The 144,179-nt window shown below is 38.0% G+C and overlaps 6 protein-coding genes across 6 annotated transcripts; 2 read left to right on the top strand and 4 right to left on the bottom strand.

The window, feature by feature from the left end:
- Nucleotides 1-9,730: 9,730 nt before the first annotated feature.
- On the bottom strand, nucleotides 9,731-18,166 carry LOC117370081 (MOB kinase activator 3A). Its single transcript, XM_033965440.2, has 4 exons — nucleotides 17,957-18,166; nucleotides 15,687-16,259; nucleotides 12,156-12,358; nucleotides 9,731-10,156 (listed from the first exon to the last, which is right to left on the bottom strand). Exons 2-4 carry the CDS (start codon nucleotides 16,102-16,104, stop codon nucleotides 10,127-10,129), a joined length of 651 nt encoding a protein of 216 aa, XP_033821331.1. The 5' UTR covers nucleotides 16,105-16,259; nucleotides 17,957-18,166; the 3' UTR covers nucleotides 9,731-10,126.
- A 968-nt stretch (nucleotides 18,167-19,134) lies between these two features.
- On the bottom strand, nucleotides 19,135-39,106 carry LOC117370328 (tyrosine-protein kinase ZAP-70-like). Its single transcript, XM_033965725.2, has 14 exons — nucleotides 38,972-39,106; nucleotides 37,617-37,965; nucleotides 36,622-36,803; nucleotides 35,235-35,395; nucleotides 33,524-33,662; nucleotides 28,759-28,840; nucleotides 28,625-28,647; nucleotides 28,505-28,547; nucleotides 27,609-27,774; nucleotides 25,767-25,973; nucleotides 23,386-23,578; nucleotides 22,018-22,158; nucleotides 20,795-20,907; nucleotides 19,135-19,529 (listed from the first exon to the last, which is right to left on the bottom strand). The coding sequence occupies exons 2-14, from the start codon at nucleotides 37,837-37,839 to the stop codon at nucleotides 19,421-19,423; spliced, it is 1,782 nt and encodes a 593-aa protein (XP_033821616.1). The 5' UTR covers nucleotides 37,840-37,965; nucleotides 38,972-39,106; the 3' UTR covers nucleotides 19,135-19,420.
- Nucleotides 39,107-51,823: 12,717 nt separating this feature from the next.
- Nucleotides 51,824-57,237, bottom strand: LOC117369732 (actin-related protein 2/3 complex subunit 5-A-like). The gene is made up of 4 exons (XM_055221426.1): nucleotides 57,043-57,237; nucleotides 56,358-56,441; nucleotides 56,073-56,249; nucleotides 51,824-54,985 (listed from the first exon to the last, which is right to left on the bottom strand). The coding sequence occupies exons 1-4, from the start codon at nucleotides 57,169-57,171 to the stop codon at nucleotides 54,923-54,925; spliced, it is 453 nt and encodes a 150-aa protein (XP_055077401.1). The 5' UTR covers nucleotides 57,172-57,237; the 3' UTR covers nucleotides 51,824-54,922.
- A 10,998-nt stretch (nucleotides 57,238-68,235) lies between these two features.
- LOC117370210 (cytosolic phospholipase A2-like) lies at nucleotides 68,236-97,705 on the bottom strand. The gene is made up of 19 exons (XM_033965598.2): nucleotides 97,395-97,705; nucleotides 93,916-93,998; nucleotides 93,344-93,425; nucleotides 92,594-92,742; nucleotides 92,402-92,515; nucleotides 91,710-91,747; nucleotides 90,538-90,682; nucleotides 86,307-86,443; nucleotides 85,398-85,620; nucleotides 84,786-84,900; nucleotides 82,291-82,428; nucleotides 82,113-82,202; nucleotides 78,872-78,937; nucleotides 77,818-77,948; nucleotides 76,739-76,844; nucleotides 76,377-76,561; nucleotides 74,467-74,656; nucleotides 71,252-71,409; nucleotides 68,236-69,158 (listed from the first exon to the last, which is right to left on the bottom strand). The coding sequence occupies exons 2-19, from the start codon at nucleotides 93,931-93,933 to the stop codon at nucleotides 69,000-69,002; spliced, it is 2,244 nt and encodes a 747-aa protein (XP_033821489.1). The 5' UTR covers nucleotides 93,934-93,998; nucleotides 97,395-97,705; the 3' UTR covers nucleotides 68,236-68,999.
- A 1,128-nt stretch (nucleotides 97,706-98,833) lies between these two features.
- Nucleotides 98,834-104,946, top strand: LOC117369980 (prostaglandin G/H synthase 2-like). The gene is made up of 10 exons (XM_033965321.2): nucleotides 98,834-98,967; nucleotides 99,474-99,590; nucleotides 99,685-99,828; nucleotides 99,934-100,077; nucleotides 100,726-100,907; nucleotides 101,011-101,094; nucleotides 101,723-101,969; nucleotides 102,483-102,769; nucleotides 103,254-103,401; nucleotides 104,511-104,946. Exons 1-10 carry the CDS (start codon nucleotides 98,907-98,909, stop codon nucleotides 104,921-104,923), a joined length of 1,827 nt encoding a protein of 608 aa, XP_033821212.1. The 5' UTR covers nucleotides 98,834-98,906; the 3' UTR covers nucleotides 104,924-104,946.
- A 30,356-nt stretch (nucleotides 104,947-135,302) lies between these two features.
- Nucleotides 135,303-141,884, top strand: pdcb (phosducin b). The gene is made up of 4 exons (XM_033965322.2): nucleotides 135,303-135,397; nucleotides 139,236-139,302; nucleotides 139,521-139,672; nucleotides 141,268-141,884. Exons 2-4 carry the CDS (start codon nucleotides 139,257-139,259, stop codon nucleotides 141,778-141,780), a joined length of 711 nt encoding a protein of 236 aa, XP_033821213.1. The 5' UTR covers nucleotides 135,303-135,397; nucleotides 139,236-139,256; the 3' UTR covers nucleotides 141,781-141,884.
- The last annotated feature ends 2,295 nt before the right edge of the window (nucleotides 141,885-144,179 follow it).

Below are 144,179 nucleotides of genomic sequence, written 5' to 3'. Positions count from 1 at the left end.
GTAAATTGACAGAATATCTAAATCTAAATCAAATCATAGTTGTTTCGCTTGTCAGAAAATTTGCACTTTGATTATTTCCCAAAATTTCGCAGCCCTTTTGATCCTAGTTTGATTCAAATCTGCTTAATTTCGCAGCGCTCTAACACATTAACATATTTATTTATTTATCATGCATTCAGGCTATTTTGCTCGTTGCTTTTGTCATCACTGCAACATGAACTTTTATTACGCATCCATTAAACTTTGCAGTCAGTCTATTGTAACTTTTTCATCGCCAGTGGCCACGGCCGGCCTCAGGGTACACCACAAAATAACCGTTAAGGGTGTGTGCCCATCCGCTGTCTGCTGACTCACTTTATCTCGTGTCTAATTATACAAGTAACCAGTAAAACAACAACATCAACAGCCGAGGCTCAGGGGGGTCATGATTTCATGTATTATTATTAAAAAAAACAAAAAAAACATGATGAATCACAAAGTACTGACACCAAACAACTGTGAAGTCATTCAAGCTGCACTATGTAACTTTGCAACTGGAGGCTGTTTTGTTTTGGTGTCCATGGAGATGTTATTGCTTTGCCTGGAGGTTCCACAGTATGGCATTAAACGAATCAACTGAATCACAGATGTTTTCTACTTAATTACAGGTGTTTTCTACATAATTGCAGGTTTCATTGTGTTTTTTTGTTTAGGAAATAACTTGAAAAACATGCGTATACAGCGGGGTCGCCTCTCCACTGAGCTGACCTGTCACTCGCGTGGTGTTTCCATGGAGATATGAGTTTAGATGAGTGTCATGGCATGTTTTGGAATATTTTATCTTCATGGAGAAAGAAAACAAACATAAAAAAGCAGTTTATATTTAGGTTTTACACTGGTTGAATTGAAAAAACGTATTTTTTCCTGCTAAAATTCTCGTTTATTGTTCTGTTTTAGTTGTTGTGTTGTTATTTTGACCTGGATAATGACACTGGCCCATGCGCCGGCAGCCAGTAAACCCGAGCTTTAACTGTTCTAGTGCAGGGTTACATTCCGCCCCTGTTCTTGGCCTCTCTCCAGTCCTCTCCCTGCAATGTCTTGAAAGCCTCTAGGGCAAGTCTGGTACATTCCACCGAACTGAAAACACAGAGAAGAGGAGGGAGGGAGGAGAGGAGAGGAGAGGAGAGGAGAGAGGGAGGTAGAGTCGAGTAAGAGGGAGTGAGGGGAGGGTTGAGAGGAACATGGAGGGGAGGGAGAGGAAGAGAGCAAGAGAGAGGGAGGATGAGGAGAGCTGAGAGAGGTAGGAGAGGAGGGGGAGAGCGCGGTGAGAGAGAGAGGGGAGGGAGAAGGGGGAGAGGCAGGGAGAGAGGAGGATGAGGGAGGGGGGAGCGGCAGGGAGGGAGGAGAGGAGAGAGGGAGGGAGAGGAAGATGGAGTGAGAGGGGGAGGACAAGGGAGAGAGACTGGAGAGAGGGAGACAGAAGGGAGGGAGAAAGGGATAGAGAGAGGAAGGTATAGAGAAGGGGAAGGGAATGGAGAAAGGAGAGGGGGGAGAGGGAGAAAGAGGGGGAGAGCTGAGAGAAGGAGGGAGAGAGAGAGGAAAAGAGAGAGAGGGATGAGGCAAACTGAGAGAGAGCTAGGAGAGGAGGGGGGTAGGAGAAAGAGGGGAGGGAGAAAGGGAGGGAAGAGGATGAGGGAGGGAGGAGAGGGGTAAGAGGAGAGAAGGTGGGAGAGGGCAGAGAGAGTGAGAGGAAGGAGGAGAGGGGAGAGAGATCAGGGAGGGGGAGATGGGAGGGAAGGAGAAAGGGGGAGAGAGAGAAGATGGTATGGCGAAAGGGGAGGGAGACAGCGGACCAAGCGGCAGAGAAACAAGGGAGGGAGAAATAAAGGGAGGAGGAGGAGGCGAAGAGAGAGAGGGGAGGAAGAGGGGAAAGGGAACATTGAGTGAAAGCGCGTGTGCCTTATTTTGCACGTAACAGAAATGAGAGATTTTGCCAGAGTACAGTTGGAGAGAGGAAGGAGGGGGAGGAGGGGACTACAGGCTGAATGAATAGAACAGGGGGCGGGGCTAAACTAGGTTAATCCAGGCAATGAGGTCATCGCATTGGCTGATGTTATTAGGCCACATAGTTACATCACATACATTAGAACAGCGTTTATGCACAAAAACAGCTGTGTCACTGTCAAATTAAGAGCCAGAGCACGATAAACATTGTATAACCTCCATCCACTTATAACCGACTAACCTTAATACATAATAAGAGCTTGAACATGTGAATGCTTTGTTGCTAATGTGCAAATATTGAGCAGAAATCACAGTATGTCTTTATTTAGGCCATGTTTATGTTATAGCATCTCACTAGAACATTATAATTCAAATGTTATCAATCAACCAGCAAAGTTAAGTAACAGACTTGGCAAAAAAAAGGCTTAAACGGCCTATACCCGATCAGTTCTTTCCATGAATCTGAGCTAAATCTGTCCTGCCCCAGCACAGATATATTGTATAAGCAGCTCTTGCTTATCGTAGCATGCTAGTTGTTACCATTACACTGATGACAAAACTCTAGTCTGGTCTTTGAAAGCTGTGAAAAGCACTTAAAAATTAATCGTGGTGAATAATTAGGAATCCTCAGAATGCATAAGGTAAATGAGGAATAACAAATGAATAAACAAATTAGCTAGTTGCTTTTAAGACGTGTAAAAGTGAGTGTAAATAATAAAAAATAAATACAGTATCTTTTATTCATGAGTAGGTAAGTAGTTAGTATGTATAAGTAGTGAATTAAGTGTGTTTTTCACAGATAGAAACCTCAAATGCTTTACATGATTAAATTGAAAGAGAAATTAAAAAAATAAATCAAGAAACAACCCAGTCATACACATCTTCTTTCTTATACTTTTTGCATTTATGGGATCAAACTGGGATGTGCTATCTGCTTGTACACATAGTAATTACTGCCATTACTGACTCGATGATTATAATTTTGTCGTATTTTTATTTATATTAGTCAAATACAATGTTACTGTAACTCACTTGCATAGATACAGAACATTATTTTTAGTCCCAGTCAATAAACTAAAGTCAAAACAGATCCGAGCCTAAAACGAGCAAATCAAATCTGGCTGCAGTTTGTCTCTCATGTTCTTTTTATCTGTTACATCACATTGCAGATCAGCCCCTGTACAAACTTTATAAATACGTTCATTTTATTCTAATCAAATAAATCAAATGAGTACAAATTTAGGGGATATTTTAGCTTAAATACACAATTACAGATAATAATCAGTACATGATGTAATAAACAGTAATGTTTGTGTCTGGGGAAATGGATCAAGACTTTTAATCACAGCTGCTACAAGATCAAATTAATTAAACCAAAACTATTTGTAATTCAAACGCCTGTGACAGGTTTTCATGTTTTTCTAATTATGACTTGGTTTAGTGAGAAAGTGCCTGTGGTAAATATTTATCATGGTTTTACATGAGTCAGGTGACAGTTTGTGGAAAAAAAGGTTGAGAAGAAAAAAACAGGAACTAACGCAGAGACGAGGAGGGATTTTTCTGACAGTTTAAACCATAATTTAAAGAGCTTGTATTACGCTATTTTCAGATCTATGTTATAATGTTGTTTCCTCATCAAAAACAGACCTGGAGTTGTGTTTTGTTTTGTTTTATTCACACATTTAACACACAAACCCTATATTTATGCTGAGTTCCTCTCTCTAACAGAAAACACTGGGCTCTACTGTGTTTTTAAACTCCATACACCTTTTTTTTTTTTTTAATAATTTGGATCATTTCAGCCTTGGAATTTCCAGTCTGTACTGAACAAAAGGCAAAACTATCTTAAAAACTACCATGACATCATAAGGTGGAGCAGAGCATTTTGAGCTTCGAAGATGTAGACAAACTAGTAATAAAGGGTTAGTCAAACATGTGTGAATGAAACAAAACACAACTCCAGGCACGTTTTTGATGAAGTAACAACATTCAAACACACCTTAAAGCTCACACGAGTACATTTTATATAATATAGGACATTTAACAAAATAGGTGTTGTCATTTAATTAGTCTAATCATAACTATTAACACTGTGTAATAGTATAAACTTCACCAAAAGTACAAAAAACTAGCTAAGATTTTCAAGATGTTCATCATTTTACCATGTCAGTGAAATAAGTGCTGTGACTTGCATCAGTAAAGACATAAGCAGAATTTACCGGTGCTTAAAATAACATTACATTTCAGCGGTATGTATTTCATCAGATGTCAGCAGTCACCATGAGTCACTCTGCCAATATTCCCCCGACGGGTATGTTTAGAGACATGTACACGACGAGCCTATACAAATAAATACTGACCATGGTACAACTATTTTTAAGTCATTGATAAATCTGGCTCTCTTCAGATGAATTAAAAATGGACCTAAAGCACAGACTGTATAAAGACGTGGACTAAGTGAGTGTGACGTCACCCATAGCTCCAGTTTATTGAAGCTCATCGACGCTAGCGGTTATAGGGGCCAGTTTTTATCTATCACTAATGTTCATATCTTGATTTACAGATAAAATAGTGCAATAAAAACACCAGGATCATGTAGAGCGGGTTAATACGAACACTTAAGACCAAAATGACGAGCCTGACAGCAATAGTTACGTAGACAGAGGTGACAGTTTTTCAATGTAAAGTGAATTGGAGCCAAGGAGCTGGAAACGCTAGCTAGCACGTTAGCCATGTCTATTTATATATAAAAGTCTACGTCCTAAATTGACCACATGAATTCTATAGACTCAAGTCCTTTCTCATGTGTAAATGTGCTGAAAATGTGACCAAAAATATAAAGGTACACTGTGTAACTTTTCTTGTAATGTGGTCCACTACCGATCTCTATGAACTTGTTAGCGGATGTTTGTGTAGAATGTTCTGTTTCATATTTTTATTGATGTGTGAACAAATATTATACTGTCATTTAAACAGCAAATGCATACACCACATTTTTTATTTTTATATAACAAGAACTAAAACTTCAGAAAGAAAGAATTAATATAAAAAAATTAATAAATAAATAAAATAATAATAATAATAATACAAAAAATAAATAAATTCATTAATCACACATATCTTGAGTGAATAGATAATAAATGTGTGTAGAATGTTGTGTAGAATGTTTTAAACTATGGAATTAAACATATTTATATATAACATTTTTCAATTACACTGCTCAAAAATAGTTACATTTTTACTTGGTGCGGGCTCGCCTCTTCACAGATCTGACGAGTATTGGGTTTCAGTTGACGCCTCAACATTCTACAGGCCCTTAATATTAATACATACTGTCTGGGGAGCAGCTAAAATGAAGGTTTTTGCTGAAATACAGTGAGTTTTTGGGTCTAATCACTAATAAAAATGATCAGATTTACCTTTTACATATTTTTCTTATGTCAATAAAATATAATCAATAAGTGAATCTGACTCTTGTCCTCATCTGGGAGTATGACACTATCATGACATCATCAAAACCACCAATATAAAAGTCATACCTTATCAGCTGTTACTTACTCATCGTGTCCATTGCATCATAAACTTACCCAGTGCTGTGTGGCTCAGCGTTAGAGCCACAGCGCATATGCAGACCTGGGTTTTTCCCTGTCTCGTTCTACTGTTTACTCTTATCCCGCCTTGACAAATACAGCTAAAAATCTTGTGAAATTTTAAAACTGGTTCAGGTCAGTTAAGCTTTGTGTTGATGTAGCATTTCATCAGCCATTCCTGAGTCACCGACAAAACTCTGTGTAGAAGCTGCAGTTTGTCATGTATTCAAATCTGTAAATGTGCAATGGAAAAACACAGGTATTTTTAACAAATGAAATGAATAAACCCGATACAGTATCATTAATTCACTAATTTGAATGTATATTTGAATTAATTTGAATTGATTTATGTTATAATGTTGTTTCCTCATCAAAAACAGACCTGGAGTTGTGTTTTGTTTCATCCCACACAAGTTTAACACACAAATCCCGCACAGTGAGGAGTTTTCTCTCAAACAGAAGAAAAAAAACCACCTTGTGATGTCATGTTGTAATACAGGAAGTGCTCATTGCGTTTTTAAACTCCATACACCTCATTAGAATCATTTGGGTCATTTCAGCGCTGGAATTGCTAATTGCTACTGAACTAACTACCACTTCATGACATCACAAGGTGGAACAGAGCATTTTGAGCTTTGGAGACGTAGACAGATAACGCGGGGTTACTCAAACATGTACGGAAGAAACAAAACACAACTCCGGTTTTTTTGATGATGTAACAGCTTTATAACACGACCTAAAGCTCACACGAATTTTGCGTAATATAGGACCTTTTATTGTATTTTTCTATTTCATTACGCATGGCCAGTTAAAGGTACACTGTGTAACTTTTTGGTGATAAGTAAGACATCAGCTTGTCTCCATGGAAAAGTGTTTGTTTGCCTGAAATGTTCTGTATATTGTATTTATTCGATTGCGTGTGTTTTTACTGCTACAAAGTGCATTGAAATACATAAAAACAGAAACACACTGAGCAGAGTCCACAGATTTGACCTGTTCATTTACTTGTTTGTCTCTATAGAAACGTTTAATATCTCCAAAAGTTCCATAGTGCATCTTTACCCCTCATGTTAGGTCAGCTTTAGGTTGGTGTTGGGTATGATGCATCTTCATTAACAAACATTTACATAAAGAGAATTTTTTAAAAGGGGAATCTGTGTGAAATTGGCATTGAGGATACAGTAAAAACTTTAATTTAAAACAGTATTTGGTGTTGTATTTTAAAGGTTGTGACATATTCAAAGTAGACCTATTGACAAGTAGAAGGTTTTTACTAAAGCATTTGGTGTCTTTAGTTCAAACCTGTTAAAGTCGTAGCGGGTTTAACATTTTTTAGAGGTTTAGAGGTCACTTTTAATGGAATGGAATGACAAATTTGAGCACATGTCATCACAAAAGACAGAAATTTTGCAATCCTTGTGCAGAATTGTGCGTGCCTATGCTTCCTCCACCCACACCTGACACTTACTTTGTCACTATGGAGATAAAGAACTTCAGTGAACATTTCCAGACAAACAGGTGACAAGTTGATGACACCAAGCTTGGTTACATACTTGGTTAAGATCTGTGGAGATGCAAGCGCACAGTAAAATTGCATGTTGTACACTTCAAATTGAATGAACACAATAGATAAGTTCAATATCATACTGCGGAACATTCAGCAAAGCAATAGCATCTCCATGGCAACAAATAGGTGGCTGACACTCCAGAAAAGCTCCATAGTGCATCTTTAACCCTCATGTCACCTTTAGGTTGGTGCCGAGCATGATTCATCTTCATTAACATAAATTTAGGCAGAGAAAATAAGATTCAATTTTTAAACAGGGTAATTTGTGTGCATCTCCATGGCGACAAATAGGCTGACCCTCGTAAAAGCTCCATATTGCATCTTTAACCCTCATGTTAGTCTGTTTTAGGTCGCTGCTGAGCATGACACATCTTCATTAACATAAATATAAGAGTCCATTTTTAAACAGGGTAATCTCTGTGCATCTCCATGGCGACAAGCACGTAGCAGACCCATCACCGGAAAAGCTACATAGTGCATCTTTAAGCAGTTTATAAATAGTCAAACTTCAAATGATGTGCGATTGTAGAAGCTTTTACCTGTTAAAAACCTGCCTTTAGTAACAGGAGCTCAGAGGAGAGAGACACCAATCACAGGAGGTGCCGTGTGACCCCTGGATGACCCTTGTCACGTAATAGACTTGTATCTCGTTGCAGGACTTATTTCTGGTCTCATTATTTATGTAATCCTCGATCTGAGCCTGGACTCTAGGTTGAAATCCCTTTTATTGTTCCTAAGACTTTGGTTCTGAGCTCTAGTTAACTCAATCTTGGAAACGCACAGTCAGTTCATTCAAAACAAATGTCTGTATGCATCTTACATAACCAGCTTAACCCGAATCAAGAGGCTCCACTTCCCTCTTTACGGATAGAACTGGGGCATTGGATGGATTTCAAGTTACATGGAAATATAGAGTGTACCATCAGGATGTACACGGCATCTGACGCCATCTAGTGGACACTTTAAGCCTTTCCCACGTGTTGAAGTCCAAGTTTAAAAATAGATGGAATTGTTAAAAGCCTAAACTATCAGGGATGGAAAGAATTCTGAGTATTTTTATGGTACAAGTACAAGTACATGTTGTTTATTAATAATAGATGGTTGTTAGGGATTAAAGCCAAAGGATGTAGTGGCAGCAGAGCAGTGGTGGAACGTGACCAAGTAGTAAAGTATATTTAAGTCAAAGAATTAAGTGTCTGTACTTCACGTAAGTGCAGTTTAAAGTGGATACTTTTTACTTTTACTTATTACATTTGAGACCAGATATCTGTACTTATTGTAATTAACCAGAAAAAAAACCCAAATAAAATGATTGATTCAACTGTTTTTGTTCAGCACAAACCTTTATCGAAATCACTATAATTGGGCATACTTCCAGCCATATAAGAGTCGGGTTTGTGGAGATGCAAGCCTGAATGTTATTCTATGTATTTCAGGGGGATAAACACAACCAATATAAAAACCAAGCATTTATTTTAGTCTGCCTTTTGGCTAAAAAGTTACATACTGTGTCTTTAATGGTCTGTTCACACTTGCTCTTTCAAATCAAAATTAGGACTTAACCTGGACTAGAGCAGGTCTAAAAAAAACAAGTGCCACCAGGTATTCAAGTGATCTAAGCTGCCGCACATACAGTATGCCAGGCTCTATAGTCTCTGAATGTCTGCCCCGCTCTTCACCCCCACAAAAGACCTTGAATACAGTGAACGTGCTGCGTGCTTGTGTTTGGCTGGACCCCGTGTGCGTAACATGTGCTGCAGAGTCTCGTGGGGCCCTGCGTTGCCAGATACTGTGAAGGTTTGTCATGTGAGAAGCTGCCTGGTGACACAAGTGTAAAATAACCACCACATACGCTACATGCTAAACGCTATCAGCCCGAGCAGACAGGACGAGGCCTCACCAGGTGCACCGCCAAGTCCACGTGTAAACCTGTCAGATCCACATATCACAAATACATTTATTATTATGTAGGTGGGACGTGGCTGCGGTTACATGCACACTATATGACTATTATCTGATTAAAATGACATGCAAATTGACGTAAATTCTGTAATCTGATTTCTTTCTGATCATGCTCCCTCTTAAACATCCAGAAATCAGATAACAATGAGATTTTGGTGACCAGTGATTATGTCATGAATTACATCAACACATTTTCACATAGCATTGTATTATTATCCCTATTATTAAAGATCTTTTATGTCACTTTCCCGGTGGAGATCTGCCACATGTTTGTTTCCATAGAGATTATTACTTTGTCTTTAATGTTCCACAGTAGGACATTTACCTATCTTGTATTAATTCAGTTATAAGCGTTTTTGTTACTAAACATACCTTGAAAATATGTATTCTTATAGTAAGGAGGGCCTCTAGATCTGCCTTGTAACTTGACGTCACCTGCTTGTCTCTATTTTAGGTAATGGTGTAACATCTCCATGGAAACCTGCAGGTGACGGACAATATTACATCCATATATCAATAGTATTTAATGTAATAGAAAGATGAAATACACAGAGCTCCTTCATTGGGAACAGGTTGTAATTCTGTATATTATAAATCAGAATAAAAAACACCATTTCCATTTGGGGATCCATATTTTTAATGAGTTAAAAACATCTTAAAATACAGTATTATAGTAAGAAAGTACAGATCTTGTTGAATATACAGACAACAGGCATTTGCAGAAGTGTACAGTAAGAATTTGTACTAGTTTTTGGGATCTGTTTGGAAAAAAAGAGAAAAATCCTGGAATGATGTTGAATGGGATAAAATCAAAAAAACACCAACACAAACATACAACTCGTAATACTGCGCCTGAATAAAATGCATTAAAAGGAAATAAACGCACCCAATGACAGACAATGGGTTATAAGCCTACCGTACGTCGCTACAATAGAATTACAGTACTTAAATATAAAAATAGACTCTTTTCTTTGCGTTTTGTTCTCGCCGCTCCGTGGACAGACAGAGGTGGCGCTGTGCTCCTTCAGTGGCACATCCGGGAGGTCATCTCTCTCTGAAAACACAAACAATAATCCAAAAGTTAGTTACTGTAGTAGTGTAAAGAAGACCAGTGTTTCATAATGTAAAAAATATATAATCTACATTTTAATTGGTTTAAATTAGGAGCACTGTCCAACTCACTGTGCAAAACGTCAGTGTTAGCATCACTACTTCCTGTCTCTATGAGGGTTTTTGCAGAGTCACGCTTAAATTAATAGATATTTAAAGATAAGACAGACACACACCCTCAACTCACTGTCCACTGACTAAACAAATCAGGTGAAAACGCCACCGGAGGAAACTTGTATGTTTAGAATGAGAGGTGTTTGTGCCTCAATGCTAATGCTAATTTTGAGGCATGGCGATATTAAAATAACACCACAAACTGAAATAATCGACAAATAAAAACAATCGGGTCATCTTTACATTAATCAATTTCAATTTTATTAGGATATTTGTTTATATTTTATGCTCTTCATAAAAGTTTGTGTTAGATTTGAGACACAATGAGCTAGCCAGCCTGCTTCTTATATTATTTAAGTATTGCAATGCCCTCTGTAACATCCTGCCTTTATTTTAGCGCAGGGTTGGTTGTTTTTTTTCCCCAAGGGCAAAACCAACACAATAATTGGTTTAACAAATGTTCATAAAAATGTCTGTAAAGTGAAGCTACTGTATCCATTACTAGGCCATCGATTAGTAAAAACGTGCTCAGTTCTTTTTTATCGATTCATATGTCAGTCTTCTCTCAAATGTGCATTGGAGCATGTAGATAATAAGGAAGTAATTCAATACTGATTCTGATACCACAATGATACATAATTTGAACACAATAGAATGCAAAGATAAAATAATGGTAGCACTAGTTCCATGTAATCTTATACTATTCAGGAAATGTTGGTCGTATTGATAGAATTCATAATAAGCCTTATCAATACCTGTTTAAATGAGTATCTAGTTTTTATCATGATTCAGATGGGGGTATAATTGTTGTTTGCACTGTGAAAAGGTTCCAAAACTGCAAAACTTGTCAGAAAAATTGCAATTTGGTTTATACGATACAACCAACATTATCCTTTGTATCGAGAATCACATTTCACAGTCGCTAATATTTCAAAAACAGGCGAGACTGCACCAACGAACAAACCCAATAAAGAAACAGCAAACCTCCTCAAACCCATCTCGTAACTCTCATTATCTGCCCCCTACAGGAGAGCAAATAATAACACGGGAAATAAAAACGGGTCAGATCAGGACAAAACATACATTTTTTAACTCTCAACTTTTAAACCCCCGGTCACTAGACGACATGTGTGACTGAGACAAAGTCAGATCGATGCTCTAATCAAGAGGTAATCACAAACAGTCACAGTTGTGTAATGTGGGCCACTGGAGCAATTCAACATTTAGATAATCCAATTTGACTTTTGTATTGAGTTCACCAAAGGATCAGAGCAGGGGCTGAGAAAGAAGAGCCGTCTGGCAAGTATCTGAAGGAAAATATAACTCTATTGTATTGTATTTTAATTATAGACATATTATAGTTATGTCCATTAAAGGGGATGTACCCAAATTAGATCATGCAATTAAGTCAAATCACTTTTCCCCCAGGACAGATATATTGTAAAAGCAGCTCTTAGGATGAAAAGTAAGCATTTTATTTTCCTTGAGACAGGAAGTGCACTGTTAGTTGTGTTAATATGACGGTAAAACTCTGCTCTGATCTGTGAAAGTTGTGATAAGGGCTTATAAACTCATCACGGTGAATAATTAGGATGGTCAGAATGCGAAAGGTAAATGAGAAATAACTACGACAAAGTTTGATTTTCACAATTTAAGACGGTAAAAATCAAGTACTGCATTTTTAAGATTAAATTAATGGAGTCGTTTATAAAATTCTACGTATGATTTAGGCTAAACCGTAAAAGTTAAGGACATGCGCACACACAAACGCAACAAATAAATACTCAGAGGATAATCTATAGGTTTCATCTTCTCCTCCCTCCACTCACCAGAGGCTCCAGCTCCTTGTTGTCGATGAGGTGGAACTCTGTGACGAAGTAGAAGAAGTGCTTGTAGCATGTGTTGACGTGAGCCTCGGCGCCCATCTGGCTCACACGGTCAAAATGGTGGATGTAGACGTGCACAAAGACCCGGAACAGACGGGACAAAATCTTCTTAGCCACCTGCATGAAGCTCTTAGGGAAGGGAGTACCTGGAGACAGAGGGAAGAGCGGTTAGCAGGCACAGAAGAGTAGGGCTTGGAAAGAGTGCACCCGTGAAAAAGAGAAACCAACTGCTCTTATTGGGTCCCTCTTGTATAAATAAAATAAGATAAATAGTAATAGATAAATAGATAAAGAAGAATAAGATAAACTTTAAAAAAATAATAAAAATACAGATACACAGATTAAAAAAAAAAAAAACTAAATCAAAATCAAATAAAAGATAATGTGATCAATGTCAAAAGATCAATATATCGTGATGCAAAATTTGGTCATACAGTATTGTTATTGTGGGCTGCTTTACCAATATATCATTTTACTAAACATTTTACTAAATTATTTTGTGACAATAGAGTTGTGTTGCTTGTTTAAAGAAAATAAACTTGTTAGATGATTTTGGGCGACAGTAGCTCAGCTGGAGTGTCCACTGATCTGAAGGTTGCCGGTTCAAATCCCGCTTTCAACATAAACGTCATTGGTTGAGCTGTCGTTGTGTCCTTGCGCAAGACACTTAACCCACCTCGCCCCAGTGTCTACGTACACCGGTGTATGAATGTGTGTGTGAATGTGTGAATGGTTCCTTGATGTAAAGTGCTTTGAGTGTCTTGAAGGTGGAAAAGCGCTATATAAAAATGTGACTGTTTACCATTTATTTCATGTTTAGTTTGTGCAGGTGGTGGTTTAACAGAAATACTGTACATATAGAAATATATTTGGATTATCACATTTATCACCATAATGTAATCGTATTGTTGGCCATGTATTGTGTATCAAATTGTCATTCCCAGCCCTAACACAAATCACAAATTGTTACTTAAACTAGATGCTAATTTGAAGTAATGATATTATTGAAAAGAAGGTCAGAAGTGTATTTTAAAATTGTAGACACTAAAGCTTGTAGCATGTTTGAAAAGTTGATTTGAACTATGGTGAAAAGTGGGTTTAAAAGACTTAAGGCAGGAATCTGAAGGAATGTAACTGAATGGTGATGATGACTGATAAAAACACAAAAGGCTGAGCTGAAAAGATGGAAGATTTCTTTGGAATGTCAACAAAAGACAGGATTCAGAATGAGTACATCAGACAGACTTAACTTAACATAAGACATAACATTTTAAATGATGGGACTTGTACAGACAGAGCAAGGCTGGTTAATATTGATGAGTTTGTTGATAATTAAGGTTTGGGCTGTCAAAAGTAGGACAAGCTAATATTTATGGATGCAGTAGAGAGCCGGGATGAGCTCTGTACAGTCAGATAATATTGATGTTTTGAAGTTATGCAAAATTAGAATGAGTTTATCAGAACAATATCAAAAAAGCTTATTAAGTGATATCGTGGCACTTCTCTGGTTAATTTGTGCAATATTTGACAGTGACAGTTGACAAGAATGCATGTATTTTTCAAGGTATTTGTGATTTATATAAATATATCTGTGGTTAAATAAAGCAAGATCACCATGTTTAATGCCTTGCTATTGAACATTCCAGGCAAAGCAATATCATCTCCATGGAGCAAGCAGGTAGCAGACCCTCCACGTGAAAAGTTACATAGTGCATCTAGAGGAGAGGTTACAATGCAGCTACCACAGACTGTTAAAAGGTGCCATTTAAATCTCTGCAAGCATCTCTGTCGTTCTAAACACGTTACTAGCATATTATTCTATTTTTATTCACCCTTGAACATTTTAACGCCTTAATCCAGACATGTTGAAGGTTCCAAGTTCAATTTACTGTGGAAAAACAAACATAACTTGATTTGGGGAGATAAGCCTTTGTCCTAACAGTGTGATTAACTATGTTCATTTTTGAGCTGACTAATTTAATAGCATTTCTGGCATCTGTTCAAGGGCACATGATCTAAGGTCGCTACTATTATTAGCCCAAGTGTAACCCGTTTTGTAAATCCAGGGTTGAGATGTTTCCACGGTGACTCAAAGGCCAAATAACAGCAAAGACCCAGAATGGGGAATGATAGATAATGAAAATACAACAGGAGCAGACTGAAGGCAAGTCCTTAATCGGGACAACAATGTAGAGTATTTAATACATGTGGCCATGTCCATTTCACATATTTCAAAGTGGCCTTCCTTTATCTCGTGCTGTACATGGTTAAACGGGCACTATGTAGCATTTCAGGTGAAAGGTACGCCACTTGCTTGTGTCCATGGAAATGTTATTGCTTTGAGAATTTTCCATAGTATTGCAATTAATTATCTTGCAAAAAAAAACACATTGAAAGCATGCATTTTTGATGTGAGCAGGGTCACCTTTCCACAGATCTGACCTGTACATTTACCTGGTGGAAAATATGTTTAATATCATAGTGGAATATAGCTTTGGAGACAAACAGGTAGCAGGCTGTCCAGCATAAAAGTTACATAGTGTACCTTTGAACTGTACTAATTGTAACATCTCAGCATTAGTCACGCTTTAAGAACCATTTGTGCCAACAGCTTCCATTTTGTGCCAACTTTTACTTTCATTATCTACTATTGACATTTAACGGACCCATGAGTTCACTGCTTCTGTGTCTTCGTGCTTTCAGTAATAGCTTTTAAAACACACTACACCATATGTGACAGGCTCGACAAAGCCTCTCAAAGCTCTGAACTGTAGTGATTATTCATTCACTCCACTCTCAGTGCTGGAAACCTACTTGTAGTCACAGCTGCACTGTGGTAAACTGACGGAAGCGAGACTGTTAGTCTGCGCCGCCGCTCCCTCCGACCACCACCAGTAACTCACGTACACTTTGCATCTCGATTAGATTACATTTTAATTAATTGCACAGCCCTAGTTGGGGGGATTTGTGATTTTTTTTCAAGTGTGTATCATTACATCAGTCAATCAGTCTTAGTCAACCAATTTTACTTTTCGTTTTTGTTTCATTTTAAGTAGTTTAGTTATACAGGGCACAGAGGCACAGGAAAAACAAAAGTGAGGGAGGAATGTTGTATTTTTTTATTTTCATCTGTAAAAAAGGCAGATTAAACTCATGGTTCACAAGTGTAATCTTTCTTTCTATAAATACATTGTTTCAAGGTATTTTTTTCTGCATGAGCTCCTGTGCAGGTGTCATCTTGTGAGTTCAGTTTGGGTCAGACACAGAGATACCTAATACGTTTCTGCCACACACCCTTTTTAATCTACGAATGTATTGGCAGGACATGCGTTTGGTCAACCAAGCATTTCTTTAGTTGACTTCAGCCCTCTGTGTTTTTTTGTTTTTGTTATTTGGTAATTTTTGTTTTGTATCGGTCCCTATTCAATGAAATGATTCAGATGTTTGAGTGACCTCCTACCACTTCTTACTTACCGACATTTGTGGGGAAGATGTTCTCGTTGTTGATTTGTACCTCGATCCAGTCCATCAGCAGACTCATGTACTTGGGAGCCGGCAGTGCTGTGGGCCTCTTGTACTTGTGCTCATCCTGCCAGCGGTACTCGTACTTAGGCCCCCCGGACATCACAGGACATGTTTGATCCGTGCACGAGTCGCTGATGGTGCCGTAGATGAGGTTGATCCTGTTGAAGAAGTCCACCACGTGAACGGCCACCCAGTCATTGAGGTCCTCCCCGTGTGGAAGCTGCACAGCCTGCTTCAAATCCAGACCTGCGTTCAGAGAGGCTTGGGCTTTCTTATGGAGCTCGAAGCGTTGGGTGCCCGGCTCGAACTTTCGCTTGGGTCGAAATGTCCGATCTTTGTTGAAGACCTGTTTCAACGCCAGAGACATTGTGATGCAGGTGGATGGGTGGATGTGAGTGTGTGTTTGAGATGCCCACAGAGAACGATTGACTGGAAAAGACTAAGGAGCCAAAGTGTAGAGTAAACAACCAGGATTTGGGCCAAGGACAGTCTTTAGGTATTTCCACAACACAAATGGTGATCCTGCAAGAAGCAAATAGAGGAGAGAGCGTCAGGTGGCAATACGTGACAATGTGACTGTACTATTTTCAGTAAGCAGCAAATATAGGTGAGCACAAACAGGTGGGTAGAGTAATCAAAGCATTTACTCAAGTAAGGGTAATGTTACATCAAAATAACGTTAATGAAGTATAAGTACAAAGTAGTAGTCCAAGAAATTACCCAAGTAAGAGTAAAACAGTATCTGGGAAAACGACAACTCAAGTTAAAGTAGTTATAAGAGTAACTAATTTGTATTTAATGTAATTTGAAGGACAAAATACTAAATATGCACAAAATCTGTTATATATCATGTCTAAATCAGCAAGTAAGAGTACTGTGACTTCAATGAAAATATCATTTAAGTAGGAGTAAAAGTATGCTGCTAGAGAGAAGTACTCTGAAAAATATAGTTTCTTTAAAATGTTACTAAAGAAATGTATCCGAGTACTACCCACCTCTGAGCACATGCATACTGAATATTTTTGAATATCGTCTTACATTTAATTATCATCACAGTTCATGTTACAATGATTAACCTATGCATCCGAACCTTAGTTAGCAAGTTGCCTTAATGGCTTTCTTGTAGCAACCAAAATATGTTGTTTTATTGCTCTTCTGCTGTCCTTTGACTTTGCATTGCAACACTGGAATTGTCCATTGTGTGACAAATAAAGGTACTCTTATCTTATTTTGTAATTAATTCCAATTTGTGGACTGTCCAGGAAAGTGAATACATGAATAAGTAGTATGATGACAATGCAGTACTCTATATTTATTCGTTTCCATTTTCTGAATAACACAGGCCTATATTTTGCAGGTAGCCCCACATTAGTTACTCCTGGTAGCAGAAAAGGGACTGAAATGACTGTTTATCATATCTTTTTATCCGGGGATTAAGTGGTAATCCTCGGCATCTCCAGCATCAGGATCCAGTTCAAAGCTGGAATATGGATATATGATAATCCCATGACCACCAAGGATGAAAATGAAAACTAACAACAAAAAACAACATAGGAAGGGACGTTTCCATGACAATAAAGACTGTAAGGACTGCGTAATGTAGCTTTACGCACGGATGGAGAGGCGGTTTTGGTTTTTGGATAGCCATGTCGCTTCACTCCACACGTGAGCACTTGGGATAGGTAAAGTTTCGTAACATATCTGGCCTGCGAAAACGTCTGCAGTCTTCTATGGCCTCAGGTTGCCTTATTTACAACCTCAACTACAAAGTTACCAGCGCGCCCTGACGCAGACTTGAGTCATTTCCTATTACAAGACTAATTCCGCCTTAAAACCAAAGAATCTCCGGAATGACAATAAAACCGTACAAGCCGCTGTTATTTCACTGTAAAACTGGAGTCAGCAGAAATCTGTGTGTCTCCCAGCAAAACACAAAAGCCCAAATTGAACCATGAGCGTGTTTTATTTAGTTTAAAGCCGTTTCAAAGCGGGACGTCGGAGATTAAACAGCGAGGCACATGACGGAGTTTATTCTTGACGCGAGCGCGAGACTTGTTGCTGAATTTAACGACAAAAAACACACACATCTGCATATTGTTTTACCTGATTATCCACTATATACGCTTAGTGCCACGTATAGATCATAGTATCATTATTTGGACATAAAACATAAAAAATTAGCTGAAACGGCTTAGTTCAAAGCTACTTTCTGAACTTACTTGTTCCGCCTTCCTGTTGGCTCGAGCTCCTTCAGTTAAAACTGACAAAATGTCCTATCTGATCATAAAACCTTCACTATTACACTGAAGAACACTACATTATGGAAATACAGAGGAATACATTTTGCCAAAACGCATAATGATTAAAAAGATGTCACTATTAAACAAACTAGCTACAGAACTGACTCCTCCCTGTCCCAAGAAAACTACACCACTGTCAATGTACTTCCGCTAAGTTAGACTTCCGGTTGTCTTTTCAAAATAAAGCTCATCGCACGCGTTCTATCGCCGTGTTTCTTTACCTGCGTGCTTTTATTGCGAAAGGGTGTCGTCTTTTACCGGTACAGTGTGTTTTTGTGGTTTCAGAAGTTCCTAAGTTAGCAGGGTGTTACTTAGTTACGTGGTTATAATTATGTAAAAGCCACTAACAAACCTTCAATTTACACAAATGACATGGGAATATATCTGTCAGATGGAAATACTCAGGATTTTTTATAGATCAGTGACATGTAGGCCTTGCTGTAGCCTCCAGTTATTTAGTTATAGTTAGACAGTATTTCCCAGATCTGATCCAACAGGCTGGTTTGAGGACTGGGTTGTTTGCATTTCATTTGGCTCCCAGTTGCCAGCTGCTGATATTAGCCTGTGATATTGTACTTAGACTAGTTTGGCAAGTCAGCTGAACAGCTCACATAATAATGGGGTTTACATTTCATGCTTTTATAAACACAGCCACATAATCAACTTGCCTTTCGTAGAACTCATTTAAACAGTTTTATGACCAAACCAGACCAAATTAAAACCCAAATAAAACATTTCACACATCAGCACTCACTCTGCTTTATAAAATGCATTGTTGTTTATGTTCAGAGACTGGCAAAACAACAATTTTTCTCCCTCATCTGGGTCAAATAAGAGTCAGGTTTTACTAAAATCCAAAATTATTCTATTTTTTGGGGTAAAAAGTTATATTTTATGACCAATTGAGTTCAAGTTGTAAGAATAACATAACCTCTGATTTGTTTTAAAGTTTATGTAATTGGAAAGACAAAACATAACATAATGCACATAATTAGCTGAGGGAACAATGCAAAAAAAAAAAAAAAAAAAAAAAGCCAAAAATGTTCAAATTCTTAAATACATGACGACATGAAGGCTTTGTAACGTGTAGAGTGGTATTCCTCCTTGACATTTTTTTTTCTCAGTATCCATCTTCACAAAAATAAAACGCAATAAACAACTTTAAATAATGTGATTAATGATCCTTTTGCCCATAGACATGAGACAGTCAGAAGTCTCTGTGTCTCATTGAGTCCAGTGCTGTGGAGTCCTGCTTATGCATTTGAACTGTGTCAGATTCTGGTGCATGCGCTTCTCTCATAGTAGCTCTTTGTTTTAGTTGGTTAATAGCTGTTTAAAAGGCTCTTTGTGGATCAGGGACAGTATGGGCCTTGTCTTCTGGGTCTAGTTGGTTTTTGCTGCAGCTTCCCCAGACTGAGGCCGCTTCGATATGGAGAAATGGAAGGATCTCATGCTCTCCTCCACCTTCTTGAAGTCAGGGCGTTTGTCAAGTCTGAAAACAGAAATGAGAGGAGAAAAATAGGGGAATATATGTTCAATCAAAGGAGCATATTGACAAAAATGTAATCGTGTTGCAACGTTATTTTTATAACATAATCATCATTAGAACAAACTGATTTCACAGCTCGAAATTGGGCTGTGCAAATAAATGGTCCCTAATACACAACGTCTTTAGCTAAAAATAGAAAGCGTTTTTGTTGTTTGTTTCCTTTTGGTTGTTTTTATTGCACTAAAATGTGGAAAAACATCGGTTCATATTGTGAGTGGGCTTGCACCTCCACGGCCCTGACTCATATCTGACCTGCTTGTCTCCATGGAAATGTTGTTCCTTTGGCTATAATTTTCCACAGTATTGCATACATAGACATATTTATCTATCTGAACTATGGCTTTAACTTTCTATTTCCATGCAATTATGTGTTTCACCTTACAAAAGTTACATAGTGTTGCTTTAGTTGAGAGGTTTACAGCCAATCCTCTGACAGTCAAAGCATGAGGTTTGGAGGGAAAAAATGTTTTGTTTTTTTTGTTAAAAGTTGAATTCAAGACTGTTCTCCATATTTGCTTATTTTTGTCAAGAAAAAATGAAAACAAAAACATAATTGCTAGTGGTAAATATTTTTGAAACCAGTGCTTTGTGTCTCTCCTCTTCTGTCAGATTTATAGAGCAGCATAACTAATATTTCACCACTAGAGGGCACCATAATAATATCAGTGACTCCCATACAGTCTGTTTATTGATTCTGCACTGACAGAGTCCATCTTTTTACATATAAATGCAGTTTCGATGGAGTCTTAGTCAACCAGAATATGCATTGGTTGACCAATTATCGTATCGTCATATGAGACAACAGCAGAATGGAGAAATTATAACATGTAAATAGGCAGGTTAAACTCACAAGATGCACAAGTTTAATCTTAAAAATTAAATCTTTATTTAAATACACTGTTTTTTAGGACTTTTGTGCATAAATAATAGTTATTGCATGAACTCCAGTGCAGGTGTAGCGATGTGAACACAGTTTAGGTCAGATATGTACGTTTTTAGAGCTTTTTCCATGCCTCCTTTTTCGTCGGCTAATCGATCAGCAGGTCATGTCTAAGAATTTCTTTAGTTGATTACAAGCCAAGACACTAAATAACTTTTAGAAATAGCTTGCAGTTCTACTACTTTAGTCTACTAATGTACAGTATATCTTTTCTTTAGTGCACTACAGCCATGATATTGTGTTAAAAGTTGTGACAGTGGTTTCTTACTCTATGGTCCAGCACTCCAACATCAGTGAGTACATCTTCTCTGGACAGACAGCTGGACGCTCCAATCTCTGACCACTTTTAAGGAAGTCCTGCACGTCCTGGTTTTTCAGTTTCTGGTATAACACAAACAAAGACATTTTAAGAGAAGATTTAAGTTACAGATTTATGCTGTCACTTTTTGATATTTAAGTTTACTTATTTTGTTAATAAGGATGAGGACTGGAAGCGTAAAATAAATATTATGGTCAGTGGTCGAAGAAGTGCTCAGTTTTGTTACTTAAGTAAAAGTACAAATGCTGGAGCAAAAAAATAATCAAGTAAGACTAAAACATGAAAAAACTGCTTAAGTAAAAGTTTTAAAGTTTAAAATGTACTTTAAGAATAAAAAGTAAAACATTTCGAGATCTAATTAAGCTTCAAATATAGGGATTTTGTTGAAGATTTGTGCTGAATTTGGTTAAACAGAAACACTTGAATCAATTGTTTTTTTCTGGCTGTTTTTATCAGTAGATTTTTTTTTGTATATTATGAAATTATGAACGTGTTAAAAATAAACCCATCAGCCTTCTCTGCAGGTCTCAGAAAATAATAAAACACTACGTTTCAGTCCTGTTCAGAAATTTAGTAGAGTAGAAAGTACAGAAACCTGCTGTAATATGTAGTGAAGATAATAGTATCCACTTTAAAAATCAGAGTACACATACGTAAAATGTATACTTTTGCACAGTACTTTACTACTTTTACTTTGTTACATTCCACCACTGATTATGGTATTGTATAATCTCATGTCAGACACAGGAAATAGGTGTTTTTCAGATTTTAGTGTGATTATGTCATTCTCTCAGATGGGGGCAAGAGACAGATTTCCCTGTTGAATACATTGTACTTTGCCATGAAATATCTAAAAGGTAAATTCATGAATGTTTAACCTGATCATTTCTATTACTGACTAGACCCAAGAACTCACTGTACAACAACATACATCTGCATTTTTGTCCTTTAGAATGTTGTGGTGTCATCTGAAACCCACCAATACAATACTAAAACACTACAAACTCTCTTGAAAGGTGCACTGTTATTTGGTGGTTTCCAAAACTTTGTTATCTCCATGAAGATGTTCCTATTTTGTCTAGAGTGTTCATCGTCCCAAATCACAACAGCAGTCACCTCACCCTTTTCACAGCTGATTAATCATGATCAGTCAGTTCATTTTTGAGCTCTACCTTATACGGTTTTCCTCCATAAGAAAAGGCCTCCCACATGGTGATGCCAAAGCTCCACACGTCACTTTTACTGGAGAACTTGCGGTGGCTTAAACACTCAGGGGCGTACCACTTCAGAGGCCATTTTCCTCCACTGCGAGACTACGAAGCACAAGCAACATCACATAACATTATTGATATTATCTTATCTTAAAGAAGACATTTTGTGTGTTTCCTGCATATTTAGCATTAAGATAGAACATATGTAGGTCATGATTTTACATTTTGTTCACTGTAAACCTCAATGTTGACCTATTAACAGCTTCTTTGACTTCCTGTTCAAAAGTACAATATAAACCCAGCCTCTTCATTGTGGTATTTCAGTGTAGATAACAGCATATGCACTTTTATGTTTTGATTTGATAATGGCTATGAGGGTATTCCATTAAAGTTACTTAACAAGTTCAGTCTTATCCTGAAATCCTGAGTTGAAACTAGCTCCATCTCCATCTTAAGCCACAAATCATGAAAAAAATAAGCCTCAGTCTGACCAGGAGTGCACAGGGAAAACCACTGAAAACCAGCTCATCCTCAGAGTCCAAACCAGTGTTTCTGTCTTTGCACAAATGCTGCACTGCCCTTCACTACAGCCAAATGTGCAAGATCATTATAATGAAGTAATGACCATAGGCGTTTATATGATTTGTGCTTTTTTGATGAGTGCAGTGTCCACACACGTGTCCAGTGCATGGGAGGACGTGGCTGGTCATCATTAAAAGTCTCAGACGACACGCGGCTCGTAAGTCATTTTTAAAGTGTATTCAGACAGAGACAAGTGGATTAAACACAGATGGGGGAGTGCATGTGCTGAAACTTTTGATTAAACTGTTTCCTTAGACATTCTTGGAGACAAAGCTAAAATAATCTTGACACTTAGCCCAGTCCCAACCAGGTTTATACCTGTGTGCTTGTTACTACGGCAACTCAGTGCCAGCTCTGGTTATTCACTTTGATGGAACGAAGTGAGGATTTGACAAGCCTGGATTGCCTAAATAAGCCTGGCTTTTTCATGGAAAACCCCCTATGTGACATTTGTGAACCCAACATGTTTGTGTTGGAATCTTTTCAAGTAAAAGCAAGTAAATGCAGAGTGAGTGTGAGTAGGAAAAAAGTACTTACTTGGTGAAGTAAATATAGACAATAAACGATTATGGAAAACTGACTCTTGTGAGATTTAAGCCATGTTATAATGCTGTCACTTCATCACACATGTTTGAGTAACCTTTTATTATTAGTCTCTCTGCATCTCCAAAGCTCAAAATGCTCTGTTCCACCTTGTGATGTCATGTACAATAAGTCGATGTAGTATTTATAGTTACAGGTGAATACCTTGTAGTAGCTCTCGTCTGCGTTGAGAGCCTTGGACAGGCCAAAGTCGCTGATCTTGGCGTAGTGAGGTTTGACCAGCAGGACGTTTCGAGCGGCGAGGTCTCTGTGCACAAAGTTCTTCTCCTCCAGATACTTCATCCCCACAGACACCTGATGCATAAGGTTTACTATGTTCTCTACCGACACACTGTCTCTGCAGGAAATACACACCAGCCCAAAGTTTGGACACACTTTTTCATTTAAAGTGAAAAGGTTTCTACTCTGCTCTTTTCTCTAAAACACAGTTAACATGGTTTATTTAAAGGGCCCATATTGTGCTATTCTGATCTATGGTTGGGACATATTATAATGTTATAATGTTGTTTCCTCATCAAAACATACCTGGAGTTCTAAACCAGGTCTAAACCAGGTCCTAAACCAGGTTCTAAACCAGGTCTGAACCAAGTCCTAAGCCAGATCTAAACCTGGTCCTAAGCCAGTTCTAAACCAGGTCTGAAACCATGTCCTAAACCAGGTTTAAATCAGGTCTAAACCAGGTATAAACCTGGTCCTAAACCAAGTCTGAACCAAGTCCTAAGCCAGGTCTAAACCAGGTCTAAAACTGGTCCTAAACCAGGTCTGAACCAAGTCCTAAGCCAGATCTAAACCAGGCCTAAACCAGGTCCTAAACCAGGTCTAAACCAGGTCCTAAACCAGGTATAAACCAGGTCCTAAACAAGTTCTAAACCAGGTCTGAAACCAGGTCCTACACCAGGTTTAAATCAGGCCTAAACCAGGTCTAAAACTGGTCTTAAACCAGGTCTGAACCAAGTCCTAAGCCAGATCTAAACCAGGTCCTAAACCAGGTCCTAAACCAGGTCTAAACCAGGTCCTAAACCAGGTATAAACCAGGTCCTAAACCAGGTATAAACCAGGTCCTAAACAAGTTCTAAACCAGGTCTGAAACCAGGTCCTAAGCCAGATCTAAACCAGGCCTAATCCAGGTCCTAAACCAGGTCCTAAACCAGGTATAAACCAGGTCCTAAACCAGGTCTAAACCAGGTCTTAAAATGGGTCTAAACCAGGTGTATACCAGTTCCTAAGACAGGTCTAAACCAGGTCCTAAACCAGGTTTAAATCAGGTCTAAACCAGATCTAAACTAGTTCTAAACCGAGTCTAAACCAGGTCTAAACCAGATCTAAACCAGGTCTAAATCTGGTTTAGACCACCCAAATAAGTCTACAGGAAAAGCCAGTGGACAAAAGAACTTCAATGGAAAAGTGAGACATGAGATCCAAAGATTGATGATGGAGAGAGCAAAAAGAGAGGAAGAATTCCAGGTTTTGCATCAGTGTTTTGATTACAATCAGGGTCTTCCTGGGACAGGGGGAGTGAGAGATTGAGGAGAAGAGGAGAGAGTAGGAGAGAGAGAGAGACAGAGGAGGCAGAAGAGAAGCGAGACGGAGAGAAAAAGAGGAAAGAGAGGGAGGAGGAGTTTTGGGAGAAGATGTCTTACAGACAGAGGAAAACAGACAAACAGAGCAGATGGTTTTCAAAAACAACTCAAACTTTTGGAGACAGAGGAGGAAGAGGAGGACAAGGAGGACAAGGAGGAGGATGACTACACATTTTATAACCTGGTTTAGACCTGGTTCTTGAGATCTTTTATCTCAAAGACTGTCATTATAGAGTGTGGTAGCGAGATTAATCACAGTTGAATCAAAATCACAATTTGAATGGACGCAATCCTGTCTTATTCTACATAAAAGCTGTTAACCCTGTAGTTTAAGCATGTTTGCAATGTGATTATTGTATTAGTCTGTCGGTTCATATTTCACAACTAAACTGTGAACTTTGGACAGAAAAAACATAAATCTCAGACCTCAGATCACAATTCTTGCCAGAAAAATTTAATATTTTCCCCAAATCATTTCCGCCCTGTTTGAGTTACTACATTCCATACGTGTTCATTCATAGTGTTGATGCCTCCAGGATGAATCTACAATGTAAATAGTCATGAAAATAAAGAAGCAATGCTAAAATCCAGTTGGTTTAAACCTAATTAAGGTGTAGTTACTATAAAGTGGTAACTAAAAGCTTGCACAGACCTGGGCCTGTCACGATAAATGATATACTGTGATAAACGATAGTGTTGAAACTACTTTACAGCAACAATAATACAAGATAATCCCAGTAAACCATTTTAAAATAGACAGGAGCTTTATGTGGAATGAGCTGCAACAAATAAATAGCAGAATTAAGTTACTTTTTCAACCCTCTACAGCTCAAATGTAGGAATTGTACACAAGCTTTTGAGCCCCAAAGTATATTGTTCCAGCTTTCCTATATTAAATAATAAGTGGATATAGTGATGATCGTGACAGCCCTATACTGTACAGACCTGTTATTTTGAAGGTATTTGTTGAGGGGTCCAGCGGCGGCCATTTCCATGACTAACATGAGGTTTTCTCCTTCGCACAGGCCCAGCATACGGACGATGTAGGGGTTACTCAGCTGGTACATGATCTCTGCCTCTCGCATCATCTCGTTCTTCACCATTTTGTCGTTGTCACTCTTCAGCACTTTGATGGCCACGTCGATCTGACCCCTGACAAAAACACAACGGATTTATTTTCATCTTTAGAAAGTAAATCAAACTGGGATATTCAAATTTCTATATTTAAAAACAGATTTGTAGTAGAGTAAGAAATGCAAAATACATTCAAAGATGCATAGTGTAACCAAGACAGAACCAAAAACCAGGGCTAAACCAGGTTATCATGTCACGCTTTAGAACTTTAAAGGCCATGTAGATCTGAAACGCCATTATTTGCTTGGGGTATAGCTTTAAAAACATGTCATATTGATCTTACAGTGTACAGTAAAGTCCTTTCAACTAGGGATGACACAATAAACAATAATATCGTTTATTGTGATAAAAAGGGTCGATAATAATCATTCGTGGGACATTTTATATAATCATGATAATCACCAACAAAGATAATCACCATTATATCACCAGAATGTGCAGGAAAAAAAAAAAAATCCACTGGGGAGTCAACGGGGGGGACAAATGTGTCTGTTGTCCGGGGCCCCAGGGTCTTAGGGGGCCCAGAATTGGACCCTCTTTATATTAATTTGTATTACAGGGGGGCCATGTGAGGCTTATTGCCCCGAGCCTCCAAATTTCAGTTGCTTATCTATAATATTCTCTGTTAAAGTTATAATTATTGTACATTAGTCTGTTCCTACCATATTTGAATTATTGTGTAGAAATTTGGGGTAATACCAATAAATCTAACATAAAATCAATGTTTCTACTCCAAAAGAAGGTCGTTGGAATAGGTAACCAAGCAGACGATCTTGCACCAACGAATCCTATTTTTGTTAAGTTAAAAGTAGTAAAATTGTTTAATCTTGTTGATTTTAGCACAGCCGTAATGATGTTCAGTATAAGGCAGATAATCATAAGCTCCCGCCTCATTTACAGATGTTATTCAAACAGAGAGAGAGTCAGTATCATCTTAGACGAACAGGTATATTCAAAAAAAGTAAGTCTGTTCAAGGGGTTAGTGTGTGGAACAACCTTGATGATAAATTAAAAAGCTCCTCCACAATAGAAGCATTTAAAAAAGAAGTACAGTATAAAACATTACTTTTTGAAAATTACAGGACTCAGGAATGAATCATGTGAACTGTCAGGGTTTGTAGTTTTTCTTTTGTAACATATTGTATCATTTGTTGTAGAACTGATGCTGCTTTTCTTGAAATTCTTGTGTGTTATTATTAAATAGTGTTAGGCATTATAAATACATTTAACTTCAGCCTAAACGTTGAACTTCGTTCCAGTTTTCTTTCATACGTATAGGCCTAGTAATTACATAGATATTACACATAAATGTTCAACAAATCAGCAATCTAACCCATCCTCCAGCTCAGAATTGATACTTTGCAGTGACATCATGTTGAGGGTGTAATGCCTGTTTGTCTATGGTGGAATGTTCAGCAGTTACCACGGTGATACAATACACACATTAGCAAACACTGCCAAAAGTACAATCGTTTATGGTCTCGTTTAGGTTGTTGTAGTTCCAGCTAAATCAGTTGTTTCTGGCCAGATTGTGTTAAATTAAAGCTCACATTAAACTCTAACAAAGCCTCAGACAGAGCAGGGCCTACGGTTAGCATCACACTCCCCAGGGAATATTACAATGTCAAGTGAACATAGCCTATCAATGCTTACTTGTCTGTTTTGAAGACTCCTTTCTTGACGCAGCCGAAGTTTCCAGACCCCAGCTCCACCTCGTCCAGGACCAGTTTGGACCTCTTGATGTTGAACTTCTTGAGCTCGTGGGGGTTGTGGTACGCGCTGTCGTCCATGGGCAGGGGGTCTCGATCTACCTCATCAGCTGCAGATCAACACCTCAGATAAGTAATAATGTAGTTTAACATGGTCTAATTCAAAATAACTTTTCACTAATTACTTTATCTTCTTTGGACAAAAACGATGACTGTGAGTTTGTGTAACTGATGTGTTCTTTTGACTGATTTCTCTCCTGTTTAATTCAATGGGGCACTACAATGTGGGACTTAGGTTTATTATGAATTACTTTGAAAAGATAACGTAGATAAACTATAGTAAAATAATGGTAGGATTAAAGCTATAGTGTGTAACTTTTTTGCCAAATACAGACTCAAATAGACTGAAATAAAAGCATTTTTGTTTCATTTTGGTTGCGTGTATTGCACTGATAAATGTAGAAAACCATATTTAGCCTAGAGGAGAATATCCTTCTGCATTTCCATGGAAACAAGTACTTCCTGCTTGTTTCTATGGACATGCTGTTTTGTTATAATATTCCACTTTAAGGCATAAAACGTGTCTATATCCATGGGGAATGTTTCAGTGTTCCAAAGCATGGTTTTAACTTTCTATTTCCTGAAATCCTGCAGGTGATGTGCCATGTCCAGAAAGTTACATACTTTAAACTAGTGTTCTCCTCCTTTTTGAAAATGCAATGCCTTTATTAATATTCATTTGTATCTATTTCCCTTAAATGATTTGCATAATGTCCTTTTTTTTTTTTTTTTTAAATCAAGTTTGAGCAACATAAATGCTTTGTACATGTGATGCCTGACCTGTAGGGGGCGGTACATATCCATTTGGAACTGCTCTCTGCCTCTGAAACAGTTACACAGAGAAAGTTCAACACAGGAAAAACATGCTGCACAACTTGAGACGATGGATATTTGACTTACTGTTTGCGGGAGACTTGGGGTCTCTGTGACGTTACAACAAGTTAGAACAAATAACAGATCATTATTCAAAAGCAGCGTCCAGAGAAAAGAAAAGAAAACAAATGAAGTGAAAATATGGACAAATTTAAACTCACTTGCATCAGATCTGCCATTGGAACAAGCCTCTCCCAAACAAGTTACCAGGCCATCGGGTTTCAATTTCAAATATTCAACCAGCTAATGAGAATAAAACATAAAAAAGTGGGTTAGAAAGTAAAAAAACCCCTAAACTTTCACATTTCTATATTGAAAAACACATTTTGAGGTCGTCTTAAGAAGAGAAATACTATCTTTATTCAAATTGAGAAACACAAAATAACACATTTAAAGCTGCACAGCGTAACTTTTCTAATAGACGCTCTGCCACCTGCTTGTCTCCATGGAGATATTATTGCTTTGCCTGGAATGTTCTGCAGTATGGCATTAAACATACTGTATATCCAGCATTTATTTCATTACCTGTGTTTTAATTTCTCAAAAAATCCCCCAAACAAACACTTATTCTCACTGTGAGCGGGGTCGCCTCTCCACAGATCTGACCTGTAACTTGGCCTGCTGGTGTCACTTTCTCGTCTCCACGGAGATAGATACATTTGATGCCAACACGATGGAACATTCCAAGCAAAGTAATTACATCTGCATGGCTAAGGACAAACAGGTGCTGTGCCATGTACCAGAAATGTTACGCAGTGCACCTTTAGTAATATTAATCATAATGTTCTTTAAAATACATGTACTCCATTGTATTTATATAGCACTTTTATCAAACCGCAAATATGTAGAAGAATATATAGATGAAAACGATAAAACTGAAACAAATTTACGCCACTGACGCAACCCAAGGTCAGATTTAAACCACAAAAACTGTTCTAAATCTACAATATTGTAAAAAAAAAAACATAAACTGCAATGACTAAACAAGAGAATGAAACACTTTAGTACTTACTTTGCATCTGTAATGGGTTATACAAGTGATTTATTCAACAATCACCTCAAATCTGATGATGTCACTGATGATGTCACTTCTGGGGCCAACTGGCAACTTCACAGCTGTTATAGTTTTTTGTTTTTTGTTGTTTTTTTGTTGTTTTTTGCCATGATCCTGCCTGTCTTGGACCCGAAACTCAGCTCTATAGCCAAAAAATAACCAAATATCTCCCAGCAGTGTAAAGAAAATGTGCTCACAATAATGATACGTCGATATGGTAATTATGGTGACAGGCCGAAACATAAATCTTCTAGTGATGTATAAAATATAGTAAGGCTGAACCATTTGGGAAATAAATGTACTGGTAATTGTGATTTTTCTGACAAGCATTCCTGTTAATTTTGCGATTTATGTTTTGATAATATCCTCCCGTGGACCCACCACCTGCGGGAGGAGCCATGAGGGGCGGGTGCGGAGAGATCCGGGTAGCAGTCGAAGGCGGGGACCTCGACGACCGGATCTCCGGACATGGAGACTAGCTCTGGGGACATGGAATGTCACCTCGCTGGGGGGGAAGGAGCCTGAGCTTGTGCGGGAGGTTGAGCGTTACCGGCTAGATATAGTCGGCCTCACCTCCACGCACAGCTTGGGCTCTGGAACCCATCTTCTTGAGAGGGGTTGGACTCTCCATTTCTCTGGCGTTGCCCGCGGGGAGCGGCGGCGAGCTGGTGTGGGCTTGCTCATTGCCCGACAGCTCAGCCGTTGCGTGTTGGGGTTCACTCCGGTGAACGAGAGGGTCGCGTCCCTGCGCCTTCGGGTCGGGGACAGGTCTCTCACTGTTGTGTCGGCCTACGGGCCAAACAGCAGTGCAGAGTACCCGGCCTTCTTGGAGTCCCTGGGAGGGGTACTAGACAGTGCACCAACCGGGGACTCCGTTGTTCTCCTGGGGGACTTCAACGCCCATGTGGGTAACGACAGTGACACTTGGAGGGGCGTGATTGGGAGGAACGGCCTCCCCGATCTGAACCCGAGCGGTGTTTTGTTATTGGACTTCTGTGCTAGTCACAGCTTGTCCATAACAAACACCATGTTCGAGCACAAGGGTGTCCATCGGTGCACATGGCACCAGGACACTCTAGGTCGGAGGTCGATGATCGACTTTGTTGTCGTGTCATCTGACCTCCGACCGCGTGTCTTGGACACTCGGGTGAAGAGAGGGGCTGAGCTGTCAACTGATCACCACCTGGTGGTGAGTTGGATCCGCTGGCGGAGGAGGAAGCCGGACAGACCTGGCAGGCCCAAGCGTATTGTGAGGGTCTGCTGGGAACGTCTGGCGGAGCCCTCTGTCAGGGGGGTCTTCAACTCCCACCTCCGGGAGAGCTTCTCCCTGATCCCGGGGGAGGTTGGAGACATGGACTCCGAGTGGGCCATGTTCTCCACCTCTATTGTTGATGCGGCTGCTCGTAGCTGTGGTCGTAAGGTCTGTGGTGCTTGTCGCGGCGGCAATCCCCGAACCCGGTGGTGGACACCGGAAGTAAGGGATGCCGTCAAGCTGAAGAAGGAGTCCTATCGAGCCTTGTTGGCTCGTGGGACTCCTGAGGCAGCTGATGAGTACCGGCAGGCCAAGCGTGCCGCGGCTCGGGCAGTCACAGAGGCAAAAACTCGGGGTTGGGAGGAGTTCGGGGAGGCCATGGAGGAGGACTATCGGACGGCCTCGAAGAGATTCTGGCAAACCGTCCGACGCCTCAGGAGGGGAAAGCAGTGCTTCACCAACACTGTTTACAGTGCGGGTGGAGAGCTGCTGACCTCGACTGGGGATGTTGTCGGGCGGTGGAAGGAATACTTTGAGGATCTCCTCAATCCCACTGTCACGTCTTCCGAGGAGGAAGCAGAAACTGGGGACCCAGGGGCGGACTCGTCCATCACCCTGGCTGAAGTCACTGAGGTGGTTGGCAAGCTCCTCGGTGGCAAGGCTCCGGGGGTGGATGAGATCCGTCCTGAGTACCTCAAGTCTCTGGATGTTGTGGGACTGTCTTGGCTGACACGTCTCTGCAACATCGCGTGGCGGTCGGGGACAGTACCTGTGGAATGGCAGACCGGGGTGGTGGTCCCTCTGTATAAGAAGGGGGACCGGAGGGTGTGTTCCAATTACAGGGGAATCACACTCCTCAGCCTTCCCGGTAAGGTCTATTCCAGGGTGCTGGAGAGGAGAATCCGACCGATAGTCGAACCTCGGATCCAGGAGGAGCAGTGTGGTTTTCGTCCTGGTCGTGGAACACTGGACCAGCTCTATACTCTCCATCGGGTCCTCGAGGGCTCATGGGAGTATGCCCAACCAGTCCACATGTGTTTTGTGGATCTGGAGAAGGCATTCGACCGTGTCCCTCGTGGTGTCCTTTGGGGGGTGCTCTGGGAGTATGGGGTCCGGGGCTCTTTGCTAAGGGCTGTCCGGTCCCTGTATGACCGGAGCAGGAGCTGTGTTCGCATTGCCGGCAGTAAGTCAGACCTGTTCCCAGTGCATGTTGGACTCCGCCAGGGCTGCCCTTTGTCACCGGTTCTGTTCATTATATTTATGGACAGAATTTCTAGGCGCAGCCAGGGGCCGGAGGGGGCCTGGTTTGGGAACCACAGGATTTCATCTCTGCTGTTTGCAGATGATGTTGTCCTGATGGCTTCTTCGAGCCAGGACCTGCAGCAGGCACTGGGGCGGTTTGCAGCCGAGTGTGAAGCGGCTGGGATGAGAATCAGCTCCTCCAAATCCGAGGCCATGGTTCTCGACCGGAAAAAGGTGGTTTGCTCTCTCCGGGTGGGTGGTGAGTCTCTGCCCCAAGTGGAGGAGTTCAAGTATCTCGGGGTCTTGTTCACGAGTGAGGGAAGGATGGAGCGTGAGATTGACAGGCGGATCGGTGCAGCGTCTGCAGTGATGCGGTCGCTGTATCGGTCCGTTGTGGTAAAGAAGGAGCTGAGCCGGAAGGCGAAGCTCTCGATTTACCGGTCAATCTACGTTCCTACCCTCACCTATGGTCATGAGCTTTGGGTAATGACCGAAAGGACAAGATCGCGGATACAAGCGGCTGAAATGGGCTTCCTCCGCAGAGTGGCCGGGCGCACCCTTAGGGATAGGGTAAGGAGCTCGGTCACACGGGAGGAGCTCGGAGTAGAGCCGCTGCTCCTACACGTTGAGAGGAACCAGCTGAGGTGGCTCGGGCATCTGCTCAGGATGCCTCCTGGACGCCTCCCTAGGGAGGTGTTCTGGGCATGTCCCACCGGGAGGAGGCCCCGGGGAAGACCCAGGACACGCTGGAGGGACTATGTCTCTCGGCTGGCCTGGGAACGCCTTGGGGTCCCACCGGAGGAGCTGGAGGACGTGTCCGGGGTGAGGGAAGTCTGGGAGTCCCTGCTTAGACTGCTGCCCCCGCGACCCGGCCCCGGATAAGCGGAAGAAAATGGATGGATGGATGGATGTTTTGATAATAAGATTCTGTTTGCATTTTAACACAAAACAATACAAGAATCACATATCAGTTAGCAGTTTTTTGTGAAGAACATGTTTATATTTTGTTGTTTGTAGAGGAAATTATGGTATTTAAAAAAAAAATGCAGCCTTTATAAATACTTACAGACTGTTGTGAATGTTTTAAAGTAGCAAAAAATATTACTAATTAGTGATTAAAAACATAGAGTTGGAGGATAAAATCAAATGTGTGAAAATAGTTAAAAAAAGAGTATTGTCAGGTTTAAGCTGAGGTTATTAAAAGTATCAAAAGTCAGATACAAACATGGTAATATAAAAGAGAGTACTACGATTTAATGTTGAAAATCACATTCTATTGTCTAAAGAAATATTGTTTTTAGTTATCATCAGAATATTGAGTATCGAGTCTATTTCTTATTATCAAAATCAGGTTTGAAATGTTAGTATGTTTCCGTACCTGCCAGATGGTGTCAAACTTGGTTCCCTCTGGCATTGAGTACTTCCCAGATTTATCCTCCAGGACCTGATAGTGGTACACAGTTTTCCCATACATCATCGAAAGTGCAAATGTCCCGACCTCTTCCCTGTCTCTTACTCTGAGAAAAAAAAAAAAAAAAATCCTGAATATGACGCTTACCTTCGTGTTTAAAGTGCATGTGACAGATTACACAGTTAATTCACATCATTATATTTAAACATTTACTCAAAATCTTGTAATTTTTCCTCGTTTTTTATGATTTTACTTCCTGGTTGGACACGGGCAGTGGGTAATTCCATAACTGTTACCTAGCAACCGTAATGTTCCCAAGGCCAAAACGTATGACAGGTTTTCACGTTTTTTTCTAATTCTGACTTGGTTTAGTGGGATAATACCTGTGCTAAATATTTATCATAGTTTTACATCAGTTAAGTGGTAGTTTGTGGAGAAAAAAAAGTATAAATGTACAAAAATACAGGTATAAAAGTACAAAAATACAGGTATAAAAGTACAAAAATACAGGAAATGCACTGAAAATTCTATTCAAAATGCAACAAACACATTTTTCTGGCAGTTTGAACCTTCATCTAACAAAATAAACATGTTATAATTTATATTTATTTGTCTAGTCATAATTATTTTGGAGTTTATACAAGTTTTGGTCCTTGTTTACAGAATGGTTGCTAGGTAACAGTATCTATCTGCTGCTTGTGTGTAACCAGGAAGTAAAATATAAACTTCGCTGAAATGATAAAACTAGAACATAGTTGGAGTTTTGTTTTATTTCACTCACACAGACCTTGAATATTTAGGCTGAGTTCTTCTCTCAAACAGAAAACACTCTGTTCCACCTTGTGATGTCATACAGTAATACAGGAAGTGCTCCACTGTGTTTTTAAATCCTCTCAAAATATCATATTCATTGTTGTAAATTTTCTAACCAGAAACCCAAACTTGCTGTATTTAAACTTATATAATTTCTTTAAACTATTGTTTAAACCCAAAAGCCCTGAAAACAAAAGCACTTTACACAGAATTTGGAATTTAAAATGTACGACTGTATTTATTTTTTATACATTTGTTTAATATTTTTGCACGTGCCGTATGAATGTAATGTAATATAATGTAATGCTTAAGCCTCTTGCCATTGTTCACTGTTTATATATTTATATATTTGTAATAAATTTGTAAGAAAAAAAAAAAAAAAAAAGCCACCAGGATGCGCCATAGATCTAGGATGCACATATTACTTGTATTAGTTGTCTACCCCATTTAACACAATCCTCTTACTTATTTTATTTATTTTTGAGGGATTTTTTAAACACAACTTCTCTCCTTTCAGTCCAAGGATTACAAACTATTCATCCTCTAGTCCAATTTTCTTAATACCCCTCATCAATAAACCATAACCATAAACTATAGCAGTATAATAATACAAAAAATACAGGATGCATACAGGAAAGGGACCTAGAAAGAGCATAATTTAACACATATACATAAATCTACTTTAAAAAAACTCAACAAACGTGTACATTTAGCAAAGTGCGGGATAAAGGAGAAGCCCTGAGCGTCTTTAGTTTGTATCTTTAGTTTTCTTTGTTTAACTTTACCATGATTAGCAGTCTGTCATATTCACTTTAACAATCCCAAAACAGGAAGTAGGGTGAACACTGTATGTAGCTTTACTCACAGAAATTTCCCATCAGGCTGCGCTCCGGAGTACAGCCTCCTCTCTCCCTCCTGTCTGGTGATCTTGCCGTGGTACCAGGACATCCTCTCATGGGCCGTGGTGGCGATGAGTCTCTCCAGGTTTGGGGCCTGACTGATAATGGCCTGCTCCATCTCCTCGCCCTGGACAGAAGACACACACATTAGGACAGTTATGGGACTGAATTAAGAAAATAACTTTATGTGACAGGCAGTGTGATTAGGATTTCAGGATTTATGTTTTGATAATTGGATTCTGTTCAAAGTTTGCATTTTAAAGACGAACAGATTTATAGTGTTGTTTTTGTTGTTTGCAAAGAAAATTATGTTAGCCTTTTTTGCTAATTGCGGCTATTCGAACTGCAATTCTGATTTAAGTGTGATCAATCTTGTAGCCCTATTATCAAAGTCTGTGTTTTGTTTTTTGTTCTTTTCATTTTATTTATATCACTCAGAACAGTTAAAGGTGCTGTGCATATGCATTTTTTCTGATTGGGGATCCAACACCTGTTTTTCTCCACAGAAATGTTATTGCTTTTCCTGAAATGTTACTTATTATGACATTAAGCATCAGAATCAGAATCAGAAGACTTTTATTGCCATTGTCAGTGAACACAGCTCACAAACTAGTACTAGTAGAAACTTATTTTGGTGATAAAGTGCAACATAAAAACACTGAATAAATGCAAATAAGAGCATGCACAAAGAGGTAGAAAATATATACAACAGCAGCATCAGAACAACAGCACAAACATGACTTAAAATCACCAGGGCGACCGTACATGGCGCCATCTTGGATTGTACACGTGAACTTGTATGATCACATGTAATGAATTATCCTGAATGCTACATAGATAATAGATATGAATGTTTAATACAGCATATTTTATAAAGTGAATGACAAATTTACAGTAAACGTTGTCTGTATTGTGGACAAAAGAGAAAAAAAAGAAAACTTCTTGCAGTCAAATGTGTAATTAAATTGCCAGTACCTTATGTCTTATTTGCCCCAGTACTGTACAGATATATTGTATAAGCAGCCCTTGAGATCAATATAAATCTGCTGAGCTAATTATAAGACAGTTTATTGTCCGATAATCAGGAAGTGCTTGTTAGCATGCTATTTGTTTGTAGCTTTACCATCGCGACAAAACTCCTGAAAGTCTCTTAAAGTTGTGAAAAGTGCTAGTAAACTCATTGTGGTGACTTATTAGGATGCTCTGAATGTATAAGTTAAGCGAGGAGTAACTCTGGACCACTGCAAACCGTTTAAAATGAACTAGTTTTAGTTTTCTCATTTTTCAGACAGTAAAAATCAGGTACTGTGTCTTAAAAGCTGCACTACATTAACTCTACGCAGTGAAAGTTACCTCCAGGTTCCAGGTCTGCCTCACGTACTCGCGGAGCATGTTGTCACGGAGACTGTCGAACACGCCCAGTTTGATGGGGGTCTCGGGGGGGCGCAGGCAGGGCTTCTTCAGGGTACACACCAGACCATCTGGATCTTTACTGTAAAACTCACACAGCTCTGCAGGACCACAGTGCGCCTTACCTACGTGTGAGACATAAGCGAAGAATAATATCAATATGTTTACGACGGTCAGGGCAACATTTTATGGGGGTGTGATGCTAACTAGAAGCACTGCTCTGTCTGAAGCTCTGTTACTCAAGTTAGTTAGCTTTACTTTAACAGTGTGAGCGTAAAGAACTGACTTGGCTGAAACTACAACAGGTGCACTGATTTTGTAATGTCAAACAAGTCTCTCAAATAATAGCTAGCTAGCATTAGCCAACAGTTTTTAAGTTAGTCACTTTTTTTGTTGAAATTTAAAACTTAACAGGAGCATAAACGCTCGTATTGTTCACAGGTGCCTGGAAATATGTTGTTTAAATCCATTTTGTATTTTTTCTATAGTTTTCAGATGATCTTAAAACTTTTTTGACAGTGTTTGCTAATGTGTGCACTGTGTCATCGTGGTAACTGCTGAACATTTTGCAGTAGAAATAAATGCAGTACACCCCCAGTGTGATGTCACTGCAGAGTCTCAGTTGCCAAGTACCTCATGATACAGCACATAAACCTGATACATGGATGTACTGGTGCTAAAAGTTCACTAAATCATTGTTTTCATTATGTAGATTGTAGATTATGCATTGCAGTTTCATGTCCACAGTGTCTGTAAAATTAACCTATTACACAAAATTACTTTTCACAATTTTTTTTCAAAAATGTGATTTTCTTGCCAATAGACGACAAAGGTGAAACCTGTTAAACCACAAGTGTGGGTGGGGAAAAGTGTTTTTGTTTGAGCACAGAGCTTTTTTCAAGGGAAAAAAGCAATTGTCAAAAACATCTAAGCCTCACCTCCCACAATGCAATAGGTCCCATTGAGCTGCTTCTCGATGGGGTAGTGGTGGAAGCTCAGATTCCACACCAGAGACAGGACGTAGCCGCCCAGACTGCGCAGACACTGACGTAGGAGGAACAGACCGTCGCTCATCCCGGCTAACTTCAGGTGCTGCTCCGCATCAAAGCGACTGATGCTGCCGTAGAAGAAGGGCAGCTCGGCCGCGGGGTCGATGGACATGGTGCCAGAGGAGGTGGTGCCAGAGGAGGTGGTGCCAGAGGAGGTGGTGCCAGAGGAGGTGGTGCCAGAGGAGGTGGTGCCAGAGGAGGTGGTCCAGAGGAGGTGGTCCAGAGGAGGTACAAACAGCTACAAACACAAACAACTGAATTATAGTCAGGGCATTTTGTTAACCAGTTTTGTATAAGACATTTACTTTCTTTTAAAAGAAATTGTACAGTATACCTTTACTCTTAAGTGTTTCTTGCACCACTCCATCATATTTACTTTTTGTCATTTTCATTTAAAAATATTAGATTTTGTGCATTATTTAATACTTTATCCTTCCATGTCCAATTACATTAACTTTGTCCAGACAGTTACTCCTTCAGTTACTCTTACTTGAGTAAGAGTAGTACTTTTCCCAAAAACTTTTAATAATAAAATTAAAAACATTCCATTACCTCACATTTCCTTCACAGGGATGGTCAAATATGTGCTGCGTTTGTTTGTTTTTCAGACAAATATATCTAATATATGTCTTACTGTTGCGGCTGATTACCTGTATTTGTATTTGCCGATATTTATTTCAAAACTTTTTTACAACAGAATGGAAACATGAAACTAATTATGATGATATCAAGATTTTAAAGTTGAAGTAAAATTGTTGTTCAGCTTTTGTCAAAAATAATTATAAAATGTTCTTGATTTTTTAAAAATAAAATCTTGGATATAAAACTATTTGTAAACATACAGTCACTGCTCTTCTATTTCAGTCTGAACACACTAGTTATTTTTTGTAGAAAGACACGTCTAATGCTCCAGAAACTGGGAATTATATGACCACAAAAACTGGGGATTATTTTCAATATCGGCTGATAGAAAATCAGTCCCTTAATACCACAGATACTTGCAGCAGTATACATACACACAAATACATTTGTTACACTACATATTTTATGCATCTGACATTAAGAAAAAAATGTATACTTTTTTTACTTTGTTAAACTGCAAAATCAGTCTCCTCTTGGGCCAGGACTCCCCAGAAAAGAGGCGCATAAATAAAGGTCAATAAAATAAATAAATACATTATACAAAAATAAATGTTTGTCATTAAAACAACCAGTGAATATATGACAAAAAAGTGGTTCCTCACCTGTGTTTTTCAGATGAGCAGAGCCGGAGCAGACGACATCACCCTGGGCCCCACACTTTGAGTTTGTGTAAAAAGTCTGAAAGTTTTGCAAAAGAGACAAAGCCACAACAGGAAGCTGCAGTCCGCCCTCACAGCCTTTTCTCCACGGCTCCTCTGAGCAGCAGGTGCAAGCTTCCAGATCTTTCTTTGTACTTCAACATTCACCATCAACAAAATAACACAAATATTAGCACAAATTATAAGCAAAATCTACATCATAATCTATTTGTAAAAGGGAGGAGAGGGAGGGTGGAGAGGGCACAGTGTATTGTTTATGTTTGTGTGTGTGTGTGTGTGTGACTGTATTTAATTTAACAGTTTTATGTTTTTTATAAGATTATTGTTATTATTGTCCTGTAATAACTAAAAGCTACAGTATGTAACTTTCTGGAGGTGGCACATGACCTCCATAATTCCCTGGAAATTAAAAATCAAAACCATATGTCAGAACATTCTTCACAGAGATAATGCCATACTGTCAAAGATTATAGTCAAAGAAACATTTCCATGGAAACAAGCAGGAGGAGGCCCTGCTCATGGCCAAATAAGAGTCAGGTTTGTGGAGATGCAAGCCAGCTCAGAGTAAGGATGCACCTTTTTTCAGTGCAATAAACATAACAAAACAAAAAAAAAACAAAAAAAAAACAACAACAACACACATACACACAAAAAACATGCTTTTATTTTAATACATTTTTTGAGCTGCTGTGGCTGTTACTGTGTTACATACTGTGGCTTTAATTCATCTTTGTCTGTATTAATATTCAAATACTGAAAGGAAAATGAGAAGAAAAGGATGAAAGAAAATATAAATACATATAGCGCCCCTGTTAAATAAGTAAATATAAAATAAATGCTGGTGTCATTTGTCCCGTGGCGTTCGTGTCAGGGGGATCGGGGTCTGTTGGTCTAGATATTGAACGACAGCGAAGGTGGAAAATGTGGTATCAGATAATGTCACTGAATATGAAGCTCTGTTTTGGAAAGTTGTCAGTTTATCCAACTCATCTTTGTTTTGCTTTTATTTTTAGAAAGAGGATTTACTGCAATGCCAAATGTGTAATTAAAGCTGCACTGTGTAACATTTGTGGATCAGAGTCCAACACCTGCTTGGCTCCACTGAGATGTTATTATTTTGTCTGTAATATTCCACAGTATTGCATTAAACATTTCTATCGCGCTGTTTTTATTACTGAAAAACTTGAAAAACTTGCTATAAACTGCATCACCTCTCCACTGATCTGACCTGTAAACTGGCTTAGTGGCGTCATGTGCTTGTTTCCCTGGAGGTAGTTAAGTTTAATGCCCGACTGTGGAATATTCTAACATCTCCCCTGGCAAAGTTACATAGTACATCTTTAAAGAACCAGGTCTTCCATGTTTTAAAATGAAAATGATCTACTATTATGTCATTTTTAAATTATAAAGCAGATTTTTTTTCATATTTGGTAAAGATTGAGTTGACACAGTGAGTAAACCGCAGCTTCCTGGCTTAAGTCTTGCAGCTGACCACATCCAAAGTGGACAGAAAGGGTAATACAAGACCGCACTGTGGTGTGAGTCTGCTGTACCACATCAAACAGCAGCTGCCGCACTCAGGTGAGGGACTAAAGGTTAACAAGTAAAACAGAGCAAAGTACACAATGCACGTAAGAATCAAGTCATTATTAAGGCACTCAAAGCACTTTACATGAAGGAACCACTCACCCATTCACACATATGTTCATACACCAGTGTACGCAGACAGTGCCAGCCTGTGGTTCTGTGGATTTGACTGCGCTACCAATGATGTTTATGTCAAGAGTGGGATGATTTAAACCTTTGGATCTGTGGAGAAACACTCTACCAACTGAGCTACTGTCACCCTACGGTTAAATGAAATGTAAGTGATTGTTTGGATGACCATCAGACCATCGAATCAAAATTACTTTATGCTTTAAATTTTGCATTGGTCTAAAATCAAAGGGATCAGCCACAACACTGCTCCTTAAATGCAACAAATGTCTATGCAGTTTCAGGTGTATTCAAATTCGTCTTCATTTGATCCTGACTTGAGCCCAGTTTAGTCCTGATGTAGACTTGGTTTGGTTCTGTTCTAGTTTTGTTCCAGGTTTAGTCCCAGTTAATCTCCAAAACATCACAAGTAATATCACACCACTGAGCTGCTTTGAACCTGTGGGGTGCCCCAGGGGTCAATCCTGGGACCCCTGTTGTTCAATCTCTACATTCTGTTGATACGCAGCAATAATGTGTCCCACCACAACTGTGCAGATCTATCAGATCTATGTCTCACATGCAGCAGGTGAATATGGACCAGTGGATTCACTCTGCCACTGCATCCAACAGATCAGTGTGTGGATGCAAAACAACTTTCTTCAGCTTAACTCAGACAAGACTGAAGTTATAGACTTTGGCCCACAGAAACATAGAGAAAGTGTCAGCAGTCACCTCCAGTCTCTCTCTCTAAACCTTCAAATCAGGCTAGAAAGCTAAGATAATAATGGACTCAGACTTGAACTTTAACAGCCACGTCAAATCAATAACATCTGCAGCTTTTTACCATCTAAAACATTGCAAAAATCAAAGGTTTACTGTCAAAACTAGACTTGGAGAGACTTGTCCATGCATTTTTCTCCAGTAGGTAGCGGCCTGCTCACTGACCTCTCCAAACGAGCATTAAAACAGCTGCAGTACATCCAGAACACTGCTGCTCGGGTCCTGACTAGAACCAGGAAGTACTTCATACATGTGTCCTGTGCTCAGGTCTCTGGCTCCTGTGGCTCAGAGAATAGACTTTAAAGCACTAAACATCAGCGTTTCAGTTTTATGCAACAGTCTTCCTAAAGATGTGAGACAGGCCTCTACTTTGACAATGTTTAAATCCAGGCTCAGAATGGTTCTGTTTAGCTGTGAATATGACTGAAAGGTTTTTATTCTGCACTCTTCTGTTTTAATGTTAATCTTACGATGATTAGTTAACTTTTGATTTGTTTGTATTGTGATTTCAGTGTCTTTCTTATTCTGTAAAGCTCTTTGAATTATTATTGTATGAATTGTGCTTTACAGATAAGCTTGCCTTGCCTTGCCTACTTAGAGCAGGCTGCATACAGAGAAACCGTGCCATTTTAAACTGAGAAAACAACCCTATATGAGTCAGACGAGAGGAGGAGGAGAACTCTCACCCCAAAATGCACAGCCGACTTTATCTTCGCACCCAAATCTTCAGGCGGCAAGTGTTTTATAAGTTTATTTACAAGGCAGTTTTCATAATAGTTTTGATTTCACAACTACAGGTTTGTTATTGTCAAAAGGCTATTAGAGAAACAACAGCTGGAAAATAATGGCCTTTCATTTTCTCACCCAAGTCTGCAGGAGGCAAGTGTTTTATAAGTCTGTTTACGAGGCAATTTTTATAATAGTTCATGATAATAGTTTTGATTTCACAACTGCGAGTATGCTTTTTGTCGATTCAACAGCTCGTGAATAAATGACTCAAACCACATTTTAGTAGGATTATGCAAAGAGGTGCTTGCCTATGGAGATGCTATTGGGTTTTCCTGGAATATCCCACAGTATGGCATTAAAAATTTTGCATTACAGGTGACTATGTTGCAAAAAAGACCTTGGAAAACATGAATTCTTACTGTAACTTGAACGGTAAATGGTCATGTTTTTATATAGCACTTTTTCCATTTTCAAGTCACTCAAAACGCTTTACATCAAGGAAATACTCACACATTTACACACACATTTACACACACATTCACTCACCAATGTACGCAGACACTGGGCGCAATGGGGCAAGTGATGAGTTTGTGTCTTGCCCAAGGATACAACAACACAACAACCTTCGGATCAGTGGACAAACCACCAATTAAGCTACTGTCGCTCCAGGTTGACCTTGTCGTATCAGCAGCTTGTCTGAACAAACATAGTGTAAGTATAATGCTGTACTGCGGAACATTCCAGGCAAAGCGATACCAGCAGGTGGTAGCCCGACTTTAAAATTTGCATAGCGTTTTCGTTCAATTTCACACAGTTTAAATATCCAATTATGGTCCAACTGTTTTACGCCTGGATAATGTGTTTACATGAAAATCAGTGACATATTTGGCAGCTTTTTGTCCGTCTGTGTGCGTTCTGTCGTGTGGTTTTAAATAATCCAAGCTGTGTTTTTGCAAATTACACGAGTCCAATTGAATCAAGTACATTCCTGTTATTACCGGCGCACAGAACCACTTAAGCGGACGATTATTTGGGTTGAGTTATCATGAAGTTACACCACATTATGTAAGAGTGAGCATTCCCCTAAACAGACATCAGCATGTTTCCAATGAACCGGTGTCATCGGGTATTTTTCTGCGCTTCCTCGTACACGTATTATATCCAGATGACGGTAGAGGAGCCAAAAATTGTACTGAAGTAGTAGTACTGTCACTTTCAAATGATATTACTCAAGTAGAAGTACGTAAGTAAGTAGTAGTGCAAGAAAGTAAAAAAGTATTTGGGAAAACTACTAATCGAGAAAGAGTAACTGTAAGACTAGACTAGCATAACGTTGGAAATCTGGTATTTTCAAAGAATAGACACAAAAATGATAAAAAAAAAACGAAGTCATATCTGAAGGAGCGGTGCAATAAACACAAATGTTCAGTTAATTTCATATTGTCAACATGCAGCTTTTGTCACTTGTAGAATTACTCAGCTCGGGGAGAGGAAACAAAACTTTTACTCAAATATAACACTCAAGAAGGAGTGAAAGTATTCTGTCTGCAAACTCCTCTGAGAAGTACAATTTTATGAGCAGTACTTGAGTCACTTTATCCAAGAACCTCCCACCGACTGCAATACACACAGAAGATATAATTATGACTCTAAAATAAATGAATTATCTCCATCAGTGGAAAGATTTGACCTCAAAAGCTACAGAAAACAAACTAGCTAACGGAGCAGACTTCCTGGTTTTCTGCACTTGTTTAGATGAAGTTGTTGTGGACTTGTACGCTGGAGTTTGTCAAGTGAAGTTAAGATGTCTGTGTCGTCCAGGCCTCAGTCGTCCAGGTCTGATCCATAGCAAACAACAAAGTTAAATCTGTCAACTGGACAAATCTTGTAGGAGTGAAGTGAGTGAGGAGTGAGCGAAACGTCTTCACTCCTAAAGGATTTCTCTAGTTGACAGATTTAACTTCGTTGTTTGCTAAGTGAAGTTAACACTCCTTTTTTCAAGAGGCTGCACCCATTGTCGTAATGTAGAAATCATTGAACAAACAGTCTGGACTTGGATTTGGTTTAGTCTCACTGATTTCAGACCGTTTGTGTGTCTTTTCCGCACAAACAGACTTACCTGGGGTCATTTCTGTTTCTGGTTTCGGGTTTGAACAAACTCAACTCAATGTTAATACGACTAAATGTGCATTGCGGAACTTTGCTAACTCATTGCCCCCATAAAAATACCTTTTACCTTTTTTGTTATATTCCACACTATAGCACAGGGGCGTCAAACTAATTTTCAGCAAGGGCCACATCTGTAACTGTAAGATAAATGTCACTACGTTTTTGTCATAGTTCTACCTGTTTGCTTGTTTTCGTTCCTCAGTCCGGCTCCGTTTTTCAGCCTGTTCCGGCCCTTCTTTTGTTACCTCCCTGGTTTCCCAGCAGCTGCCTCTCATTGTGCTTATCAGCTCAGGGTAGCCTATATATACTGCTTCTGTTCAGTTAGTTCTTGCTAGATTGTTGACTAGACAAGAGCAACTTTCAAGCTCCTCTGATATACTCTGTTGTTTGCATTTCTGCAATTCTGTACCTGCATTTATATCTGTTGGAGTTACCTGTTCCTGAGTTTATTGGTCCAGCCTGTTTCCCCATTTGAATTCCCAGTGTGGAAGAGCTTTTCGTTGACATTAAATAAGGCTTTATTCCTCAGTTGTTTAGTCCCTGATTTAGCATATTCTGAATGACCTGCTTAAAGGACACTTTCTGTTGTAGTTTGAGACATTTGACGGTTCACTTCGTGTTGCATTTGAGTCCAGTTTACCGGTGTGACAGTTTCAATCTTGTTAATTAACCGTTTCTATATTTATTACTTATTCAAGTTACAAATATTGCATGTGGATTTGCATACACATGAATAAAATGGCTGTTTAACTGTGTATCTCCTGATAAACTGACATTTTAAGACAGTCAAACCTTTTAATTTACTTTGTTGCGGGCCACATAAAATGACGTGGCGGGCCGCATTTGGCACATGGGCCTTGAGTTTGACACATGTGCTATAGCGTTATGTATTATCTCTATATTTAGCATTTATTTAATTTTGGAGGTGTTTTTGTTTCTCAAAAATACCTTGAAAACATGTGATTTTCCTGATGGTGGCAACACTTGAGCACTAGCATCTCCATGACAACCAGGTGCATAGTTACATGGGCCGCCTTTAATATTTAGCGTGCTTACTGGTAACTACATTTCGAACTATTAAGTATATTTTAGATTTTTTTTTTGTGTTATAGACAATATACACAATCTTCTAATCTTGCACCATGTCTTCTATACAACTTAGTATTATCTTAATTTTAACAATTTAAAACTAAATATAATAGCTTTTGAATAGAAAAAATCCTCAAAATGGTGCCATATAACAGGAAACTGAAACAAATGAATAGGTTGCGTCCATAATCCATGGGTTTTTTAGAATGATGAGAAATTATCAATGTTGCCATAGCGATTAACAATTTAAAACTAAATATTATATCTTTTCACTGGAAAAAAGTCCTCAAAATGGGGCCATATAACAAGAAACTGAAATAAATGAATTGGTAACTCAGTATTATCTTAATGTAGAGATATTTTTGGAAACTTTTCTCAATTTTTGCAATTTTCCAAACTTTTGTGCAAGTCCAACGCATTATTTTGCAGTATTTTCTTTTCTTGCCAACTATAATTTCAACAAAATACTCCCTTAAATGCATCATGAGGACTATTATTTAGCGATGTTACAAATAGACTTTATAATCACTTGGGAAACATGTCTGGCAGCTCGTCTTTGTCTTCTTCCACACTGTTTAGAAAATCCTGTGTGTCCTTTCCTATTTGTATTTTGTGTGTTATTTATAGCTGCAGTGTTTGCCTGAAAAACACCAGAATTTGGACAAAAACCTGCAATTTTTCTATTTCGGTGCCACTTCGCTTGGCTGTGGCTGAGTTCATGCAAATATGGCCCCCAAAAATACAGCGTGTAATTTCTGTAAGTGATAAAAACCTACATAGAAACTTCGGGGCGTGTTAAACATCCGCGCTGTTCTATTCCCAGGCACATTGAAAGCAGCTATTTATATTTTGGTACATGTAAAGTCAGCTCTGGTAAAAGCGAGCGAGTGGTGCGTACATAGTTTTTATTCTTCCTCGCTCTAAGCTCACGCACAGCTGTGGAAACAAAACCGTGATATATCTGGGGATTCTCAAACACATGCTCGATTCAACCTCCCACCACGAAGACAAACAGGATTATTGTACAGACCAAACTGTGAATTTTACACATTTTTAAAGTCAAGCTACGTCTCCGGCGCAATTTTATGTTATGCGTTTTTCACACACGTGTTCTAATGTTTCAGTGTTTGCAGGAGGTAATATCAACCGCTGCTCTTAAACTCACTGACCTCCTGAGCAGAATTCAGTGTTTTTATCCATGGATTTTAAGAATGAGGAGGAATTAGGAGCGTTCCCATAGCGATTAACAATTTAAAACTAATTATTATATCTTCTGAATAGAAAAAAGTCCTCAAAATGGCGTCATATCACAAGAAACTTAAACCAATGAAAGGGCTACGTTCATAATCCATGGGTTTTTCAGAATGATGAGAAATTAGCAATGTTGTCATAGCGATTAACAATTTAAAACTAATTATTGTATCTTTTGAATGGCAAAAAAGTCCTCAAAATGACACCATATAACAGGAAACTGAAACAAATTAATTGGTTGTGTTCGTAATCCATGGGTTTAAGAATGATGAGAAATTAGGAGCGTTGTCATAGCGATTAACAGTTTAAAACTAAATATTATATCTTTTGAATAGAAAAAAAGTCCTCAAAATGGCGTCATATAACAGGAAACTTAAACCAATGAATAGGCTGTGTTCATAATCCATGGGTTTTTCAGAATGATGAGAAATTAGGAACGTTGTCATAGCGATTAACAATTCAAAAGTTAGTATTGTATCTTTGGACTGGAAAAAAAGTCCTCAAAATGGCACCGTATAACAGGAAACTTAAACAAATAAATAGGCTGCATTCATAATTCATGGGTTTCAGAATGATGGGAAATTAGGAACGTTGCCATAGAGATTAACCATTTAAAACTAAACATATCTTTTGAATGGCAAAAAAGTCCTCAAAATGGCACAGTATAACAGGAAACTGAAACAAATTTAATGGTTCGTAATCCATGGGTTTCAGAATGATGACAAATTAGGAGCATTGCCATAGCGATTGACAATTTTAAACTAAATATTATATCTTCTGAATGGAAAAAAGTCCTCAAAATGGCGCCATATTATGTCCTTCCTTTCAGTTGACAGCAATCACATGTTGAATAATGGCTCCACTTTCTGATTGTGAAAAAAATCTTTTCATAATTTCACTTTTGTTTTGTTTTATGCTGACAGCGACAACATTGAACCTCAGACTAGTTTCTCTTTCACGTGAATAGGTTCAGTAATTACAGAGATATTAACCGTAAACCAGGTCGACTTATCTACAATCTGACAGTTAAACTCCAACATGGCAACACAGAAGTCTAATTTTTACATTTTGTATTTGTCGTAGTTGTTAGATTAATTGTGCATTGGACGCTTCAATATGACTTTAAAATGACATAGTCAGGTCTCTATTGCAATAGTTTTAGTCGAGTCATTTTCTGCGATTCTTGCATAAGGTGATAAAAGAGCAAGTCTGCAGACAGAAACCACCGTCACCACAGCACTGCACAGTCAGAGCGTCACACTCATGAACAAACTAATAGAAAACACTGGAGCCATCGTATTTAAAAGAGCTGTTATCAGAACTTTAGTTATTATTTTACTACTTAGGCTGCGTTCACACTTGTACTCACAAGTGAATCTAGTTTTTGTAAGTACAGTAAAAGTACAGATATCGGGCAAAAAAATATTCAAGTTAAAGTAACATATGAAAAAACTACTTGAGTAAAATCAGTGCCTGAGTAAAAGTTAAAAGTGTTTACCACAGATTTTCATTTCTAATAAAGCTTCAAATAGTGTAGTGTTTTTGATAAAGATTTGCTGTTACTGTTGTTGAAACAAATGAATTGATATTTTTTTATTAGCTGTTTTTATTGGAATATTTTTATTCGCTCAAATTATGATTTGTGTTACAGATTTGTGTTGAATTTTGATGACAACAGAAACAATGGAACAGATAATAAAAAGTAATAAAATATATTTTTACTTTTCAGTCCAGTTCAAAAATGGAGTGAAGTAGAAAGTACAGATAACTGCTCTTTTCCATGCAACATTGTGTTCAGTGTCTTCTTGCAGGAAAGTTGGAGTGGTTGTCATGTTTTTGACCACGCCATTAACCATGCATTTCAGTAAACATGGGGTTAGAGGACATACAAGGCAAAATATCATTAGAATGGGCATGATCATTGTTAAAATCCAAGACAGCCAGTCTTGGCTCCAGGACTCAAGCCACGAAAGCCATGAGGTGTTTGTCTGTCTTGGGGGCTGATTGGAGTCTTGCATGTGTTTAATAATGTCTGTGATATTGTTAAATTCATCTGGGATGTGGAAGCAGCAGGAAGCATTGATTAGTTTACATACACCACCTTTTTCAGTCAGCAGAATATCCAGTGCAAGTCAGTGCTGTATGACTGCCGTTCTGATGGCAGCCATTTCTGCATTTACTAGTGGACCTTCCTGCAGTGGCTGCTGTGTATCCACGTCGCTCTTTCAGCAGTGTGTGTTGTCAGGAGGACTTGGAAGGGACCTTGCCAGCGTCTGGAACACCAGTGCTTCTTCCGCAGGTCTTTTAGCATCACCCAGTCACCAGGTTGGAAGTTGTGGACGTGTTTGGATGCAGGAGTTGGAAGGGCTGTTTTCACCTGTTGAGAAATGAGAGAGAGAGTGGAAGACAAGTTTTTGCAATATTGTAACATATCATCTTCACATAATCCAGTGGAGAGGAACCCTAGGGGTTCGGTGAGTCAGTCTCAGGGGGCACCCGTCTCATATAATTTGTGGACTGCGAGCGTATCCAGAAGCCGGCCGTGTCCTAATTTGACAAATGCACCATTCCTAAACATTCTTTGTAACTTTGAATTTTTTCAAATTTTTTCACAGACATTTTTCTCTTTTTTTCTCATTTCAGACTCAATGTCACGTAATTTGCTTTCAAATGCTTGCAAATTCTTTAATCTCAAGGTACCCCCTATGGGAAAGCCATATTCTGCAGCCCATTCATGCAAATATTTAACACTTTTATCCCCATACTTTTCTTTCATGATATCTACAATTGGGCTTTCTGAAGGTGCACTCTCCTTTGACTTTGTGCTTCCCATTTTATAGATGTATTTTACAGACGTCTGCGGCTGCCTTAATTAATTCAGCTCCTGTTTTCTTGTCTCAGGACTTTCGCCTGGATACTGCTACCCCCCTTTTTTTTCTTTTTAATGCTGGACAGTAGTATTGCTGATAATGTGTCTCTTTATAATAAATACAAAGTGCTGGTGAATGCATGTACTTTATTGGAGCTCCTCTCTCCTCCTCCTCTCAGGGCCTGGTTGGAGGGCCTCAGGCGGAGTTGGGTGGATGTCTCAATGAGGTTGTAGGGTGTAGGTCTCCCTGTAGGTGGTGCTGTAGAGCGCAGCCTCCACTGGGAACCTGACCTGGGTCTGTCCAACACAAATGTGTAACATGAATCATGGATTAAAACAGACTCCTGGAATCAAACTAAAGCAGAACTGTATCAGAATCAAACCAGGTCTACATCATACACTGCACTAGATTTTACTACAGAGAAATATTCCTGTAAATAACTTTATGTCGTTAAGGTAGGGGGCAGGGTTTATATCACCTGGTCCAGTCAGGGCGGGTAGGGGGCGGATGTTCACACCGTACGCCTCAGAGTAGGTGGTGCTGTAGTAAGAGCTCTGCAGATTAACAGAGCCAATTTAGTACGACTGAAGAAGTCAGAATAAACTCTGTCCAAACATTTTAAACATTTCTATTAATATTTATTCAGTTAAATATGTTTTGTTTTGCTCAAAAATCCCTTGAAAAACTGTCTCTCTATAATCCTGTCTTTGTCTCCCAGAGAAAAATTAGACGAGCTGATTCTGAGCCACAGACTAAGGAGAGGACGTTACACAGATTTTAGCTTTTCCTGTCACGATAACACATTTTTAAGTGATATATTGCTTAAGTAAATACAGACAATAAACAAAAATATTGAAACCAAAACATAAAGCAGAATTATCCACAAAAATCTATTTGAAATGTCCAAAATTGTAAAAAAAAAAAAAATAAATAAAACTGCTATGTTTATAATGTGTCACAGTTCTGTTTTGCCCTTTGACCTCGTTACCTTGGCGACAGGCGCAGTGTAGATGAATCGTTTGTGAGTGAGATGTTGGATTTGTATATACTTTTGTAATACTCTTCACAGGACTTAGATATATCTGCTGGGTTATCTATAATAACTCCATTAATGGATAGTTTGTTTATGCTTTTTTTAGTTTGTCTTTGTTTTTCTAATTTAAAGAAGTAACTAGAATTTTGTTCGCCCTCTTCTAACCATTTTACTTTTGAGAGTATAAAAGCACCTTTAGCTTTGTTCACATACAGCTTATCCAGTTTTAACTGAAGTGTTAGTAGTTTGGCTTGTTCAGCTTCAGATAATTTTCTGGTAAGACAGAGGATAAGGTGATTGAGTGTAGTGATTAAATCATTCTCTTCTTTTTTCTTCTCTTTTTTAAGTTTTGGTCCAGTTTCCATAAGTATTTTTCTCAGTTTAAATTTTAACAATTCCCAATTTTTTGATATTCCCCTTCCAATTCAGCTACATACTGCAGTATTCTGAGATTTTGTTCTTTACAAGTTCACATATATTTTCATTTAATAACAAAGTGTTATTTAATTTCCAGTTGGCTGGACATCTACGAGATTCATTGCTTGTTGAAAAATGTATGGTAAGTGTAATTATTCTGTGATCTGTTAGAGGCGTCGGAATGATCTCTGTAAGTGTGAAAGTGATTCAGAAACAAGCCACAAATCTATTCTGGATTGTAACGTACCAGATCTGTTTTTCCAGGTGAATTCTCAATTATGAGGATTATTTGTTCTCCAAATATCAATTAGCCTCTTTCATTTATGAACTCAAAAAGATATAGGTTAAAAAGATGCACAATAACTTTTAAATGGAGGGTATGCCACCTGCTCATGTCCTACTTTGCCTGGAATGTTCCATAATCTGGTATTAAACTTGTGTCTGTATCCATGGAGACAAGCAGGTTAAAAGGTTAGATCTCTGGAGAGCGGCATTATTATTTATTATAATTATTAATAATTATTATTAATTTATTTTTTCATTATTATTATTATTATTTTAGCAAACACCTGTTATTGACCTGTTATTTAATGTCATACTGTGGAACCTTCCAAGCAAAGCAATAACATCCCACCAAAAAAGTTACATATTGCACCTTTAAAATTACATTACATACATAAGACTTAAAAATGTTGAAATGTGTGTGTTATCTGTTATGTTTGAAGGTCCTGGGTTAAGAATGAATTCATCAAAACACTTCCAATTTTATCATCAGCATCTTGCTTTTTTATTTTAATCAAAAAGCAAAACATAAAAATTAGGGGTTTTTTTATAAGGCAATTGTCCATAAGTCATAAACAATTCACATTGTCTTTTCAGTCAAAGCAAAAATGATATTAGACCAGAAATTCACAAAACAAAACTGTTATTTTAGTATTCAAGTCACCACTGCAATTCAAAAACACATCTATATACTGTCTTCATTATAGATTTAAACACGTCTCAAAACAGCAGTGGGTGATATTAACAAATCAAATAATTGTATTATTTTTATTACAGACATTTAGGCCTGTCACGATAACACATTTCATTTTGAAGCATGAAATGTTGCTACAGAAAAATATAGCAATAAACGATAATATTGAAACTACTTTATGCCACAGACACAAAGCAGCAGAATCACAGTGAACCAATTTTGAAATAAACAGCAGCCTTAAAAGGCCTGAGCTGCAATAAATACACAGAATTAAGCAATAATTAGCTGTAGAAGTTAGGGTTAGGGTGAGGTCTTATCATTTTACAACTAAATAATAATACAAATCTCTGCATTATTGAAAAGAAAATATACATATGATGAATATTGAGCCCAAAGATGCACTGTCCCAACTATGATACAGAACTAAAAGTCGATATAGTAATTACCGTGACAGGCCTACAGACAATATACCGGTACTCAGTCTAATTTGCATATATCCAAAACAAGAACAACAATGTAAGTTTATCAACACCTCACCCATCTCCATCTCAAAGCACGTTTAAATAGTTTGAGATGATAACATAAAAACACAAAGTGATTCATAAAAACTAAATGCCCAATATCAAAAAGTTAAAGAAGCAAAACCCAAACATATTACACATTTAACTAATACTAATTAATACATTACTTCAATCATATGAAATAATTATTTGGCAACATACATTTATACATCCTCATGAGGCAGGCGTTGCAGTTCAGGTTTCTTCCTTCAATACTTGTGTGGTTGAAAATGTACGTAAAATAACACTGATTTTTAAGCTTAAAAATAATGTTTTTAATATGAAAATGTACTGAGAAATGTATTGGATTTGATAAAAGGCAGGATTTGACCAACTTAATGCGTATTATTAACATTTTGGGCAAAGACAGTTTATTCTATTTTACAATTAGGGGTGGGTGATATTTTTTATTTAATCATTATTATTATTATTCCAATGACAATATTAAAGTATTCCAACAGAAATGTGCAAAAAACGTAATGGATTCAGGGTCAAGTGACACACAAAATGAGAACTGACCAAAAAAATGATATACCAAAGTGCACACGTGCCACTTTAAAACCCTTGTTTGGAAAATTACAGCCATTTTCTGTTCACATACACTTGATAACGTTATAATTACGTGTATCTCTAAAAGAACAATGGTGATTTAAGACCATTTTCAATACGTCTCCCACCTCTATTTGTGATTAAATATTTTCAACCGTCTCAATTATTATGACAAAGTTAGATCACTTTTCTTGAACTTCCACGTGCGATGAACAGAACGGTGCCCACAGCAGAAAGGCCGTGTGGATGTAAAGTGGCGGGATTAGGCCATTGGTGGGTAATAATAATCCTAAACGGGGCCAGACAGTGCGGATGAATGAATAAATGAACAGAGAGATGCATCCCCCTCCCCCCTTTGTGTGTGTGTGTGTGTGTGTGTATGTATGTGCGTGTGAGACATCAACAAAAGCTAAAGGCTAAAGGCAAAATGTGGAATCCTTGAGTTGTCAGCGTTCCTACAGAAATATTCTAACTTTTGAATGATGAGAAGTCCTCAAAATGGCACCTACAAACAGCAATCCATGAATCACAATAACATTAGAGCCAGTACGTGATATATATTTTTTCCTAGTTCAGCTGATTTCCTTTTACTCCATACACTAAATGAAAAAAGTGTTAAATGAGTGTCTAGGTCATATAATTTACAAGGTTGTGCTTTTGCTCGTAAGTAATGAAACCTCACACGTTTTCAGCTACAGAGGTCAAATTAATCCTCTTTCCCTTTCATTACAGAATCATATTTCAACATGGAAGTTAATATTTGGATCATAAGTCATAATTTTGAGTAGTTTTAACAGGTTGCTATCATTTTTTCTATTTAATCTTAAATCTTATATCTCATCTTATATAATTATTAATTTGGTATCTATTCCAAACCAATCATTTCAACTGAATGCCTATAGACAGCAACAATCAAGGTGAATTGTTCAAATTATAAACATGAAAGGTTATTGCCAAAATGCAGCGGTGGGAGAAGTACTCAATTTTGTTACTTAAGTAAAATTACAGAGACGAAGGCAAAAAAAATACTCAAGTAAAAGTAAAAGTATCACATGAAAAAAATCGTTAAAAAAAATGTATTTTCCGGAATATAAGTCGCACCCTCAGCCAAACTATGAAAAAAGTGTGACTTATAGCCCAGAAAATACTTCAGTAAAACTATTAAAGTACCTAAAAATTTACTTAAAGAGTAAAAAGTAAAAGTATTTCACGCAGATTTTGAGATTTAATAAAGCTTCAAACGTAGTCATTTTGATAAAGATTTGTGCTGGATTTTGTTCAACAGAAACAACTGAACCAATTGGGTTTTTTTTCTGGCTGTTTTGTTCGCTCAAATTATGAACAAGATAAAAAATAAACCCTAAGCCTTTTCAGCAGGTCTCAAACAATAATAAAAAAAACTTTTACTCTTCAGTCCTGTTCAAAAATGTAGTGGAGTTAGTATAAAGTACAGATACCATTTCTCAAATATAGTGAAGTATGAAGTAATAAAAAAATGTAATAGAATACTGCAATAAAACATGAGTATTTAGCCAGAGGGAACGATAAACAGAACAACTATTAGTAAAATGAGTGTTGGAGATGGTTTACTGTAGCACCCTGTAGTAATAAAGTGAAATAGGCTGTATTCAGTTATAGGAGTGAACCGTACTAAACCCGGATTATACTTGCACTCAGCAGCAGCTTTCATTGGGGTAAAAGGTTGCCGTTGTCCATCTGGTTGAGTGAATACACGCGCGCTGCTCTCATCGTGTGACGTTAAGTGCTCCTGCTTTAGACCGTCTTCCTGGCTGTGAGTACCCTGACGATGCTGCCCACTCCACCCACTGCCAGAGCCTACGGGAAAAAAACAGTAGAGAAGAAATGATGTTAAAAAAATGTTAAATAATGTTGTATTTTAGCGAAGCAGAAAAATACGATATATAGTATTTTCCTGATCTATGTGACAATGTTGTTTCCTCATCAAAAACAGACCTGGAGTTGTGTTTTTTTGTTTAACACACAAACCCTGAATATTTAGGTTGTGTTCTTCTCTCAAACTGAAAACACTCTGTTCCACCTTGTGATGTCATCGTGTGGTAATATAAAAAGTGCTCCACTGTGTTTTTAAACACCTTCACTAGAATCATTTGGATAATTTCAAGCCTGAAACTGACAATCTCTGAACTAAAGGTAAAAGGTAACTTGAAAAATACAACTTCATGACATCACAAGGTGGAAAAGAGAATTTGGAGCTTTGGAGATGTAAACAGACAAATAATAAAGGATTACTCAAACATGTAGATGAAACAAAACACAACTCTGGGTATGTTTTTGAGGAGGTAACAACATTATAATATGACTTTGTGCACTATGTAACTTTTGTTGTAGGGGGTTTGGCACTTGCTTATTTCCAAGGAAATGTTATCGCTTTACCTAGAATGTTCCAATGTGTGACATTAAGCCCTTCGATGCCACCAACCCTGCTCACAGTAAGAATGGACATTTTTTCATGGTATTTTAGCAATAAAAACACCTGTAACTGAATAAATCTGAGATAGATTTGTTTAATCCTATACTGTGGAACATTCCTGGCAAAGCAACAACATCTCGATGGAGAAAAGCAGACGGTGGTCTTGCACCAATCAAAGTTAAGATTACTCAAACATGTCTGTAAGAAACCCAGCTCTAGGTTTGTGACAAAACAACATGGAAATGGATTCTGAAAATGGATTCATTGGACCATGTAGGAATTGTGTCAGAGACAGACAGTATTAACCAGAAGTGAAACTGCCAGTGACCTAAATGTGATGAAGGCTTGAGGGCCAAAAATAAAATAGTCTGTAAGCAGCATTTTACCGTCAGGCAAAGTTAGTCATGCCTTAATAAAACACAGTAGAATACACATATTTAAAATACGTGAAAACAAAGTTAATACTTTTACCTTTTCGTGCCACTGGAGCAGGACGGCGCTGCTGTTTTCTGACGGCTTCTCGAAGCCTTTGTAGATGTATTTCATGAGCAGGTCTACACTGTTTCTGTCCAGAGACTGAACTCCTTTCTCTATGTCGCTGCTCTTAAACGCTGTGAGCACTTTAAGAACCAAACCCTCGGCTCGATCCTGGTGGGAAGGGAATAAAACATTTTAAATTAAAATCACAAATAATTCCCGAATATGTTGCATGGTAATATTTATAAGTTTAAATGTATTTTATTAAGAATTTCTCACCTTGACGTTCTGGTTCTTTGTGTTGATTGGTGGGTTCTTCAAAACTGCGTGCAGGGCCTCTATTAGATTCCCCGTGCCACAAAGGTTAAAGGTTAAACTGACAAAAACTTAAACCATCCAGATCATATATTTTCAAAAATAAAACACACACACAATCGTTCCACAGTATGGCATTAAACTCATCTACCATATATTCAATGAGTTATATTGCTGCAAATTCCTTGAAAAACAATGTATTCTTACTATCACCTCTCCACAGATCTTAACTGTAACTTGTCTCCATGGAGCTATGGATGTTTAAAACCGTACTATTAGAACATTCCAGACAAAACAAAACAGATGGCACCAGAAAAGTTACATAGTGCACTTTTAGGGCATTTTTAGTTATAAATCTCTGGACACTCTTCTATATTGGCCTAGATTTTGTAGGTAAGTAGCCTCTGCAGGGGTCTCTCTACAAACCAGCTTCCATGGCTGAACAGGGACGAAAACAGACTTTTATAACAGCTAGATTTAGAGCATTAGAGTAAGAAAAGTCTTGATATGTGTCTGTTAGGCAGGATTTAGGAGCTAGGCCACTGCAGACACACTCATTCATACACTTAATAACACTACACAGCCCTGGATCCTCGTGTGAGCTGTGACAGGCTGATTCTTGTCATTGTAAAGGATATTGTCTGATAAGAGAGTCCACCTCCGCCTCGTCTGGACCCAGCTGGTTCTCTGCTCCGTCCTCTTCATCCACGAATTTGTTTTCATCGTACTCGTCCACGTCCACCCTCCGGAAGCGCGCAGACGTGGGCTGTTTAGACATTATAACCCGACAATCTGGATGTATTTAGGCTGTGTAAAAAGGTAAATCGATCAAATTCAAGTGCCCTGCCTTTAAAAGCGTCTGTTGTTCTTTGATCCCGGGGCTGTGTTGTGTCAAACACCGGGGCCAGCAGCTTCCTCCTCTCCTCTGTGCGCTCTGAGGGACTTCCGGGATTTTGGCGCATGCGCAGTGGACACAACTAGGAGCGTAGTTCTATTATTTACCGCTAGAGGGAGCAACGGCATAAGAAATGTGCTTACCCTGAAAAGACTACTCAATAATGTGAAGCGTGTTGTGTTTTTACTGTTTAAAAAAGGTACTGCAGTCACAATTAAACCTGAGTTATCAATGCCTTAACCTGGAGATAGGGCACGTACAAGTTTTTCTCATTATCAGTACAGGACATGCCTCACATTGAAGCTCAAAAACTCCACAATTCACTCACTGAGCTACAGAGGCTGCACTAGCACTGATTAATGATGAGGCTGCAGGTGCTGGGGTTTAGGTAGTGAGGATTCAGGTCAGAGAGAAGTATTTTAAGTTTAAACCGAGTGAATTATATAGAAACTGTAATGTTTATATAGACAAAAGCAGTAAACAGCTATGCCCTGCCAGTAATCAGATACCCAGCTGACCAAAGGAGGAGATACAGATCACAGATGTTAAGACACAAAAGCTCCTGACCATGCATGGAGGGTTCTATCCCAAATTCAGCACCCTGAGACTCTACGTGAGCTGTAAGGAAGGAGGCCGAGGACTAGTGCAGGGTGTAAGATGCTGCAGGGAAAGCATACATGGAGCGGCAAAACCAAGTGGCGGACATAGTGTACAGAAACATCTCTGCAGTGTACGGACTGGAAACCCCGAGGTCAAGGTGGGAAACACCTCCAAAGGTAGTGGAGAATGATTGAGCCAAGATCCTGTGGGACTTCCAGATACAGACTGACAGAATGGTGATGGCGAAACATCCGGACATTGTGGTGGTGGATAAATAACAGACATTGCAGTGGACATTGCAGTATCAAGTGGGGAACACTAGAAAAGTGCAGTACTAGGAACAGCAAAGATACTGTACAGAACCCTCAAGCTCCAAGACCACCTGCGAAGAGCGAGGATGAGATTTTTTTTAGTTTCTAGTTTTTCATGTTCCCTTTTCCTGATGTCGGCTTTGCTCTTTATCCGCCACCACAGTGTCTGGTTGGTTCACCATCACCTTTCTGTCAGTCTGAGGAGGAGCTAGTGGAAGTGTCTGGGGTGGGGAAGGTCATTGAGTTGCTTGCATTGCTTCGTCCCTGCTGCTGACCCTGTGATAAATGAAGAAAATGGATGGATATTGAGAAACATACTATGCAGAGTGATAAATATATGTTTATTTTTAGCCTGTTTTAAATGTATTTCTTATTATTATGAATGATTACTTTTATTTCTTGTGTAGTCATTTGAATGTAAAAAGAAATACTTAACTGGGCATGTTTTGCATAAGGATATTTTTAGACCACATTCTACTATATTAATAACTACTATTACAAACACAGTGCTTATTTCTACAACAGACTAAACAAAGCAGGGCCTCTTTGTGTGAAACTGGTTTACATCACCTCTCACTTGCATCACTGTACAAGCATTTGGATCTTGCTATGATAGTATCCCATTTTTATCCTCCTCTTTATCTCTCGTCTGTTTCCTGACTCCCTCCTAATAGTCCGTGTTTCACCTCATGCATCTCTTACAAGTGGGTGGTCTGCATGCATGTGTTTCCCTCCGTCGTCCCGTGTGACGTATGGGCCCGAGCTGCGTCACTTTCTCAGCAAAGGAAGCGCCAACAATCTTTCCAGACATTTTACACTTAAGGTCTAACTACAAAAAAGTGCCGCAGAGCTGAGTCAGGCCCTGGACAGTAGGATTTTTTTCCAGTTACAGAAACTATGGAAAACAGAAAAACAAAATTGCCAAGATTACTGTAACTAACGTCAAAATTCCTTTTTTCCGGGAAGCTTGACTAAAAATGAGGCATATTAAAGTTGCACCGTGTAACTTTTCTGGTAAAGGATTTCGCTTAGGATTTTCCACAGTAGAGCATTGTGTTTTTTTTACCTTGAAAAACATGCACTCTTTCATTGAGCGGGTTTGCCTCTCCACAGATCTGACCTGTAACTCAGCATGGTCTTTATGCAGAAAGCTACGTCTGTTGATACTAGGGAATCTTCAAGGCAAAACTGTAACATCTCCACACTGCACCTCAAACATGTTTTATAACTGGAATGTATAATTTCCGGATCTTTGAGTTCAGATTTCCGACTCAGTGCCGTTGGGAATGAAAGGATAACATTGTGTCCCTGTTTGCCGGCCTCCTGATCCTCCTACACACAGACATATAGACTCTGCATATTTGGTCTATATCACATTCACAGACAGGCAGACGGTCACTCTTCAAATCTGAGGATAATTTACGGGATACAATAAATGAAAAGACACTCCTTTACTGTAAGTGAAGTCTGAGCCTATATGAAACACGACGTCCTAAAGAAATGTTATAAATCTTTGCAATATACCGTGAAGGAATGTAATGAGGTAAAAGTACCGGTAGTAAAGTACTGCACTTAAGTAAAGCACAGATGTAATGTGTACAAATGCATGCTTGAGTACATTTTTAAGTACAGTAGATACTTTTACTTTACTACATCTGAGAGCAGGTGTCTACTTTCTACTTCACTACATTTTTGAACAGGAAAAGTAAAAGTATTTTTTATTATTGTTTGAAACCTGCTGAAAAAGTTGAGGAGCAAACTAAAATAAGCAAATAAAAACAGCAGGAAAAAACTATTGATTTGATTCTATTGAACAAAAATCTGCATAAATCTGTATCAAAATCACTACACTGTACTTGGACTTACTTTATTTTCCAGACTGTAATTTGCACGTCTTTTCAGTTTGGCCAGGGGTGCGACTTATACTCAGATGCGACTTATACGTGAGATGATTAAAATATATAACTTCACATCTTCATTATTGCCACATCTGGGAAAAGACTGAACAAAAATACCCCCTAAAAGAAAATTGTATTGTGTCAGAGTCTGATGCCACGCAGAAGAGGAAGCAGCACTTTTTCTACCTCCGGAGTTGGAGGAGTTGTTTAGAAGTGAGTGAAAGGATTGAGTTGTCTTGAGTGCTTTAGTTTATCTGATTAACTGTTAATGTCTCACGTTAACACACCAGACACTTACTCAGTTCTGTCTCTGCTTCATGTAGCTGAATAAATATAAATGTTATGTTCAGCCTGTTGTCTATTTTATTGTTTTTATTTTAACTTCCCTTTAAAGATAAAATGCCTGTTCTTGGTTTCGGGTTTTGTAAAATAAATTTACCCCAAAAATGTGGGGTTTTTTTCTTCATTATTATGCATTTTTTGGGTGGTGTGACTTTTACTCTGGAGAGACTTATAGTAACAAAACTGAGTACTTCTACCACTGGCGATGTATAACTTTTTATATTGATGCCTTGTACTTTTACAGGTTCTACAAAATCTCTCAAAAAACACATTTTATCCATTATGCTTCCCTCCAATGCACGATATAAATAAAACATCCTGTAGAAATGTAGAACAAATGAGATACTAGTGGTGGATGAAATACTCAATGTTGTTACTTAAGTAAAAGTACAAATACAGGGGCAAAAGATTACTGGAATAAAGTGAAAGCATCACATGAAAAACCTTAAGTAAAAGTATTTATAGTATAGAACCTGTATAAAAATGTACTTTAAAGGTAGAAACAAGAATTGCATCAGATGTAGTGATTGTGGTGAAATAATATTACTCAAGTAGAAGTACAAAGTAGTGGCCAAAGAAATGACTGAAGTGAGAGTGAAAAAGTACTGCTCAAGTAAAAGTAAAAAGTCAGTACATAAGTTACATCTGACTGATAATTTCAAGTTAATGTAAAGTGATGCATTAAATCTATATAAAAGTATAAATGTTCAAAGCTTTTATCACATGGAGACTTACTCACAGTGGGAAGAGTAACCAAAACTTTCACTCAATAAAAATTTTACTGTGAAGGAGTTGAAACATGCTGCTAGAAAAGTGCTCTGCAAAGTATACAGTTTGTTTAAAAAGCTACTCAAGTCAAAGTAATTGAGTAGGTGTAACTGAGTACTACCCTCTCTGCTTGTGTCCTTCCTCCGTCTCCTCCTCAGACCTAAACATCTCGTATTGTCTTTAAGTTGTTAATTGTCTGGGCCTGTCTCTGCCCCGCCTGTGTCTGACTCAGCTGATGGGAGCAGAGGATCACACCAGAGGGTTACGTGCAACTCACAAATGAGAGATTTCAATAAGACGTCCTCGGGTTGTGTTCACTGCAGGGAAAGTCATTATGCACATAACTGCTTCTAAATGAGTGAAATCTTCTGCTAATTGTCATATTTGATTTGGAGCCAGTTTTTGTAATTACTTTGCCACACCTATGTAATATTCAATGTATTTTTTTTTTTTTACAGTGCAAGGACTGAACAAAACAGTTGATTTAAAGGTCCTAGAGTTCTCAAAATTGACTTGTGAGCTTTAAGTCATGTTATAATGCTGTTACCTCCTCACAAACATATCTGGAGTTGTGTTTTGTTTCATTCACACATGTTTGACTAACACTTTATTATTAGTCTGTACATCTCCAAAGCTCAAAACGCTCTGTTCCATCTTGTGAATGAAGCAGTAGTTTTCATGTTAACAGCTGCTTTTATATTTAGTTCAGTGGAAACAGGCAATTCCAGGGCTGAAATGATCCAAATGATTCTAGTGAAGGTGTGTGGAGTTTAAAAACACTGTGGAGCACTTCCTGTATTACCCCATGACATCACAAGGTGGGACGGAGTGTTTTCTGCTTGAGAAATGCAGGATTTATGTGTTAAACATGTGTGAAGGAAATGAAACTCAACTCCAGGTCTGTTTTTGATGAAGAAACAACATTATAACATCTGAAAACAGCCCAATACGGGCCCTGTAACCAATAGAAAATTATAAAATCAAACAGTAAATTAGTATTACATGTTTACCTGAAAAATATACATGTATCTTTGATTGGATGAGTGTTAATAAACCAAAAAGTTGATCCCTTCTCCAATCATTGTATTGACTACTGTTGTGCTCTTTGGCAAGACACTTTACCCACCTTTTAAGAATCTCATGTGTGAGTGAGTGGCTGTAGTGATCAGAATAAATAAGACATACAACGATAGAAAACTTTTGTAAAATAGTCAATTTCTATGTAAAACTAAAACATTATTATTACTCCAAAGACATTTCTGAGGTGATGTATATTTTGTCTTGGTTTGGTAAAAACACGACCCACATAAGGACATAGGACAAGATCGCGGATACAAGCGGCCGAAATGAGTTTCCTCTGCAGGGTGGCCGGGTGCTCCCTCAGAGACAGAATGAGGAGCTCAGTCACACGGGAGGAGCTCGGAGTAGAGCAGCTGCTCCTACACGTCCATGCCTCCTGGACGTCTCCCTAGGGAGGTGTTCTGGGCATGTCCCACCAGGAGGAGGCTCCGGGGAAGACCCAGGACACGCTGAAGGGACTATGTCTCTAGTCTGGCCTTTGAATGTCTTGGGGTCCCACTGGAGGAGCTGGACGACGTGTCTGGGGTGAGGGAAGTCTGGGAGTCCCTGCTCAGACTGTTGCCCCCACGACCCAACCCCAGATAAGAGGAAGAAAATGGATAGATGGATGGACAACCCAAATAAAGGAAGAAAGTACATTTATTTCTATATTTGAACCAAATCGATCTAATATTGCTGCCAGTACATTTTGGATGTTAACTCTGCTCCCACTACTTGTCTCATTATAATGAAAAATATGAAAAAATACATTTTTATATTAGTTTATTTTTGGGCTAAAAATATATATATATTTTTCCCAATTTTTAAATGGGTACTTAAATACTTTTACTTAAGTCAATTTTTTCATGTGATACTTACACTTTTACTCGAGTAACTTTTTACCTCTGTATCTGTACTTTTACTTATGTAACAAACCTGAGCACTGCTCCACTCAGCTGCACCCGGCCGTGTGCCAGGACCCTCCGTGCCAAAGAAGAGTCCCGACATCTCCACAAAGTCTCCCTTGGGTGCATAATTAGTGGCGTCTGTAGGTTCGAGTGGGGAGTGTGCACTTCAGCAGGTGTTGAAGCAGGTCTCAGTGTGGGTGGTGAAACTTTCTCCAGGGACATTTTTAGTTTAGTTTCCTGCAGCACAAAAGGCATATTTGAGGTTCACTGGATGATAGAGTGTGGAATGCATGAGCGCTTTTATTATATGGTGCTGCATTATGGTAAACAGACCTAAATGAGACCATAAATATGATGTTTCACATATGGAGCTGTTTTTTCTAATCATTTATACATGTTTGAGTAAATGTTTGTTAGTTCTATGCAGGTTAATACTGCTCAGTTCCACTTAAGCCCTTTTTCTCCATATACGTACCTCTGATTTTACAGCAGTCATAACAGTCATAAAAAGCCATGAAATTCCAATACAAAAATGAAAAAAACAAACAAAAAACCTTTAATTTTCCAGAAAAGCATAACAAATACTTTGCTAGAACAGAGTTGGTAAATGTATGGAACCAATTATATTCAAAATTAGAACATAAGGGTCATTTGCTCATCAATATAAGAAAACTACCGGTATATTCAAATTTTACTTCCGTCAACTGGATGAAAAGCATTAGAGTGAAGATGTTTTGCTCAATCCTCAGACCTAAAAAAAACAATAATGATAGACAGGATGCTCCTAGGTGTGAGATCATTAGGGGCCTGAACGATGAGGTAAAACATGACTCAGGTGCAGTTCACACTTAAAGTAGTTCAACAGACCAAGTGAACAAACAGAAACTGTAAACAAACAGGTGTGTTAGTTTCAGTGTAGTTAGCTCATACCTTCAGACAGATATAAAGCAGTGTCCACGAGTAATTTGACCAGAAGCGGCTTGGACGAGCAGCGAAATGTCTAAAACGTTCGTCCAGTTGACATAATTTTTTGTCTTCTATTAATATTTCGTTTCATAATAGGTCTGTTTGTGCTCTTTTAGGTTAAAATGAGTTGAATTTACTTTACAATACAGTTTCAAATTTCATACAAACACATCCTTCTTATGTGAAATATTCTGTACAATATGACAGAAAATAAAAAAAAAGTGTCATATTCCAGGTTGTATGGCATTGCGTGAGTATAAGTACACATTTTTTACTCTTTGAAGACTTGATCAAATACATATACGAAGAAACCCCATCCAAATCACAAACCCCAAGCTTCCACAATGCGCAGAAGAGTCGCCCTCACTCTGTGGTTATTAAGCGTGTTCAGTCAGTCGTATGGAAGGACCTTGTGCGTTGTAAATTGTTGTACATTTCCACTGTCTGAGAATCATGAGAGCGCCGGAGGGGTTGTGTCAGATTCCTGTGAGCGCTCAGGCTGAAGGAGGACAGTGAGAAATTCCACTGACAAATGCAAACACAGTCCTGTCTATAGGATACGGAGGAGCGCACGGTCGGCTCATATTACGCATAAAACGTTGAAAAAAAACGTTGAAAAAAGTTCATTCCCAGCCCTGTTAAAATCACTTAAAATTACACTGTATCATTTTTTCTACTCATCACCATGGATATTTTCATTTGTTATTAATCGCCGGATTTATACAGAGCATTTCATGACACCCAAAGTGCTTTACGGTGCATTATTCTAGCCACAGCTGCCCTGAGACAGACTGACGGAAGTGAGGCTGCTAATCTGCGCCATTGGGTCTTGCAGGTGACGTGCCTTGCCAAAGAACACAAGAACAGCTTTTGCCACTCGCTCATAGTCAGAAATGTTCCACAGAATAGTATTAAATATATCAATCTTGCATTTATTCAATCGCGTTTTCATCCACAACACCAGTCTGAGCTATTATCTCCACGGAGACAAGCAGGAAAGTTACATAGTGCACCTCTAATTCTGAATATTCATTTGGATTTGTAGTTTACATTGAGTTAAATTAAGTTTTATTATGTTTGCGAGCTACAATTTTTCAAAGGTGTCAAGATATTTCTAACTGTTGATCGTCCGGTGTTAAGAAATGCAAATTACACAGAAATATTAGATCTTTTGAATAAGGAAAAGTTCTCCAGATGAAGCCCGTGAATACCCTTTATGTTTTCTGTAATTAATTAATTTACAAGCTCCGTATTGACAAGTCTGATGTACTTTGTCCGAAAAAGTCCTGCTTACTACAATAGGCTATGTCAAATCCACTGCTCTTGGGCTTATAAGTAGTATAAGTAGTAGTAGTCTGTATTTAATTGTCACTAAAGGCCCCTAGATAATACCATAGATACCATTATGTACAGTCACTTTCAAGAGGTACATATTTCAGTTTTGGTGGGATAGTATCTGTGGAAAATCTTCATCATAGTTTCACTTCAGTTAAGTAACAGTTTGAGGAAAAACGTTGAGAGGAAAAAGACAAAGCTACAAAGAAACAGGAAGTAACGGTTGGTTGCAAAAGGGAATATAACAGGTTAGTTTACATTTTACTAAAGATTTTGGTTAAGATTAAACTTAGAGTCTTGTCTCATCTAATTTTGGTGCAGTTTTTAATGTCAGCCTACTTCCTGGTTGGACACGGGCAGCAGGAAGTAGGATGCCCGTAACGTTATGGCTGCTACGTTCTATAGTAATGGCCAAAGCTAAACAAAATTACTGTACGCAATAGTATGATTGGAAAACTACAAATAAATGACAACTTTATTTTGTTAAATCATTGTTTAAACCATAGACGATATATAAATGGGCGTCTGTGTAATCCCTCAGTCGTCCAGGTCTGATCCATAGCAAAAGAAGCGGCTTGGATGAACGGCGAAACATTTTCACTCTTACAATGATTTGTCCACTTTAAGGCAAAAATTGGTTCACCCTAAGGACAAAACCCCGAGCCATAAACAAAGTAATGAAGTCTACTCCATTCAGTGAAGAGTGCAGTGAGCGGGACATTGGAGAAACTAAACAGCTACTTCATAAGAGGATGTACCAACACCGGCGTGAGAGCAGCTCAGGACCTCAGTCTGCTATACATCTGCATCTCAAAGACATTAATCACTCCTTTGAAGATAGTGAAGTTCAGATCTTAGCCAGAGAAAAGAAATGGTTTGAGAAGAGAGTTAAAGAAGCTATTTTTGTTAGGAAAGACAATCCTTCCTTAAACAGGACTGGGGGCCTAACACGTCATCTCTCACCGATCTACAACTCTATCCTCAGACCCACAACAATGAGAACAACAGCAGGGTCGTTAAGGGCTGAATAGGGTAGTCTCATCTGAAACTGGAGACAATAGATGTTTACAGTTTCAGTGTAGTTAGCCCCTCCCTTCAGACAGATATAAGGCAGTGTCCAGCAGTAATCTGACCAAAACTGAAGAAGCGGCTTGGATGAGCAGCGAAACGTCTTCACTCCTACAACGATTTGTCCAGTTGATAGATTTAAATTTCGTCTTTTGCTGTCTTAAAATATTTGCATTAGTCAACTCTACATAATCCTGGTGTTTTTCTTTCACTATTGTGTCCGTAAATCAGGATATGAACATTAATAACAGACAAATCAGGTGCCTTCTTTCCCAGAGGTCGCTCCTGCTAGCATTAGCAACAGGTTTGATTGACAGCGTTGCTAAGTGCCTGCTCCCTGCTAAACCAGCGGTGCGAGCGTGAAGGGACGTTACCTCCAACAGCTCTGGATCGGCTCTTTGGTTGCTATGATACTTGCAGTCGGTATTCCTGATATGCAACTTATCTCCAAATTCACCCCTGTAACTGTTATTTCATCTGACCGGAATCGAACGCTACGGGTGACGTCACATTCCCATTGTCCACTTCTTTCGACAGTCTATGGTTTGAACTTGTCTTTGCATTTTGGATGGAATCGCTGACAGGCAATGACATAGGCAGAGAGATTCCCTTTTTCTTCCTGTATTTTCCAACTTTTTGTTTTGTACATTTTTTCCGTGCACTGCCCCTTAACTGATGTCAAACTATAATAAATATTTACCACAGCTACTATCCCACCACATCAAGTCATAACAATTATTAACCTGTCAAATGAGCTTTGAAGTAAAACCATCAGCGACCGCACCTCTGCCCTATCGCACTCGTGGGGAGAAAGTGAGAGTTCGTTTCCATGGCGACTCAGTTGTTTTCCAAAATGGTGGCCGCGCCTGTGCTGTAGGTGGGTAAACATGAAGCGTTTGAGGTCTCCACCGGGGTAGGATCATCTCGTGACTACCTCCTCTGTTATTTAAAAAGGATTACATGTTTGGACCAGTCATCAAGGTGGCCCATACTGTTTTCATGGGTGTCCTACTGTTGCATATGAACTCAAATAACACAGGGAAAAACGCAAGGATTTAAAAAAAAAAATGTAATTAACGATAACAAAAAACACATTTCAGTCATAAAAATCATTAAGTATGGTAATAAAACAACGGGGGCAAAAGTTCAAACCAATAAATACCCTGACTCACCAGATGTAGCAAATAAGACTGTAGGACTTTAGTCATTGTATTTGATTTAATTTAGATTATAAGGATTTATATGGAACCACAGCATAAAGGAGAAGAGAGTGAATTTGCTAAAGATATGGTATTTATATGTAAAAAGGCAGATTAAACTCATGTTTCACAAGTTTAATCTATTCATATATAAATACATAGTTTCTTGGTACTTCTTTTCTACATAAATAGTTGTTTTTGCATGAACTCTGGAGCAGTTGTAGTCTTATGAATGCGGTTTGGGTCAGATATGGAGATACGGACTAGTTTTAAGTTTTTGCCACGCCTCCTGTCTTTAGTCAATCAAGAATTTACAACTACAGCTCTAGTGGAGACATACAAAATTATCTATAAAGGATTTTGCGTAGGACTTGGGTCTTTTAGGTGCAATGTGTAACTTCTGCTCTCCTCTCTATAAAGAACGTATTGCTCTGTCGAATAGTAATATATTAAACTTATCTATCTGGCATTTATTCAATTACAACTGTTTTTATTTCTCAAAAATGCAAAATCTTTAGGAATGGGGCTGCCTCTCCACAGATCTGTCCTGTAACTTGGCCTTGTAGCGTCACCTGCGTGTCTCCATGGTGACGGTGACGTGAGATCTCTATGGAAATTAGCAGATGACAAACAAAAAAGTGACATAGTTTTGATATTTCACAGTTTGTTTTCTTTTGCACTGTTTTACAATTTCCACACACAAAACCGAATATTTCAATGTGTAATCATGTGACATTTATTAATTTATTTTCCAAAAAATATGTGATAAACCCATTAAAAAGTATTAAATAAAAACACATCGAACTTCCACATATCCACGGTTTGGTCCCTTATGTTTCTTATCTGTACAGTAGACCGGGCAGACGGCGTCATAGGAATGAGAACAACAATAAAAAAATATTTAAGGCTAAAAAATGTCAAATGTTGGTGAACTTTTAGTCATTGGAAGAACCCAACAATTTCCAGAGAACTCATAAAAAAAAAATCATTATACAGATCCATGCCAATATAAAATAATGTAAAATAAATTCAATGTAAAATAGTATAAGACATATAAAAGTCTATTATCAGCAAATGTCAATAATGAGAACAACTCAGTCCCGCAGTAACTCCAGTCAGAAACGTGTCCGTAACCGTTTTTTGCAGCAGCTGTGCAAATAAGCCACTTAAAGATAAGTTTCACAGGTATTCATCTTTCAAAAACAGAAAAAATGTGAAAAACTAAAGTTCAATTTGACCCTAAATCACAAAGTTTAACTACTGTTTGTTGTTTTCAAAGTTATTCCACGGTTTGCTTTGGACGTCCCGTTTGACGAGCTTCTTTTTGGGGATGGCGCTGAGGGAAAAGGGGAGACCGCCACTCGAGGGGGTTTCTTTACGGGCCACAATGCAGTCTTTAATGCAATCCTTTATCACCTGCAAAAAGCAAAACAGAACAGGTCAGTACAAGGATGCATACAATATTTTGAAGGTTCTATATATTGCATTGGTGTTGTCACAATGCTCACATTTCAAGTCGATTTTGATTCTAAGGAATAGGCCTGATACTGGTTTAAATATTACACTGATAAAAACTTTAGGCAATTGTAATTTTCAACCAATTTTCACTTTTTTTATACTACCATATGGTCTTATACTAGTCCTGATAAGCTTAAAGACGACATATGTGCTAGAGTCTTATACATAGTTATATATGACACCCGTGAATCATTATGTTATAATATCTACATTTTAAATTGCAGTATTCATCTAAAGTGACTTAATAAAAGAAACAAGTCTGCTGAAGTCTTCCACGTTAGATGCACTGCCCAATGGGAGCTGGCAGCGCTGCAAACATCACAACAAAGAGCCGTGGAGCTGTCAGGTGAAGCTATATTATAGATTTTTTTTTTTCCTTTTTATTCATTTAAACTAGTATTATATAAGAGAGATATTTTTTTAAATGCACTGGTAAATATATTTGTAATTACACCAATTGCACATCGCGTGTTGGTTCTTAAGTCGATTATCCAATTAGAGACGAGAAAAAGCTCAGTTTCGGGGGGCCAGATATAGAATTAGACCAGAACTAGTTGGATCGCATGTTACCGCTATTATCTTATTTTTAGCCCAAGTACCTTTAAACTTCAACAGAACCTATTATTTGTTATTTAAATACACTTTTTTTCCCCAGGTAAATATGTACTTAGGGTTATTTATTATTACCCAACCAGGAAGCTTTGAATGAGCTCACTGCATATTATACATTCTGCATCATCTTTCATGGTTACTCAGTGGAAGTGAGTCAGACTAAGGTTAGATTGACCGCTCACACACAACTGACACACCTCACCCCTTCAAACAAGCACCAGCTGGGCATTTATGAAGCCAAAGGTTTTATAAATGGCAAAATTCTACTGTTGCACAACAAGAATAGAACTCCTCCATCTGCGAATCTTATGAATGAAATTGTCAGCGGTGGTATGTAATGTATGTCGCCAGGGCTAGACAATATACTGCATTTGAATTAAAATAATCAAACTGCAAAGACTGCAACCCTTTACATAACAAAATGTAAACAACTACATATTTGGTTAGGACTGTGTAAATAATACAATTTTAACCAAAAATCCAGTTCAACTCGTGGAGGAAAACATAGTCCTGTTCATGAATTTAGTCAGCCATATTTATTTGTTAAGAGTACATCACCAACCCACAGGTCAGAGGTTTGATTCCCACTTGGATCACGCTGTTATTGTGTCCTTAAGCAAGAGACATTACCCACACTGCCTAAAGTGATGAATGTTGGGGCTGCGTGAGTGATTTGTGGGGGTTTGAGGGGCTGATGGTGTAGATTTGCAGACGTAGCTGTGGCTGTAATAGTAGCTTAGTACCACAGAGCAGAGTATGGTGGGAATGAATAATGAATATGATGACCACAGGAGACAGTATTTATATAGGGAAAAGATGGATTAACTCTGTACACCTTTACAAATGCATGCTCTGAAATGCAGGTAACTCTTGTATTAGTTTAAAGAAGGTTTGTGTTTGCTATATAGTTATAATCTATGACACCCGTGGATCATTATGTTATAATTTGCACATTTTAAATCACAATATTCACCTAAATGACTTAATAAAAGAAACAAGTCTGCTGATTTTGTGCTAGAACACTGCAGTGCCCAATGGGAGCTGACATCTCCGTAAACGTCATCACAACAAAGAGTCGGCGCCTCCTATGGATAGCTGCAGATCACATTTTTTTCATTTGCACCAAAATAGCTACTCGATGCTGCCGAAAGCGACGCACATCATCGATTAAGAAAACTGAAGAATGAGGTAAGTAGAGAGCAGTGGACGTGCGCCAGTGAAGGTGAAAACAGGGACTGATCGGCAAAATGGCGACTTGAAAATAAGTGATTAAATATTGCTCAAACATGCAAGAGTCTCTCCAAATACAACTGCAAGAGAGCAAATGACTAAAAGCTGTGAAAAGTCAATTTTGCATAGATCTGCTTTAAAAACTTCACCTCCAGGTTGTTGAGCGTGTTGAACTCCATGAGGTCGTGCAGTTGGGTGAATGCGTTGTTGTTGTACTGGAAGTTAAACGTGGAAAAAGGCGTCTCGGGGTCGTCGAAGATGTCAAAATCAGCAGCTTCTTTCTCCTTCTCTGTCTCTCTGGGAACACCTACAAATACATTCAATATTCATAGTTACTTTCTATCAGTAAAAGGTTGATGTGACAATACAACATTTAAAAATACCTAAAATGGAGCTGGAGGACAGACTGCAATTCTGTGGTGGAATTTGCTGTTTAACTGTCAGATTGCAGATATGTTTACCTGGTTTATTGTCATAATTTCTGTAATTACTGGGCCTATCCACATGAAACAAAAACTGATTCAAAGTTCCATCTCTTCTCTGTCAGTGTAAATAAACAAAAGTGAAACAAAAATAGAAAGTGGTGCCGTTATTCAACAGCAAAGACATGATTACTGTCAATTGAAAGGACTTCATGTAGAGCAGATCCCTATGAAATAAAGATAAGGTTCAACATTTGTCATAAATTTGGACAGCTCTTCAAAAAACAGTGAATATTCCATAGCGTTACATAGGCCCTTGTCTTCTATTTGGGCACAAAGTTAAAGACATAAACTAAATGATTACTGTCACACTGTCAATTAACTAGCCTAAAAAAAGTGGCTATTCTATTATAAAAAAAATCATATTATTTATATTTACAGACCAAATTTGTGATAGCTTCTCATTCACTCAATACAAAAAAAGACAACCAAATATTAAAGATAACTGTCACTGAAGTTCGTAAACAAGCTGTGTCCACCCACTGTCCATTACATCTTACAAACATGTGAATAATAGGCCATCATTAAAGCACAAAGAGAGTGGAACGTCAGTCATGTGGAAAATGCACGGCTCTAATTACAAACAGGAGCTCCATATACGGGCTTAATCCAGAGACCTTTGCTTATATAACTCGGGGTATATGTTGGAGAATGTAAAGCAAGGAAGGGTTTTGAACAGTGATGCATGGTGTGTTTACGCAAAGAGCATCAACACAACCCCAGTGTTCCTCCTTTCTCCTTAAGGGGCTGTAATTCAGAGGGGCTGCCCATAAAACGCCGTTAACCATGAAGGTATGCTTTAGCTCATTTCTACCAGCCACACCACAGCTGAAGCATGTTATACTGGGGTCACATAAGCGAGGGGCCCACAGGTTAGAGGCACAAAGCCCAAAATGGCTGCGTCAGTTTCCAGGAAGTAGTGCATTACGGTAAAGGGGGAAATATAGGTTGTGTTTACGTTTTCTATAAATTGAAGATGTCATGTCTGTATAACTCTATGGGAGGTTCACTGGTTTTGGAAGAAATATCCAAACCTATGATCCACAAATGCTGAAACTTATCATTATTTTGGAGGTATTGGTTCCACAAACTTGCAGTATTAAACCATATGACTTAAAGTTCTTTTAAATGGCAAGAATCACATATTTGGGCTTGAAATAATAATAATTTCATCATCAGAGAAGATGCTGAACTTTGTGCCAGATTTTGTTTCATGTGGATAGTCCCACTAATTACAGAGATATTAACTATAAACCAGGTCAACAAATCTGTAATTAAACAGAAAATTGAGCCCCAGAGCCAGTTGTCTGTATTCATGGGTTTAAGCTTCTTGTTTATAGGAGACATTTTGAGGACTTCTGTGCATTAAAGAGATATAATATTTTCTTGTAAATTATTAATTGATATGGCAACTGTGCACATTTTTAATCATGCTAATTGATGGGTTGATTAAATGGTATTTTCAGAGTATACCAGCCCCTAAAACTCAGTATATCACAACTAAAATCTATATTTAAACATTATTTATGTACGTATATATCTGTCCCCCATCTGTATTAAAGGGGCACAATGGAAGTTTTTAGCTAGAGGGTAAAAACAACATATTTTTTGCGTGAGGATCGTCATTGTTTTGCCTGTTTTGCCTGGAATTTCCCCAGAACGAAATAAAGTTTAGCAGTTTCCACGGAGATGAGCAGGTGACTCATCAAACCAAATATTTTGACAATAAAACCTGTAATTGAACAAATGAAAAGTAGACAAGTCTATATTATACTGTGGAATATTCCAGGCAAAGCAGATGACCGACCTTCTACCAGAAAAATTACGTAACGCACCTTTAACAATCGTTGGCGTATCATTTTTTTCACCTACCACCATATTGGTCCTAGTTGCAAATCTAAACAAATGTAAACCCCAAAGGAAACATGCAACAACTGACACATTACCAGCATTATGTAAATCAGTTTTAGGTGATTTTGAGCTTTCAGTTGTTAGATTAGTAACTGCATCTGTTCAGGAAAAGCCACAGAGAAGTGTTTAGATAAAACACAGATTGTAGGCCTGTCACGATAGCACATTTTGAAGCACAATCTACTGCACCAGAGAAATATTGCAATAAATGAGAATATAGAAACGACTTTATGCTGTTGGTCCAATAACAATAAAGCAAGTGCGGCTGTAGTCAACACATTAAATTCTTGGTCGACTAAAGACATGTACTGGCGATCGATCAGTCGACTAAAAACGGGGCGTGGCAAAATCTCTCAGCTATTGTGTAGCTCTATGTATCTGACTAGGCTCACACTACAGCTGCACTTTCAACTACTTGTACAGAAAAAAGTACTTACAAACATGGTGTTGTTTAAACTTAAATCATGGGTTGAACTGGCTTTTTTACAAAACAAAATCTTGCAAAGTCAGATAACTCACTCACTAACTTCTCCTTTCTGCTGTTGTCCCATATAAATCCTTATGATCGAAATAACATCATTGACTAAGACTCCATCGACCGATTGATGAACTTAACTAAACGAAAAACCAAGATAATCCAAGCAAACTTTTTAAAAATATGCAGTACCATTAAAAAGCATGAGCTGCAACACATACCCAGCAGAATGAACCAATATAAATCCATTACAGTTACTCAATCCTGTACAGCTCAAATGTTACTACGTGACAAACCAAATCTCTCCACTGTTGCAAGAAAATGAGCACACTATCTACCGTCAGCTATCATTTATTGATATAGCTGAAAAAGTAATCATCGTGCGTGACGTTAAATGGCAAAAACCCATGGAATGTTGTGACGTCATCTGAAACCAGCAATTTTGGTTTCGTGGCATAGTTTCCATAGTTACGCATGAGCACGTGTGGATATTTACCAGGCGCCTTGTACGTCCTGAAGTTGATGTTGACCAGGACAAAATGGATCACGGTGGGGCAGTTCTTCTCTCCTTTTCGTGGTTTGAAGACGTAACATTCTTTTAGTCCCTCGCGGTCGAACACCTTCGGGTCAATCTTTGGGAAAGGGAGCTTGTTCATTCGTGCCCATTTTTCAGCCAGTAACAGCTCCTGAAACACATATTGCTTTTAATGATATCTTCAGATGAAATAATTTAGGCGTTTTTAAAATGGTAAATGGTTCTGTATTTACATAGTGCTTTTCCACCTTCAAGGTAATCATGACTGGAATGTATAAAATATCTCACCAAGGAAAATGAAGAAAAGTACAAACAGTATAGAAATAGACTAACTACTAATTATAAGAGAACAGAAGCCGAATTATTATAGCATATTATTGGAAAAGTTTAAAACAAATATCAAGGTAACTTGGACTATAATTAAGGAGAGGATTGATCAGCCTAATCCCTAACATTCATTAACATAAATAATGAAAAATTATGAAAAGTAACTGACAATGTAAATGAAATTCTTAATAAATTTAATACCTTTTCTGTTAATGTGGGACAAACTCAGCAAATCAAATGCATCAAACCCATGTTGCTGATGGGAAACTTGTTATTGACGTGAATCAAAGTTCTATGTTTTATGGGCCCTTGTGTGAAAGTGACATATTAGAGGTGGTCTGAAAATGTAAAAGAAAGAGATCTACAGATTGTAACAATATCGATATGTCAGTGATCAGTGCACAGTTCAGCCATTAACTTATTTCTGCAACAGTTCTTTTGGAACAGAAACATTTCCTGAGAAAATAAAGCTGGCTAAAGTGCTCCTAATCTATAAAGTTGGTGATAAGCAACAAGTAACTAACTATAAACCGATTTCATTTATTAGATACATTTTCGAAAATACTGGAAAAATAGTTTGCTCAACAATTGGATCGTTTTCTAGAAAAATATAGAATATTATGTGTCGCAGAATGGATTATGTAATAATAGATCTACATCTCTAACAGTGATGGATTTTATAAAAAATGTATCAGCAGTTGACAGCAAACAAAATACAATTGGTATATTTATCAATCTATGTCAAGCATTCGATACTATTGACCATAATTTACTTTTACAGAAGTGTGACTGTTATGGGATCAGAGAAATGGTGAAAAGCTGGTTAAAAAGCTGCTCAAACAATAGACTTAAATATGTAGAAATTACTATTATTATGCGGAATTTCCCAAGGTTCTGTTTTGGGCCCAAAAATATTCATTTTTTTATTTGAATGACATTTGTAAAGTGCCTAAAATATTGTTGAAGTTAGGTATTTTTGCAGATGATCACAAATGTATTGTTCAGGACATGATAATCAATTAATTTTGCTGAAACATAAATGATACAATTTTTAAAAATAGTTTGATTTAAAGTTATCATTGAATGAACAACATTCATCTTTCGGAGCTGGAATCACGTCACCAACCTGTGGCTGAATAGATCTGTCAGCTCAACCAATGATGCTTCTGTCAAGAGCGGGATTTGAACCGCCAACCTTCAGATCACTGGACAATCACTAAACTATATTGTTTACTTTTTTCGGTTGTTTAGTTGCCCTAAAAACATCCTAATTTGAGATTCATAAACTACTACTAAACGTATTGCAGTTTAGTCATGATATAGATTAGGTTTAGTCCTGTTCTTTTCTCCATTCAAAAGATATGATATTTAGATCTGAATTACATTATTGCTATGACAACTGACACATGCTTTTAATGGCAGGAGATGAGCTGTGGACCTCTCCATTAAAAAGACCCAAGACACGTAGAAACAACTAAATCTCAAACTCAACCAAAATCATAACATACTACTCATAATGGTAACGAATAGGACTTGACACTGACTTTAAATGGGGGGCTGGAGTCACTGGGTCGTGCAGAGAAGTCGAAGGAGATGATGAGGTCGACGGTGCGCTGTGGTCTCAGGATGAGGGGGTATGGGAGGTTATAGGTCAAACCGCTGTCCACCACATGGATCTTCTTACTCTTCACATCCAGAGGCTCGTTAATGCGGTCGAACTCGTCTGGGTCTGAAAACAAAACAAAGGTGCAGAGAAAAGTGGTGATATGGGGCAGGCGTTTGGGAGTAAAAGTAGTTTCAGTTAGACAAAGGACATATTGTTTTTTGGGTATTTAGACTATAAACTTAAACATATGTAGATAATTATTGTACATTTTATCCTTTGTTATACTATGTTGTTCTTCACCTGTAACAGCGTCCACTTCATCATCAGGTGTGGGGACCTCACAGGTGTATTGTAGATTATAGGGAATGCTGGGGGTCAAGTTTAACCCCAACATGAAGTTATGAACCTGCAGAGAGAGGAACAGGTCAGTCAATGAGCTGTGATACTGGGGCTTGTGATATGGCAAAAACAATATATCTTTTTTTCTCCATATTTTCTTCATATTTTATTACTTTGTCCTATTAAAAACTAATTAAAATGGATGTCAATATTTATTTCCTGAGCATAACCAACAGAGACATTGCCATTTAACACAAAAATAGTCAATATTCTACAATATTCTATCCATCTATCCAAATTGTGCTGCTTTATCTGGGACCGGAACGTGAAGGCAGCAGTCGGAGCAGGGATGCCCAGTCTTCCCTCTGCACACACACTTCCTCCAGCTCTTCCAAGGGGATCCCGAGGCACAATCCCTCCAGCGTGTCCTGGGTCATCCCCGGGGCCTCCTCCCATTTTGTCGTAACATGGATTTCAATATTAATTTCCTGATCCCAAGCAATACGTACTTGTAATCATTGGCATTTAATACGAAAAAATAGTCATGTACCTCCAAGCTACATGATTTTACTGACAGGAAATTGGCAGTAGACCTCTCAGTTAAAAACACCCATGACTAAATCTTTTCTTTCTTCTTTCTTTATCTTTATTTATACAAAACAAACAAGTAGATAAGCCCATCTAAAACAGGTGCAGGTGTGTGTATAAAAGTTTGTTACCAGATTATTACATCGCGATCGTGTCACCAAAGTATCCAGTTTTGCTTTTCATTGGTCTGTATTCCATTTTTGTGACTGAAGCCCTTTTTTACATCTCAGTTTTGGTGCAGTTAGTCCTTAGGCTTGTGCAGTCATGTGATCTGGTATTAAATCCTGGAAGTTTTTGAAGTAGTCTCTTACAGATAAATTGCCATGTGAAGTGCTTTTTTCTTCTAATACACAGTGATGGCCAACAGTGGGATAGTTTTTGCATGTTTATGTCTACAACTGTCTAAATGTTTCTGGAAATTGTAAAATTCGATCAGCTGTATTTGCTCATACCTTCCCCGCTCGTCCCTCTCTCGTGTTGAACAGAGCCGAGTCGCTGACGAAAGATGTGAACATTCTCTGGACCCAGCTGGCTTGTGCTGTGCGGTGGTACTCCTCGTCCGCCTCCGGGTTCTCTGATCCAGCTGCAGCAAAAACATGTTTACGGAGAATTTAACTCACAATAAAGTAAATATGAGTGTGACGGCAGAGGCTATGTTTATATGCACGCTAAAAATGTAGTTATATTTGAGATACAAGTTTAAAAAGTAGTAGTACACACTGTTAACAACTCCATGAGCATTAAAGGTGGAGTGTCAGTGGGATCCTTGTCTCCATGGAGATATTGTTGTTTCGCCTGAAATGTTCACAGCATGGCATTAAACTTACCTTTCACTATGGGGACGAGCACTAGGCCAAGTTACAGGTCAATGAAAAGCAAGTTAGATTTATTTATTGCCATACTGTGGAATATTCCAGGCAAACATTCTCATGGAGACAAGAGAGCGACGGATCCTAGACCTGTCACATGTCACCAGATGTTTTTGATGAGCTGATTTCTCTCGTGCCGTCTTGGTGTATAGGAACAGTGCGATTGGTCTAACATGGAGCCTCACTTCAAACTCCACCCCTGCAGCCAGATGATTGTAATCAGACACACCTGGCTATAATAAGTGCAGTCTTTTGTGATGTCACCAACTACTGGAAATTGCAGAAGCCACTGAAGGCAGCACACACTTTAACTTAAAAATGTACCCAGTTTGCACCAAAAGTTGCCAAAAAAATGACTGGGAGGAGTTGATAATGCCATTAACACACCAAAAAAGATTGATTTACTGTTCACTTCCCCTTTAAATCATTTTGAAAGTGCAAGAAATAATAATTTACAATGTGTTATATGAATATCCCTGAACTTACAACACAAGCCTTTTGATGAATAAGTCCAAATTTGCCAAACTCTTTCTGTATTTTCTTGCATCAGAGTGGAAATATAACTTACTTAAATGGTATTCGGACCTGCTAAACCACATTTTAGCGCCTGTATCTTTAAATGCAGATAGGATCTCACCTTTCCGCGGCTCATCATCATTGTCCAGGCTGTCCTCTCCCACGATGTGCTGAGGTTTGATCTGCTCTGTAACATGATCACAAAGACACACATCAAACAGGCGTGTTCAGGTGACATTACAATGTTCTAGAAACCCTATAGTTTAATCTAGGCTGGAGACGGGCCAGAATCTATGGTGGGATTTGCTGTTCAACTGTCAGACTGCAGATTTGTTGACCTGGTTTATGGTTAATATCTCTGGGCCTGTCCACACGAAAACAAAACTACCACAAAGAGTAGCGTCTTCTCTGTCAGTATCATCGATATTTGAAATTCCAGCTGTGAGTATCATAGCAACCAAAGAGCCAGTCTGGAGCGAGGCTGTTGAAGGTAACGGCCCTTCCCGCTTAGCAACGCTGTCAATCAAACCTGTGGGAGCGACCATGGTGAAAGAAGACGCTTGATTTGTCTGTTATTAATGTTCATATCTTGATTTACTAACAAAATAGCGCAATAAAAACACCAGGATCATGTAGAGAGGGATAGTACAAACATTTTAAGAGCAAAATGACGAGTCTAACAGCAGCAGTTATGGAAAGAGGGGCGACAGTTTTTCAGTACAAAGTGAATTGGAGGCAGGGTCGATGGAGCCGGTAGCGCGCCCATGCTCACTTACTATTTGGAACACGACGGCTAGCAGGTTAGCTACGTCCATTTATACTTACAGTCTATGGTCAGTATACATAAACAAAAGATAAATTATTTTTTCACATTAACTTCAGAAAGTGGAGCCATTATTCAACCCCAAAGATGTGATTGTTGGCAGCTGAAAGGACTTTAAGGCATAACATTAATATGGCAAGTTCATGAAGCCTAAGAAATAAGAAAACCCACTGCTCCATACCAGGAAATAGCTATCCATAGGAGGGGGTATTAACACGGTCCAGCAACAAGACACTTACAGATGTACTGAAAAGAGGCAAGTTTGCATTCCATTAAGAAACAACTCCACATCGCATCAGGTTTGTGAAGTTGTACTGTATTGTTTTTGTCTCATGCTATTGTATATTTATCAAAAAACAGTGCGAGAGGAAGTGTTATGTAAATGTGTGTTGAGAATTGGGCAGAATCATAAGGAGGGTTTGAACAGGAGGAGAGATCACAAGATTACTCAAACATGCATGAATGATATCTGAAACCTGTTCAGGCAGGTTTTTGATGAGGGAACAACATTATTCAACTTATTCTAGTAGTTCCCATGTGCGCCGTCACTGTCATTTGCGTTGTATTGTTTTGCATGGGGCTGCCGATCTTGAGAGCAAATAAGTACTTAATCAGAAGTGGCATTTTAGTCACATTTATGTCAAAAGTGGCGGGGCTGAATACAGTCGATAACATGGTCAAAATCTCCAAAAAGTAAATTTTACATAATACTCTTTTTAAAATTGTTTTAGATTAATATTGTGACTATATAACTAATTGTTACTGTAGCATACAAAAGCATATTCTGTCATCTTATTATGTGATTTTAATTGGCATTAGATGACCTTGTATTACCAAGAAACTTTGTCATAAACACTATAAGTTAATACAGAAATAAACCAAACTTTGCTAAACCATAGTGTTAGTGTCAATATAAGAAACGTAAAACATTCTTGCATAAGGCGGACACATTTAGCAATTGTAACTGAGCTTGTCTGAATGGAAAAAGGTCAAGTGCGAGAAAACAAACATCCGATGATCTGTGAGAGGATCCTTTTCACGCAAAGTCAGATCTGATGGGATAAGTTCAGCCGAGCTATTTTTAAACATAAATACTATAGTGACAATGATCATTACACAAAGAACGCATAACAATAAAGGCATATCGGCTGTGTGCAGAGGGCGGAGTCTAGAGGGATTTTCTCAATGAAGAAAATATGAGGTTACACATAGCAACCAAACAATAAATATTTGAGCAGTGATTTAAAGATTTAACCACAACAGCTACAAGATCAGTTACTTCTGTTGTGGTTACAGTCATAGGTGGGTACAGTAGAGTAGTAGTACAAATTTTGCTCAAATAAGAGTACTGCTACTTCAAAATAATATTACTCAAATAAAAGTACGAAGTAATGGTCCGAGAAAGTTCTACTCAAGTACATAACATCTGATTTATAATTTGAAGTTAATGTGAATGGACGGACAACACATTTAAGGATAGACACAAAACATGACGAGAAAGACGTTATATCTGGAGGGGAGATGGAAAAAACACAAATGTTCAACTAATTTAATATTGTCAACATAAAGCTTTTGTCACTTCCAGACTTACTCACAGAGCTTTTACTCAAGTAAGAGTACAGTTACTTCAATAAAAACACACTACTCAAGTAGAAGTGAAATTATGGTGTTAGAAAAAAATTACAATTTCTCATTTAAGTTACTCAAGTAAATATACCTCAGTAAATGTAACTGAGTACTACCCACCTGACAATATTTAATCTGATAGTGTGTTGACAGTACTTACAGTAATAGACGTATTAGGAAAACCACAATAACCTCTGTGTGTTATGGGAATAAGGTTTGTTAAAATATGTTAAAATATGCAAACAGTGTACAGTGAAAAGGGGAACAGAAATTGTCAATATATAAATATACACATTTGTTTTCTGATGACTAATCTTAAAAGTCAGGCATGACTGAGGAAACTCTAAAGGTTTTGCTGTCTCAGTATTATACAAATATATATATATGTAAACACTGTTGATTTAGTGGACGTTACACTGCAAAATATGAGAGCAATGTACAGTTAAACTACATTAAAATACAACTATATGGTGTATTCAATTCATGTGCTTTATCTCGGTCAAATAGTGAAATTAGCGCTTCCTAAAATTGAAATAAGTGACAGAAGTAATAAAAGGTACATATTGTTTAAAGACATAAACATAGACAAGCAGAAATACCATTGGTGCGCTCCTTTCATAAAGTTCCCATCATGTTTGCATTGTCCTGTTTAAAACCTAATGGAGTGTGATGTCTAAATCTCTTAAAGGCGCTGTACCTGATTTTTACAGCCTTAAAAAGGTGAAAAACAGATGTAAAACACTTTATAACTCTCAGAGACCAGAGCTCACGCACACTTCCTTATCAGACAATAAAATGTGTTTTAATTAGAGGCAGACAGCACACAGCAGACTTCTTTTGACCTCAAGAGCTGCTTGTACAATATATCTATACTGGGGCATTTGCACAAACAAATGCAAAAAATCAGCCTTACCGAGTTCTTCCTCCATGGTACTGCCCCCGGTGGTGTCCTTGACCCCTATCACGCGGTTGAACAGGATAGAGAAGGCGCTGCCCCACACACCTGTCCTTGTGACAACACACAGTCAGACCGGAGGTACACAAGTGGACACGGTGCCCTTAACTGTTGAACATGAAAACAAGGCTCTCACCCATCAGAAAGTGCAGAGGGTTCTCAGCGTATTTCTTCACAACAGTTCCCATGAAAAACTTGCTCCCAAACAGATCCGGGGTCATGAAGGTGCCATACTTGGCCATCCCGATCTCGTATGGGCTGAACTCCACCCAGTCTGCAGAAGGGCAGGTGAAACATATATTTACAGGTATATATGAGTATGACAAACAATAGCCACTCCGCTAAGGTTAAGGTTAACACGTGGGAAAATTTGCCCTCTGCACTTGACCCATCCTTCAGTGCCGCTGGGGCAGCAGGAGAAGGCACAGTAATGTTTTTCAATTACATGTTTTTCTGTTAGCTAAAGAGTGTCATACTGTGGTTCTATGTAGTAGGAAGTACTTATTTAAGTACAATTTTGCAAGCAGTATTTTTTAGCACAGACACGACTCTTTTTTTCAAGTGTCGACAGAAATAGCAGCACAGAGCTGTTTTTACACTGTTATTTGTTAAACCTGCCTTAGTTCACATGTATACAGACCTTAGACAGGGTTAAAAGGCTCCACTTACCAGACAAACACATTCACACAGACACGCACAAAAGAGACACTTAACCAAGTAATGTAAGTCAACAATTTATAAAATGTGCGTAAGTACGCATGTGACTTTCTATATTAGGTTTCTGATGAATACACACAGCAAGATGGATTGCACAGCAAGATGGATTCTCGCAGGTTTTGTGAATTCACAAACTCACAACAATCCATCTTGAGATACTCTCGCTATAAGGTTTACATTTGCCCAGCAGTGGGGGACCAATCACAGAAGCGAAGCGCCCAAATGAACCAAAACAAACACCAACAGATGTACTTCAGCCTAATTTAGCAAAAATACAGATTTTTGTGCTTTGTGCATTTGTGGACAGGGAAGATGTCTGTGATTTTTTCTCAACTGGATGCAACAAAAGGTTAATTTTTTGGCTTATTCATAAATCAGATTCAACTATTCATCATGACGTTCTGCCTTTTCCTGATCACTTTCAGTGAGAGCTTTCCCGATTGATAAATGTGTAGAACTCATTTCAGTGAACCACATATATCAATCTGCCGTTAACCCCAGATGACTCCTTCTCACAATCAGTTGGGAATTTTGCCTTTGAGCTAAGAAAAACAAGACGGTTTTAGAGTCATTTTTGCTTCATTACCAAAGAAGATGCAAGGAAGTGACCCTATAGTACCCTTTGTGCTCTGAGAGTTTCTTGTGAATTCTGTACAGCACAACAAAAATAGCCAACACATGTGAAAATTATTCTCAGAACTTGGGTTGCCAAAAGTATTGAAAATCAGATCGATACTAAATATAATACTGGACACTCTTATGAGTTTTAATATGATTTTGAGGTTTATCATAACCAATATAAGATGGTAATATAAAGAAAGTACTATATGAAAATAATGAATATAAAGAAAGTACTATATGAAAAATACACATATAAATAAAGTACTATATGAAAATTATAAATATAAAGAAAGCACTATATGAAAATTACATTCTATTACTAAAAGAGGAGTGTTTTTATCTTTATTGTAGTACCATAAGAAAAATCACAATTCCAAAGCCATGCAGCCCCGTTGCCACTTACCCATAAAAGCTATTGTTGGTATGGTAGGTCGGTGTGATTGTGTTTAAAAATAACCACTGTATATTTATTTAAAATGTTCTGAACTAATAAGTGATACAGCTATAATGGAATGTCCTTTCAATAAGTTTGCATACTGTGTCCGCTGCTAGCACAAAGAGATATTTGAAATTTTAATATTGTACAAACATGGCAACACATCACACAATAACACACAAGTAGTGTGAGTTTTAGGGAAATATGAACAGCCATGTTAGTTTGCATATGATTCTGCTACTCACTCTATTTAACATAAAATAGATTTGCAAGATTCAAAGTGTGAGTAGGACATGGACTCTACAGAACCAGTGCCTTAATACCAGAATAACTACAACTGTTTTATGAATATAATCTAATATACAGTCTGTAGAAAACAAAGGGTGGATTTACACTCTGTTTTGTTTGAGTTCAGTTTAGTCCTGGTTGGTCTGGGTGTGAGTAGAGAGTGGACATGTACCTACAGGTCCTGGTTTAGTCCTAGTCTCGTCCTGATTTTGTCCTGGTCTAGTGGAGATACTCAGATAATAACTGAGCAGTTAAAGGTTTCTGGTGGAAGTTATACATGTCTCCATGGAGATGCATTTCCTAGAATGTTTCACAGTATGAGAAAAGATGTATTTCTATTTCCATAGACATGAGCAGATGATGCCACTAGGCAAGTTAAGGGTCAGATTATGGTATAAGAACATCCAAAAATAAAAAATGCAATGACGTATTGTGGAATATTCAAGGCAAAGCAATAATATCTCCATGGAGACAAGCAGGTGATGGACCCTCCACAATAAAGGCATAATGTTACTGTAGTGTAATGTGCAATTTATAATGTAATGTGACAAAACGTTCCGATTGTGTACCTGCAAACATGAGCTCTGAGACGTCAGGCTTGACATGCAGACAGGTGAAGAGAGGGAGAGGGCTCTGAGCCTGGTCCACTTTGTTCTGAATGTCACTCAGTTTGATGTCCATCCTCTGGGGAAGAAATACAATACAAACACATCAATAAGGGGCGTGGCGAAAAATGTACATGCTGGTTGTGTTGATTATGCTATAATTTCAGTCAGAGGGCAGTAAATAATATTAAATTAAAGTATTCACAGTAGAGGGAGTTTGGAGGCTGAGTCCTGATTTTATGTGACACTGGAGGAACAAATTCGACCATTTTCCAACCATTGTGTTAAATGTGACTAATTCAAAGCCAGACTTGCTTATATTCAGGAAATTAACGTTGTATTTTTATTTGCTTTTAATAAGAACCTAGAAAATCATTTTTTTGTCCAGTTCTTATTCACACAAAAACATGCAAACTGGTAAAATCCTGCAGCTAAGACAGTCCTGACCAAGCCTAACTCAAGATCAGGAGATTGGTCCTCGGGTGCCGCACTGCTCCTTACTGGTTTCCCTAGCGGCACTGAAGAATGGGACAATCAAGTGTACCTTAACTCAGTTATTTCAGATCTAACTCTCACCGCAGGTATAAGAGTCTCTCCAATGAGCATCCCAAATATATCAGTGAAGGTGACTGGCTGTCCCATGGCCTTCTTGGTCCACAGAGCTTGGATGTAGTTTCTGATATGTTGGGGGAGTAGCAGCCTGAGTGGATTACTGCTCACTCTTTTCATCAATTCTCTGTTGATCTCCTTAGGGCCCTTATTTGGAAAGTCCGGGTGTGAGTAGAGAGTGGACATGTACCTACAGGTATGCACAAAGACAATGGAAAGAGCACAAATTAAAGGGAGTAACTTCAGCAGATTTAATACCTAACAACATGATCAAAGTGTTACACCAGTATCAGCCACAAGAAAGGGGCAGGGTGGGAGTACATTGGAATTTGGCGCCCAAATGCTTCAGGAAAAAGTAAACTGAAACTGATTTACATAATAATGGAATATCCAGTACTTTATGAATTCTAGCTAGACAGGATAACTTGGTATTTTATTGTTTTACTGTTCTTTGCCTATGTATCATATTAGCTGTATGTTTGTTTTTTTAGGTGAAGCACTTTGGGGCAGCTGAAGTTGCTATATGAATAAAATTGAATTGAAGAGTGGGAGTGATACTGACATCCCTCTTTATAAAAAAACAAAAACAAAAATACAGAGCGATATCAGTTTGGATTCTGGACAGAACACTCTCCTACCGTGCACCCCTAAGCCCCATACGAGCTGCAACTAAAACTATGGATTTTAAAAGGCCAGAACATTACAATTTGTTCTCAATTGATCAACCAGGATAAATAAAGGTAAAAAATACATTAAATAAACTTGCAAAGAGCTTAGAAATTGTAACACCATTGACAAGATTCATACTTACTGGAATTATTTGGTAACTTCGTTCAAAATATTACTAAAGAAAAAGTTGAGTAATTTTAGACTGACCATGTGGATCCAGACAGCCCTGCGATGTAGGTGGCACAGTCCAGGACCCCAGACTCAAACAGGGCCTTCATAACACCAGAGAACCCGACCATGGCCCGAAACCCACCTCCAGACCCCGCTATGGCGATCACAGGGACCTGAAACACACAGCAACAACAGTGTCATTATAAATTAAGTTGTATTATGTAACATTTCTGGTGGGGGGGTCTGAGTGCTTAGTCTATTAGTCTATTTTCTGGCTAAAAAGTTTCATACAGTAGCTTCAAACGTATAAACAAGGCGGTGTAGTCCCTCAATTGTCCATCAGTGGTCCAATGTATGGTCCATTTTCAATAAAACGTCAAAGTGAAACTGGATTGCAGCAAGTCCAAAAACAGATGATTTCCACTAAAACATTCTCTACATTAGCTTAAAAGTTATGTTTCTTGCATTTATTCAATAGTGTTTTATTGGTCAAAAATACCTTGAAAAATTCTATTCTATAATTCTATTATTCTATAATAGCACTGTTTGGTCTCACACTCTGTTATGGATCCAATGTGACTATTTCAGTATCGATACCTGTTTACACAATAGACTGTATATTTAAATGGACATAGCTAACCTGCTAGTTGCCACGTTCCAAGTAGAAAGTTATCATGCGCACTTCCGGTTCCATGGACTGTGGCTCCAATCCACTTTACATTAGAAAACAGTCATCCCTCCTTTCGCAACTACTTCTGTCAGAGTCATCATTTTAGCATTAAAGGGTTTGTATTAACCCACTCTACATGATCCTGGTGTTTTTATTTCCCTATTGTGTCAGTAAATCTAAATATAAACATTAATAACAGACAAATCAGGCGCCTTTTTTCCCTGACTTCGCTCCCGCTAGCATTAGCAACAGGTTTGATTGACAGCATTGCTAAGTGCCCGTGCACTGCTAAACCAGCGGTGTGGGTGGGAGGGGCGTTACCTTCATCAGTCTCACTTCAGATTGGCTCTTCCGTTGCTATGATACTCGTGGTCAAAATTTCAAATATAGAACTTGGCTCCAAATTCATCCCTACACCTCAATGAGTTTCATTGTACTGGATCCGAAGGCTATAGGTGCCAGGGTCACACTCACTTAGTCCTCTTCTTTATACAGTCTGTCTTTTCAATAAGTTTCAATTTGAGTTTTAGAATTGGTTAATACCATCCATTTTTTTATGGCCTTAACCGCCAAATCCCACTTAGCAGATACATGACCTCCTTAATCACATAATTACATGTTACAAAGCATGAGGCAGCATTCTCACTTTTGTTCAATGGCATTTTTGCGGCTTGAGTAACATCCTCTTCTTTCAGGATGCCTTCAATTGCATCAGATTTTTTTCAAAAATTAATCTAGGCTTGGAAATTACACATATTTTGTAAGCTCTATTGCAAAATGACTTCCTTATTTCACTGGTTGTGCATTCATTCATCAAGCAGCGTCTAAGTTCAGACAGGGTCAGGCCTGTACAGATAATTACTATATGGACATGTGGTTCATTCATTCATACATGTGGAGTTTTTCTGGATCAATACTTATCCTGTGCACCTTTTTAATTATGTATCCAAAAAAGTTATTTATTCTTTTTTCCTATTCCACCTATGACAACATTTGAGCAGTGGTTGGTCGAATAATTAATAGTCCTGCACCCATTTTTTTCCTCAGTACAGATACATTATATAAGCAGCTTTTGAGTCCACAATGTACTGTCTAATTATAAAGTACTTTATTGACCGAAGATCAGGAAGTACACTATGTAGCCATTTCTTTTCATGACAAGTCGAGATAGGCACGGTAGCTGCTCTAACGAACTTCTTAGCACATACTGTAGACACGAGCAGACCTGGTGGGAGGTTATAGCCAAGAACAAGCAGCTAAAACCACAACAGTGAGAAAATGAAACTCTGAGTCATGGTTAACGACACAGTGCAGCTCCAGGCTTCAGCTAAAGTTATATGTGCTGTACTAAAAAAAATATATATATTGAAATAGCTTGAAGTCATAACTAATTTTGATAAAAGAAATAAACAATATCCACTGCTTGAAAAATAAAGAAAAGAGGGCAATTTGGCAGGATGGATTTTATGGATTTTACCTGTTATCTGCTGTTATTTTTACAAGGCAATTTTTCTGTCACTACTAGCACTTTGTCAAGCTGCCATACTGCTGGTAGTTAGTTTCTTCATAGTGCAAAAACTGTTCACTCAGTTAACTCCAGTGAAAAGAGGATTTTTAACTTTTTTACTTTTTAACTAAATCACTTTTTCAAATTAGTCGTTAGTGATCAATAATATCAGAGAGCAAGGGTCTCGAACCTGCATGTGGTCACTCCCATAGAGTGTAAATAGTAAATCGACATATCTAATGTTGCTAAGCGCCCACTCCCTTCAACAGCCTCACTCCGGATTGGCTCTTTGGTTGCTATGATACTTGAAGTCGGAATTCCTAATATGAAACTTGGCTTCAAATTTGCCAGTATAACCACTAGCCTCGACGAGCTTCATTTGACTCGAGCCGAACGCTGTGGGTGACGTCGCACTCACTTAGTCCACTTCTTTATACAGTCTATGGTCGCTCCCCACACTTCACTATTGAAATGTCGACACAACTGTCTGGGGTGAGGTCCAAAAATTACTGAAGTAACCTTAGAACTCCCACTGTTAATTTCAAGGTTCTACATCAGGGGTCGGCAACCTGCGGCTCCGGAGGCTCTTTCATCCTTATACTGCTCTGTGTGGCTTGGGAAAATAAATTTTAAGTATTTAATTGAAGTGTATTTTATTTGTGTTAGTTCTTTTTTATTGTAGTTTAAATTGGAAGATTATTATAATCTTGAATTATTAAAATAAAATTATATTTTCGTATCTTTCGTTGCTCAAAATAAGTGTCACAATGTTAAAAACAACACAGCTCACGCCTCACAGACACAGCTCACAGTCCTGCGTAAAGACACAGCCCTGATCTTCAGACTCTGTGCAGGAGAATCTTCTCCGACGTAACTTTCGCCCCTCTCTAATGACGCGCTAATAAGCTTGTCTGTAGATAAATCCTAAAAATCCTGATAGGAAATAGCCACAGAAATCTATTTGATGTATGTAGTAACAAGTATATTATATCTGTGATAGATCTGCTTTTGTCTCCGCGATGACGTATCACGTTTAACATATCAGATACGTCGCCCAAAAGTAGAGCCACAAGCGAGTGAAAATGAGCCAAAACAAAAGTCTTTGGAGAGATTTTTAACAAAGGAGAAAAGGCCAACTAAGGAGCCAGAAGAGGAGACTACGACCTCCAAGAAAAAGAAAGCTGAATTTAACAGACAACACCAGGAGTCCTACTTAAAATATGTGTTTGTCGCTACAGGTGATTCTCACGGGCAGAGTCCGATCTGCGTAATATGTGGGAAAAGCAAACGAGGCAATGAAACCTTCAAAACTGCTTCAGCACAGGAGACTAAGCACCTGGGATTAAAAGATAAGACCTTAGAGGCTTTTGAAAGAAACTTCGGAGCAGACTAGACATAATCACACTGCGGGTGTCATTGTCTCTCATCACTCCTCGATGGGACACCTCATCCCAAAGACACAAGTGCAGGGCTCCCTCTGATGCAGCGATTTGGTGAGTTATATTTTTTATGCACTTAACTTATTTTTGCCGTATTTATCAGCCACGTGTCAAAGGCTTGTCCGTAAAAATAAAACTACATTATTCTGTTACATTATTATTATAATTATATACAATGTTATCTTCATTTTAGATGTCAAAAAGTATTTGCGGCTCCCAGTGTTTTATTTTCCGTGGAAACTGGGTCCAAGTGGCTCTTTGCGTGTTAAAAGTTGCCGACCCCTGTTCTACATGATGCCCGGTTAAATCAATAACACCCTTGGAGCAAAAAAAACATTAATTTGCCTGATCTTCAAGCTTGTAATGGTGGTTTTCAGATTTTATAATGTGATGGGGGCACCAGTCAGTTTTCCCTGTTGATTACATTGTACTTCGCCATGAAATATCCAATAGTTAAATTCACAAATGTTTAACCTAATGATCTATTGTTGATGAGACGCAAGAACTCTCTGTATTACAATAAAGAAAGGCTTTTTAACCTTCATTTTAGCTGTCCTGCCATCTGTATTAAATGTTATTGGCCAATAGAATATTATGATGTCATCTGAAACCCAGCCGTTGCGTAAGCCTTTAATGTCGCGTAGTAGTCACCTCATGTGGCGAGCTGGGCAGGTGACGTGGCTTCTCCATGTCCAGTAGTTTCTTGATCCCGAGCATCACTCTTTCTCTGCGTGTGTGTCTGAAGTCTTTCTCTTTGTCACACAGAGCCACACTGAAGCGCAGGTCCTGGTTTGTGCTGTGAAAGTTAAACATGGTGGAGTCAGGACGGGGAGATACGGATAAAAAAATAACAATAATCAGCTACTTTTTTTGCAATCCATCAAAAATGTGCCGCAATGTTTTGGTTGAGGTGAGGAAGTAATAGTACAAATAGGAAAGCGCTGAAAAATGTTCTACCAAGAGAAAAACAGATGGAAATGAGCATCTTTTTCCTTTTTATAATCAATTTACACTCTTTTTTTTTTTTTTTCGTATTGATCCATCACAAATTTCTGTTTTATTTGAAATTTTTTGAATAAAAGCAAATTAAAAAGGGCCTTTCAGTATCAATTTTATGAAACAAAACTTTGAATTGGTTACATTTAACACAGTTGTATTTGTGTGGTTTCAAATCAAACATATCTCTGGACGGGGTCAAAAGGACAGTCGATGTCCTTTTGAAACTAGATTTAGTATTATCATCTAAAACTAAAACAATAGAAGTAAATAAATAAAACTGACCAATTCTTTTCTGCATAGTTTCATAAACAAGAGCCTTTTTATTATCATTGTGGTCTCCAAATTGGTTTCTAAAAGTCAAGTTTGAAGTTTTAGTGTCATGACAACACAACAGAACATTGATGAATGATGGATAACACACTGACCTTTGTTTTAGCTTGTTTTGTTATCTAGAATATTCAGTGTTTGTGTGTTGTATTTGTATCTGTAAGAAGATCCTGTAGTGTTTATATCTCGTTCCCACAGTGCAGATAAGATCAGTCTGAGAGTGGTTAGCATCAAACAGGAGTCATGCCCTTTCTGTTATATTCACCGCTCTTCTTTCCACTATTACAAAGCTCAGAGGAATGATCAGCATTTTAAATTGTTTGTTAAACGTTGAGCTGTGATATGTTTGTATGAAACCTTATGCAGATATTATTTTGCATTACAATGAGTCACTCGCAAAATTGAAACATCTAATTTTAGCTGGAAATTCTTTTGTCTGTGATGTTAAGATGTAAAATTATATAAAAAATTAAATAATAAAATAAAACTATGCTTACCAGATCTCCAAAGACATTTTCAATTGTACTTTGGTCACCTGTAAAAACAAAACAAAAAACATACAAGAAAAACATTTTAAAATTTGAAATACTTGGTGGAATATGTGGAGCCCACCACCTGCTTGTTTTCATAGAGAATGTTCCACAGTATGGCATTTAATTTGCCTCAGTAGACACTACGACCAGGCAATGTAACAGGTCAGATCTGTGTAGAGGCAAGCCTGCTCACAGTAAGAATGCATGTTGTTCAAGGTATTTTTTAGCAAAAGAAACGCTGAATTCAATAAACTCAAGATGTTTAATGTCATATTGTGGATTTTTAGACAATGCAATAACATTTCCATGGAGACAAGCACGTTTGGACACCCCAACCAAAAAGTTACATGGCGCACCTTTAAACAAAACTGAGCATAAACAACATACACACTTTAATCTGTGGCTTTAAATATGAAAAACCATTTCTCTAAAGTTTGGACGCTGCTCCAAACCACATGCTTTTATTATCAAAAGACTCTTTGACAATTTGAAACATTTGGATGTCAATTTGATTTAAATCTGATTAATTGCACAACCCAGACTGATCTTTTAGTCCTTATATTTATGTTTCTTTACTTTGACATAAGATTGGAGGTGAAATTAACACTATTGAACCAGTTCTTTGAGCCTTAATTAAACAGCTGATAATGTCTTACTTTGCCGATAAGGAAAGTCTCTGTCTTTGTCTCCCCGATTGTGAGTTTGTTCAACTCATACGACGCTGTTCCGAGAGTCTCGTCCATCACATAATTGGCGTCCATTAGAGTTATCTGGAAGTATTAAGCAAATGTAGTAATTCACTGATTTGCCTAAGAGACGATGGTAATACAGCAGAATAGGGCAGATACCTCCAGGACATTCGGTTGGTTTGGGTCGAGGATGAACTGGAAACTCTCGTTCCATTTCGGGTTGATGTCGTTGTCGATGTGTTTTGTTTTTCTTCTGCTTTCGGGGGCAGTGGGGATGAACAGCTCCACGTATGGGTCTGGAGTGTCCACTGGAATAAGAATAATAATAAGAATAATGTGTGTGCATGCGTGTGTGTGTAAAGGACTTGACTACATTGAGATTTTCTAAATATTCGCTCCATACTTGATGGTTTTAAGCTACAGGAGGAAGTGTCTTGCCTAAGGACACAATAATAGTATACAGTGTCCAGAGCAGGATTCGTGCCACTCACCTTTTTGATTGCAGGAAGTACTTTAACCACTACCACCATTTTTAAAGTCGCAATCCATCAGAACTGTGTTGAAAGCTGCGAGCCATGTGTAGCTAGCAGCCGCACATGTCAACAGGGTGAATACATGTCCTAACGTATTAACTTTGAAAGGAATCAAAGTTGTGAATGTTAAAATGAAAATGTTTGGATATGTGCTGAAACGTGCCCGTGGATGTCTTGGTTGAGGTTCAAATATTGCATAAAACAACATAATATAACCACAGATGACGCAGAAATACAATCGATATTAAAATCTGCAAAACAATAAATGCAATATTGTCCATTTTCCAACAGGCTCTAGACGTGTGCTTTCGTGCCTCATTATAATTTCATGTATAAAGTATATAGTCTTAAATATATAGCCTCAATTCATACTCACATAAGTCTCCCAGTGCTCCTTTTGTCACATTTTCTGCTCTGACCACGGTGACTGTAACCTTATGAGAAAACTGATGTTCCACCTATAGAAAAGCATATTTATGTGTTAGTATAGTGTGTAACTTAACACTCTAAATCTGCAGAGAAGCCGCACATCTGAGCTTTAGGCAGGTTTAAGCACGTCGCATGTTCATATGTTCTCTATAAAACATGTTAACGTTCGCTGCCTGTCAAAGTCTGTTGAAACAATCCGGGTTATATGCACGGGGAATTATGAGCTGTTTAGACAGTACAAGCCTCTCTTTGTCTCCACGGACACATAGCTGCAGATTTGTAGGTTTATACTAAATAAGTAAAGAATGTTTTAACTCACAAATCCAAAAAAATGCACGACTCCTCATGAGATATGCAAACTAACAGAGGTGGATAGAGTAGCCAAAAATATGATAACGATACTCAAGTAGAAAGTACAAAGTCGTGGTCGTAGAAATTACCCAAGAAAATAAAAAAAAATAAGTATACCATGATGCAAAAGCTGGAATTTGAGGCCAGACTGTGTGTCCAAATACTTACTATAATGTTAGAAGCCATTTCTTAGGACTTCGGTTGATTTGCGTTAGAAGAACTTGTCAGTCAAGAAGTGTAGCATTTACAGACTGCAAAAAAAATAACAGGGGAGGTTAATTGCATACTGAAAGATGGCAGTTTTAAATATATAGTTAAAGGCAAGTATCCCTTTATAAATTATACGAGCTCTCCTATTCTCTCTAATTTGACATAATAAAATGGGTCAATTCAACTCATGTAATTGAAAAAATCCAATTACTCTCCAAAATAGGTATCCAGACGTGTCATGACAGCTCATTTTGAAGTGCAGCATAATGGCATATTACAGTTGAGATCTGTGGAGAGGCGAGCCCATTCAAAATGCATGTTTTGAACACGTACGCTTGAATAAATGTGAGATGGATTAACGCCATATTGTGGAAGAAAGTAGAAAAGTTACACAATGCATTTTTACACGCATTGGTTAGTTATAGACGCACTACAGCTCACATGTATAATAATAATAATAATAATAATAAATAATAGTCATAATAAATAAATAAATAAATATGTGGCCAATGATAAGACAAAATTTTAAAGTAACTGTAATTATGACAAATGTTGGTGTTCAGAGGTTTCAAGTAGAGATGCAAATTTTGGGAAGAAAAAATCAACTTGCTGTTTCTCCGATTGTGATTATGTTTGCAAAGTTTTTAAAAGCACGATTCTGATCAGACTGTGTATCGTAAACAACTCCAAGAGCGTTCATGTTTGAGAGAAAGCTGAAATATCCCTGAAATATAATATAGCGTTCTGTGAAATATACCCTATGTTTAAACAGGGGCTAAACTACAGGTAAAACAAGATTATTCTACAAAAACACGGGATTTTTGTTCTTTGAAGCCTTCACCATTTCATAATTGTTCCAGCTCACATAGTAATTTTGATTTGACTGTGTTGTACTGTATTGTGTAGCCCTCGCACTTTCAACAAGCTATGGCAAAGGTCGTCCATCTCTATAGCAATTAAGCAATTCATCTCAATTTATTACATCTTTTGAATGGGCAACAGTTCTAACAGAATCAGGAAGAAATAATTTGGCCTAGACCCATAAATATCCATGTTGCAACAGAGGTATCAAAGCCGCAACAAGGCATGTTAATACAGAGCTCTGCTGAAAGTGCTGAAGTCTGGAGATAACAGTAAAACTTTTCTTGCCCGGCACAGCCAAGAGGAAGTGATCCGCCACAAAACCATGATAGGGACTTAACCAATAGCACGACAGTTTGAGGGAGAGGTCAGCAGAGTATGCACCAAACACACATATTATTCTAGTAAGCTGGGTGTAGTTAGGGCTGAGTCATATGATAAAAATATATGCTATATGTTTTTATCGTTTTTGATGAGTTAGAATATTTGGTTTAATGTTATTTTGACATATAAAATGATAAAAATAATACTATTCTGAACATAAAAATACAGACTTTTAATCAGCGCCATTTAACACACAAAAAAAGTCGCTTCAGGAGACCCAAGCTGATGATTGAGAAATGACTGATTCAATTAAAAAGGGATTAATGGCCCATCACTATTTGTAGTTATGTAATATTGCTTCATAACATAAAAAAAAAAAAAAAACGGTTCTCCAATAGATGCACTATAACACGTTTCTGGTGGAAGATCTACAGCATTAGTTAGACTAGCATGGTATTGGCCAACTTATATGTCAGATCTGTAAGAAGAATAAATGTTTTGCAAGGTATTTCTTAGCAATAAAACAGCCATAATTGAACAAATACAAGGTAGATAAGTTGACTTTCCATTAGAGAAGTTACACAGCACAGCTTTAACAACAAACTAAAAATTCTTATAAGTTATTTTTGTTCACCAAGAGCTTTCTGCTTGTCCTCCTAAAGCGCACTTATCAACACAACCTCGGCATGTTGATTAGAGACTGGGCAATAGGGGACGGAGCATGTGATGTGTGTAATATCCAGTATATCAAGGTCAGAGAGCTCAGATGCTCAACAAAGCGTATTAGAAATGAGTGGTCCGACAGCACGTATCCCCTATGTGTGCACATGACCAGTCACGTAGTTCATCAGTGGTCCAACTTTTAGAGAAGCCAGGTCATTCTGCCCCCTGTTTCCGGACACGACAGAGAGAGGAGAGGAGGAAGGAGGCAGCAGACAGTAATGCCATGGTCCTGCCTGTGCCAAATCTACCCTCTGAGCTGAATGGGACGGATTTTCATATGAGGACACAAAATGAGACAGTCACACAAGGGAAACAGTGATGCAAAACAGCTGCGGGAATTACAGCTTTAGGAGCCAAGCACTGACCAGCTGGAGCAGTCCTGTCTGATTCAAGTCAATGTTTTAACTGTTTTAAGTTGCTGCTACTTGAATTTAGATAGGTATATAATATAGGTAGTTTAGTGAAATAAGTATAAGTAGTGAAAATAAGTCTATGCCCTTGTGGCTGGCTTTGGATTTTGGTAGTGGGGTAATAATGGTTAGAGTTTCTTTTATGATTCAGGTGTTTCTGAAATGTCAATCTTGTAAAAGAACAGTTAAGGGTGCGCCATGTCACTTTTCTGGAGAAGGGTTTGCGAAATGCATTACCTGGAATTTTCTATAATATGACATTAAATATATATCAATCTCTATGGAGACAATAAGGTGGTGCCATCAGGGCCAAGTTACGGGTTTGATCTGTGGAGAAGCTCTCAGTATTTTTTAGTAGACGTTTTTAAGTAATAAAAACAGACATTGTTTAATTGAGTAATGCTACTTAAATATATTTGATGCAATTCTGGGGCAAGCAGTACAAAAAAATGAAGACAAAAAGGTAGCACACTGCTCCACCAGAAAAGCTACATAGTGCCCCTTTAAAGGCACAGCTGACAATCTCTCAAGGCCCAGGACTTTATGAATGAAAGTTCATGTTGCCATTACAAGTGACACCCACTGATGACAATCAATGAGGTTACCTATTCAGTGGGCAGCAGCTGCAACACAAAACTGGCTTAAAGTGCTATAAACTGGTTCTGCCTGATTTGTATGGAGTGGAGTTGAGTTCTCAAGAGCCAGAATAAGGTCGAATCTGAGGGAGACAGTGCAAAAACAAAGCATTTTAAACAAGACAAGTATATCAGGATTAATGTGTCTGCAGTATTGCCATGTCAGTAAAATAGTAATGGAATATTTGTGTCCATATTGAATACCTGATGGTGTATTACGCATGACTTATAGAAAACACTTGTGCATTTGTTGATTGCTGGATGTTTTCTTAAGACAAATCTACATTTTTACACGAATTATGTGAAAAGAAACTACTCTCTTCGGACAGTATTTAATGTCTTTTATTGTTCCTCGTCCATTAAGTTCCGTAAAGTTGAGAGACTTGTGAAACTGCAACCTGAGTTTCCCTCGCGCCCTGGTTGCGTAAAACTGAACACACAAACAGACACACACAAACAGAGTCAAAGTTTGAAGTAAACTTACCTTAAGCGTTTTGAACTGGGTTATCCTTAAAAAAGTCCTCATGCTGTCCGTGGTCATCGCTCCAGCGGTGGGTAGAGGTGAAGGAGGAGTCACCCAACAGATCGGAATACGCACGAAAACTTGATGACAGGTCTAACAAAAAACACACAATCCTCCAGTGGAAAATAACACAGTTTGAGCTAAAACGTACATTAGTGAGTTAAACAGTGAGTAACGAGAAACTCCGTCAAAAGTCAGACATTGACTCAGCCTTGTTTCCTCCACTTCTCCTGCGCGAGTATCCACCTTGTCCCGATCCGCCGCTGCGCCCCGCATGTGCGCTAGAGGGCGCTAAAAGCAACACGTTTTTGAGCAAATGTCTTAAAAGTGTAAAACGAGCTATTCATGGTAACAAATCACGCTCAGAAAGGGACTCAAAAGTTGATTCATACCAGGAAGTTATAGTTGGTTTATTGATTATTACATAATACTAATACTAATACTAATAATAATAATAATAATAATAATAATAATAATAATAATAGAAAAAAAATCATACAATCAGGCTATACACAGAATATATGTTTTAAATTCTTAAAGTAACAATTTTATTTTTATTTTTTTTAATATTTGTTAAACTATTAACAATAATAAAAAAAAGAAGAAGAAGACGAAGAAGAATCAGAATCAGAAGACTTTTATTGCCATAGTCTGTGAACACAGTTCACAAACTAGGAACTTGATTCGGTGAAAAAGTGCAACATAAACACACTGAATAAATACAAATACAAATACAAATAAGGGCATGAAGACGAAGTAGACGAAGAAGAAGAATATAATTAAAACACGTTTTATTGAACTAGATTAAATGTCTTTCTGTTATTTGTATTTAAAATCATATAATTCATTTATATTTCCTCCTTTACGCAAATATTTAAATATGTTACAGTTTAGTAAAGTACATCACGCTTAATAATTTGCTTGAAATATTGAACATCCATATGAAATACATCACCCTTCAGTCAAAGTATAAGTATTTTACAAATCCCTGTTAAATATATATAGGCTACTGTCATTTCTATTTAACATAAAGTCTTCATAATTGCTTTTGGGCAGATGTAAAGATGGGATAGTGCATTACGCATGTTGAATCGCTTGAAATAGTGAACATTGATATGAAATACATCACCTTCCAGTCATGGCACAGGTATTTTACAAATTTATATTACCTCATGATTTATCTGTGACCATGAGTGACAACAGCTGATGAAGAAAATGTAGTAAGATTTGAACGTGAATCGAGTTAAATTGGGCAAGAAGATATAATGAAGAGATGTGTGGCACGCGCTGAGACACTGAGGAAGGGGCGGGGCGGCGTAGTGACGTAACCCTGGCCTCAGTGTATAAAATAAGTGAACAGGTCGCGTGTCCACAGAGCACAATTAGAGAAGCGAAAGAGAGGCAGAGAGAAGAGAAGAGAGGAGAAAAGAGGAGAAAAGGAAACCAGACATAACTAGAAAAAGTATTTGGAGTATGTACAAACTCACAGCCGCGGTTCTGCTTTTTGCGCTTGGCGTTCTGGTCTGCGAAGGGGGTAAGAAGAACCAGCTTTTTCATTTCAAAATTGCAAATTGTAGGCTTAAAGTTTAAAATGTGGACTAGATAATGCTTCAGACCTGCTGTTTACACGTGTTTCTTAGTGCTGCCTTGTTTTGTGTAGAAATTAAACCCACTGATAACTTATCTTAGATTGAATGGGATTTATCTATTTTTTTGTTTTACCAGCATACTATTTGCTTAGAAGACATTTGGGCATCTCTAATAGAATATAATACACTTTTAATCAGCTTGGTAGTGGTTTAGCCATTGTATTAACTCAAATTTATTTTACAGATTAGGTTTTGATTTAGCTATTTGCCATTATAACATAACTATTACAATTAGCTGGTTTAAACTACATCACACCAAATACTGCATTTGTTTAGAAGAAATTACATGGAAGGAACACTTTATTCATTGTAACTATAGCCTAAAGATGTTTGCATATGGTGTTAATTGATTTTCAGACATTGTATTAAGTGCTGTGATTGTTTTTTCCAGGTAATCCGTGCTGTTCACAGCCATGCCAGAACAGAGGCGTCTGCATGGACGTAGGCACAGGCGATTATGAATGTGACTGTACACGGACAGGGTTTTACGGTCAAAACTGCACAATACGTAAGTAGTAAATTTACAAAGAAATACTGCAAATTAATGATGTAATAGATGTAATTACAGGCTGTATAACATACCATCTTTTGTCACTTTATAGCGGAGTTCATGACCTGGCTCAAAATTACCCTCAAACCTTCGCCTAATACAGTGCACTATATACTTACACATTTTAAGGGTTTCTGGAATATTGTCAATGGAATTTCATTTTTACGGAACGCCATCATGAGCTACGTCCTCACATGTAAGTTTGACCTACATTTCAACTTCCTTTCAGACAAAATGACCTGGAAATGCTGTATTTTTTGAAGCAATTGTATTAACTACTACTTTTTATCCATTTCTACAGCTCGTTCACATATGATTGACAGCCCACCAACCTACAACGCGGATTACGGGTACAAAAGCTGGGAAGCCTATTCAAACTTGTCCTATTTCACCCGGACACTCCCCCCTGTTCCGGAGGATTGTCCAACACCGATGGGAGTAGTAGGTAAGCGCACATTACCATCTCCTTGTATTTCCACCTCTTTAGCTCTGAGAAAACCAGTTCATTCAGATTCTTCGTAACTTAGTGAAGAGTGTCTTGTTGTCATTGCGTCACAGGAAGCGTGTAGTGTATATAATTATCCGTCTGAATAGATTAGGCGGGACAATGTGTTACATCTCTAGCGACCAAATTAGAAACAGCTTTTTAATTTATAATAAACCGTGCATAAAGTTTAGATCATTTGAATGGTGATAATTAGATTAGATCATATAGCATTGTACTGTATATTGCATAGGCTAACCACATATAAATGTCACTTTGAGGGTGCGAGTTTGATCTCATAGTAATTTGTACTTTATAGTTTAACAAGTACAACGTTACTGTGTCTATAAAGTAAAGGTAAATCTTATTGAAATGCAGGTTTTGGGTAATTTTATCTTCAGAGAGCAACTGACTACACGACTATTACCTGAGCTTTTTAATCCAATGAAGTGTATCCTATATCCTGTCTATTGTCATGTCTATATACAATAAAACACTCTCTAGTCATTTCATTTGACCAGTCGCTATTCCTTATCCTCTGGCCTTAACCACAGTGAAATTGTCAACTTGTATTTGTCCTTTATAACTGAATTTTATGTTTTTTCATAGGTAAGAAGGAGCTGCCCGATGCAAAGGAATTGGCAGAGAAGCTATTAGCCCGCAGACGCTTCATCCCAGACCCACAGGGCACTAGCCTCATGTTTGCGTTCTTCGCTCAACATTTCACACACCAATTCTTCAAATCTGACATGAAGAGGGGCCCTGCTTTCACCGAAGCGCTCGGCCATGGGGTAAGTTTCAGGAAATTTGTAACGAAATATGTAAATAAAGTTATATCTCTTATGAATAAATAAAAACAAAACATAAGATGGTAATAGTAGTTTTGTTTTGCAGGTGGATCTTAGTCACATTTATGGAGTTTCTCTGGACAGACAACACAAGCTGAGACTTTTCAAAGATGGCAAACTCAGATATCAGGTATGTATCTAAAGATGTGGTTACACTGGTCCTGGTTTGCTCCTGGTTTTTAGCCTACTTTAGTCCTGATGTAGACTTGCTTTGGTCCTGATCTAGTCCAGATTCAATGTGTGGAAACGTTTAAAAGGGTACAATGTAAATTTTTTGGTAGTAAGTGGAACAAATAGCAACTTTTTTTTAAACAGAGGAAGTAGCCAATAATATTTGTGATCGCTCCACTGGTGTTTCTTGTTCACATGATGGTTTATTTTGACTGTAATGTGAACTGGGCTTAACAAAGAAATTGTTATGTGTAAAAAAGAAAAAGCATGCTAGTCTTTTTAGGTAGAGGGTCTTGAAATGCCTTCAAATGTTTAACAAAATGGCTTTAAATGTAGTTATCTCCATGGAGCAAATCGAATAAATGAAGGATTTATCGTTATACAAGAGTGAATTTTTGAGTTTTAGCATCTGGTTATATGCAACATTTGGATAAGTTTTGCCAGCATTACATTTTCTTGGACCCTACTTGGACAACTGAGGGATTACATAGAGCATCTTTAATACATTTTTATATATGTTTTTATTTTCCTGTAATTTTTTTAGCTACACAATCTTGTTTACAATTTCTTATTTTTTCACTTCACAGATGCTGAATGGTGAGATGTATCCCCCAACAGTGAGGGACGTTGGTGTGGACATGCACTACCCCCCACACGTCGCAGAGTCCCAGCGGTTTGCAGTGGGGCACGAAGCCTTTGGCCTGGTCCCTGGGCTCATGATGTACGCTACGATCTGGCTGCGTGAGCACAACCGCGTATGTGATGTACTAAAGGAGGTCCACCCTCACTGGGACGATGAGAGGATATTCCAGACTACAAGACTCATTCTGATTGGTAAGTTTACTCATATACATACGGAATACAATACTACATACTTTACTAATATTTCAAAGCTGATACTGGTACTAAGGTAAAGTTCATACTGATTTTGATACAACAGTGATAAGGCTGATTAAGGTGTAGGTATTAAAAAGTGTAATCATATCCTGTGCTCTTATGCTAGTTCTCATATTGATCATATTTAGGCTATTTTAAACTATTCAGGGAAGTTCCAACTTTGTCATATTTCTGTGGGTTTATTTCAGTTCAGGTTCAAAGAATTTAGATTAGTTTTAGTTTTATTTACTTAGTAAGTGAAACAAATTGCAAATGGTTTCACAGAGGAAGTAGCCAATAATAGAGAAGAAAATGCATGCTAGCCTTTCAAGTCTGGGGACCATCAGCCTTTTGAATAGGAATTAGTCTATATTTATTTGAATATGTTTATTTAATAGGTTGTTTTACATACACAGTAAATAATAATAATAATTTTTCACAATTTAAATTTAAATTTCTTTTTATTTGCAGGTGAAACCATCAAAATTGTGATCGAGGACTACGTGCAGCATCTGAGTGGCTATCACTTTAAGCTCAAGTTTGACCCCGAGCTTCTTTTTAACCAGAAATTTCAATATCAGAACCGCATCTCCTCTGAGTTCAACACCCTGTACCACTGGCACCCGCTCATGCCCGACTCCTTCCACATCGAGGAGAGAGACTACAGTTACAAGGAGTTTGTCTTCAACACAACCGTAGTGACTGAACACGGCATCAGCAACTTGGTGGATTCATTTACCAAGCAGATCGCTGGACGGGTAAGGAGAAACAGAAAGAACTTTTATATTCAAGTAAAAGGCGTGGCTAAATTGTAAAAGTACTGCTGCCAGATTTGTCTTTCAAGGTTCAAGACATAACTTTTCAACACCTTGTTTTCGTCATGTAATCTTTTGACTTTTGAGAATGTTCCTCAGTAAATCTAATAAATGCAAGGTAGATACATTTAATGCCATAGTGTAGAACATGCAAGACTAAGCAATAACATCTCCATGGAGACAAGTAGGTGGCAGGCCCTCTGTCACAAAAGTCACACAGTGCACCTTTAAGTAAAAGTACTATGCATGAAAAACTTAAAATCATGATTAAGTTCAAGTATAGGTTTAAAAATGTACTCTAAAAAGGAACAGTTACTTCACAAATGTACTCAGTTGCAGTAACAGAGTAATGACAGTAAAGAGTATTATGAGTTTGTGAAATATTCGGATTGTGTTGCTAACTTTTACCTTTTAATTCTTTTTGCAGGTTGCTGGTGGTCGAAATGTCCCAGGCCCGATTCTGTATGTGTCCATCAAGTCCATTGAGAACAGCCGAAAAATGCGGTACCAGTCTCTGAACGCCTACAGGAAGAGGTTCAACATGAAGCCCTACTCCTCATTTGAAGACATGACAGGTGAGATAAGTCTATATATTTAAAAAGTAGATATATTTAGGTGAACACATTAAGATATATTGTTGTGAAATCAGATTTTAGATTTGGGACAGCATTTTATTGACAGAAAAAAATTAGAGCAGTGGTTTTGAAACTTTTCACACGTACACACAAGTAGCACTTAAGAAGATATTTGACCTTCAGAGCACTACCAGATCTAAACCAGGTCTATAACAGGACTATTCTAGGTCTAAACTTGGACTAAAATAGGACGACACAACTGCTTATTCATTTTAAACAAAGACTAAACCAAAAGAAGACAATATCTATATTTAAAATAACACATTATTTGTATACCACTATTACAGAGAGCCCCATAATAAAACTGAAATGATTGAAATTGACTCTAAATTAATCAAATATTTCAACTTGAAGAAGCTTGTGTACTATACTATTATACCTGTACCAGCGTTTGAGAATCGCTGCGCTTGTGATGAGGAATTAGAAGTTACAGTGACATTAAGAAGGCAGATGTAAAATTCATTTGGATAAAGTAAGCAGGATGTCAACACACAGAGCAAAGCATAAACATGGGTCTCTGGAGAGGCATACAACATACTACGCCTCTGATAAATAGATTCAGTAAAGGTTTCAAAGCCAGAGGTCATAGAGTACATCTAAACGGAACTTTCCATGGACAAAAAGATTGATTATTCATGGATCTGAAATGTTTATAGCTACCATTTTGAGTACTATTTTATAATTTAAAAGATGGAATATTTAGTTTTGAATTTCTAATTACCATGGCTAATATTTGGACACTCTGAAATAAACATAGCATTGCATAAACTGATTTTGGATGGATATCTATTATGACAGATAGTTGATAATATCACTAGAACGGGACAGGTTTCAGATCCATTTTATTAAGCAAAAAATAAAGTCTTGTACATGATTATATGGTGCCATTTTGAGGACCAGTCAAAAGATATAATATTCAGTCTTGATTTGTTGATTGCTATGGTAACTGTCCTAACTTTTCATCATGAAATTTATGAAAGTGAGTTCAAGTTCATTATGAAAAACTACTAGGCAACACTTCTAACCTTCTGTCCTCTTCTTTATTGTAGGAGATAAAGAAATGGCAGCCATTTTGGAGGAAATGTATGGACACGTGGATGCCGTGGAGCTGTACCCGGGTCTGCTGGTCGAGAAGCCCAGACAGGACGCCATTTTCGGGGAGACCATGGTGGAAATGGGTGCCCCCTTCTCCCTCAAAGGCCTCATGGGAAACGCCATCTGCTCCCCTGAATACTGGAAGCCAAGCACTTTCGGAGGCCCAGTGGGCTTCGACATCATCAACACGGCCTCGCTGCAGAGGCTAGTGTGCAACAACGTGCGGGGTCCTTGCCCTGTGGCGTCCTTTCACGTGCCTGATGTAAAAGACACAGGCGCAGTGGTTATCAACTCCAGCGCAGCACATTCAGGAGGCAGCGAAATCAACCCCACTGTAATACTGAAAGAAAGGACTACTGAACTCTAGTTTGAATGTTATTTTTATATTTATTTAATATTTATTTATTTTTATATTTATTATTATTTAAATTGAAAGAAAAAAATAGATTTTTAACAATTTTTTTGTATGTTTGTATTGTTATTGTTATTTATTGAAAGATTAAGTATATTGTTGCACACATTAATGACCTCAGTGTAATTTGATACTTGAAGGTTAGTTTACAGTTTAAACTGCTTTGTTGTCTGTTACAATGTTTCTTGTGTTTTCATTGATATAAATGCCTCATGTAAAAACAATAGTGAAACTGCAACATAAGATAATATTTATAGAGGATAACATGACTGATAATCTCACTGTGTTAGCCTCATTTCATTGACATTTTATAATAAATCGTACCAGAAAATGGTTTACTGTTCTGAGAAAAATCTGTCTTTACTCTGTAACTGATCACTAGAAAAAAAAGAGACTTTTGAACGATTGATTCACTTTGTAAGTAACATAGAGCAATAATTAAAATGAGATTAAACACCAAAACACTTTCAAAAATTAAATAAATTTATTTATTTGATTGGGACCTGATTGATTTGAACAGACATGACATGACAGACATGAATATAAACACATCAGATTATAGCCAAAGGCTGATTTTCATCTGTTAAAAATTGGACAATTCCTGTACTTGCACATTCCACACATTGCACATTCCACACATTGCACATTCCACTCATTGCACATTCCACACATCACATTACACTTTTGCAATGTTCCCATTAGTGCAACATCTAAAATATTGCACATTACACTCACTTCAATGCACTTTACATTCATTGCACAGACCCTATTATTTACATTTTATACCCACCCCCTTCATATTTGCCCATACACGCAAAATATGTATCTATAGAAAAGTTAAAATCCCATTGTAACTGTAGATGAGTGCATGTTTGGTTTGACCATAACCAGTTTTTCATTTGTGCTTCAAAAGACCTGTACATGAGACAAACAATAGACAAGGCTATTCAAACCATATACACACTTTAATAGCAAAAAGAGTTCAGTTAGTGTTTAGTTCCACTTTAATAACTGTCTATGTTCACATGCACAACAAAATCTATCATTATAATCTGATTTCTGGACATGTAAGATTATTCAGATTACATGTACTGCAACCACAACATCTGATGGGAGTAAACATTGGCGCCATGATCACAAAGAAATTGAATTATTTTTGCTGTTTACCTGTCATTTTAATAGTCTTGTACCTCACGAAATCAAAATCTCATAATCGGATTAGCGGCGCATGTGACCGCAGCCACTGTTACTTTGGCTTATAATTGTTGTAGTCCTTGGCGATAATGACAAAAATGATTATCCCACGCACAGAAAGAGTGCTACTCCACAGTATTTTTTAGATATCTGTCACTGAATAAATGTATTATAAATAAGTTTAATGCCATACTATGTAACATTCCAGGCAAAGCAATGACATCTCTTCTATTAATTCAACTATGTGTGTTTTTATTGCTTAAAAATACTTTGAAAAACCCACGCAATTGTGGAACATTCTAGGCAAAGCAATAACATCTTCATAGGATAATGACAAAAAATAATATCTATAATAATAATATATTTATATTTCCTTTTTTTTAATTTATCTGTATTTAAACACAGAGAGACACTTAAAAATACAGAAAAAAAAAGAAAAAAAAGTACATAAGTCCATTTAAAACATTAAAAACAAGGGCAATTATAAAGATTATTAAAGTGTCTTTGTGGCACCAGTCTGTCCTGTTTAGTGTGTCCTCGAAATGTATTCCATTTTTATTAAGCAAAATAACCAAAAGCTTTTTTTTCCATTTCAGTTCTGGTTCAGTTTTTAGGCTTAGACAATCACGAGATCTTGTATTAAAAGTTCCCCTTTAACATCAATTAACTGGACAACTGGAAGCGGCTTGGATGAGCAGCAAAACGTATTCACTCCTACAACGATTTGTGCATTGATAGATTTAAACTTCGTCTTTTACTATGGATCAAAGTTCAACAAGCAAGTGAGATATTCAGGCAGTCTGACAAGTAGTCCCTTATAAATACATTTTATACAGTGTTTAAACGTGTTCGCTGACATTTAAGTATCAAACTAATGCAGAAGTATCACTTTTTTCTTTGGAAGTTTGGAAGTTTACAAAGTATGTTTTTTTCTTTTTTATATATACTGTTAGTTCTTTCTGCAGCATTGGAAACACTTTTATTATAAACCTGATATTAAAATCATTCCCCTTCAAAATTGACTATGTGAACCTCGACTTCCAGACTCAAACACTAAAATGATCCATGTGATTAAAACAATCGTTAATGTGATGAGAAGTGTAACGGTTGACATTTGTTGCAGATCAAGATTTGAATTACAAACAGACAAAGCTCTTGTTATTCGTACTTTGAAATTTACGGCTAAGTTGCCCATGGCGACAGATAAGGATGATTATGAAATGTTTAAATGAAGTAAACAATGCACTGATATCTGCAGAAAGGCTCGTACTCTCTACAGGACAGGTTTTAGCATGACGACTGATTGTGTTATAGTTCCATGCCTGGAGAAAAAATAGTTTATGCCATGAAGGATTGTAAATAATAATACTAATAGTGCTTTGGACTTTTATAGCACCTTTCAAGTCACCCAAAGGCACCCAAAGGCACCCAAAGGCACCCAAACATAGCATTATTCATTCACCCCATATTCTGGTATATAATGTGGTCACAACTGCCCTGGGGTAGACTGAAAGGACCTAGGCTGCCATTCTGCACCGTCTGACTATCACCAACACTCACAAACACGCACCCACACACACACACACACACACCGCGTTCATACAATGCAATGTGGGTGAAGTGTCTTGCCTAAGGACACAACAACATTTAAAGCCATTAGCAGCATCTCATTCAAGAGCTAACTGGGCGTAGCTTCAGATATTAGACAAGCCCGGGCATTTTCAAGGTGTTATGGCTGTAAAAAAAAAAAACAAAAAAAAAAATGAAATCAAATATAAAATGCCATTCTGATTTCGTTCTTCTGATTCTTGATTTAATTCAGTCACATAATTTCCTGCAGACTCAGCAAAAACCTCCAACCTGGTGCACCCTAACACTCCCTCTTGGAGTAGCATTCCGGCCCTGGAGCTCTTTACCTCTCCTTAAGATCGGAATAAAACTTGCAGAGACTTGCCCCGCATTTACACGTGGTGAGGTAACCAGGCATGAACTTAACTTCTGTGGAAAAGTTCCCCAGATATCACTGTGTTCAGATGCGTTTCCTAGCAACAATGAAGACAACCGAATATTAAACTTTTAGCTTTTTTCAGTATTTTTCCATTGCTCTATTGGTGCTTTGTGACTTATACTTATTTACTGGGGTAGTTTTTCAGACACCAAACATTTACTCCTGCTTGAGTAATATATTTTACGGTGTAACAGTACTCTTACTTGAGTAAAAAGTACTTCCCAATGTAAGTCTGCAATTTCAAATTTGAGTGGCGGGCACTGCTCCTCCAGATATAATTAAATTTCCTATTATTTAATATCTATCTTTTCAAAACACCAGAGTATAATACAGTATTTTTTGTCCCTCTAACTTCAAATTATAAGATGTCAGATGTTTTGTTTGGACAGTTACGCTTATAATTTCCCAACTCAAGTAATTTCTAGGACCACCACTTTGTACTTATACCTGAGTAATATTCTTATTTGAGTACAATCTCTGGCTTTTCTCCCTTCGTGTAGTTTCATTACGGGTAGCAGTATTGTATTGGATGATGAGGGTTTTTCGTAAATGTCGTCAGATTTTATGATGTGTGAAGAATGGATCACAGTCCAAAACCAACTACAGCGCACTGACAGGAATAAAGCCTTTTCCCCGAGCTCCTGACTCCAAAACAAACGTGGGGTCGCGGTTGACGTGACCAGCAGCACATTGTGGTGAGTCGTTTTGCCATAATTTGCCTTAATTCCTCCTTGCAGTCTATTTCCCATCATGCCCTCTCACAACATTCGAATTTAATTGTGCATCATTTCTCAGTTCCATGTTACAAGATTTGTTGTCATTAAAACAGACAAAGCAGAGGAATTAGAAAACACAGTGACTTGGCACGTATAGCCTGAACATGACCTAATTGTACGTGCTGCATAGAGGGCCTTATTATTAAAGGCGCACTGTGTAACTTTTCTGATGGAGGGTCACAACCAGGGTTACTTACAGGTCAGATCTATGGAGAATGCTTTTTCAAGGTAATTCTTTAGACATATGTAATTGAATGAAAACAAAATAGATAAGTTTAATGCCATACCGTGTAATATTTCAGGCAAAGTATGAAGTGCGCGTTAGCATGCTAGTTGCTGTACCTCACTGTCAATGCGAAACTCCACAACCCGTCTCTGAAAGTTGTGAAAATCGCTTATAAAGTCATCACCGTGAATAATTAGGATGTTGAAAATGCATAAGGAGGATTAATTTTGGAAATGATCTAGCTTTACTTTTCACATTTTTTAAGAAAGTAAAATTCAGGTACAGCACCATTAATAATAAACTTAAATCTGAAACATCACGGCTATGGCTGAAAAGTGAGGACAAGGTGGCAGTCCCTCCACTGGAAAAGTTACAGAGTGCACCTTTAATCTCTTATGCATGTTTGATACGCTCAGGTCTGAGGCGGGGTATGTGTTCGGGGTATGTGTTATTGTGGTATTGTGCGGAGGTAATGAGAGGAGGCAGGCCGTGGGCAGTTGGGACCGGACCAGATGGCTGTGTGCTTTTCCTTTGTCCAGAGCTGGAACGGCACTCGGGCCCAGAGTCCAGGAGGAACGCCAAGTCGTGGTTACGTGATGTGATGCAGGTACGAGAGACTCTGAGAGACTCGATTGGGAGCAGCTAAAGGTGAAGTCTGCACGTGAACTACTGGCACAAAAGATACTGTGTGCATATGTCATAGCAGGACACAAAGACTGACTCATACAAATGAAAGGTGTGAGAAGTAGACCAGATTACACCAGTTTTAAAATCACTGCATTGGCTCCATAGGTGTGTTTCAGGATCGATTTTAAAGTTCTTTTAGTGTTTTTTTTAAATGTCTTAATGGTTTTGTGCTTTCTTATCTTTCAGAATTGAATTTTACCACACGAATCCTTCCGAACCCTGTGGTCCCTGGCAGCAGGCTCCTAGTTATTCCTAAAGTCAGGACACACTCTCACGGTGAAGCGTCTTTCAGGTCTCCTGGAGGAGCTAAGAGCCACAGAGAACGTTCATGTTCTGAAGAGCAGGGTTTTAGCTCAGATTTGATGAATATTTATAGTTTTATTTGTTTATTGTTACATGTATTTGTTTATTTATTTGGTTTATTGTTTTACATTATAGTTCTTAGCTTTTAAATTATATTGTTTTATTACTTTTAGGATCTCTGTATGTGGAGTAGTGGTCCACTCATCTGGTCTCATCTCTCCCCTGGGCCCTGGCTCACGGTGGAGGGTTAGAGCTTGGGCCTCACCTCTCCCCTGGTTCACGGTGGAGGGTTTGTGTTTGGGTCTCATCTCTCCACTGGGCCCTGGTTCACGGTGGAGGGTTGGTGTTTGGGCCTCACCTCTCCCCTGGTTCACGGTGGAGGGTCGGTGTTTGGGCCTCACCTCTCCCCTGGGCCCTGGTTCAATGGGTTCATCTGTACTCAGCCTCATTTATTTGCACCTAGCCTTATGTATTTTAGCGCATGTGTGCGTGTGTGCGTGTGTGTGTGGGGGGGTGGGTGGGTGTGTGTGTGTGTGTGTGTGTGTGTGTGTGTGTGGGTGTGTGTGGGGGGGGGGGGTGTGTTGTATGATTGTGTGGGGTTGGGCAGATGTGAGGGTGGGGTGGTTGGGTGGAAGGGCATGTGGGACATTTATTTTAACGACAGTAAAGCACATTTTCGTATGAAAAACGCTGTATAAATAAAGTTTGATTTGATTTGATTCATTTGAACATCAGTCGTTCATGTTTTCATTCACACACTCTCACTATAGTTTACATCAGGGTGACTGGTTTGACTGTTGACTGACTGCCTTGGGCATTTTAAGATTAGCTGGAGACAAGCCTTATCCTTAAACCCAACATATTATGCAAAACCAGCTTTTATAACAATCATATTTTAATGGTTTCGCTTCATCATCAGTTTAATGTGAGTTTTGGTTAATTCTTGTACGCATGAGAAATCCTGTGTTGCTTGAACGCCTAAAGAAAAAAAAAAAAATGTTTTCACCCACCCCCTATCCCTGCCCACAGCTCTGTACCTACTTGTATTTATTTGAATAAGGTCATACACAAATGTTCGGAAATGCTACATCTACAAAAATCTGCTACTTTCTATGATAAAATGCTATAAAGAGGCAGGACCAGTAGCAGAAGGAAGTGAGTGAGCCTGTTTCTGTTACTAAGCAGTTTTAGATCGATATTGTGATTGGAAATACAAAATATAAACCCATTATATGTAGGTGACATTTAATAAATACCAGATATAAAGTAAAGTACGTCTTCTTCAAATCCATATAAGCAAATATTCACTATTTCCGATAATCTGAGGTTACGTCTACCGTTCATATTCAACGTCACTAAGGCTTATGTCATATTACTACAGACTATCACTGATCCTATGGGATAGAGCGATTACAGGGATTAAGGGAAGGGCAGTAACAATATAACATCATAGTACATTGTGCAATAGCAATAAGTGTGTTGAATTCTAGTGATTCATTTGTGTTTATACCAAATATCAGGCAACCATTCATTTTTAAGGCTTGGCACAGAACAATTCCAGGTACCCACATTGAAAAGGACCGTCCCAACTTCCGATCCCCCGATTCCATTTAAGGTCATAGAAAGACGTGAGCTCCCTGCTTAACAATGTTTCGGGATGACAAAGCATGACAGTGAATGGTGAATGGGTTTTGTAGTGTCAGATGTCGTTTGACTCAGATAGCGATGTAGTGTTCACCGCTAACTCGTTTAACACCTGTTTAATCCTATACAAAACCGTTTGAAAACACAAGAGGAGACGAAAGGGTTACGTCACATACCAAACACGTTAGAGCACCGCGTTGTATGTCCAAGTCCTTCGTCAGACCTGTTACACCTAATCAGTTTGTGGGAAAAGGCCAAGTCACTACGCGTTATCAAAGAAGTCATAGCAGAGCATGTACAGTATAGTGGAATGACTGTATATATAAATGGACATAGCTAACTCACTAGACGCTGCTTTCAAATAAAAAGGGAGTATGTCTACGCTTCTTGCTCTATCTAGTGGCTCCAATTCACTTTCTATTGAAAATCAGTCGCCTCTGTCTCTATAACTGCTGCTCTCAGACTTACAATTTTGGTCTTAAAATGTCCGTATTAACCCGCTCTACATGATCCTAGTGTTTTTATTTCGCTATTTTATCCGTAAATCAAGATATGAACATTAATAACAGACAAATTAGCAACAGGTTTGATTGACAGCGTTGCTAAAGTGGGAAGGGGTGTTATTTTCAACATCCTCGCTCCAGATTGGCTCTTTGGTTGCTATGATACTCGCAGTCGGAATTCCAAATATGGACCTTGGCTCCGAATTTGCCTCATGACCGCTAGCCTCGATGAGCTTCATTTGGCTGGAGCAGAGAGCTATGGGTGATGTCACACTCACCTAGTCCGCTTCTTTGTGCAGTTTATGAGTGGAACCTATAGCCTACATGTTTGTACATGCTCTAGACTAGATCAAGAGGTAACATGTTTTAGGTGTTGACTTTTTGATGGTATGAGACGAATGATGTCAACAAAGTCCGTAATACACTAATTCACATGTGTCAAACTCAAGGCCCGGGGGCCAAATGCACCCTGCCACGTCATTTTATGTGGCCCGCGAGAAGGTAAATTAAGGCTTGATTGTCATTTTAAAATAAGTCTGTGCTGCTTTAATGTGAGCATTGACAATAAACTACCGGTAATGAGATTTTCCCAGCAAGTGACACAAAGTGACCCAAATAATCATCCCAAATTGTTCAGAAAAAGGAAAATTGTCGGCGTCGAAGGCAGTTTCAAGAAAGCTGCTAAAGGTGAATACAAGTTTGTGCTTTAAGGAGAAAATCTGTGTGTTTTTTGTGTTATGAGGCGAGGTCGGCAAAATCTACGTCGACATTTTGACACCAAACACAGAGCTAAGTATGAAAAAGTTAGTCTGCAAGAAAAACAACAAATTGTCCAATAATTAAAAGTCTGTTTTTGAAGCAGTGCTGAAGGTGTGCGCTGACCAGATGCACACTTTAAAAAATGTCAGTTTATCAGGAAATACACAGTTACACGGAGTTACACAGGCCCCCTTTTTTTTGCAACTTGAATAAGTAATAAATACAGAAACAGTTATTTAACAAGTTTAAAAGTAGTTACATTTATTTTACATGACATTTGTTTACATTTAGTGACATTTATCCTGCCGCACAGTCACATTTGGCCCTTGATGGCGGCCATTTTGCTGATGTGGCCCTCGGTGAAAATGAGTTTGACGTCTCTGCACTAATCGAATACATAGACGAGACTTTGACTGTATTGATCCACATGGGAAATACTTGGACACCACACACACATTACAATGATTCAAAAGAGCAAAACAAATCATATTTCAAAATAAAAAATCAACAAATTGTTTACATTAGACAAATAAACCACAAAAATTGATCATTTTTGGACAATACAAAAATAAATTGAGTTGATTTCACTCAATATATAAAGTTTTTTACACATGCAGATAGATTAGAATATAAGTCTGTTCTTTTAACCTGTGACAAAATGGACCTTTTTCCCAATAAACTCACATTCATTTTGTTTAATTTCACACATTTCTTCATTTCATTTCCCATAATTTTTCAATAACCAACTATACTGCTAGAATTGGTTTTGTTTAGTGTTTGTTTAATTATGGTCCACCTTTTAAGTTAAATACCACACATACAAGAGTTATTTTAGATATTTTCTTTGGTTACTTATGTATTTGAGTTATATAATTCAGTCTTTCTTAGCCGAGTCTCCACGTGCTTCAGACAAAAGTGGAGGCGTGCCCAGTGTCGGCCATTTTTAAAGACTTGGAGTGAGATCGTGGGCTGGACCATGTGGTTTAAGTTAATTTTTTTGTTTCAGTGTCTTGTCTGTGTATTTTGGCTCCAGTATTTCAGCGTTTATAGTTTTATTTTCAACACTTTTGTTAAAGGGACTTCTGTGTAGTTGTGTGCGTGTGGTTGAGATGCATGTTTCATTTAAATTGCTTATTTTCTGTTTAGTTGTATAAACGGTTTATGCCATTTTCTTTAGTTGTTTTGCTTTCAACCAGAGTCATATTTTAATAAACTCGACTCTTTTTTATTCAAGTCTGCCTCCTACTTTTACCACATCAGGCCAGCTTCTCCACATAACATTTTTTCTTTTTAATAACCTACTGGGATATTTTCACTGTTATATATTTGGACACTGAATGCAGCTTGTAATGTGGAATAATGCTAAAACTTGTTAGCTTAGGGATAAAAGTCAGCCTGGTTCTTTTGTGCCAGTTCTCAGCCTGGAGAATTGGAGAAAGTTGCATTAAAAGAGACTAACACCCACTTGAAGTTGTATTTGGAGTGATTCATGCAGGTTTGAGTAATGTTTATTCTCCCGGATTCACAACATTTTTTATCTGATCATCCCCTGTTTCCACCTCCTCCAGCACACGTCCACTGCTCCGTACTTACTTTTCTCTCGAGTTTTATTTTCTTAATCGGTGATACATGTCGGATTTGGCAGCGGCACCTTGTTGTGATGACGTCGGTTCCCGTTGGGCCAACTCAGAAGTCTGCTGACTAGTTTATTTTATCAAGTCGTTTTAGATCAATATTGAGATCTAAAATGTCAAGAGCACAATATGTCTCTTTAAGTATTGGTGAAACCTATTTAACAATGTGCAAATCGCTGCTTATGTGCCGCTTTTTATAACCTCAACATCATAAAGCAAACACTTTTCATTGTCACTGTCTTTTGTTTATGGAACAGGTTAAGGGATTTCATTACGACAAAGTGATTTAAACAATGTCCAAATATATCGTACCGTCCCAACCATAAACTAATCCATCTTACTGTGAGAAAGCTTACAATGAAGAACATGTGTTTATAGCCACATGGACATTATGTACTGTATGTATGGTAAATCAAGCTTTTACAGTGTGTGCCTTTCCCACACACAGATGTGCCATATGAGCGGAGTGGGATTTTTAGATCAATAAACCAAAAACTGAACCAATATTTAGCTTCATAAAGATTTCAGCACTGTATTTCCCATGAGCCATTTCACATACCTCAGTAACTTTCTTGCTTTAAGGTCCTATAATATAATAAAGACTCTTGTGAACTTTAAGCCATGTAATTATGTTGTCATCTCCTTAAAAATATACCTGGAGTTGTGCTTTGTTTCATTCACACATGTTTTATTATTAGTCTGTCCTACATCTCCAAAGCTCAAAATGTTCTGTTCCACCTTGTGATGTCATAACAGGTACAGTAGACGCTGGAAATTCCAAGGTGAAATAATCCAAATGATTGAACACGCGTTGCATGCACTTGCCTCCATAGAAATAGTGTAGATGAGTTAAATGCCATACTGCGGAATATTTTAGGCATAGCAATAACATCTTATCAGTGTCAATATTTAATTTCAGAAGCACTTCAATGCACTTTTCTTCTTTCACTCCTTTTACAGGTTACTGAGAGAGTCGTCCTGGGATACAATGACCAAGATATGGCCGCTTCTACAGTCGCATTAACGCCTGCAAGCTGGTGTCTCCGGTCTTGTGTGATTTAAACCCACAACTTCTATTAATATATTTTGCTTGTTAAATCTCACAAACATTTAAAAACCACAAAATGCTTCGCTTTCCATCATAGACAATTAAGAGCAGTGTCTGACTGGTTTTGCTGTCGTCATCTCCCTAATAAGTAAATTATGTCTATATTTAATTTTATATGCACTTAAATGGAAATTTATGATGACTACTTCAGTTACATGTGGTTACTGAGCATAGCTGCCCTGGGACAGAATAATAGAGATGTGACCGCTTCTAGAAAAGCACTAAAGCCGGAGAAATGGTGTCTCTGGACTTGTGGGATTTGAACTCCCAGCTTTAGTTAATGTAATTTTGTTAATAAGTCTTATAAAATGTGGACAGTCCTTCTCGTCAAAACCTGATCTTAACAGATCTCAGAGGCTAAGCAGGGCTGGGCCTGGTCAGTACTTGGATGGGAGACCACTGGGAATATCAGGTGCCACAGTGGGGCAGCAGTGGCAAGAACTGTTGTTGTGTCGTTAGGCCTAGTATGAATGGGGTATGTGTGTGTGTGTGTGTGTGTGTGTGTGTGTGTGCTTGAGTGTTGGTGGCAGTTGAAGAGGCCAATGGTGCAGATTGGTCACCTTGTTTATGTCAGTTTACCCCTGAGGAGCTGAGGGTACAATAGTAATTTACCACCACCAAGTATGGAGTGGAAGAATAATGTGCACAATTGTATAGTGACTTTGAGGATCTGGAAAAGTGCTATATAAGATGAATTAATTATTATCATCAGTATTATTATTATTATTATTATTATTATTATTATTATTATGGAAAACTCCACTGCGCTCTTCATCACTTCATATTCAGACATTTCTCTGCTAGACAATTACACTTGGTGACTGTGAGTGACTGTGAGTGGCTGGTTTCATTGGCGTCACCTCTCTCTCACCTCAGTGACTACAGCACTCTGTCTACCATGTAGAATGTTAACTATTTGGTCTGAAAGGCAGAGACAGTTTTCCCACATTAGTAACTTCATACCTGTACTCCTTACGTATCTGGAATATCTAAACCAGTCTAGGAGGAACTAATTGTTTATTTTATTACAAACAACAAGGGGGAAGCATTTATAAAAGATATTTGTACACTGTGCATGTTGCGAGATTTACAGTGACAATTACACTAACAGCCAGAAGTTTGGACACGTATTTATTTCCATGATTATTTGCATTGTAGATTCTCACTGAAGGCATCAACCATAAATGGGCATAGTTAAACCGCGAGCCGCCATATTTCAAATAGGAAGTTCAACACTTGTTTCAGATTAAAACATTTTTAAATGAGCCACCTTTTGCTTTGAGCCCTGGTTTGCACTTTTGGCATTTCTTGACCCTGACAAGGCACAGGTGTGAAGTGAAAATCATTTCAGGAGATGTAAGTAGGTCACGGAGAGAAGGCCAAGGGTTTGCACTGCTGTCAATAAAGCAAAGGATGGATATTTGAGGAACTGAATTTAAAAAACATATATAAAAAAAATCTTTATTATTTAATTCTATACATCTTGCTCCATACATTTAATATCTTCTGTTTGTATCAAAAATGTAGAAAGCAATAAATACAAAGAAAACAAAAGCACTGAATGAGAGGGTGTGTCTGAACTTTTGACTTCTGTTGTAAGTAAAAACACAAATCCAATTCACACACACATCTGCTTCTCATTTGATATTAGTGATTTCTGGACTTTGCACTCACTCCTGTCTACAAAAACATGATTTATTTAAAAGAACAGATGCTTTAAGTCATATCATGATTTATTTTTCTCAAACCACAAAATCATTTCTGGCTTTTATTGTTGAGATGCATGGGCCGTCCAACTAGCCCTGCTCAGAATCAATCATTTTGTGTAGTATTGTCTGGTAAATGATACTTAATGTAAATACAACCTTATAGTGGAAAGAAAACTATTGATATTAGTAATTGGCTGATTCAAATCCATCTCATTATGACAAAACTCGCCTGTTCCTCCTCAAGGCTGGAGATTCCTTTTAGACTGTGGGCATTCTGGTTATGTATGAATATCTTAGCAGAGTGGTTAGCACTTTGACTCCCGGTTGGTGTGGGCTTATTCTGCGTGGAGCTTGCACGTGTCCCCACCTGGTGAAATAAATGTCAATAGACTGACTCAGTTAAATAATCAACCTTGAAAGTAAAACGTAAAAAGCACTGTGATAAAAGTTTGAGTGAATGCCAAATGTCTGTTCAAACTGGTTTTATTACAGTGTTGAAGTGTTGAAATCTAACAGAAAATAGAGCAACTGTCAGGGCGAACAACTGAAACAGGGCTCAGTAATAAAACACTTCCTGTTAGCGCACTCCCAAAACATATTTTCTTTAGTGTTTGCATTTAACATTTTGCACAATTCACTCATTTCTTAAATTCAGTGATGTGACGTTTGTGAACAAGTCGGCTCTTTTGAACAGTTTCTTAATGTGAACTGTTGGAACCGGATCTAATTTTTTAAAAGAGCCAAATCCTTTTCTGGCTAATTGTATGTATTTTTACACTGATTAACTCTGAACCTACACAAGAATCAGCTCAGAAGTAGAGCAGGACACAGGAGTGAGAGCTTAGTGTGCGACGCAAAAAATATATGTTTGGCATCATAATAACACTTTCCTCACATTGGCTTCTGTCATATAGAGACATAGTAAAAGAGCCAGGCTTTTGAAATGAACTTATCCAAAAAATAATATTACAGTCTAAAATGATTTCTGTGCACCTGCAACAGGTTACAATATAAATAAATATTTAGTTTGATTATACTGTGTACATACTGTGTGTATTCTCCAGGCAATGACATATAGTTTCAAATATGTCCACATATGGAGACGGCTCCAGACATAAGCAGTGACTTCATCTCACCTGAGGCAACGTGAGTGTGTCAACTGTAAACTGTCACTGACTAATCACATTAAAGTACAGTGTTAATATGAAAGGAATCTGTCCCCATAATGTAAATTAACCACTCATTTGTCTGTGCTGTCCAGAACTGTGTGCGACTGTGTGTAACTGTGTCCGACTGTGTGTGACTGTGTGTAACTGTGTGTGACTGTGTGTGCGCATGTGTGCACGTGTTTGCGTGTGTATGAACATGTGTGTGATTGTGTGTGCACGTGTATGCATGTGTATGAACATGTGTGTGCATGTACTTGTACATGTGTGTGCACATGTGTGTGTACATGTACGTAAGTGTGTGGGTGTGCACACGTCTGTGTGAGTGTGTGTGTATGCATGCATGTGTGTGACTGTGCGTGAGTGTGTGTACTTGTGTATGTGCATGTATGCACATGTGTATGTGTGTGTTTGCGTGTGTGTGTGCGTGACTGTGTGTTCGTGTGTGTGCGTGTGTGTATGTGTGTGTGTGTGGGGGGGGGTGCGTGTGCGCGCACGTGCGTGTGTGTATAAGTGCGTATGTGGGGGTGTGCGTGTGTGTGTGCATGTGTGTGTCGGGGTGTGTATGGGGGTGTGTGTGGGTGTGTGTGCATAAAGTTTCCATGACCTACACCTGTGCAGACAGTGTGTTGTCACTCACAACATGTGAGTGACATCTGTCGACCACATGAGACTGGTGCTCAGGAGGAAAAAGGCTCTGAGTGTAAAACCAGGTCCATCTGTGGGTTTGGTTTGTTATTAAAGGCACTGTACCCAATTTTTATTGTATTAAAAATTGGAAAAACAGAAGTGTTCATTGTAAACAGTTTGCAGTGGTACAAAGCACTTCATTATCGGACAATAAAAGGATTTCTAATGAGATGCAGACAGCACGCACCTGACATATTTTGAGCTTAAGAGCTGCTCATACAATATGTTTGTACTGGGGAAAGACAAGAACTTGTTAACAAAGCATAAAGGGCAGCACTCACAACATAGCACTACTCAAAGGGAGGTAAAACATGCAATTATCACATTTATGTAGCATTTTTCTTTCAGCTGGCTCTCAATGCCCTTTACGTCAAGGAATAATTCACAAAGACATTCATATACCAGTGCACACAGATGCTGGGGATGATGCAGATTAAGTGTCCTGCAGTGGACAAAAACACACATCTGTGTGAGTTGGATTCAAACCACAAACCTTTGGATCAGATGAACATTCAACTGAGCCACTTCCTTTGAAAATATATAATATTTTGAATCGCTATGACAGTGGTTTAAATTTCTCAACATTTTAAAACCCATTGGTCATAATTAAATAAACATCCGTAATTATTCTTAAACGCCCCAAATTTGAATAGAGGTTTATTACATAATGTTGTAATTTGTGTTATTATATGAACATGTGCAATTATATGTGCAAGTAACACTTTACCTGCACCAGCAACTTTAAGAGTGAATGACGACAGGATTTCCTCTGGATTAATGTACAATAGAAACATTCTTCTAAAAATAACTACGTGATGTAATGCTTTACAGAGACATAGGATTCCCTGTACACTGTGGTTATAGTCATATTGGTATTTTAATGTGTGGGGTGAGAGGAAGAGGCGTGGCTCTCCGTCAAGTACAAGGTGTTCAGTGACAAACAGGACAACTGGTTTCTGTTGGCACCAGACGCAACTTCACGTTTCGCAAGAATTTCCACAAACATCCCCCGAATTATCTACATACAGAATTTTAAGCAGTTATGTTTGGTATTTGGCTTTTAATATCTTTTAACGGTGCTTTTAAGGTGAGGTACTGCATGTGGATGGAGAAAAAAGACACATTTTGAAAAGTGAACAATTATAAATAAAATAAAAATGTGTTGAATCCAAGTTGCATTTTTAACAGGATTTAAATACTAATAATAGATGATAAGGGTTTTAAATTGTTGCCTTATTTTATTGTCTTTTTAAACATTTTTTTACTTATTTTTTATTAAAGGCACAGGAGGAGAGGCTCACAGTAACAATGCATGTTTTTCAAGTGTTTTAAAACTATTTTAATGCCAACATTCCAAGAAAAGCAATAACGTCTCCATGGAAACAAGCAGGTGGCGGACCCCTCTTCAGAAAAGTTACATAGTGCACCTTTAAACTTGACCAATTATATTTAATACAGATGAGGGGCAGCTAAAATGAAAATTGTTATAATGCAGATTTGTGTTGTAATACAGTGAGTTTCTGATAAAAATGATCAGGTTCAACATTTGTGAATTTACCTTTTAGATATTTCATGGCAAAGTACAACGTAATCAATAGAAAAATCTGTCTCTTGCCCCCTCATCTGAGAGTATGATATCAAAATACCAATACAATTAGCTATCGAGGACAAATTCTTCTGTGAAAACCTTTAAATTTTTGAAAAAAAAAAAAAAAAAAAAGAAAAAAAAAAAGAAAATACAATTTCTTTATCTGCTACTGGACACGATTTTCTCACAAAACAATGTAATATAATAACTTTTAGAGCTGAATGAGTTGTGTTGACTCTCCTTTTCTCTTATGGCGGTGAGTGGGTTGTAAATGAGATCAATTATAACTGGTCTGAACCTGAGTTGGAGCCAGAGTGTTGTTAATATCATCAGTACTGACTAAACGTGTGTCACTGTCTCCCCTGAAGTGAAACCAGGAAGTCTCTCGTATAGAGGTCTATAGAGGACAGGCCCGGGCTGTGTAATGTCATAACATATAACATATATGTGTGTGTGCAATACTTGTGAATAGTTTTGTGTATCTGTTTCTATTTGTAGCTGAAGATTTCCATGCACTTTCCATAGTATGACCAACAGATAAATATATTCTGTAGTATTTCATTTGTTTTGCAACTTGCATGCAAATGTATTTTCTTTTTGCAGACATGTTAAGTGCTAGGTAGAATTTTATAGTTTGAGTCTTTCGTAAATCACAACATTAAGCAGTGTTGTTTTTACCTGGTTGGTGGTTTAAAGGCAGTGTGTCTGATTTTTACTGCTGTATGTTCGTTTCTGGTGTAAGCCTCAAAGAGGACAAAGAGACTGAAATATAAAGTCGTTTAATGAGCTCCACACAGGTAAAGTGAACAATGAAGCAACAGACTCTCCGGAAAGGACAAGTGGAGAGCCCTGAGATGTGCATGTTGACAGCTTTTATAGGGTCTCCCAGTGTATGTGTTTGTGAGGCGGGTCGTCTTCTTGTTTGCATGGCGTTACATATTAAGAAACTTCAGGCAAAGTCGTACAATGGTGACTGTTTTATAATCCTCTCAAAGTGGGGGTCACACATTCCTGAGATGTGACTTTAACCAAAATGACTAGAACATAGGTGTTGTCTTATTGTCCACAGTCCTTGTAATCTTGTTGGTCACATGTTATTTACTTCAGCAAGAGTAAATCCAGATATCAGATTGGTGTAGTGCTGCACTGCTAGAAAATACCTTACACAAAAACAGAACAAGTTCAATTTAAGGTTTGCAGTGGTCGCTTATTCCTCACTTACCTTATTCATTCCGTGCTTCAGATTTAGTCATGTTGCAAAATTTAAAAGCAGTTTTCACTCTCAGAGATCAAACTGTTTTGTAGTGAGTTAACATTTAACACTCAGCCTAATCATCAGACAATAAATGGCTTTAAAATTAGATGCACAGCTGACATATTGTGTTGTTAATGACATCAGTTCTGATTAAATGTGTGTCACTGTCTCCTGTGAGGTGACAGCCACGAAGTGTCTCATATGGAGGTCTATGAAGGACAGGCCTGTGTAATGTCATAACGTATAACATATATTCACATTTGCAATCATAGCTATTTGCAAATGCATTGATATAATAACTACGAACATATAGACCGCAAACAATAAGTATTACCTTAAGCCAGTGTTGTGCGTTCTGATGAGTTCACCTGGCGCCCCCTGGAGGCTGCTGTGAAGCTGCAGGACACAGAGCACACAGAGGAGGGACACACTTTTGTCCTGATGACTGTTACTCACCTCAAACTCCCTTAACACTGGATCTGATTACTCTGAACCTGTTGAGCTGCACTGAGACTTTTGTTTGAGCTTTTCTACTATTGTATTTTACTACTCAATGTGTTTAAACTGACTCATAGGGACAAATAAAGTGATATTGGCTGATTGATTGATTGATTGATTAATTGGTTGGTAATATATCCAGTGAATCATGTGTTGCTTTAGCCCTATTTGTTCATGCTCTACAGGTGGCTATGTTCCCAATGAGGTGTGAAAACATGAATGAAAACATGTTTAAAGAATGTCTTAGTCACCTTAGCTAAAACAGTTTTGTATTGTTCTTGTTGCATTGCACCTCCCTGTGAGATAAGTCTTTCAAAATGTTGGGTGTTTTCAGATGACAAAAAAAACTCCACTCCACGCTCTCTGAAACCCTCCGAAACCGTTTGACGAGCTATCATTATCCCACTTATCATTAACCACTAAAAACATTACACTGCATTCATTCACGCGCAAATTACAGTGCGGTTTTCTCAAGTACTACTTTTACAACAGCGACGGAATTACCAACATATTAGTCATGATCTGGATTTCATAATTGTATACATTTACTATCAATCAGAGAGGTGGCCCGTTGAGCTGTCTCATGTTTTCCGCTTCGATGTGGGGAACACAAAGGAGTGGGACAACTGTTCATAACAGCAACGGTGACATGGCTCAGGAATGAATAATATTTATGATTGGCGGGGATTGTGATGGTGGGATTCTCTCTCTCCTCCCACACACCACGCAATCGACAAGAGGAGCACACCTTAGACAAACATCCCGGCAACACGTGTAGAAGGTTTTGTAACACCGAGGTTTGAAGAATCACAGGAAATAGCGGCGTGACTAAAGGTGTACATTGTAATAATCTGATATTTAGTTTTTAGTTCCGCACTATTCCCTACTTCCAGAGTGAAAAAGTAGTGCACTCAAAATTTCCCACAATGCATCGTGAAATGTAGTGGGCCTCGGTGGTGCTTAGACCGTTTAATATAGACCACAATGCATTTGCAAGAGTTGGAAAAACACCAGTGGACAGCGATAGGTGTTTAACTGGACACAACACGACTAAATGAAAGCAGAGAGAAGAGCTGGTTTATCACTATTGGTCACTGATCATGAATAAATCACTCTCAAATAAACCGTAGCTGTGTAAAGTTGCTGGCGGTAGCTGCTTACCTTAGCTCGAGCTGTTAAAATATCAATTATTTCCACATCTCAGACAAAAATAAGAAAATACAGTGTGTTTATGTGAAATAAAATGTGCATGGAAATTATTAGTCCATAAATACTCGATTTTGATCATTATTTGTGACCAAAATAAAGTTTTATCAGAGTTAAGCAGACTTTTGTTCATCCAGACACCAGTTATTTGTCACCTGAGTGTACAGATCACTCTGTGAGTAAGAGTGCCATATAGTCCGTTAAAGAGTGCAGGCCCGTGTAGTAAATGAGGGGTTAGGGACGTGGGTGGACATCCAGACACAGATGATGAGAAGGTTCTTTTGTCAGTGACTAGTCAGCTTGGAGACCGAATTGAGAGTTGTTTTGTGCTCGTTTTGGCATGGATTAAGGCCTACAGTAGCTCTTGTGTTCAGAAAATAAACAATAAGAAGAACTTTGGCATGTTTCCTTGCACCAAAACGCTATGATTTGCTTGTCTCCGCTATGATCTGCTTGTCTCCATAGGGATGTTATTGCTTACTCCATGTTCCACAGTTAAACGTATCTTTCTCAAAGGAGACAAGCAGGTGGTGCAACCAGGCCAAGGTACAGGTCAGATCTATGGAGAGACAACCCTGCTTACAGTTAGAATATATAATTTTTTACAGCCATAACACCTACAATGATAGATAATGTCATACTGTGGAATATTCTAGACAGAGCAATAACATCTCCATGGAGACAAGCAAGTTGCAGACACAAATAGGAAAGCTCCATAGTGCACCTTAAGTTAGTCTTTGTAGTTCCACAGTGGAAAATGAGTCATTTGTCTTTAGGGACATAGCATAGATTATACAACATACAAAACAGTGTCTTACTTGGAGAAGTAGACCAATAGCGCCACCTGCAGTACAACTTCTTTAAAACTGTATCTCAGGTGTGAAAGAGCTGATACGCCCCCTCGTCTTGATTTACAGACTGGTGTGCGCGTTTTATGCCTATGACCTTAGTTGCTTCGATCTATAACAGCTTTCTGTCTTTATTTTACTATGTCCCTAAGACAAATTTTTCTTTGTGGGACAATAAAGCTTAACTTAAAGCTGTATTATGTAGGTTTTGGGGTTCACAGCTTGCTTGTTACCATGGAGATGTTATTGCTTTGTCATATGTATGAGAATCCATAAACATATGAGAATAAACTTATCCATCATCCATCAGTTTCTTCAATCACATGACTTATTGCTATTTTAAAATATTATGAAAAACATGTATTCTCATTGTAAGCATGGTCGGCTCCCCACAGATCTGACCTGTAACTTGGTCTAGTGGAGCCACCTGCTTGTCTCCATTGAAATAGATACGTTTAAGAGGTCATATTACTTTGGGAAATAGTGTTCCACATCCCAAATTGTTGTGCCCATGACCAGAGTCACGACATCCGCTCACATGCACCAAAAATAGGTGGAAATACATCTGCTCTCGGACTCTTCGGATGCTGTTTTCCTGTAGTTTTCCCACAATTCCTCCATAGTTTGCATGTGCAGGTTTCATGCAGACACTCGGCCACATGCACAGCTCAGACAAAACATTTAGACAAGCCACATCTGTGTTTTTAAAGTGCCTTCCAGTGACACGATCCTCATTCAGCCCCAACTCTCGTGAGCAACCACGAAACAAAACTCCACCACATTTCACAACCATTTACTTCAATTCAAGTTCTGGAAGCTTCTAACGGGCGAATAGTGTGAGGCTTAAATACACAAGGCATGAAAACAGTTTTGATTTGACTTATTTGGACTTTGCTGTGGAGATTCCCATAAACAAACTGTTACTATAGCGTGGGTTCAGGTTGACATTGAGTAAATTCATAACATCTGGATTGGCTCTACATCTGAGTAGATTGGTTTGCAAATCCGGATAAAAACCGCAGAAGTGATAATCCCTTTTGTTAATGGAATTTCACTACAGCAAGCAACATATTTTCATTCACATGTTTTAATTGTTAGATTGGCTATGTGGCAAGTGTCAAGTTGTTTACATCCAAGAGAAGCCCTTTTACTTTCTGAAAGGTTTTAAACTTATCAACAGAAAGAAAATAATTGAATTTTTTATTATTTTGTATTATTTTGGATACTAGAATGAGAGCTCTGGACTCTTGTCTCCATCAAAATGTGTTTTTTTTTTTACCTGGAACGTTCCCCAAAATAACATAAAACTTGGCAGTCTCCATGGATACAAGCAGATGATGTATTTTTGGCAATAAAAATGTATAATTGAATAAATGAGAGATAGATAAATTTATCCCAAACTGTGGAACATTCCAGGCAAAGCGATAAGATTTTCATGGGACAAGCAGGCAACAGATTGCTTTGGATCCAAAATACACACTTCTTCAATACTTTACTACTACTACTACTATACACTACTGTGATACTACGAAGATATGAGTCTGGTCACTAGTGTATCTCCCTGTTTTCAAATGTTTTCATCCAACTGGGAACACACATGGTCCGTTCGTATTGAAAAAAATAAAGAAAAAAATACCACAAGAGGCTAAAAAACATCAGATTTCTGCAGAATCAATGAGCAAAAGGTTAATCTGAAGGGAGATAAATGAGATTTTATTTGTAAATCAGAAGTGACCGAGGAGCTCTTTCGTTTCACACATGCCACCGAAATAAACAATGTGACTGGATGATCATGTTTGGCTTGAGATGCAACAGAGGACGTGGAGACCATATCTATATAATCTGTAGAAGAATCTGAAGAAAAAATACAGGGGCGACAGGGGCATAGTTAGTAGAGTGTTTCCTCCTGTTTCAAAGATTGACGGTTTGAATCCTGCTTTCGACAGTGGTCAGATCCACTGACACACAGATAAATGCTGTCACTCTGTCCTTGGGCAATACACTTAACCTCCCTCTCCCCTAGCGTCTGCATACACTGGTATATGGATGTGTGCGTGAACGGGTGAGTCGTTCCTTGATGTAAAGCTCTTTAAGTGCCTTGAAGGTGGAGAAGCTCTATATAAAAATTTGTCCATTTACCACATCATTCTGGATCTCCACCAGAAAAGCTACATATTGAACCTTTTGTGCAGTGCATCATGGTATTTCTGGAGTTGGCAGGGAGTTTTGAGACTTCAGAAACTCTGCGATAATACACCATTACTCAAACAAGCATCACTGATATTAATAATACTGCTGTAAACATTTTGAGGTTTACCCAGTTTAAAAAGTACAAATATTTCACGATAAATCACAAATGTTTTTTCCAATCTCTTCTGAGTAATCCAACAACGGACGTAAAAACAAAAATGTGCATGGTCATTCTTAGTGACTTAGAAGTGAAAGGGCTGAGTCAGAGCAGCTGAAATTCTTGGCTTTTGGTTCCTATAATAAGCAAGATTGGACTTTCACAGAACCTCATAATATATATAAACCTTTGACTATTATTGACTTGTGACTTGCTCATGAAAGTGAATCAGATACAGGGGAAATAGTGGGGTCAGTTAGTGGCCACTGGAAAATTACTTCATTTCATTCAGTCTGGGCCAAAAGAGATTCGATTTAATTTTAGAGCATCTAGAGCAAACATCCGTGTTCTTCAAAGCTTAAGACCCTGACACAGTGGGACTGTTCATATTTCCTGTATTATTCATTCATATTTTTCTAAAGGGTGTAATTCGTTGCCGTAGAAACTTTTCAACAATAATAGGTTTAAACTCAAAGAAGGTTGAAAAACACTTGAAATAGCTGGGGCTTGTTGGTGGTAGACATGGGACGATATCGAAATTTTGGGTCACGATCATGTCCAAAATTATTGACATCACATTTACTACATCACAATAATAACTCAAGTTGCTGACAGTTTAAAAATGTTATGGATATGAATAATTGTAATTTTAATACTATGAACAGGATCCATATTTAAACCACTCAAGTATTGTATTGTATTTTGGAACGATTACTGTCTACCCTTTGGATCACGATTATTATATATTATTGTTTATTGTCCCATTCCCAGTGCAATTTTCTCCTCCTGATAAATCTTGATTTTCAAAAACAAAATAAAATATATTTCCGTGTTGATTTCGTGAACATAAAAGCACCAGATACTTAAAAGGACCTAAAATCTCCTCGATGAACTTCCTGAATGTGGTTTATGCAGCTCTATGTTTCGATTGTGACTCAGTTCCAAGGGACAGCAGATGTTTTTCTTACATGCATAAAGTCATTTCCAGTTAACTAACGAGAGGGTGGAATAGTTTCATCTGACGCTCCTGTCGGCCTCTCACGATAATCACTATATCCACTTATGGGCAACTGGTCACATTTTATTTTAGCTCTTTTCCACATTCAAGACACTTTACATCAAGGAACCACTCACTCATTCACGCACACGTTCATTCATACACAACTGTACACTCACTGGGGGCGAGGCGGGTGAGTCAGTGGCTCTCTATTATTTTTTTTACAACATATGTCAAAAGCGGGATTTGAACCGCCAACCTTCGGAGAGTGGACAAACTCTCTCCCTTATTGTGAGCACTTTTTCTTTACGGGGAGATTTAGTGTATTTTTGTTGTAATACGATCAGATTTGAGATGCAGAGGGGTGAATAAGTCCCTTTTATGGCTAATTATTGGTACATTCTGCCGTTTATTTGTTTCAGCTGATGTCTTTTCATGGAAGAGTCTATTTAAAATGGTTCACTGGGATTATCTTGCATTTTTAAAACTAAAAAGTAGTTTCAATATTACTGTTTATTGCAGTATTTCTCTGTAGTGATATATCATGCTTCAAAATTTGTTATTGTGACAGACCTATTCTCTTGCTCAAAAGATGCCAGGATTCAAATGTTTTTGACGGCACCACCAATATGTCTCTGTGTTGGCTTTAGAAATGGGGCATCTAAGAAAACATCTTGCGAGGACGTCCTTGTGTTACTGTCTGACTTGCCCAACAACCATGAATGAGCTGGTGTTTATAAAAATTACCTTAATTCCTGTGGTTCAAAAGAATAAAGATAAGATTTGTCTATTTCTGATTTTGTCTTTGCCTCAATTTAATAAACAATAATTAGACTATACTTAAAATTGTGTAGTAAAAATGTTTATGTTGGCTATGCCCTTTTGAAGTACAGTATATTGCTGAAGTGATTCTAGGCCACATAGGTCAAACTCAAGGCCCATGGGCCAAATGCGGCCCGCCATGTCATTTTATGTGGCTCGTGACAAAGTAAATTAAAAGGTATGACTGTCTTAAAGTGTCAGTTTATCATTAGATACACAGTCATGTCTATGCAAATTCATATGCAATATTTGTAAGTTGAATAAGTAATACATATAGAAACAGTTAATTAACAAGATTAAAAAGTAGTTGCATTTATTTTAGATTACATTTGGTTACATTTAGTGACATCTTACAGTTACATTTGGCCCTTTGAGAGCGACCATTTTGTTGAGCAATAATATTGAAATCAAACCATAAAGCAGAATTATACCCAAAAACCTATTCTAAATTTACAATATTACAAAAAAAAGAACAAAAAAAAAAACAAAACATAACTACAATGATGCTCAAATCTTACTATATTGCAAAAAAAAAAAAAAAAAAAAAAATTCCTTTATTTATTTATGTTTGGTTAAGACCCAACATTTTTTTTCTCTGACCTGTATAAATCTCATTGTTGTGACCGGTTTCTGCTCGTGTTAAGCCTTTTCTTGTAATAAGGTCAGAGATTGATAAGGTTTCCTTGCAGCTGCTCCCATATTGTGAGTCTTATCTGAAGAATGCTCCAGAGACTGCCTCACCTCACAAATATCACACAGGTACCAACGACAGCTTCAGGAAACAACCCTCCCACACGTTTGATACGATGTGTAAATATAAGTTTAGTGACAGGGGAAAAAAATCTGCTCTTACTTGTGCTGAGATGTATTTTGATTGATGCATCTTGGACTAATTCTGTTTTCTCCTGCATTTGAGGCTAATAAAATAAATAAATAAATAAATACAAAATCTGACTCCAGGTTGCATGTTTTTTTTTGTTTTTTTAAAGAAAAAAAGAAAGAAATAACATAAATGAAATCTTGGGTCTTTCTGTTATTTTAATTTTTCACGTTTACAATGAACAAAATATGAAATAATAATAATATAATATACTTGTTTATTTTAGGGTAGATGGCCGTTGTTTCAATTGCTTTGTGCCTAGAATGTTTCACAGTATGGCATTAAGCTGCTACATCTTCAACATCAACATCTACCTCCGTAAACAGACCAAGTTAAAGGTCAGATCTGTGGAGAGGTGCTTCCCATTCTGGTAAGTACTGGAGCTATTTGGCCTGGTACATCATCTGACTTCTGATCATCTGACTTCCTCCATGTTAGTAAATCATTCTAGCGGACCACGTAAACCTTTATTCGCGTTTATAGGCGTGCATGGTATTTATACAGTGAGACGTGCAGACTCCTGACACATGCTGGTGAGACGTAAAACCCTGTTTACACTGACAACCTCATGTCGTAGAAAAAAACACTTTAAAATCTCATTGGTCATTTGATTTTCCTTCACCTTTGGCTTCCTATACTCACGGGATTTTCCAGTATATCTCAGATCTTAAAGTTTATGACAGATCAACTTGATTTTTAAATGGAGTAGCATCACTTGGCTTGGGTTTGTCATCATTTGGGGACATAAGCCAGGTTCCTCTAGTAATTACGTTATAATTTTATGTTGAAATACCTCAAAAGTAAACTCACAAATGAATCTGGCAAGAAGTCACTGTACAACCACTGAATTCTGCATTTTAAACATATACATTTTAGCTGCTCTTATTCTGTATTAAATATAATTAGCCTAGAATGTTGTGACATCTTCTAAAACCCAACAATAAAAATGAACAAGTGCTTTTAATTATACCTAATAACTACAACTTAGACACCAAGTATGATCACATCTTTAAAGTGTTGTGGTCATACCATGTAATGCCACGTCATAGGCAGAAGGCTGACCTCTAGTGTCTGTCCCATGAACAGCAGGAGGCTCTGACCCACTCTGCTGCTGTCCAAAAGCCCAGATCCACAGAGCTGAGATCACATAACATCACACTGTTTCAACTATTGCAGAGGCACGGAGGCAGCACTCCCCCGGGAATGGTGCACTGAATACTGACATGTAATACTCGACACACCTCTTCTTAGAAAAAATAGCGATAGACACAACTTGGAGTCAGAACAACTGTCTCGTTAAAGGCGTTGCACTTGATTTTTACAGTCTCGAAAACATGAAAAACAGAACTAGTTCACTTTAAACTACATTTGCAGCAGTCTAAAACGTATTCCTGACTTTCGTAACACATTGAGCTTATAGATTTTCAACTAGTTTTATCTCTGCAATAATACTAACACCAACTAGCATGCTAACAGTGCACTTCCTGGTTCACTGACAATAAGAATGATTTATAATTAGATGCAGACAGTACAAAGAGGTCCCATTTTGAGAGCTGCGTTTACAATATATCTGAACTAGGCAAAACAAATGTTATTTATATTACATGAGCTCTTTAGTAGGGCCAAGTTTGCCAAAATTATTCTAGGGTTTCATTTTTGTCATAATTGTCCACTTAAAGTTTGTTTGTATGTATTGTGTGGATAAACAGAATTGCCTTGGATTCAGAATACAGACTTTTCCCCCTTGAGTTCAGATGGGCGTGACTGACAGGTGGATTAGCCAATCAGGGACAAGTGTGGCCTGGGGCGGGTTTATAAGGAAAAAATAAAGGGAAAAATATCACAGGGGACTGAAAAACATCACGGATTTCTGCAGAATCATTGAGTGAAGCACTAAAATGTAATCTGAGGTGAGAGAAATATAATTCAAAATGATGGGTGAACAATGAGCCACCTTGGATTCACGTGCGTCACTGAAATGAACGGATCTGATTGGATGACCGTTGTTTGATCCTGGATTGAGGGGCAGGGGACGTGGGGACTAGACTGATATGCCTTTGTAAAAAAAATACAAAGAGATGTCACTCTATAATTCTATAATTCTATATTCTATAATTAAAAACAGTACACAGAATATCATAACATTTTGGTAGGGCTTTTGGTTCCTATGTCCATGTGGATCTGGAATGGAGAACCATGTTTTGGTCAAATCTGCATGTATAAATGAAAATATATGTTATATTTTTACATAGACGTTGATAGTTTTGTGTAATTAAAGGTCCCATATTACACTGTTTTCTGATCTATGTTATAATGTTGTTGTTGGAGTTGTGTTTTGTTTCATTCACACACGTTTAACACACAAACCCTGCATATTTAGGCTTCTCTCAAATGGAAAACACTCTGTTCCACCTTGTTAACTACCACTTCATGACATCACAAGGTAGAACGGAGCATTTGGAGCTTTGGAGATGCAAACAGACTAATAATAAAGGATTACTCAGACGTGCGTGAATGAATCAAAACACAACTCCAGGTCTGTTTTTGAGGAGGTAACACGGCTTAAAGTTCACAAGAGTAAAATTTATGAGGTATTAATGTAGAATCTTTAAAAATGTAACATGGGACAGACATTTAAAAGCAACATAAGTCTTAGTGATAGAACAGGAAAGGGTCTAATCTGCAGGGTACTTTTAGATCAACCTGTGCAGAGAAACCAGTCAAATGCCCCCCCGCTGACTGACATGCATACTGCCTAAGTCCAAATACAAAAGAATGGTAAGCTTTTAAGCCAATAAATACAGGACACAGACAGAGAGGCAAGGACACAAGTCAAACACTATATACGACTGCATGTGGGGGCGGGGCTATAGGGGAGATCGTCACAATGTACACCCAGTGCTGACTAGCCAATGGTATATATAATGTTTCCATGGGTTTAACTGTTGCTATAGTGATTAAAAACTCACTAAACTAAATATTCTAACTTTTCAATGGGAAAAAGTCTCTAAACTTTTAAGACTTTCAAGGGATGACTTATTGGATATTTGCAAATAAATGTGTATGCCTTATGAACAGTGGTGAAAGGTAACAAAGTAAAAGTAGTAAAAGACTGTGCTTAAGTAGTATTTGTTAGGTATCTGTACTTTACTTAAGTACATTTTGCAGTGGATACTTTTTACTATCTGTACTTTCTACTCCACTACATTTTTAAACTGGATCAAAAAAGTACTTTTCATATCATTTAAGGGGATTTTTTTTTATCATTTTCGTGGTAATATGTTGACTAAAGTTTTCGAGTTCAAGCATTGGCTTTGAGCAAAAAACAAAACAAAAAAGACATACAAAATTCATAAGAAAAATAAAGAAATTGATTTGTAATGTTTCTGTTGACCAAAATATGTATCAATTTTTTTAATCATTTTTTATCAATATCACTACATCTAACACTTGAATGACAGATGAATAACACTCTAAAAGTACATTTTTAAACAGGTACTTTAATATTTTTACTTAAGTAGATTTTTTCCTGTGACTTTTACTTTTACTTGAGTAACTTTTTGCCTCTGTATCTGTACTTTTACTTAAGTACCTCTTCCACCACCACTTATGAAAAAGATTTTCAAATACCATAGTGATTTGTTAAAAGAAGAAAAAAAAAAAAAAAGCAAAGACTTCCACCAAGGCATTGCTATAAAAGTCGCAATGTGATTTATAACTAAGACCAGCCTAAATATACATTGCCTTGGTGGAGGTATGAACATGAAAATGATTTGAAAGTCCGTTTGGTCTCGGTAATTCTTTACGGTGCAAGGTTTTGTCCTTACTAACCTATATAATATTCTAATTTAGCCATTAAGTTGTCATTGTTGGGTGTTTTAAATCGCTAATCTTAAATAGAACTGTAGGGATCCACTGACGATGTTGCCAACTGGGCTAATGCCTTGTCAGCGGCACTTCCTGACACATGGTGAATTTGCTTTTTGGCAAACAACAGTAAGTCACGGTGTCTCGGCTAAATAATGGCACAGTAGTTTATAATATTTTCAGGTTATTTGTTGCCATGGGCGCCGCCATTGTCATTCGGGTTGTATTATTTTGCATGGGGCTGCTGATCTTGACAGGAAATAACTATATAAGGACTACAGAGCTGTTTTAAAGACTCCCAAAGAAGTGTTGACATGTTGGTGCACATGGACATAGAGCAGTTTACACAAATCAACCTGCTTTATCCTCCTGAGACCCGGTGTCCTCATCTGTGGACAACACATTTTGGGTTGTTTAGGCCACAGTGACAACAGCAACAAGAAAATGTTCAGTTTAGAATATTTATTTATTTTTTATTTGTATTTAATTTTTTGTATTTAATTTTTTTAATTGTATTTCAATTAATTTATTTTATTTATTTTTTATTCAATTTTTATTTTTATTTAAAGGCATATGTCATCCTGCACCTGTCAGCAGCACAAATGAGACACATTGTTCCTAGAGGCACAATTGTTTCTCTATACAAATAAAGTTTAATTGATTTTGTTTTTTTTACACAAAATGTATGTGTTCAAGCGCTTAATAGTTTTTGCAAATGAAGTCCTGCAAGGGCTCAGGTCTCAGGAGGTTATATCATATTGAAATGAATGGGACTCCCAAAAGTGTGGTTTAGTAACGTTAAGAGGCAAAGGTGGCTGAATAAGGTCAATACTGAAATTAAAACGCTTTTACACCTACATGTAAGAGGGGTTGCATCTCATAAAGCTAAAAATAAACACAACTGCTGGTGGTAATTTTGTCTACAAGCCAATAATCTATATGTTTTATTATACCAATAGAAAAAAAATATCTTTGCTTTGCTATCTTACTTCAGGTGTCGCATTAAGCCATCTCAAGCAAATATTTGTTTTGTAAATTCTAACAAAATTTGAATTTTTCGCGCTACGTTTCTTAACAGCCAATATTCGGACTTTCCCACAACTGTTTCTTTTATGTCTCCATTCAGCTTATCGTCTATCTCCCTTTCAAGTAAATCTAGGAAAAGAATCAAAAGAACATGAAAAGCTTTGCTTTTCGATCATTAAAAGTAGCCTACTTAGTGCGCTGAACAAGTCATAATTTCAACATCCATCTGCAAACACAGATGGATGTTTGTGCTCAGAATAATGTGAAACCTTGTGATGTTTCACTTTGTCAGCCTTAAGCAAAAGCTGTTACAAGCAAATTCTGTCATGTGTTAGTGCAGAAAAGACCAATTTATCCAGTGCAATTTATCCAGAGATTTAACCCTTTATGTAACAATAGACTCCAATTGTCTAACTGACTGAGATCAAATTACAAGTTGCAGTTTCCAGGTTTTGAATTTCGTCAGCACAGGCTTCCACATTGTTGGAGTTATATCAAGAGCAGTGGCCGCTAATTCCCAAATCCTCTTACGCTCTGGGTTCTATTTCTGTTGGTCTATAGGTCTTTTTTGAAAGCTTGGTGAGAACAAGCTGATTGGTTGGAGAGAGCATACGCATGACAAGCACAAGTCAGGGTCCAGACAGCTGAGAAGGGAACGCCAAACAGCAACTGGTGCGCTGTCATAAGGGTAAGGACAATTCATTTCAGGATTTCTGTATTTTTGGCTATTGCTTTGGTTGTTGTTGTTTATGCAATGAAAATGAAGGACTTTACAGGTGCATTATGTAGCTTTTCTTGTTGTTTCCATGGACATGTTATCACTTGTCTTGCAATGTTCCACAATATAAACATTTAGCCTATTTGCATTTGAGTTTTAATGCTACAAAATACATTGAAAACTGTGAGCAGCGTTGCTTCTCCATAGATCTAACCTGTAAGTTGGCCTAATGGCGTTACCTGCTTGGCTTCATTAAGTTAAATAGGTTGAATGACATAGTGTGGAACAATGTAGGCAAAGCAATATCATTTACAAGGAAATAAGAAAGGTTTCATAGTGTAAAGTGTAAGAAAAATGTGCATTTATATATAATGAGTGAGTACCAAAATGTGCCTGTACAAAGCCATGTGTTTTAGCCTGCAATGGATCAAACTACTATAAGAACTGCTGATTATCATTTACAGGTGTACTGTACCTTACTGTTACCTTTTCTATTTTTACAATCCGCTACTGTTTGTGAATTTACAGCTTCTATCTGCTAATAACTCCTGTGTGTGCACCAATCATACAATAAATATCAACACAACTAAACTATTTGACTGCAGGAATATTGTAAATATTTGAAGATACACAAAAATACTGAGGCTCATGTTAGACTGTCATTTTAATCCTAGTATGTGAAGCCCAGCTCTGGTCACATACAATGTACTGCTCCACTTTCATAACTGTCAAATGGCTCAGACAGTATTTACAAAAACGAGTATGCTTTTGAAACTTAGCTTTTTTATACTGAGAGACAAAGTCAGAGCCATATTTGTTGGGTGAGAGTTCTTCTGTTCCTCCTTTTTCTCAAAAAATACCAAAATGAATCCTAGGAAGATCCATGTGAGAATCAACTAGGCCAAGACTAGGCCAAAGTCGACGACTGAACTGTCTCCTCTGTCACGAGACAAAGACGTGGACAAATACATGTGCTCCAAGACAATGCATATTGTACTGTACCATAAATTCAAACTTGTGAGTCCTGCTCAGACCTGATTGTCGTTACTTTGGGTAGAGTAGAGTAATATACAGTTTTTAATGAAAACGGTAACTTTTTACAGTGCTCCTTTAAATGTCTGAGTTTGAGTGTGATTTCAGTTACATCCATAATCTTATGGCAATTTTCATTTTTACTTGCACAAAAGTGGTAGTTAATTTTAACAAATTACTGAACAATGCATGATTTTCAAGCTTCAGGATTTAACTAACTACTAAATGTATTTAGTAAATGCAATAGAAACCTGCTTGAACAACGTGCTGATTGTGAACTTAGTCATGGGTCTGTAACTAATGGACAGCCACAAGTACGGCTTGATTTACAATGATAGTTTTGTTTATTCAACGCACCAAATGTAGTCTTCTATGCAATGTGTTTAAGTGCGGAACATTGACATTTCATTTCTTGTTGGCAGAACTTGTACAAAAACACATGGTAATATAAAACAATACTATTATTGTATACAGTACTCATAATGACATTCTGTGTTGTAAAATGAGTCTTTTTATTATTATTGTAATACTGAAATCATTATCGAGAATCAAGGCTTTTCCTTAGTATTGAAATTTTACATTTTGTATTATAACAAAACTACAATGGACAGTCTAGCAGCAAAAAATTCCACAACAAAGCATCAGGATCATTCAGTTTAAAGGTGCTGTACCTGAGACAGGACTAGCTCATTTTATATTCCACTTACCTGCACACATTCAGAGCATCCTAATTACTCACAGTGACAAGCTTATGAGCACTTTTCATCATTCTAGTATTGCTGCCACAGTAATGCTAACAACTAGCATGCTAACACGCACTTCCTGATCATCGCACAATAGAATGCATTTTAAACAGCACGCAGCAAACTTATTTCGACCCCAAGAGCTGCTTATAAAATATATCTGTACTTTACTGAAATACATTTAAAAAACAGCCTCAGGTCTTTTAAAGCCTAAACTTGAGCTAAACTATAGACTCAATAAATTCATTTGTTAACATTGCAAGCCAAGATCCAATAGTGAGTGCCTTTTTTTGGTCACTCTAGGGCTAATAAGTAGAAACTTGGGCGTGCGGATGTAGGGTTTAGGAAGTGGATGCGGAGAGCAGGAAAAGCACTGCGCTAATTGAAACTCTTAAGGATCGGACATTTAATCCAATGAGATATCAGCTCTGCACACGTCACGCTTCCATTGTTGACATCATCCAACTCCTTATTTGGCACTGACCAAGCCAGTCATTGAGGACCATTAATAGGATAGACAGCCAGGGGTCAAAGGTTAAATTGATTTGAATGTGACTGTGTGGAAGGCAGTGAGAAGAACTTTGAAAATGTGTTTAGTTTATTTAGAATACAATGGTGTCAAAATACTGCAGTGTTATCTAATTCATAGAACTGTACTTTGCCATGAAATATCCGAAAAGGTAAATTCACAAATACCGAGCCTGATCATTTTCATTACTTACTTGACCAAGGAACTCACTGGTTTACAATTTAAATCAGCATTTTAACAACATTTAAGCTTCCCCTCATCTGTATTAAATATAATTGGCCTAGTTGTTGTTATGCCATCTGAAACTCTGATAACTTTGCATACTTTAAAGTTGACTTGTATTATATTATAGCGTAAAAATGCAACATAGGAATAAAACAGTTTTGTTTGTTGCACTGTTGCATTCATTTATTACTGGTCATCTTGTGTTGGTTAAAACAAAGCTAAATGCACAGCTTGATCAGTTGCTGCACAGAAATCCTCTTAGACAACATTACTTTAATTGAAATAGTCTCACAAATGCATACACAAATTATAATTATTCTCAGACTATTTGTACTTATTCACTGACACATAGTCACTAACTGTACTTTCATTTAATTCTTTGAAATGGGGTTAAAATGGTGCAGTGTGCAACATTCAAAAATCAAGTATACGAAGGCCCATAACATGTCTCCATGGAGATACCATTGTTTTGCCTGAAGTGTTCAACATTATGGAATAAGATGGTGAAACCACCACTCCAGGTTACTGGTCAGATCTGTGGAGAGGCAATCCAGCTCACAGTAAGAATGCATCTTTTGCATTGTCATTAATTATAAAGATGCCTGCAATAAAATGAATGCAAGACACTTCAAAGAGGTTTATTTTGGGTTTCCAAGTAAAGTTTTTTTGACAGACCAGTGTGTTGTTTACACATACCCTGACATGTCTCAGATGCTTTTTGCATCCTTACTCAGAAAGATTACATGAAGTTATGGTGACATGTCTTGCCAGCTGATTTACACAGAATTTGGTGCCATGTGCCGTCCGATTTCTCCAGGACAGCATCCAGGTCCTTGAAAGTTGATAGGCCCCCTCGTCCCTGTTTACTGTGCTGTGGACTGTGTGGGCTCCGGATCTCAAGAGTCTCCTTTATCCAATGTTTGTGTTACAACATTACACACATGGGATGTTGGAGATGGCGCTAGTCCCTTACCATGCAGGTAGGAACATGGCGCCAAAATCTGTGTAAATCAGCTGGCAGGACACATCACCGTAACATCATGTGACCCTTCTGAAGAAAGATGCAGAAAGCATCCGAAACATGTTAAGGTTTGTGTAAACAACACACTGGTCTGTTAAAAAGAACCTTTATTCAGAAAAAATGAATGATACATTTCATGTGTTACTGTGGAATATTCCAGGAAAAGAATAACATCTCCATGGAGAGAAGCATGTGTGGATTCTCCATCAGAAATGTTACATTCTGCATCTTTAATGACTGTATTTTTTGTGTGTGCAGGTAACGATACCATCGGCAAAAATGTCTGACCGACTCCTGGACCTTGATGAAAGTGCAACCCAAACAGGTGAAGTAACATAAATTCATAGAAGTCTTTAACATAATTAACACCTCTTTAGTAACATTCATCATGTCTTCGGTTATGATAGTTTAAAAAGTTATGAAGTTATTATAAAGTTATGTGACTAAAAGAAAATAAGTGACTTATTCATTTTGAGTAATACCAAGTACTCTGTTCATTCGTCCTATAAACTTAAAGTGGACGTGTTGATTGGTTTTGCGCAGGGCCGAAGGGTGTGATCAATGACTGGCGGAGGTTTAAGCTGGAGAGCATGGATAAGGAGAGTCTTCCTCCAGCCAAGAGGGAGCTGCTCAGACAGATGTCCTCCCCCGGCAGGCCCAAAGAAGGGGACAACATCGCTGAGCAGAATAGAAAGGTACAGCTCTCTACCACATAATAAAGGCTGCATTCATACAAGTCCATCAAAACTGGCACCAAACCTGGACTAGAAGCACCCAAGCCAAGTACAAAAAAGGAAGTAATCAGGATCAAACCAGGATCAGCCTGTATAAAATGTGCACTATGTAACTTTTCTTGTAGAGGCCTGAACAATTTTGGAAGAACTAATTGCGATTGTGACTAGATTTGCCATTTATGTTTTAATAATATGATTTAAGGTTCACATTTTAGAATTGGCAAAAAGACTGAAATATGAACTGATAAACTAATACAAAAAACACATTTCAGAACATGTTTGTGCTGATCTAAACTACAGGGTTACGTGTTTTTATGCAGAATAAGACAGGATATTTTGTTGTTAGTGAAGAAATGATGGCACTTCATAAATTTCAGCCTTTGCGATTTACTAACTGCGTCTATTCAAATTGCTATTTCTATTCAATTGATGCTTCACCAGGAATGTTCCACTGTGTGTCCTTAAACATTTCTAGCTTCATGGATACAAGATGGTAGTACCGCCAGACAAAGTTACAGGTCAGATCTGTGGAGAGGCAAGCAAACTCATGGTAAAAAAAAAAAAAAGCATGTTTTTCAAGATATTTGTTTGAAAATATGCATTACCAACATCTTTAATGCCATACTGTGGAACATTCCGGGCAAAGCAACAACATCTCTATGGAGACAAGCAGGTGGCAGGCCTCTCACGAGATAAATGACCCAGCAAGATGTAATTCTGCACTTGGGGGCAAAAACTAAATTGAAATATTATTAAGTAGAACGTCATTTTTTTACATAGAAGAAACAAAATTGAAAGCATTCAGAATCACGAGGGTTGATGTTTAGGCAAAACCAACATTTTTCTAAATACTGTAACTGATTATTCTTGTGCAGTTTTAGCTGTAGCATAGAGCTTTCTGCAGTCTCTGTTATTCATGTATTAGCCTTTATCATACCAAACCCTGGTGTTATGTGTCCTGAGTTGACCAGGTCCTTAAGTTGCTTTAATATCTTGATCATGGGCCTGCCAAATGTACAAGTGCTTATTTGTTCTGTATGTGTTCAAAAGAACTATAAAGGCCTCATGGTGCAGTCATACAGTCATGTCGGGTCTTGTGCTTAAAGGCTTTACATTAAATCCCTGAATGAACTCAACATTTCATTCATTTGAAACTTTCTTAAAATAACTCACGAGAAACTGGAAAAAAAAAAATGTGAATGTTGTTTTAGGACAGATCTTTGTGTATAACAACCCAAACAGTGACTGCATCTAATTATAAAGTGTTTTATTGTTAGAGAATCAGGATGTGTGCATTAGCATGTTACTCGTTGTTAGCATTAGAAAAAGTTGTTGAAAAGTTGTGAAAAGAGCTCATAAACTCTTTTTTTAAAAGCGTCTTTTAAAGGTTTATAAGCATTGTAAAGGTAACATCAACTAGCCCGCTGCGGACATTTTTACCTCAAGAACTGCTTTAACAATATATGTGTACTGGGGCAAGACAGTTTTGCTGAAAGAAAAAATAAAATCATGGACCTATAAACCCTGTAATAAATAACTCGTCGTTTTTCCTCCAGATGAGCGTTCAGGAGTACGAGATGCTGAAGGAGGAGGACGAGGGCTGTCTGAAGAAGTACCGTAAGCGCTGTATGCAAGAGATGCACGAGAAGCTGAGTATCGGACCCAGGTTTGGGGGCGTGCACGAGCTGGAGAACGGAGACGCCTTCCTCGAGGTCATAGAGAAGGAGCACCACAGCACCCTGGTCGTGGTCCACATATACAAGCTGGGCCTCAAAAGCTGTGAGGACCTCAACCACTGCCTGGACTGCCTGGCCACAGAATACCCCACAGTCAAGTTCTGTCGGATCAACGCTGTATCCTCTGGGGCATCTGAGCGTTTTTCTGATGATGTTCTGCCCACTCTGCTGGTTTACAAAGCCGGAGAACTCATCGGGAATTTTCTGGCCTGTACGCAGCACCTAAACCAGGAGTTTTTTGCTACTGATGTGGAAGCTTTTCTCAACAGTTATGGTTTGCTGCCCGAAAAGGAGCTACCATCTTTGGAGGATGACGAGGAGAATGTTGAGTGACTGCCGTTATAACTATGGAGAGGATGACTGTAAGGGCTTTCAGATATACCAAAGACTATTGATACCTTTCAGCTGATGTCAACAACACTCTATGTGAAGAAAGACGGGGGCTAACTGGAGACACTGCTACGTCTGAAGCTCTGTTACTCAACTTAGAGTTTAATTTGAGCTTTGTTTTTAACACAATCTGACCATAAAGAATTTACTTAGTTGGGACTGCAACAGGTTGTACTGTTCCCTCACTCACAAGCTAGCGTTAGCAACAGCTCTTCATTTAGTCAATCATGTTTTTTGTTGAAAATCACCTAAAAAAAAAAAAAAAACAGGACTATGGACACTCGTTTTGATCACAGGCTCCTGAAAATGTGTTCTTTAAATCCATTTTGATTTCAGACTATGTAAAACCTCATCAGGCTGTTTGCTAATGAATACATTGTGTCACCATGGTAACTGCTGAGCATTCTTCCATAGACATACATGCTCCCCAATGTGATGTCACTGCAAAGTATCAATACGACCAGCAGATTGTCTTCTATAGCCCATTAGAATGTGAGTGTTATCCACGGTCTGATAAAAACGCTGCCAAGGCTGGTTTCACTCATGGTTTTGGATGCTGCGGTTGCCGTGGTCGATAAAGTTCTTGGAAGTCATAAAAAAATCTAAAATGATAAAATAACTGACCCAACATAACCTCGTTCATGTCATATGAGAGAGCATTTGATTTCACGGATTGAATAAAATACAGTTATAGTTGGCAATAGAAGGGTCATACAATCTGAACATTATGCTGTTATAACAGTGACTGATAATTGAACACATTAAAGCCAGAATACGTCACTTTTTAGCCAAAATATGCATGTTTTTGTCAGTTTGGTTGTGTTTATTGCACTGGAAAACGATGCGGGGTTTGCATCTACACAAACATGACTCTTTTTTGGCCTGGAGAAGGACTTCCTCTGTTTATTTTCCATGTCCACGGAGAATGTTGCAAAGTATGGTTTTAACTTTCTATTTCTAATCAAGCAGGTGACGTACCACCTCCAGAAAGCTACATACTGTACCTTTAACTAACTGTTAAATGCACATTTAATGGGTATAATGATTAAAGGGCTGACAATCCTTGATTTGGGGATGTTTTTGGAGGGGAAGCGGTTCTGATTTTATAAAGTATTTTGTCTTTTTATTATTTTCTTCATTAAATCAAAGATAGATATTTTAAAATGCACAGTTTGGATATGAGATTTAGTTATAATCTAGAAACCATCGTTGTGAAACCAGCCTTGTGTGTGTCTATGTAAGTATGGGGGTAGTCTTTAGACTGATGCCGCGATACAGTTGTTCAAACTGCACCGTTCAAGACAAGAGCCACAATCTGAATTACTGTAAAGTCTCCAGAATGGCAATATAATGTTAGAAGACATTACACATTGTACATAAGCTTTAAAATACTCATTAAAAGAGTTTTCATAGCATTGTGGTGGAACTTTTTTTCATCCTTTGTCTCTTGTGTAAGACTTGGACTTCCTGAACTGCCCAGACAGTTTGCATAATTTATAGTTGGAGCCAGTTGGCAAAAAAACTGAAATTGTATAGTCGCACCGCTCAATCTTTTCCCAGCTGCGCAATGGAGCCTCGTCTGGAAAAATCATTTGTAAGAGTCCAGTTTAATGAATGAAACATCTTTTTGACGTCACTGCGTAGTAGATAAACCCCTTCTGTTTGGATTGTATAAACGTGCATGCATCAAACGTGCGTGCATCAAATTACTCACCACTACTTTGACTCACAATAATACTCATGTTTAAAATAGCAGTAGTAGAAGTATTTATAGAACTGCATTGTCATAGTGGTTTTACAAGCACAAGCTGAAAGGATATGGGGGTTAAAAATTAGAGCCTTAAGATAATTTAAGCGTACACTCTCTACTTTTCTCCCTGGAAAAGATACTGCTTTGCCTGGAATGTTGCACAGTATGGCATTATCTCATAGTTACAAGTCAGATCTGTGGAGATGTGACCCCACGCAGAGTTACAATGCCCGTTTTTTCAATGTATTTTTCAGTAACACATACCTCTAGTAAGATAGATATATTAAATGACATACTGTGGAACATTCCAGGCACATCAATAACATCTCCTCTGAGGCAAGCAGGTGGCAGACGCAGGTTCCCCTCTCCATAGATCTGATCTGGGAGCTCCCCCAGTGTTGATGCACAGACCAGAGATCTCAGCTAAGTTAATCAGGATAATCTTCTTACAGGATTAAAAATGTGCTTTAGTCGATGGCACTGACTGCTCCCTTTGCAGCTCCAGACGGTGAACAACTCGATACAAGGACAAACGCTGCAGGTGGAGGATTTTAAGCGGAATCTACCTCAAATATTGCATTACCTATATAAT

The sequence above is a fragment of the Periophthalmus magnuspinnatus genome, chromosome 4 (assembly GCF_009829125.3).
Source record: "Periophthalmus magnuspinnatus isolate fPerMag1 chromosome 4, fPerMag1.2.pri, whole genome shotgun sequence".
Taxonomy (NCBI): domain Eukaryota; kingdom Metazoa; phylum Chordata; class Actinopteri; order Gobiiformes; family Gobiidae; genus Periophthalmus; species Periophthalmus magnuspinnatus.
Note: the sequence above shows the minus strand (reverse complement) of the source record. Positions and strands in the feature narration are given on the sequence as shown.

Bases quoted from the DNA above. Each gene is read 5' to 3' on its own strand.
- LOC117370081 (XM_033965440.2), bottom strand. From the start codon at position 16,104: ATGTCTCTGGCGTTGAAACAGGTCTTCAACAAAGATCGGACATTTCGA. The intron at 12,359-15,686 runs GTAAGTAAGAAG...CTCTGTCTCCAG, and splicing joins CATCTTCCCCACAAATGTCG to GTACTCCCTTCCCTAAGAGC. The intron at 10,157-12,155 runs GTGAGTGGAGGG...TTGTGTTTTCAG, and splicing joins ACAAGGAGCTGGAGCCTCTG to AGAGAGATGACCTCCCGGAT.
- LOC117370328 (XM_033965725.2), bottom strand. From the start codon at position 37,839: ATGTCCATCGACCCCGCGGCCGAGCTGCCCTTCTTCTACGGCAGCATC. The intron at 36,804-37,616 runs GTGAGGCTTAGA...TCTCACACGTAG, and splicing joins GACCTATTGCATTGTGGGAG to GTAAGGCGCACTGTGGTCCT. The intron at 27,775-28,504 runs GTCAGGCATCAC...GTTGATCTGCAG, and splicing joins ATATGTACCGCCCCCTACAG to CTGATGAGGTAGATCGAGAC.
- LOC117369732 (XM_055221426.1), bottom strand. From the start codon at position 57,171: ATGTCTAAACAGCCCACGTCTGCGCGCTTCCGGAGGGTGGACGTGGAC. The intron at 56,442-57,042 runs CTTATCAGACAA...TTAACCTTTAAC, and splicing joins ACGAGGCGGAGGTGGACTCT to CTTTGTGGCACGGGGAATCT. The intron at 54,986-56,072 runs GTAAAAGTATTA...TTTTTCCCGTAG, and splicing joins TGCTCCAGTGGCACGAAAAG to GCTCTGGCAGTGGGTGGAGT.
- LOC117370210 (XM_033965598.2), bottom strand. The intron at 86,444-90,537 runs GTGACTACTACG...TGTGTGTTTCAG, and splicing joins TGCCCAGCTCGCCACATGAG to GTCCCTGTGATCGCCATAGC. The intron at 78,938-82,112 runs GTAAGGCTGATT...ATCATGTTACAG, and splicing joins TACCATGGAGGAAGAACTCG to AGCAGATCAAACCTCAGCAC.
- LOC117369980 (XM_033965321.2), top strand. From the start codon at position 98,907: ATGTACAAACTCACAGCCGCGGTTCTGCTTTTTGCGCTTGGCGTTCTG. The intron at 100,908-101,010 runs GTAAGTTTCAGG...TTTGTTTTGCAG, and splicing joins CCGAAGCGCTCGGCCATGGG to GTGGATCTTAGTCACATTTA. The intron at 101,095-101,722 runs GTATGTATCTAA...TTCACTTCACAG, and splicing joins ATGGCAAACTCAGATATCAG to ATGCTGAATGGTGAGATGTA.
- pdcb (XM_033965322.2), top strand. From the start codon at position 139,257: ATGTCTGACCGACTCCTGGACCTTGATGAAAGTGCAACCCAAACAG. The intron at 139,303-139,520 runs GTGAAGTAACAT...GGTTTTGCGCAG, and splicing joins TGAAAGTGCAACCCAAACAG to GGCCGAAGGGTGTGATCAAT. The intron at 139,673-141,267 runs GTACAGCTCTCT...TTTTTCCTCCAG, and splicing joins TCGCTGAGCAGAATAGAAAG to ATGAGCGTTCAGGAGTACGA.